This window comes from Colius striatus, chromosome 3 (assembly GCF_028858725.1).
Source record: "Colius striatus isolate bColStr4 chromosome 3, bColStr4.1.hap1, whole genome shotgun sequence".
Classification (NCBI taxonomy): Eukaryota; Metazoa; Chordata; class Aves; order Coliiformes; family Coliidae; genus Colius; species Colius striatus.
This window is the reverse complement of record NC_084761.1, coordinates 20,101,435-20,221,568: the sequence shown is the minus strand read 5'-3', so window position 1 is coordinate 20,221,568 and position 120,134 is coordinate 20,101,435. Positions and strand designations below refer to the sequence as shown.

At 39.7% G+C, this 120,134-nt stretch overlaps 1 protein-coding gene across 5 annotated transcripts; it reads right to left on the bottom strand.

The window, feature by feature from the left end:
• Positions 1-1,017: 1,017 nt before the first annotated feature.
• On the bottom strand, positions 1,018-95,659 carry ANKRD17 (ankyrin repeat domain 17). Of its 5 annotated transcripts, none has more exons than XM_061991735.1 (34): positions 95,116-95,659; positions 49,801-49,954; positions 49,054-49,210; positions 47,182-47,329; positions 46,763-46,910; positions 45,427-45,660; positions 44,238-44,332; positions 38,425-38,662; positions 37,668-37,859; positions 37,173-37,282; positions 36,283-36,370; positions 35,164-35,291; positions 34,620-34,763; positions 33,943-34,045; positions 31,644-32,399; positions 23,898-24,043; positions 22,142-22,253; positions 21,823-21,968; positions 19,786-19,928; positions 18,826-19,039; positions 17,605-17,780; positions 16,643-16,805; positions 15,835-15,930; positions 14,654-14,770; positions 13,659-13,830; positions 12,473-12,920; positions 11,980-12,135; positions 11,595-11,744; positions 9,434-11,076; positions 7,472-7,669; positions 6,183-6,431; positions 4,125-4,300; positions 3,627-3,791; positions 1,018-1,889 (listed from the first exon to the last, which is right to left on the bottom strand). In XM_061991735.1, exons 1-34 carry the CDS (start codon positions 95,470-95,472, stop codon positions 1,830-1,832), a joined length of 7,782 nt encoding a protein of 2,593 aa, XP_061847719.1. In that variant the 5' UTR covers positions 95,473-95,659; the 3' UTR covers positions 1,018-1,829. The 5 variants fall into 5 exon arrangements, with proteins under 5 accessions (XP_061847719.1, XP_061847718.1, XP_061847720.1 ...); XM_061991734.1 differs by having other exon boundaries at positions 23,898-24,046; positions 95,116-95,658; XM_061991736.1 differs by lacking the exon at positions 95,116-95,659 and adding an exon at positions 88,009-88,153 and having other exon boundaries at positions 23,898-24,046.
• Positions 95,660-120,134: the final 24,475 nt, after the last annotated feature.

Here is a 120,134-nt window from a genome sequence, read left to right as displayed (position 1 = left end):
TGCAAATAATCCTAGATGGCACTGAAGCCTTAAGCAAACGATTCTAAAAGAGGGCTAAAGGTCGTAAGGTCGAGTGGAAGGGCACTATTCCCCATACCACTAAGGTGCTGAAAAGGAGTTTCAATCGTTTTTCAGACTTCAGTTTGGTATCCATTTTGCAACTGAACAGTTCTTTAAACAATATATTTCAGGGGATGAGACAGGTGGAATAAGAAACCTGCTTGTGTTCAGAGCATCACCTAAAGGCGTGTATATCCACATCAGTATGCACAAACCCTCTGGACACTTAAAATACCACAGTATTGAAAAGGTAGTAGGTTTCTTTGGACAAGTGTTTTTTTTTTATTCTGGCTTTCAAAGGACTACTGTAATAAATACAGCACTTTTCAAATTCCAGCCTTAACAGTAGCCTATTTAACTCATCTGGGATATTTCTTCCTCAGATTGTATCTCACAGTATAGAAACTTACACAAGAGGGTTGGCTTCAAATGATAGACCAAGGAAAAAAAAAAATGAAGCTTTCCTTCAGCCTGCAGAATAACCAGCACAGATCTCACTGGTCCACACTTCCCCTGCACAAAAATACATTAGAGTTGTAGATCTACTTCAAACCACAACTACACAAACTGTACAGGGATCCTGACTGGAGCTGCATGCCACTGCTGACAGCCTTGCATCAAGAGGACCACTGAGACTTCACTCCAAGGAACTGCAAGTGAAAGTGAGAGCTCCTGATTAAGGAAATTCTCATTTAGGCTTTTCCAAACAAACCTTTGCAGGGGAGTGACACAATCTGGAGCAAGACGTTGTCTACGAGAGCAAACCCAGTTATTCTGAAATAAGCCTTCATTTGGAGCAGTTTTTCACCAGTGAAGCTCTGCTAAAACTGCAAGTGAAGAGTCTCATTCTGGAACTAACACACACAAAAAATGCTGAAAGGACTTCTGTAGACAAAGGAAGGAGGGACAGGCAATCTGGGAGCACTCATGGAAAAGACAAGACCTTGCTGCATCAACCCATCTGTAAGAACAATTTTTAATAGATGTTGCAGCGTGATACATTTACCCCATTTCCTGGGCAAGTAGGGAGTTCAGTATGGAAACATCTCTGAATGTGCCAAAAGGCTGTTTTCTCAGGTGCCTTTTGTTGAAAAGCCTTTTATGGAAGGAAAATGGAAACGCTTAATGTCTGGTTACAGCTCCTGTGCACCTTCTCAAAAACATCCAACACACATTTGGAAAAGGCCTTCTGATAATGCCCTTTTTTTTTTTATAATGTACTTAAATTACACAAGTAGAAAAGTTATGCTTATTAATAGTTTAATGTATGAAGGAAACATCCAGATTTCTGAATATGAAGGTACATATCTCACATTAATTTAAGTCTACTTTATGTAGAGCCTCTATACTGACATATTGAAATTTACTTTCTGCTTAGCCATTTGTTATGTAAACAATTGTACATTTATTTGCCATTCTAAAACTTCAGGATCAAGTTTACATAATTTTGCTAAATTTCTGTGTTTGCTCAGAAGCAGTTTACAGTACTAAAACCAACCAGCCAAAGAACAGCTTCAACAGAAAGTTATGTCAAAAAAAAAAAAAAGGAAAGGAAAGAATAAAGGCTAACTAAGTTGAAACGAATGATGGTGGGGAATGGGCGGTCACAATGTTCACAGAAAAAGGTCAGTTAGTAAATTCTTCTGCAAAAAGCCTACACACTTCAGTCAAGCACATCAGTAGAATGATCTGGGAGCACATAAACTGTTTCTGCCATTTGTGTTTTCCTCTGCAAAAAAGGAATCTCAAGGCTAGCAAGTTGATCCCACTCAGCCAAGTTGGTTCATATGCACGCTGTTCATGTGAGGTGTCCAAGTTCCAGTCCACACCTGCAAGAGAAAGATACATTTAACACCATGCCTCAGGGCTGCTCAAGAGCCAACATTACAATGCAGTGCTTATGGTTCTCACTGCAGTCAAGTAAAGCCCAACAATCAGACAACGTAACAGTCATCATACTACATTGAGTTCCTTTGGCATTTGATTTTTCCCCGCTGTAATTCATGTGAGAAGAGGGAAACGGGGTTTTAATTGTTCAGCCTGTACTTTTTCACCTTGGCTGAAGAGTCCATTTTCCTCTTCCCTTCTACTCAGTGCAAAAAACCCCCTTTCACCCAGCCTGACTGCCCTCCTGAACAGCAAAACGGAAGAGAAATCAATGCTACTTATGCCCACTAGCTTGTCCATCACAGCAACACTCACGTCACGTACATTTTACTGTTCCATGGGAAAAATGTATCCCTTTTAGACTCAGGGAAATAAGTTCTCCCTCGAAACATGCAGAGTCTGCTGTCAAGGAGAATTAACAGGACTCTGCGTATGTGCAGAATTATTTGCAAAGACAGCACCTGAAGGCCTTCAGCTTTCAAAGCAAGAGACTTGCTTGTCTTGCAAGAGCAAGAGAATCTTTCCTCTTTACCTGAGGAGGTTCAGATAACCAAGAACTTAATTTCTGGCACTTCTAATTATTTTCCACCAATGAATACCAACACCCTCAGCTCTGGGAAAACCAAATATAATCACATCAAGTCTTCTTTGGGGGACAGAGTTTTCTCACTAAACCAGAAGTTGCCTCATAAGCTGTCACAAGCTGCTTAAGAGCAAGATGTGAAGTGTGGCCAAACAACAGACTGCCTCTTCTTCTGTACACCTATTGTCTGCCAGAGCTGGGAGGTGCTGTTCGCAGCTTGGATAATTCCCAAGAAAATTAAGTCCAGAAATATCTTTATTTAGTAATAGTATAGTAGAGCTATAATTAAATTAATTAAAAATAAATGCAGGATATAACAAGAGGCACTGCTGATTCATTACAGCATTAGTTGCTGTCAGAGCATGAACAGGAGGTTTATGGAAATGTAACCCTTAGGTATCTAAATTGTATTCAGTGGACAAGCCTATAACCCAGACAAGATCAGAGGAATAGTCAGAAGAGCCACTTACTCCCTTCCTCTATGAACTAACACAGTGCAGACATGATACCTTTCAGAACCCAGCAATAATCCTTTAAATCTAATGCTGTTTTTCCTTTTTGGGAAGGGAAAGCTACGTAACAGCAAATAAATGGCTTTTCACAAAAGCAAATTGATTGGGTTTTCCCAAATACAGAACTGCACAGACAGACATCATGATCACTTTTAGTAAAATATACAGTGTGAAGCTATTTCTTTTATCCAGACACATCATAACAACATCAAAAAAGGTGATCTGCAGTAATTAAAAAGGCAACCTCCCTAAGCTCAACTGGAAGCCAGTTTCCTAATTCTCAAGCACAAATATGTTCACAGAAGTAACAATTAAACACTCCTTTGGACTGCATTGATTTGATGATGCCGATTTTTTTCTTGTGACAACAGTTATTTTTAAGAAAAGTGACTAACATTTAGAAGTGGTCAATAAGCATGTACAGCACTCACTGCTGTATTGAGTAGGGACTCCGTGTCAGCTCCTTTGAGACACAAGCACAAAGAAGAAACACTACGCTGTACCTTTATACTTTCCAACAGTTAGCATCCTCGCCATACTCAAAGTTAAAACAAAACTGTTGATATAAAAATTGAAAAAATTACCGTCTGAGGCCCGTTATTTTCTGTGGAATTTGAAACCATCTTTATCAGCGAGTTCCAAGATGGGTCAGCAGCATGAGGACCATTAAATATAGGGCCTCCAGTACCATCTGTGATGGGGGCTACAGGAGGAATCATTGCATTCCCATACACAGAAAAAGGCATACCCTTAGGGGGAGGAAAAAGCAAGAATCAGTATTCACAAACACTACTACTATTGCACATACAAAACAACAAAAGGGAATTTGTATTCAAGAAATTCTCCATCTTAAAGCATTAATGAACAAATTTAAGAGATAACATTCCTGCATCTATTTACTACATCATGAAGAAGTTATTCATTAGATCTAGGCCTCTGCTATACCGTGAGGGCTGGTTAGCGTTTTAGCTTACGCACAAACAGCCACAGGGTGAATGACACCTCTGCGGTGTTCACCTGCCGCATGCGCAGTCACAGAAACCAAGCGGTACCACACCTACCAACTCCAAGGAGGTCCTTACCCCAACTTTTGGGAAGTCCATGTATCCTGCAGGAACGGGCTGATGGAATGTACCAGAAGGCGTTACGATTCCCGTGCTGTCTCTCTCCATGGCTTGGTGTGAGAACACGCCTGGGTCAGACATGGGCCTGTGGATCATGTGGCTCCCCATTCCGCTGTGACACCAGTCCACTTTATCTAACCATACACAAGACAGCAACACCGTTACACGAGGCACCTGCTAATTGTCCGTTTTCCAGTCTAAATGCTTGCATTCTGTAATGTTTCTAAAAGTGACATTTGCTCTGCTTGCAGCTCCTGTGCGTCCACCAGCATGAAAACTTTGGGAGCAAGAGCAGCAGAAACGACACCTGCACATAGCGTCAGTCCACAGCAGGAACCCCAAGCCTAGGCACAGTTTTGAACAGTTATATGCGTCATCTCTGCTGTTTTCTTTCATTAGAAAGGGAAAGCTGGCATTTGTGCTTCCTTCTCCAATAACCTCAATTCCTTTGCGTGTTCCATTTTGTGAAAGGAGTAAGTTATAAAGACTATTTGCTCCACTTCATTACCATCGGTTCATTAAATAATTCAAGAAAGAAGAGCTAGAGAAGTACTTTTGAAAAGCAAAACCAGAAGATGACGAGTGGGAAATGTGTGCTCATGTTCTAATTACAAATTCATTAGAGGCAGCTTGGTATTTTTTATATTGAAACCTCAGGCATTCAGAAAGCCAATTTTTCAAAATGTAACATAACGAAATCATAATTGGAGGGGCAGAGAAGGAATGCAGAAACATTTCTGAAGCCATCCTAATACTCAACAACAGAATCTGAACTTAAAATGAAAATGCTGAAGTAACTGAATGAAGTAAAAAGAAATCAGGATTCTGAAAGCCAAAACACACATAAAGGACAACTTTTACACCTACAGAATGCACAGAAAAACACTCAATTTCTAAATCCGTAACAATGAATAGCCTCACTACACAGATGGAGAAAAGACCACAAGTTAAAATAGGTTTGAATACACCCTTTCTGTTTTGTGTTTGGAGGAAAAAACCCTGGACAGTATACTCATCACATGCAAAGTATGTGCACAGTCAGTCAGTTAAAATCTTAAGCTGTTGGGACTTCTCAAATAGTGAAACAAGTTGTTCAGAGAGGCTGAGTAGTTACCATCCTTGGAGGTCTTTAAGTTCAGACTGGACAAAGCAACCCAGTCTGACCTCATAGCAAATCCCATTTTGTGCAGGAGGCTGATACGACCTCCTAAGGTTCTATCCAACATCATCTCATCCCAAGCAAAAAAAAAAAAAAAAGAAAAAAAAAGAAAAAAAAAAAAAGAATCCAAAAAACCCACAAAAAAAACCCCAAATCAACCAAAGGAAAAAAACCCTTTCAACAACCCACTCCCCAAATCCAGAAAAAAACCTTGAAAAAAAATTCATCTCCTATAAATTGCATCCAAGGTTCCTGAAGTATTTGCTGAGAAAAGCTGTCCCATCAGTAACTTAAAGTTTTTAATGAATTCCAAAATATTGAATTCTATGTGACTATAGGAAAACCAAGAGCCTCACATTAGTACAATTTAAACAGCATAACTGGAAAGAACAAAGTAAACTCAAATGTGAAATACTACCCATCCTCAGCAAAACCAGCTCCATTCTGGCTATGAATCGAAGTTAAATATTTAACTCCTACTGTACAAAATCTGTTCACCAACAGAAAGAAAATCCACAGTTATCTTGAGATCTTCATCTCCCCTCTCCATAAATCCCATGACCCTCACTCTTTTCATCTCTGGTAAACCCTGCAGTTTTATATTCCCAGTCAGTTCTTGCTTTGAGTAAGAAATCTTCACACCCAGAGTGTTTCAGAACCCCCGAGACCTTGTTAAAACACAGTTAAGTGGGCAAGAGGGCAAACAGATGCCACCTATGCTCCAGCTCCTTTGGAAAGGGCACTCCTACATTCTGAGGCACTCACTTCTGCATCATCCTTCACCTCCAAAGGCAAGTTGGGAAAACAGAGTATCATGGTCAATTGCAAATGTAGCGACATCTACTAGCACTACGTACCTTGATTGCCACCTATCCCTTCGAAGGACCAGATCCCACTGTGTCCTACTGGAGCAGCTAAGTTGCTCCCAATAACTGATGGAGTAGAAGTTCCAGTTTGTCTAATACGTGCGGACCGTTCAGTCCCAATCGGAACAGGAACCTTTCTGTCCTGAGAAACATTACTGGGTTTTTCTGATCCCAAGGACACTGCTGAAGGTGTGGGAGACGGTGCTCTTACTCCAGAAGATACTGACTGAGCAGGAGATTCTGCAAGAAGAGCAATGAGAGCACTTAGTAATGGCAACCAGATCCTCTCAGTCATGACCAACTTTAAATGGCAAGCTGTACATCAAATAAGTGAAAATGGGTAGTTGGTTAATGCCAGATTCATACAGCAAACACTTCAGGATAATTTTAATGGTTTTCCTTTCAGCAGAAAGACATTCAACATCAACTTAGTCTCTTACATATAATAATTACCATGCACTGTCTGCTCAGCTACTAGACATGCACCACAGTCAATGACAACAGACAGTTCAAAATCTTAATGAAGCATTACTGGCTATCAGCAATACAGGATATGAGGATTACATCCAAAGGCACAGCTGAATGGAACCTATGTTGTTGGGTTGGTTTGGGTTTATTTCTTCCTGTTTGTTTGGGGTTTTTTTATTTATTATCTCTGGGAAGGTTTTTGTGGGTTTTGTTTGTCATTATTTCTTCCAGTAAATCAGACTAACTTGTTCCTGGAATAAACTGGTACTCAGCAGTTTGTTTCCTGTCCAAAACCCTCCACTGCATAGCCAAAACTGCAGGGCCTAAACGTGGAGGAAGGTACCAGAATGTGCCCTGAGTATTTTCTCCTGGAATACATTACACAGTTCTGTTTTAAGAACATTCAGAAAAAATAAGCAACCACCACTGTCGAACTAGCTTTAGTGAAACATTATAAGGTTTACAGGACTTGGAGTATTACCTCAACAACCCCTCTCCCAGAAAAAAAAATTTCAAGTTAACTACAAGAATGTCACAGACATTAACAGTCCAAAGTTAATTACAACCAGAATAAGTAACTTTGCAAGAGCATTACCTTAGCTGCTAAAAAACCACCACAGTAAAGGTCAGAACTAGCACAAGAAAATGTCATGTCAAAAACTGTTTGATTGCATAAAGGTTTTAAATGTATCTAAAAACCTCACATCAAAAAAAGATCAAAACTAGGAAAGTCTACCTAAAACACACAGTGCAAGAGGACACTCAATCAGTCCAATAGCTTCTCAATTTGTTTCCCACTGACTAGAACTCACCATTTGATGCTGATGAACATGGAGGCAATAAACTAAGTGGGGAAAAATGCTGTCTGTTAAAATTAGCAGCTGCAGGTGCTCCACCGAGAGGTGTCCCAGGCGCGTAGATCTGACCTCCCGAAAGGTTTGAGGCAAAATTACCCAGGTGTGTAGAAGAAGGTGTTACAGAAGCATAGGGTGAATCCATACTGACAATACCTAGGAGATAAACCAGCAAAAATGACTTCCAGTACTCTGAGATCTCCATGAAGAAGTCATTCATATCATGGAAATAATAAAGAAAGAAGGAAAACTTGATTTATCCTATCAATTGTTGGGGGGGCTATGTATTAGTCTTTTCCAAGGAGAACTGGGATTCTTCACACTGAAGACCAGAGCTTCATACTCTGCAAGTTTTGACAGTATGTGTCAGTTGTGCTGTGCATATAAACCAAGAACGATTCTTCCATTATCAATCAGGTACCTTAAATGCAAATGAAGGGAATATAATACACACTCTGATATAACCGGACATCTGAAAAGCAACTGAGCGTTTTAGTAATATGTAACTGAAATTTTGTAGGTGTAGAAAGTACAACTGTTCTAAGAATGGTAGAAATAATACTAAAGATTTGAAGACTGTCCAATTTTTACCTGGCAGAATGATGTCTATATACACCATGGCTGACACCGGAGCATTTTTATCCCAATCCAGGGATACGTTCTAACTTCCTTAAGAAAATTATATTTTATGAAGACAAAATGGTACCAAAGGTATTCAAAACAGAAGAATTCCTACTCCCTTTACATTCTCCTGAATTACAGTAAGAACAAAATCTGGTCATCTTATATTTCAAAAACTATTAATGAAGTTCATTATCACCACTGTATCTCTGCTGTTCATTAAGCATATGACAAAAGATTTCAAGTTACAGTTTTAGGGGAAGAAAAATCCCTTCAACCAGTGACAGGCAGAAGCATAAAGCAGCCCAGCACTGAATTCTTCTGTATCATTCATTACCGAGGTCCAACCTCTAGTTTTTGTTGAATTCTTCAGGGTCTCAGGGACGACTTTCCCACAATCTAACCTAACACTTCCTGGCCCTATAGACACCTCCAAGTCAATCTACTGTGCCTGCAGCCTGCCAAAAGGAAAACTGTTAATAGAACAGGAGGACTGTGGTGAGAGCACTGCTTTTACTTAAGAACTGATGGGCACACTCAAGTGATATGCAGTGCACAGTGTGCCAAAGTCAAAACGCTAAGTATATTAAGTTGACAAAATTAACAAAAAAAGGTCTAAAAAACTTCTCAGCACTATAATATTCACAAAATATGAATAAACTATGCCTCTCCATTAATGAAAAAAAAACCTATATAACTCACAGGTTCCACTAAAACAGACATATAAACTTTTGGAAGCTACACAACAAATTCTGTGACAACGGATAGGCCTCTGTGCAGAAGGCTAAACATCTCACTACAAAATTCAAAAAGTCAACAAAATGAAACTTTTGATCAAATTTAGTAGTTAAGAGAACATATTTCTTATTACAAATCCACATAAAACCAATTTTTTTAATCATTCTAACTCTTTAAAGATGCTGCATGTTTTTCTGAAGACTCAGAACAAGAAGTTATTATAAAGACGAGTAGCGATTAGCTGGTGGTAGGGAAGGGAGGTGGAAACAACAGCCAAGTGTATTACTTTAACTAGCAGAGAAGAGTAAACGATAATGGCCAAAAGAATGCCTCAGCTCAACTTCTATTGAGTTCACCAGGTGCAAAATAAATAGTTAATAGATTTGACAAGTAGTACTTGAAAAGAAGATGAACTCAACTTTGTTTGCAGGAACAACAATATTACAGCACCTTTTTGTTGCAGGGTAGACAGTAATTTACTATAAGCAACCACAAAACCTCAGGCACAGCAGTTATCATTTAAGTATATTATTAAGGTACCAACGCAAAACATTGACTTACCTGAGGGACTTGGAGCTGGCCTCTGTAACGGTGGCCTAAAACCTGGGGCTTTGGAAGTATCAGACTGATGTAAAGGATCTGAATTTGGCAGAAATGAAGACTTTCCTGATAGCATAGATTCTGGTGTTGTCTGAGATGAAACAACGGAACCACCCCAGAAGGCATGAGCAGACGTTGGACTGTTTTCGAACAACGTACTAAAGGGCCCAAACGGTAAAGTAGCACTGAAATTGTTACCCATAGACTTGTTTGCTGGATGGGCTGAATTCTGAGAAGCACTTTGGGTACTTAAGGTAGAAGGAAGCTGCACTGAAGAAGGAACACTGTGGGGCCTTTTGATGTGATTAACATTGAGGACTGCGACCGAAGAATTTTGCGCTGGAGTCTTATGGACGCTTCCGGTTCCATGGACAGGCGGTCTGATGGCCGGGGTTTCCATCTTAGCTGCAGGCTGAGAAGACCCCATTGACGTCTGAGACATGGGATAGGTCATCGGGGCATTTGTTGGACCTACCACTGGAGCAGATGAGTTTGTCACTGATAAATTTGGAGGCACGACCATTCGAGGATCTGGTGCAGGAACCTGAGGTTGCTGAAGAGGGGGTCTTGCCTCTTGCAGAGGTGCTCCCGGAGGCTGCTGATGAGCAGGGTGCACAGATGAGCTGCCGGTACCAGAACTAGGCTGCTTACTACTGGTCGAGCTGCTCGTTTCCACTGCTGGTGGACTACTCACTTCTGTATCAGACGAAGGCGCACCTTTATTGGGAGAGGTTGCTGCACAGTCAGAAGGACTGCTTCTGGAAACACCTGCTGGCTGCGCAGGGGGAGAAGGAGATGAGGGAGAAGATGAAGGGTAGTGTTCTTTGGCAGTAGGAATTGGATACGTGGCATTTGTAGGCGCTGTGCTCGTGTTGCTCGCCGTGGTCGTCACTGTGGTGGTTGTGGCATTTGATGTCTTCACAACCGTGACAAAAAGCTGTCTTCTGACTGAAGGTGAACTCGGACCGCCATTTGCAGAAGAACCAGGCACAGTAGAAGCCACTGAACTTGTTGTAGCTGTTGGACTAGTTGTCAAAGAACTTGCTGGATTCACCTGAGAACCGCTGCTGTTCTGGCTGTTATGGCGAGGCACCATGTGAGGTTTCGGTGAGTTGGTAGCTCGTGCAGGGCTCAATGGCCGAACAGGAAATGGACCCCATGTGGACTGAGCTGGTGGGAAAGTACCTCCAAAGTGTGTCATGGGCAACCGAGGTGGACGGATTTGCTGGAAAGTCTGAGCAGCAAGTAAAGCATGTGCAAACTGCGGAGGAGGATATGCTAACGGAAGAGAAACTTGGAAACCAGGCCGCACATTATTCACTGGGTTCTTAATGGTTTTGTGAGTGGATGCTGAAGAAATTGCAGGCACGGAGAGTGCAGAGGCAGTCTGAGATGCTGACGAAGCAGCTACAGTGGTCACTTTGATGCCTACGAGAGAACTGTTAGCAGCTGTAGTGGTAGCAAGTGTTGATGACCCTATTTTGGAATTTGCAGACGAACTTTTCAAACGGTTCTTTGGAATAAGTTCATCAATTTCCTTATCTGGATCCTTAATCAGAGCATTGATCAACTGTGTGGCCTGTCTCGTTGATTCTGTGCCACCCCTATAAAAAGAACGGGAAAAGTGCATCTAAAGCATTTACATACATTTTAGTCAATACATTATCCAGTCTGTCTTATGTGACACTAACACACACAGAAAAATAACTGTCTCAAGGCTGAGCTTGGCACATTCTTGCAGTTGACAATTATTTTAGAAGCCTACGTTGAAAACTTTTAACTCCTCAAAAGCCCAAGTGGTTAAAAAGTTTACTTCCCTAAATACACCTACACAGTTATAGCCATTGTTAAACAAGTCTAAATACAGGATCCTAACATTTATGTTTCGTCTTATCTCACAAGTCTTATTTTGTACATACACAATAGCACCAACTGGCAAATTGCTCTTGGTTTCCCCACCCCATTTGTCTCCCCTGCCTTAAAGAACTGACTCTCTCAAAAGTGATCCTTCTGAGGACTTGGCAGTCAAGTCTCCTGATTTTTCTATAAAGACAAATACTCTACCGCAACAACAACAACAAAAATGCCCCCCAGGAAGGAGCAAATCAAGCAGCCTGCTTACCTTATTGTTATTATTCTATCTCCAGTTTTATCCTTCTGTTTGTCGATGTCTATGTGTGCTCCCGTGCACTCACGTATCGCATTGATGTTACATCCTCCTCTGCCGATGACTCTGGAAATTACAGTTGATGGAACAGAAACCTTCTTGGATCTAAATAAAGAGCAACAGTATTAGCTGGGAAATGTTTCCACTGCATGAAGCAGTGGGCAGGCTGGTCAAAACAATGTTGTAATTCATGATTCAATCTATGTAGCAGTAGTTGGGTGAAATCTATTCCCATCTGCTAAGGTGGAGGTCTTTCTGTAACCCCAGACAGTGCTATGCTAGATAAAACATTCTGAAAAAGGGTATCAACAAAGGGAAGTTAGAGAAACATTTTGCTTACCTTCTCACAACTTCTTTCCATCCTTCTTCCCTTTTCTGACCACGTTTAGGACTAGCAATGGTTAGCTTTCCATTTGGAGAAGAAAGGGGAGAAGGACCAGATTTTGTGCAAGTAGACAAGGAATTACTTGTCACTTCACTAATAACTTCAGATAACCTTTAAAAGAAATTAAATGCCATTATGATGCAGTCAAAAAAAGGAAGCATGCATTTTTCCCATTTTCCAGACCTCCCTAACCCATTTTCCTCCTGCAGTACAAAAGCACTATGGTATTATGAAGTTGCTACATTTCAAAATACCCCACCAATTCCCTAATTCCTGATCCATGACAATGTTTCTTGCTTCAGAACTTAGCAATAAGTTCAAGCACATACTGCCTCATCCACTTCCTAACCACTGATTTATGAATGCAAGTCCATGAAGACAAGCATACAGCGTTCAAACTGAGGGTAACAACCACCTTCAAATGGCACACATTGTCACAGCAACTTACTTGATAGATGATTTGCCAGTAACTGCTTTCCTCTCATCCTTTGGACAAGTGACAAGAACAGATGGTTGTTTTTTGTTGCTCTGTGTGTTAGTAACAGCTGTGGAAGAATGATTGTCACTTTTGTGGCTGCTGTTGCTATTGCTGCTTTCATCGCTACAGCTGGAAATCCTCATATTGTCACTATCACCACTTTCACTAGTACTACTGCTCTTAGATTCACCATTCACTTTTTCTGGTTGGCTATAGGAAATTGGGAGCTGATCATCAAATATAATCTGAACATTGTCAGGGGTTACTTTGTTTTTCCTGTTTTTCCTTTTGGAGCTTGTTGTGGTGATGGTATTATTCCTCTTCCCATGGGAACCTGCTAACGTTGTCCACGTTGCAGATATACCTATGGTGGTTGTGGTGGTAGCACTAGGTGGCTCCATTGGGACCTCTGGATCATCTGATGGAAGAGTCAAAAAGAGTACTAATTCAGTTGGCTTGAGGAAGCCTGTGGAAGCATCTGTAAATCAATTCTATAGGCCATATGGAAGAGCCTCTCCTCTTGTTAATGTTAACCCATACAATTTCATTCTTGTCTTGGGGATAAGTGCAGTAGTCACTTAATACATGTGAAACTGAACTTAGCCATAGACTAACACAGTGGTATGTAAACAAGTACACGAACCAACATATAAAAATTGTCTTCAATTTTCTTCAGCATATGACAGTGAAGGAACACTCCATGAAAACTGTTTCTCAGTACACAAAATGAAATTCCTTGCCACAAGACACAAAAGAGCAAGATTTCAAGGGACGAGAAGAGAACGATAGGTATTTACAACTCCAGTATTGCCATCTTTTCAGCAAATCATTAGTATCAACCTGTTTGGGAGTTAAAAAACCCCCAATGTGACCTGTTTTTAGGCACTGGGCTCTGGAGTACAAATATCCAAGTCAACATCAACCTCATGGTCAATTTAACCCATGACTTTCACTGCAGCTGCTGGCAGCAGTTCCTTGTCACAGCAAGATACCAATTGGCATGCTTATCTATAGGCTTCAGAGAGAAAGTAAACAAAAGGAAAACACATCAGGTGTAAGAAAGTTTCTATTCAACTTTTAAGAAAAAAACTATTTTTTAATATTGGGAATAAAATGAAAGTCATATTTCAAAAATAAGGCAAATATTTTAAGTCACCTTCAACTTTTAGCTTCTCTTTCTCCTGAGCAGCTTGAAGCTCAAAATTCTCTTTATTTTTTGCTTCTATTTCTTCTAGTTTTCGTCTTTGTTCTTCTTTTTTCTTCCTCCTTTTCTCCTTTCGTTTCTCTCTTTTGGCAGCCAAAGCCAGTCTCCTGCTTTCTTCTCTTAGCTACAAGGCAAGCCCACAGAACATTTCAAGATGTCCCATGCATTTAAAAAAATGCAAATGCTTTCTATTTCCTAGGAAGCTGAACCTGCATTTTAGACAAACATATTTACAAAACAGAAGCTAAATTCTCCATGATCCATAATTTTAGGTATTTACTTCTTCCAAACAGATTGTTCACTCCTGTGTTAACAGAAGGTTAGCATAGAAACAGAGGACAGAACCCACATAAACTGAAATTAAAACTTTTCCAAGACACATTTTCGTGCTTCTTTGTGTAACTTTGAGACTGTGTCTCAGCAGTACAGTCCCAACAATACCCATCTCACTTTCAAAGATTACAACATGAAATGGTTTCAGCTAGCTTGAATACAAAGCACTTGACACTATACCTGTACTGTGATTTTTTCATTAGATTTCTACTACAGCATTATCATTTCTAGTATCAACAGTGTCTTTTAATATTTCAGACACCAAAAGGTTTTATACCCAAAATCCATACCAATGTGACTGGAAAATGCCCATCTATTTGCCCATCTATTATGCACTTGACAGAAAAATTACACTGAGAAATCCTTCTTTCAGTACAATATTATTTTAGAGGAAATATTTTTATCAGAGTTTCTTGATCCCATTTCTCTGTGTAACAGTTGAAGGAAAGTACAGAGATTACCTGAACAAGGTGCTCAGCCCTAGACAGTCCAATTACTGTACCTACATACACTCCCATACTTTAATATGTACTTTGACCAATCTTATCTTGAAGGAATGCAAAGTGGGAATTTTATCAAATAAATATTCACAGCTCCAAACTCTTTCAACTTGCCTTCTCCAAATCCAGTTCCTCCAAAAGAATGCTTGCATTTTTGTTGGCTTCAGCAGCCTGTCTATCTTTGGCTTGAACAATTGATTCCATACACAGGTGGCACTTCTTCAGCATCTCCTAAAATGACAAAGTACATCAACTCTTTGTTTGAAAAAGTGCCTAAGTACGATCTCCAGCTTACACTTGTAGTTTATTGAATAATTGTTGCATTACTTGTATAGGAGTTTTTTTTAAGGCAGAACTTTAAATCCCCTCCAGTAAGCTCCAGTTCATGCCCAACCTTGATAAAACTGTATGTAATAAAAGGGAAGGGTCTGAAAGGTGAAGCAACTGTGGAAACAAAAATAGATCAAACCAAAATGTTACACTGGGGGGGCGACACCAGGGAAATACATGAATATTACAGTATTTCAGTACTACTTATATCTATACTGGCTTCCCAGCAGTGAAAATGTTTAAGTGATTGGAGCGTCTAGCATTATGGAACCAGACAGTGGTCACAGCCACTGGTAATGTATCACACACTGATTTAAACATTAGCATCTCTTGCACCTCAACACACTCATCCCAACTTCATGGTCAGAAAGACAACTACTCAATTGCCATGCAGGAGGTCAGCAAAGAGACATGGAAGCATTATGACCATGTTTCTGCACTGGTTGCTATTTTCGTTTCTCTTACTATGAAAGGTTTTGCCCCATTCATCTTGTCTGAAGAGTAATCAAATAAAACAACTTCCATAGAGCAGCAATTCACTTAATATGATACAAGAAACCACTTAACTGTCAATTACGTTTTCTATGTTCTTTCCAGTACAAACTTTGTAAGAGTGTGAATCTGCCTACTTAAGCTCATACACATACTCTTAGCAGAAGCTCATTCCGATACCTCCACCCACTGCAAATGTCCTCATAATTTCAGTACAAATATATTCAATAGGGAGGAATGCAGAGTCAATAAACAGCCTCACCTTTACTACTATTCTCACAGCACTAAGGCTCACAAAGTTACTGTGGACATGTGTTTCCTCTTTTTGCTATGTTTCTTCTGAAAAACTTCAATGTGACTCGGCATTTGGCTGAAATTTGGTATGCCAGGAAGCTAAAGGTCATTCATAACACAGACTCTAAAGTTGAGTCACAGCACTATTCCTTGACAAATGTTTTCTTTTATAACCTTACCTTATCAGTAATTGTCGCTATGTATCTCATGCATTCTGAGTCTGATGGAAACTGGTTTACTTCTTTCACTAGGTAGCGCACCACTTTTACATGACCCTGGAAAAGACATTTCAAGGACAACACTTTATATCAGGCCAGTTGCTTCTGGTTTGCTAAGAAACACTTCAGCCTAAGCACTCATTACAAAATATATATTTGAACTCCTTCAAATTACATACTCAGTGCTTTTATTTTTTAATTTTTAAAAAATAATCTTTATCATCTCACACTTTTTCACACAGAAGAAGCAGCAAGCAGTTATAGTACCTGTTGTCAGGTTGCCCTTACCCTAGCCATACTTTCACATATCTGTACTCTTCAAATGCACAGCTCTAGCACCTTAACAGTTGCAAGCTCCTACAGTCATTTGACATTTCTCAAGTACTGTAGTACTTGACCTACACTCCCTCTAGAGTTAAATCAGGCTAAACAGCACTTTTTTGGCAAAACTGCTCACCCTCTCTTGCTTAAGAAAGCAATCCCATTTCCTCTCACTTCTATCACATTCCTCCTCTCTGCACAAATACACTACAATTCTCAGCTCTACAGACCCATAAGAACCAGCCTCAGTAAACTGCCTATAAAGCAAATTTCTACTACAATTTAACACAGATATCTTAACAGGTGCCACACATTATCTATTTTTGAAGATTCAATGCCAAGTATTACAATTAGTTGACATATTTTAAAATACATATTTTCTGTCAACAAATGTGTAGGGATGATCAAGACAATACTAGCCAAGACTGGAGCTGAACTTCCTATTTACCTTGCGAAAGGCTGCCATGAGAGGAGTTATTTTCCTGTTATCAGCAGCATCCACATCGGCTCCAGCTTGAACTAGCAGCTGGACAACATCTAGATGCCCTCCATTTGCCGCCAGCCAGAGTGGAGTATTCCCCTTCTTGTTACGCACGTCAATATGAGCTCCTCTACAAAAACAAATGTGTCCAATCAAACTCTGGACCAGAGTTTTGTTTCATGTGTCAGTTGGACATGGAACACTAGAACAACAGGGGAAAATACTTGTGTTTTAACAAACTGAATGCATTCACACAGTGCTTCAGCTTCCAAACTTCTATTTTCCCTTCTGATGCTGTCAAGAGCTTCGACTCAGCCTGAAACCATTTCTAATACTCCAAAATCATGCTGTTTGTCAGTTGTCTTTGAAGCTTCTCTAGCTACTTCATTAACTCTCATCCATCAGTACACCGTATTCATTAGCTTACTCAGAACAACTTACAACACTTCAAGTGCAAGTCAACAACCAGTACTACTACTTGGAAAACAACATATCCAAAAGCTACTCAGGAAACATAAACACTCAAAGTGCATCATGCTGAAGCTAAAAAAAAAAAAAAAAAAAAGGAAATAGTTAAGATACATGTTTTGTGCAAATTTCCTGTTGTTTAACACTACCATCTAAAATGGCTGTGAGTACCATCTATGCAAACTTCCCAAGAAACTGTTTATTTGTAACATTCATGATTCAGTGAGACTGAATTAGTCCATCTGGGCAAAAGCAAGCACTCCAAAACCAAAGACAATTTTGTTTGTGCACTTCTGATAGATTAAGAAGATGTAGTAATGGCTGACAGACACAGAACCTTTCCATTGCATACTCTGTAGGGGTATGTTAGAAAATATTATCATTTAGTGGCAAAGATTAGTCTAAGTAAGGCCAGATTCAAAATGTTTTCCTTCAAGCAGCACATTTGCTAAAAACAGTACCTGCTAATAAGAAGCTCGCAAAATTTGTAGTGCCCTTTGTCTGCTGCAATGGTTAAAGCTGTATCTCTTGAGGAAGGTACTGGAGGAGCATTTACATCTGCACCTTTGTCCAGCAGAACTCTGCCCACTTCTGCATATCCACCAGAAGCCGCTTCCATTAATGGTGTGAGACCCGTCTAAGACAAGCAAGTCAGAAAAACAAGCAATTAGTTGGAGGTGGTTTTCACTAGAGAGCCAGGATTTATTTCAACTCCCACAACATATTTTTAGTTTTAGTGTAGAGATTCCCATTATTACCTGGCCAGTTTTGTATCAGCTTAGCAACATTCTGAAGGTGAGTTCATCTTCAGCTGGCTTGAGAAGAGCTTTCCCTGAACAGTACAGTGTACAGTGACCCTCTGTAGCTGCACAGCACTATTCAAAGTCTACTGCTGTCACTTCCTCAAAACTAACCCAATCACACTTGAATGGATGAGCATCACAAGCATTAAGTTGCATAAAGTGCCCAAGCTGTTATACAGATGGTTCCTGCCTTAATTAGGAGATTCTACATAACAACATCCAGAAAGCACCTGCCTAGATCAAGGGCATATGTAACTTCAGCAAGAATGTCTAGCAGCAGTAAGTACTGTGCAGGTCTGTTTGAGCTCCTCTGTGGCAAGAGAGCTCCTCCACATGAAGTACAAGGGAAAAGGAGAATGTAAGGCCACATTTACAGGTCTTTTCTTTTTTCTCCCCACAATATTCTAGCCATTTTTCTAGTGAACAGTCTTTCCTACTCTGCAAAGAGCTGGAGTTAACCGACAGGCTCTCAAGCACACATATCCCCTTTCAATTCTGCATCCCTGACAGATTACATCATGAGCATACTTTGTCCAAGGTTGTAGCTGTTGTATCAATGCATTAAATCCTTCTATTTTTATTAAGCTTATGGATTACTATTCTTATCCTTGTAAGCATCTGAAGATGAATTAACTTCATAATGAATTAACATGCTTCAGAAGAAACAGTTATTTTGGGGGAGGGAGAGAAACTGTGTACATCCCCCAAGTACCAGCCCTTCAGTACTGACATAATTTTTTATTTACAATATACAGTTTGGTTCAATTAACTGAACTAGAGAAGTTCTTGCACAAAAGGCAAGAAAATCAGATAATCCCAAAGCAGCAACAACTTAAAAGCATCTCTTCTTGAAGACATACTCAGCTATTTCCCCCTTACCTTAGCTCTATGTTCCACATTAGCTTTTCTATCAAGCAAAAGGCTAACCACTTCAGTTCTCCCTTGGAAACAAGCCAGAGTCAGCGCCGTATTCCTGTTGGTCTCTATCTGGGCATTTATATCAGAGCCCATGTCCAGTAACAGCTTGACAGCAGCAGTGTGCCCATTCATGGCTGCCAACATTAAGGGAGAAATGCCCAATTTGCTACCAGTTCTGAAAGAGAAAAAAGAAAATCCAAAAGACTCCCAAAAGAAATCATAGCCACATTTCTGAAATTAGTTTAACAAAACTAACGAAAGTTGAGTACTTAACCAAGAACAAAAAAACCAGCCACACAGTTGAAACTACAAATGGTTCTCCGTAGTAGCATTGCTTAGAACCAACATTACTACTTAAAGATATAATACATGTTACCTTTGAATTCCTGTAAATCTAAAGACATCTCTTGTGAGGAGTATAACTTCTGCTTGGACTGCTTTGACTTGTGCAGTACACAGTTAAGCTAATTTCTACCTCTCAATGCATGCAAAAGCATTATATACATGCATTTACACAGAGAAAAAGCCTTCTTTGAACTACAGAGGGAAAACAAAAGGATAACAATCACACACACACTACCCTCATATAACCCAGAACTAATTTCAATCCAGCAACCCAATCAGAGCAAAAAGAAAGATCTGTATCTGACAAAAGACAACTGATTGCATGACATATGAAAAAAAACCAAGATACATAAGAGGAAGATGGAAGTTAAAAGAGCATTAGGAAAGCATAGTCTAAACTTTTCATTTATAACTTAAGAGCAAAGAAACTTGCTACAAATTAAGCAATACATTGGTTGTGATCATGTAAGACTAGGAAGATTTTGGTCCACATAGTTGTCAAGAAAACTGTCTGGAAAGGATAAAAACTAAGAACACCACAAAAACCATGAGAGAAGGGGTGGAAAAGGAACTTGCCTGGAATTTATTTCTGCCCCAGCATTTAGCAGAATCTTGATGATGTTCACGTAGCCACCAGAAGCAGCAAGGCTTAAAGGTGTGTAATCAGAAACATTCCTGTGTTCTTTGTTTGCCCCTCGAGCTAGCAGCAACTCCACCACCTGTGGTGTTTTAAGAAATAACATCTGTTTTTCTCCCAAACTTGCAAATCTATCCAGGGCAAACACAGCACTGACATCTTCCAACAGTAAGAAAGCAACTTCACTCAGTTGCTTCCCTATATTCCTCTCTCCATGAACATATGAGGCTACATTTTTCTTTTCCCAAGCCACTGTAAAGCTTCCCTTAAAAACCAATCACTTTTGCACGTTAGCATGCTTAAACGATTCATACCAAATTGTTTAACAAAGTGGGGGGTGGGAATCACCTAACAATTCTTTCAGCCATTTTTCAAGACTACCAAAACCAGATTAAGCTAGAACACTGTATGTGGAGTACTCTCACTTTTTGTCCTCTCCCATTTTAATGCTCAGTCCACAAATGAGTTAAAAATGTGACTGCTTTCTTGTTTGCTCTACAGCTTCAGTCTGAGGATGAGCTTTTGTTATGTTCTCTATTTCCACCACTACATTGAATGGTGTGTAAACTGAACTCAGAAATCTCATCCAAGTGTCATTAGAAAAATTACCATTTGCATCTCTTGCTGATTTTGTCTGTACACTAAAAAACCCAAAAGAAATATACTATTTAAATTATTATTTCTTTACAGATTAATTTACAACCCAAATAATTCACAGCTTCCCAAATCCTACATGATGCTTATATTGTCATTGGTTTCTGCAAAACATTTAACAGGAAACTAATCTGTCTAGTAATGTAAAATCAAAACAACCCTGTGATGAAAACCTGGGGTGTCGTGTCCCATACAATGTTTCATTTGCTCCGCTTTCAGCATAAAACGTGTTTAATTAGACCCCCACAACTGAAGTCAAGGGCTTTTTAAATCGGAGTACTTTCCTTTGAAATCACAGGACAAACACTTGCAGACATCTGCTGCCCAAAGCACAGTGCTTTCCCAATCTTATTGCCCAAAAACCATTCCTAAAAAGGTAAGTATAAATTCACTTTTGTTGTATCAGGTTGCTGGCCACAAAGACTGCTAAGAGAGACTTACTAAAAACCAGGCCTTGCCTTTCCCCAGAGAGCATGCGGTTGTCCTTGCAGCTGATGCCTACAATATCTGACAGCTTCCACACAGCAGAAAATACAGGCTGGAAGAGCTACAAATTTTCAGTATGATTTTGCCTGGGAAAGTGATCACCTTTTAAAGGCCACAGTATCACTGTTAAGACAACCTGTGGTAGAGGTGTCTCCTATCTCATTAATTTCCAGAAAGCCACAGAGGAAGGTGACACTGTATCAGATTATACCGCACCTACTGTGGCTTTTGCAACTGAAATATTAGAAGCATTAACAGAACTATAAACTTAAGACTTGTAACAGTCATTAGAAACTAAAATAAAAATGTAGACTTCATAATTAAGCCACAGTACATAGTATTCCAGGTACCATGCAAAAAACTTCCCCTTCAGTTGTTTGAAAAATGTTTTTTGTGTTTTTAGTCAGAGACACCAGCATCATCTGCAGTACTCCAATATCCTATGGCCTACACAGATGCCATCAGAAAACACTCTTGGCTCATATGGAACTGAGTAGTATCTAAGTCCAGCTTCCCAACATAAAGACTCACCACACAGACTTTCACATCTTCATCACTGGTAAAAGCCTCGTAACAAACCACTAATTATTACAGTCATGAGGTTGCCTACACAGCACTGGTCCAGCTTATAAAAAGATTTATTATTAAAAAATGAGACATGCTGCAATATACAACTTAGAAGAGGTGAAGAAGCTCTTTACATCCTTTTTTAAACACATCACTCCGAAATATAACTGTAAATTAAGTTACTGCAAATTTTCTGCAATATTGCTTTAGTGTGCTGACACAACATGTAATCCACACACTGTTCTTGAAGACGTTAAGTTGTACTTCACCTCTTGTCTCCCTCCTGAACAAGCCAAAGACAAGGGAGTGTCCTTGGTTCTCTCAGACTGGGCTTCAATATCAGCTCCATTATCCAGTAAGATTTCAACAACACCCACGTGGCCAGCTGTAGCAGCCAAAATAAGCGGAGTAAATCCTGAAATGAAAATGGATGTTTGAAGAGTCCACATGCATAGTTTTAGATTAAGGGATTAAGGTTAAAAGAAAAGCAAGCCTAAAAGCTTCTCATAAAGACTATGCTTACTGTGTATTTAGTGTGATACACTGGAAAACCAGAGAGGGGTGGTACTGCCACAGTGAGATACTCACCTTTCTTGTCCCTGTGTTCAATATTAGCTCCTCTCTCTAGCAGTGTTTGTACTAGTTCTTCATGGCCACCAGCACAAGCAAGTGTCAATGCTGTGTCATGATTACTCTCAGTCTAAAAAAGAATAAAGATAACAAGAAAAACATTACTTTTCTCAAGTACAAACCCTGCTACGTTGCATATTGGCCCACGTGCAACTATACTTGCAACAATTCTATATAAGCTTAAGACACATCTACTGATTACCTCACAGTTAACTTTTGTGTTCAACTTGATAACAACAACTCCAACTGAGCTCTGCCGGAAGATCTGAGAACAGCTCCTGACAAGAATGGACATACTTCAAGAACCAGGATTTGGTCAGTCCTTAGCTAACTGGACCAATTTCTTGACTACTGCTTGACTTCAGATAGTATAAGGAAGATAAGAAGTCTATCTTTAATTGTTAACCCTCTGATTATATCAAAGAGTGAAAAATTCCCCATCTCACCACTACTGTTGCTGAAGCCTCCACACAGTAGAAATCACCTACAGTAAAGCCTGCAAATCACAGCAATCAAAAAGAACAAATCAAATGAAAATACACAGAAGTGTCTGTGATTACGCTCTGCTTTCAAGCTTTTCCCCTTTAGAGCACTCGTACGCTGTCTCCAGGTAATCATTCCTGGTGATAAACAGTTCTCAGTAACAGCACATAGCCCTTATCAGCCTTGATTCTGCATGTGAAATGCTTGTAATGAAACAAAGTGCATTTAATTTTTCAGTGTTGTCAAGGCCCACGTACAATCACTATCCTATTTGAAAAGTCAGCCAAGAAATCTGGAGCTGGCACTCTTGTTACAGCATAGGTACAGACTAAAACCACACTCCTCTTAACAAGCCCCAAAACAACAAAACACCCAATCCTCAAATACAAACACACAGAGAATTCTTAGTTACCTTAGCTTTGCTTTACTCTACTATGACCGAGGGTAGTTGGCAATTTTTTATAACCTTGATTCGCACAGTGAGGCAGGTCAGGTTATAGCAAGAGTTCCTGGACATGGTCATAGCAGAAATCAAGCCAAGACTAGTTTTCCAGAGGTTTCTCTCCCTTTTTCCACAACAATCTCAGGCCTTTGTTCTTCTCCACATCACCCAGACTTTAGACATGTTATGTGTAGTCTAGGGCTATGCATATACATATATATATATTCTAGTTCACATAGGCATGGGGTGTGTTTTTATGGCCAGTTAGCTGCAAGTCAGCATTAAGTAGCCCTTCTTAATTATTTTTGGTACAGAAATGCTTTTTCTTTAGTGGAAATGAGAGCTTGCAGTATTTCTTCTTGTTAAAAAAAATACAGAAATTATTAGCTTCAATTCTTCTGTTATCAAGCTGGGTGATCATTGGTCAACAACTTCAAGCATTACTGGAAAAAACAGTGTGCAACATTTTAAGGCTTATTTTTGTCTTAGGCTATCTGGCCAGAAAAATGTTTAATTTTTGTCGGCAGACAACTTTGTGGTTTCTCATGATCATTCTGGCAACAAACAAACAATAATAGTGTTTAGTCATTCAAAGATCTTCAGTTAGAGCAGAAGGGAAAGTAGGTTGCGACTCTCTGGGGAGTCACGCAGGCTTTCTAAAAGCAGCAAATCAAGTCTCCAGAACCTAATTCATTATACAACAGAGCTGTTTACTATCACTGAATTACTCAGGATGTAGAAGCAAAGTAGTTTCACTCATCTGTGCCACAGAGACATTTGCAGACTTACCTGTGCATCGATATCTATAGCAGGGTAGATTGGTAGCATGGCTGAAGGAGAAATGATAGGACTCGGAGTTGGTGTTTGAGGTTGGGAGACAGAAGTTGCAATGCTGTGGGTAGGAGTGTTTGACATGGCAGATGCTCTTCCGCTCACTGCTGTTGAATAGAAAAATTACACTCAGTAAAAGCAAAGCACTTGACTGCAGAAGTTTAATGTGACAATAAGTGGACAATGGGACAGAACTCCCTAAAACTTTTATTTCCACAAATACTTATTTTCTACACATTTAACCCAATCTTTCAATGCTTAACTCTTTGAATTTAACAAGAAAAAGGTTAACTGTATTCAACCAAAGAAATAGCTAAGCATCGAACTGGCATGTTTTCTAGAGGCTCATCAAAAGCAACATAAATTTGTTTTTAAATTTTTGTTTTAAAAACAAAGAACTTTCCTACAACAAATCAGTCATTATTTGAGCAAGGAGTTCCATACCTTTAGAAGCATGACTGCAGAACAAGTCTACTCAATGGATATCCAAGCAATTTTTCTCAAAAACACTTTAAAGATTCTCCTACAAAAGTCTGTTAAACCTTCAACTCCCCAAACCTTGGCCCCCATAAACATAACAAAAAAGCAGCAGCACTAGTGTCAAGATGCTCACATGGCAGAACTTGTTGAAACCAGAGCAATGCAAGCTTAACAGCCTTTTTGCAGAAACGTTGGTGAAAATTGTTAGGAAAAGCAAAAGGTAATACGATTTTACAGCTGATGACAGTATACTGCGACATGACAAAAAATAGCACTGACTGCCACACTTTGCTGAAATTCATTTCATACATATAATCTTTAAAATTACAGATCAAACTTTAACCTAAAACAGGCTTTGGGGAAAAACTCCTACTTTTCAGGACTGATTGGCTTTTTTCCTTCAAAGAATTCAATTATTTTGTCCCTTACTCTTCTGTATTTCTACAGGCCTTTATCACGTGTGATCAGCAAAGAAGAAAGTAAACTACTGTACACTTCTCCTGTCAGGTTGGAAAAAAGCACCTTTAACTGCAAAATGAAAGAAGTGCAGTTTCCTCACATTGTCTGTTCATCTAGTGCACACACCACCGAATAACCTTTGGTACATTAAAAAAAAAAAAGTCCCCTTATTTCCAGTCTTTCAAGTTCTGTTCATTTTTCCAACAGGTTTAATGATCAGTCATGTCTCTGCCAGTCATTTATTATTAGTGTCTATATTTAAGTTGAAGTGGGAAGTTTTTCAACAGAAGATGCCACAAAATTGTATCCTAACATGCCAATTTGTTTACTATCTCCTCTGCAAGGCAGCTATGTTTTTCATCCATTACTAATTTAATTTCTGGACTTCCTATATCAAGTCCTAGAAAAAAAAAAGCCACTGAGAGAAACATTTAATTTAATTTATATTAAAAACTATGATTAAATATTTATTTACTCATAATTATATGGTTCAACTTCTTTGCTCTTTATATATTACTGCCTTTTGAAAACTTTTCTCATCTTACAATTCACATTAGGTATGGATTAAAGAAAGATACAGAAGCTAAGCTAAAGTGTTGTGATATAAGGTAAAAAAAGTAGGGCCTAAGAAAGTTATATATGAAGGACAATTAAATGAAGATCACAAATATCATTCAGTGGAGCATCTCCTTTAAACTCGTCTCCTTCCTTATTCTGACTGTAAATTTGAGATATAACTTACAAACACAACTTCAAACTGGCATCCTACAGAAGGATAAGTAGTTGTCAAATTCTGCTTCCCTCTTTATGTATATATAAATTCATAACAAGTAATTTTTTTTTTCCAAAAATGCATATTTACCTTGTTTCTTTAAGTTTCAAGTGGAAGTTAAAAGCAGCATAGAACAGTAATGGAATCGTAAAGGATCATGATTCTTGACTCTGACACCGAGTCCAAAATAACTCAATAAAGATGGTAAGATGGACTGGAAACTAACTAAATATGCCTCATCCAGATGACAGAAAAGCACAGTCATCAAATAATCCACATATGAAGAAAAGTTAGCCCTGTCACAGAAGCACATTTATTTTAAACAGTTGCTAAGAACTACTGCTATAGTCACAGTACGGGCTGGGGAGCATCTACTTTATTTACAGGAACCATCTTAGACTTACTAAAATAAAATTTAAAAACAAACAAACAAAAAACCCACCAAAAAACAACAACAACAAAAAAAATCAAGGTAGTTAGGAAGGTCTCCATTCAGGTAAAGTCTGTTTTTCATACCAATGGTGTTGCTGTGAGGGAGAAGGGGAAAAAACCAAAAACAAGAGATGCATGTTTTAAAGTCAGCACTCCTTACTCCACAAGGAAGAAAATTGTTATTGTATAAATCATATATAAATGTTTCTATTCATGCTAGCAGAAGAAAATATGCATGTTCATTTATCATTCTCATATTGAATATATTTCCACTGTGCTTCAGCAATAATTCATGGGCAAATAAAGTTCATATCCCTAAGAACATTTCACTGAGAGAAGATATTAATTTTTATGGGTAATGACTTAGATTGTATTTATTTCCACATTACCTGTGCAGAGTTGAAATTTGTTATGAACACACCGAGGGCAATGAAGAGAATCTCTTCAATGTCCTAACAAAAAAAATATTGGAACTTTTCAATAAGCTAAAGGGTTTCTACAACTGTCTGGAGCAGTGAAAAAAAGTGACCAATTAGCTTGATCATCAAATGTAAATACACTGATAATCCAAGGTTTACCCTTTCCCTCTGCTCTTCCATCCACTCCTATGGATCAGTGGCAAAACTCAACTGAAAATTTGTACTTCAACATTAAAACATGGTTACTTCATGCCTGGGACCAAAGTCTTCAAAGTTATTAAAATATTTCAGTATACATGGGCTGTAGTATAGGACCAGTTAGCAGTTAAGGAACAAGAAACTTCTTTGCGAGATACATCACTCCAAGCACCATCTGACTACTCTAGTAAAACTCTTATTACATTTGTTTGAATACTTGATAATCAGTTTTGTGCTTACTGATATGAGAAGCATAACTTCTCTTCATACCAATTTCTTTCTGGACATTTCAACTTTCTCTTAGCTTAAATTACAAGAATGACTTCCTCACAGCTGCTACCTTCTCCCCAGTGCTTAAGAGCCTCACTATCCAGAGAAGCACTTGGCTTGCAAATGCAGGCCTACTGTAAGGGGAGGAAACAGCCAAGTTAATAAACTGAAAAAAAAAAAAAAAAATCCCTAAAACTAACACAGGATACTCAACATTTGAGACAGTATGATTTTTTCCTCACTGATCTACACAGTGGACGTGGCAGTAGTACGGTAACAGACTTGATTATGTGAAGGGTCTCCTCCAATCTAAACAACTCTATGACCTATATCAAAATATATGTGTGGAAGGAACAGACTGACATTTTGAAAGGAACATGGGGTTGTTCATGCTGTTCAAGTCTGCTGCTTCCCTGAATACTTTTTATTTTCACCAAGTGCAAGATGTTACAGAAACCAAGCACCTCTAAAATCACATTTCATCTTTATGTTGACCAGGAAGTTTCTTACTAGTGTTGTCTAATGGTGGGCATGGCATTGTTCTTAAACACTTATTCCTCAATTCCTGTAAGGTCAACAGTAGAGTTGTAAGAGAACTCTTTCACATTACATTGCAATAAACCAAGATGACAGACTAAAAAAAAAAATCACATTACAAGAAATCTATTAGATACTTCAGCTTTTTCCAACTTGTTTCAAGCCAGGCTTGCCCCATATCAGTTTCTTCTCCTTTGCCCTTAATTTCTCTGTACTATCTTAAGGTACTAAAAACTATTTTCCTGCCACACATGCTTAAAATCAATACAGAACACTTAAGATGCATGACATGCTTTGAATTGCAAGAGACAAAGTTATGTTCTGAATTTGAATACAAACACGGTGTTGTTTCTACGCACTAACAGCTTCATGGATGAAGCCCAAAAGCCACATCACATCTTCAGCCTTGCTGATAATTATAGTCTGAAAAGTAGACTCTGACAGGCTCAGTCCCACAACAAACCAGCTGCCCAGCAGTAGATGGAAGTCTCTTGATATTCCAAGGACAAAGATCTAAATGTATTTGCCATCCACTTGCAAGAACAGCGTAGTGGTTGTCAGCAACCAAATGTAGTTACACCAGTGCATAAAAGCTTGCATCCTCCACTTTCTGTTGCTCCTGCACAGGTCACAAGGGGGACAGAACCTCCTGATTTTACTGTGATGCTGGTACTCTACAGCTTCTTTTTCAGTACTCATTTTCTATGAAGAACTTATAGTCAACACATTTTCTTATATATTTAGACAGTTACAGTTAAAATGGACTCATTCCACAAGGTAGCTTCCAGGAATTCGTCTTATCAAGCACTTAAAAGTTACTGAAGTTCTTCGTCAAGCTCTGTTACTGGACATGATCCTTTGAATGTTTGTACTTTTAACAAATTTGCTATTAAGAACATTTTTTTTTTTCCTTTATCCTTAATAGATCATAGAATCACAGAATGGTAGAGGTTGGAAGGGACTTCTAAAGAAATCATTTAACATATGTGATGTTTTCATTCAGGATTTACATAACTAACAGTAAAAATACTTCTATCAACTAGCTTCACAGCAAGCAAACATCTGAAAAGCAAACCTTTTGCCTATCATCAGTTCCAGTAGAATCAGAAAGGAGCCCAAAGTTTCCTTAAAAAAAAACTTAAACCCTCTAACTTGGCACTTTCTTTCACTGTGTTTCCAGACAAATTGTGTAGAGTTCCAATAACACCAATTAAGTCTTTCCAACAGCAAGGAATCCTACTTTGCAGTCAGAGAGTTCATTTAGCAACATTTGACCTCTCTAGCAGTATCCATGTCTCATACTCGCCTCTGACCAGTACCAGAATTTGCACACTTGGACCTGTTTTAAACAAGTACTTAAAAGAGGAAAATTAAACTCATTGTCAGCAACTAATTAAGCACAGAGACGAAGTTTGCACAGTCAAGGTGAAGCTTTGTTATTGTAACTGGTGCTGCAAGCCACAGCTCTGTGATGGTACTAAACCCAGGCTGTCTCAGGAACAGAGATTTAAATCCATGGGAACACTTGAGGGCTCCTATTAAAGCAATACACAATGCTACCAATAAAATGTTTAGCTGCTGCTTAAATGTTGTGTGTTACATGGAGCCCATTTCACTCCCACACTAAATTCTGATGTGTGGTTTCAAGCTGGCATTTAAGTTGCATACTCAGGTCTGCCTGCTCTTGCTTAAAAAAAAAACCCCAAACCCTAACCACTCCACAGAAAAGCAAAGATGGAGTTGCATCTGTACAGCTTTTAACAGACTTGCCAAAAATGTCTTTCCAAGCATAATTTACTGGAGGATGAAGAGACTTAGAGCAGTCCTGCAAAGGAGAACTTGAGGGTTCCGGTGGATGAAAAGCAGGCCATGCCTCTAACATGCATCCAGAGGGAGGGACCATGAGGAGAGGCTGAGAGAGTTGGGGGTTGTCAGCCTAGAGAAGAGAAAGCTCCAGAGAGACCTTAGAGCAGCCCTCAAGTACTTAAAAGGAGTCTGTAAAAATGACAGGGACAAACTTTTCAGCAGTGCTTGTTGTTTTAAACTGTGACTAGATACGAGGGGTTTTTTATTATGAAAGTGGTGAGGCACTGGCACAGGTTGCCCAGAGAGGCTGTGGCTGCCCCATTGGGCAGGTTGCGCAGGGCTTGATGCAACCTGGTCTAGTCGAGTATGTCCCTGCACCTAATAGGGGGGTTGGAATGAGATCATGTTTTAGGTAACTTTGAACCCAAACCATTATATGGTTCTAACATATATATGCCAATACGCTCAAAGTACCTGCTGCCAATCAAAGCCTGGACACAGAATGATCATCAGAAGCTTTCAAGGTCAGCTTGGATAGGGCTCTACGTGACCTGGTCTAGTTGAAGATGTCCCTGCTCATTGCAGGTGGATTGGACTAGATGACCTTTAAAGGTCCCCTCACCTCAAACTGTCCTATGATTCCACAAACTTAGACCTCATTCCCAATTGCAGATGTGCATGCACATACTAAGAACTGGGAATAATTAGTACAAAAAACATTCACTCAAATGCACATTGGAAATATCTCACCTTTCCAAAAAGGCATGCATGAGCATTTGTCAGATGAACTAAACCAATAGATTCTCAAGATGTTACATGCAGTTAGACATAACAAATGTCCTAACTCAAAGTTTAAGTTAAATTTCAACATAATTGAAGCACATTGCATGGAGTCCTCAAAAGTAACCGAGAGCTGTAGTTATCCCATCTCTTTAACTGTATAGCTGGTGTTACATTTCCCAGCAGCTCCATATGAGAGAAATCTTTGCCATCAATGCATAATGGATGTAGTTTTACCTACTTTTTCACGCATTCAGATTGTTATTTATACATTGACAGTTTCCCATCTGTATGTCTAGGCTTTAATTACAATACCACGTTTTCAGAAAGCGATCTCTGCAGCTCTTGTGAGTTTCAGTTATCTTCAATGGGGCCTTGCCTGAACATCAGGTAACTACTCACTAGATGCCTAATCTGAGAAGTGTTGTTTTAACTATTTTAAACAATCACCACCTGTTATTTTTAATCACGACTGTATCTTGGATTCACTCTGTACCATTAATCTACTTCAATAACTCTTGCAGTATATGCAGAACCAGATCCACACCTCTGGGCTAAAATGTTCTTGGAGACCTGCCTTTCCTTCAGCACACCTTCCTCATCTTAACATGCGTTACAAAGCAGACCCGTCAACAGCAACGACACTTGTAAAACTTCAGGTCCATCAGCTTAACCAAAAGCACCTCAACAAATTTTCATCTAGTGAAATGTGACTTTTTAATACTACATCAGAACAGTTAATTTGTATTCAGCCAAGTAATAAAAATGAGCACTTTAGAAACTCACATGAAAAGGGGATTACCTGCAACTGAAGCAACTGTAAAGGAAAGCAACACTAACAACTCACATGTCCTACACTATTTTGAACCTGTTGCATTCTTTGTCTTATCACTTAAGGTCATTAAGCACTGATGTCACTGGGTAATGAATTCTCTGAAGCGATTAAGAATAATTTGCTAAAACTAGATTTGCTTTTTGCTAGCAAAGTAGCCATTTTTATGAGTAGATACTTTGAAAAGACATAGGATTATCATCTATTTTCCAAAGTGAAATAAAAGCTTCCAAAAGGTAAGCTATTCAAGGCCAACTAGAGCTCTCATTCAAAAGACAAGCCTATAGGTTCCTTAGACATTATAGGCTTGATGTGGTGTTACAGATGCTGAAAGCCTATTGTGAGTGCTTCAAGTCAGTTCCCAGCTACTCCAGAGTACCAGCCAGTATCAAGATGTTGTCCCTGAGCTACAAAGAGGCCGTGCAGAACTGTTAAGACTCTAGCACATCCCCCCAAACTATGAAGAGTTCAAAATGCCACTTCCAACATACCAACCTGACAAACAGGCACCAGTTAGCTAAACGAAAGGAAAGGCAACCCTGCAAATTGAAAAGTTAAAGCCAGTTTTCTGAACTCCTAAAGACAGGATCAGTAGGCTAGTGGTACTTGCTGTAGAGCTAGCAGGAATACACAAACACACACACACATATATAAAGAAGTGGACATACCCTCAACTGGTCAAGCAAATATTATACCTGCTCATAACAATATAAACCCACCTGCCATGATGTCATCCAGCGTGTCATTGAGCGTCTGAGCAGGGCTGGCTACCATTAACCCTTGCTGTGTTTCTGTCAGTATTCCTTGCCCCAGCCCTGCTAGTTGTGCTTGGCCCAATACTGGCTGTCCAACTATAACACCTTGCAGTTCTGTAAGATTTGCGATGGACCCTGGAGGTAAGGAACCTGCTGCCAGAGGCAAAGCTTGTGGCATCGCCAGAGGCTGAATTGGTGCAAAACCCGTCTGTGCAGCAGCTTGCTGAGGATCATCTTTAAGCAAGATGGGGTCCACTTGCTGTAATCGTGCATAGTCTCCCTCTGAGAGTTGTTCTCCTACCCCAACGGGAGTCAGTAGTCCCAGATGCTGGCAAGACTGTTGCTGCTGCTGTTGCTGGAGCTGAATTCTTTGCGCTTTTACCTCTAGATATTGCTTTTTTAGCTGTTGCTGAGTTTTCAGCTGTAACTCTCGCTCCACTTTCTGCAGTTCCTCCAAAATCTTTTGTTTCTTCTGAATTTGTTCCTCTCTCGTTTTGTTCAGCTCCTCAATCTTCTCTTTGGTGAGCTGGTCAGCGTGTGCCAATTCCAGGGACTGCAGCTGAGCATTCTTCTCTATGGCTTCTTTTATCCTCTGTTCCAGCTCTGTCAACTTGCCCTGAGCCTCTTCTACAATGCTCTCTGGAGACTGATTGGTGATGTAACCCTGTACATCCTGGTTGTTTGCTGGCAAGTGACTGCTGGACTTTTGTTTAGAAGCAGCTGTGTGAAAAAGAAACCCCCTCAGAACCAATGGAAGTGCATACGAATGGCATCTTCATTACAGAGCTACTGTTGGGATGCTAAATGGCCGGTTATGCACCAAGACACAGCATCCACAGAAGGTCAGCGTGTACTGCAAAGGCCCTCCAAGAAAACCGAATCTTTTGCTATCAATTTTAATACAGCAGTCAGATGGTAATTAAACAGTACCGGTTACTGCGCATACATTCCAAATAGCCCTGTGCTACATTAACATATTTACTCCAATCATTGTTATACTTTTGCCAAATGAAGTGATTGTCTCAAGAGCCGCTGTTACCAAGTGGTGCTACAAGATACATGGAAACAGAAAGGATATGCTGTCTCTTTACTTGATGTTTTGTGTCTGATATCGTGTTAAGACATAATCAAATGGTTACAGCCCTGAAAGCACAGCAAAAGTGATGTAAAAACATCTCGAGGGACAGGTGACTTGTTCTAGGCCACCAGTTTGCAAGTAACTCAGTACCTTTTAGGAAGCACTACACTTTCTAGGACTACTGAATCCTTTCACTACAGGTATCCAGCTTTGCTCAGTTGACAAACAGTGTTAGAACCCAGGATAATCATTTCTATTTAACATGATCTAACAGGGTATGTTTAGCCACTACATTTTATCCATAGCAGACATGATTTTGCCTGTGTCAAAACTCAGCTCTCTGCCCAGGCAAGGCAAATATTTCAGCCTTCCTGTAAGAATGAGCGATGGACTCATCCAATTCATCTTTTTATGAAGAAGTCCACAGTAACACAGCTGACATGGTCTGCCATACCAGTCGGAGAAGGAACAACCGGCTAATTTTGAAGGGCGAAAGGCAAATCAAAACTCAGGATTTGAATCAGAGAAGGTGCCCAGTTTCTTCCAGTCATCCTTGCTGTATTTCCAGAACAATACAAGTGTACACACAGTATTAATTTTATGACATGCACGCCTGTATTTGCACTACTGCTGATGCTTGACAAAAATTGTTTTGGAAGAGAATTCTTAAGCAAAAGAAAGCGTTAATTGTCAAAATGGCAATATCAAAATAGGTGCAAATTTAGTCCCAGAAGGACGTGAGCCACATCAGACTAAATATTTTATAGCACAAGAAATTCCGCCTTCAATCAAATTAGTCAAACCCACTGCAAGACTGCTATCCTAAGTAAACACAAGTTATCAAATCAACTCTGATATGGAGATTAACACTGTTTTTACAACTTCCATTATCAAATTTTTGTAGGCTTCTGGGTGATATTTTGCATTAGTCTATTATGTGAGACTAACACCTATTTTAACATATTTACTTAGGCAGATTTCTTGACACTTTATGATTACGGGGTTAGGTGACTGTTACTGCGTATTTGGCGGATAAGCAAATCCTTAAAAAAAGAAAATAAAATTGCAGTTTCCTTGAGTGAATCCATAAACACTCTTCATAGGAACTACTCTGCTACAAGTACAACCCTCTATCTTCTACCTAGGAAGGATATTTAGAAAATAAGCTCCAGAACTAAGACTGACCTTTATTTCTGATGGGAAGGGTTGTGGCGACATTAGCAGGGGGTTTGTCAGGCTCCTGGGGTGGAACGACCATGGGCAGCGCCTGCACTGGTACACGAGGAGCCTAAAATGTTGGATACTAACAGATTACTTTTCTCATAGTCTAATCTAGTTGTAAGTCAATAGACGGTAAACAAAACCTGTTAGAAAAGCAGATTTTAACGGTCACTAATGACATTTAATACTTTTTTCAATATGCTGAGTTCAATAGTTAACAATTGGACATCATCTGACTCGTATATACTTTGCATTTTTAACCTAAGCAATTACTTGCCAAACAATACTCATCTCAGCATGGTACAGTGCTATGCTAGCTATGGTAAGGCAAATATGAGGCATGATGGACTACAAATGTAATTCCCAAGAGCCTCATTAAAGTAGAGCTTTTCACTTGCTGGGTTTTCTTTCCCCCTTCAATTTTCTCAGTAATATTTCTAGAACATTAAAAAGAATGGTGAAAGCACTACATGACGATGCTCGAAGAGTCATGACAGCTCAAAGTTATTTTCAGTGTATTCACCTACAGTTCAGTAGTTCATGAAAGACACAACTGACTCCTCTCTCATCCCTGAGTAAGCTGCAAGAAGAAATGCCAGAAAGCCCTCCAAGTCCAAGGATAACCAGCTCTTAAACCTTACCCTATTTAAATCGTGAGATGGTGGGGTCAGTTGAGTAGCGTCAGGTGGAGGAGCAGAAAGCAAGTTGTTGGGGTAATCTAGAAGGTAACAAACCACGCTGGTATGACCACCTTTTGCTGCCTCTATTAACATAGTTGATCCATCCTGAACAGGGAAAGAACTCAGTATTAGGAAAGAGCATTGTTAAAACACGACAACACTGAAGCATTTTGGGAGATTTGACACAGTACATATTCAGAATGCTTTTAAGAAATACTCATTCAACCTGCAGTAAGTCCACTTCTAAACTTAAGGACTCATTTAATATTTTCAGGGAAACTAGGTTAAAATTGTCCTTGCTATTCCAGAATGATGACCTTACAACTGGAGTGCAACTGTTACACTCATGGTAATCATTAGATCCTTCACGTCTCGTAACAAATATGTACAAATATGCTCATGAGCATAACATGCCTGCTTGTGGAAATACCAGCTCCTGCATTTTACTTCTACTATTTATCCTATTTATTGCCTCAGAGGAAAGTAAGGCAGTTGAGTGACAAACCTTCAATCTGTGTGTAGGATCAGCACCATGAGCTAGCAGTAACTCCACAACTGCCAGATGGCCTCCAGCACAGGCCAGTGACAATACTGTGTGATCGTTGTTAGCTGTGGTCCTATTCACATTTGCTCCTTCAAAAATAGAAAGGGAAAGATTTAAAAAAAAAAATTAAGAAAAATCCCAAACCAAACCAGTTCTCCTTGACCAAAAGTGACAGAATGTTTACTTTTTCTGTGAAGTGTGAAAAAGCAGTTCTTCAAGGCTGTGATACGGTCTTAGAAGTGAACAAACAGTCAATTATTACAATCATCAAAAGACCATTTCACATGTCCCAAAAAGAAACACAACCCTGCTTGAACTAGCACTCTGAACTCTTTGTTCAAATGACTACATTCTAAAAACCACATAGCAGGCCAACCTACTCTGAAATTTGCCAGCAACTGTGTCAAGGGTTATGCCTTCTCTTTAAAAAGACAAAACCAAACAAACAATAATAGAAACAAAAACTCGAATACTGAGATCCAGCACATGGATCCATGCATTTTCACACCAGCAAGCAGATAATTAATTGCAGCTCGGTCTGTTTCTTTCCTCCACAATCTACACTGGGAAAATAACATCACATTGAATGCTTGAAGCCAGTCCTGCTCCATATAAGTAAAGTATGAAAAAACCCAATCAGCATGAGCTCAAGAGAGAGAATTCAGGCAATTCCAAGCTCTGTATAAACTCTACATATCTACCAGTGATGGAGCTGAAAGTTCTTACAACATTAAGAAACTTATAGTCGAATTGTTGAAACAAATAGGCGCTCAAAGTTAAACTTCTGAAAAGACAGTGCTCAAAAGCTGCACGGAGACACCTAGTAACCACTACTACTGCTTTAACTAGGAAGTACTGACTGCAGCTTAACTAGTTTTAGAAATATTTTTGCAGTTCTCACTAATTTCAGTAGATGCAGAGGAAACCAGAGGTGATGATTATATGCCTGGTTTTAGAATCAATGATCTACTTGAGTTAAAATACTTGAAACAAATCCAAGGAAGTTACACTGGTAGTGACATGTTCTTAACTTTGAGTATTTCTAACAGTGGGAAAACCAAAATCTTTTCACACTCTTACCTTTGCTAATCAAGAACTGAACAGTGCAAACATGACCTGCCCTTGCAGCTTTCATGAGAGGAGTTCTTCCACCTTCTGATTCATGCTCCTAGAGCAGATAAAAATAAGGCTTAAAATTCAAAATTCAGAAGTAGTAAATATGAAAGGATGCAATTCCACCTTTTGGAGTTTTGAATACAAAGGACACCAGACATGGAACATCCCTTTTTAGTGTTTCACAAAGGACTGACCTAGAAGTTTACTCAATACTTGACCAGAGAGTATCTTGTAGACAGATGAAACAATCCACCTACCTTTGTACTGGTCTGAGACTCCTGGACAAGAAGCACTGAAGCACATGGTGAGGATTTAAAACAAAATGTGTTCTTTTGATAGTTAACTTCACTTTTTGATAACATAATTGTTATACAAGCCTACTGAAATTTAAAAATCAATTTACCTCCATCACCTTAATTTTCTTACAGTACATCAAATAGATCACATCAGAACAGAATGATGTTTGCTGTGTAATAGAACAAATCTGCAAGTACAAGTTCTAACCCACAATCAGATCAACAATTCTAAGATGAAGCCCATTCAGGATTGCATGTGCTAAAAGAACAAAAATCAAAGTCCTTTCCTTTACAAGCAATCTTGCATAGCTTGGAAATGGTTCAGATATCAATCACCAAAGTACTGTAACTGACCTAAGCACTTTCAGGTTCATTAGCCTAAAATCCATTAGAAAGGTATCACCAGTTCTCACTTGGTTAAAAGATAATTTCAATATAACTTAACCAATAGCAAGCTCAGTAAGATGTTAGCAACAAACAGAGGACTTAAAACAAAAAAAAGGTAACAGACATTTATAATATCATTTCCCAATTAATTTTAAGAAGGTAATGACTTACCAGATCTGCACCTGCCTGAAGTAAGACATCTGCTACATCAGTATGGCCATTTTCGCAGGCGTATGTCAGTGCGGTGTCACCCGTTGCTGTTGTGGCATGCACATTAGCCCCTGAAGCAGCAGTAACAAGCACGTGAGCTTTATGAAGTTCATTACTGAAAACATGCAAGTCTCTTCATTATCTTTACCAGACTGAATAGCAAAATATTAAACTTCCCCTTTCAATCTAACATTCATTAAATTGGTAACTCTAGAGGAATAAAAACAATAAACTAAATTAGAAGATCAGTTCCAAGCAAGTTTACATCAGCTTCATCTTCAAAAACCAAATTAGAGGTCCAGTTAGTAAATAACTGAAGATTCCACAGACCTCCTCAGTCAACTTCGACAAGCTGCTAATGGAAATGTAATGGATACAGAAGAAAACTTCTATTTCTCTTTGAGTTACATGAAGTCCCTATAAAACTTAACTTACTTAACTTAAAGTAGTCCATACCTGCAGCTAATAAATATTTCACCAGCTCCAAATGACCCTCTTGAGCAGCCTCCATCAAAGGTGTAGAACAACCAAGTTCTATGTCAGCTCCTGCTTTAATCAGAAAATCGGCAACCTCCAAAAAGCCTCCACAGCAAGCCAGAGTTAATGCTGTTTCTTGGGTCTCCTCTGTTTGAGCATTGATGTTTGCTCCTTGAAACAAAACACCAAAATCACACACATGCATCAGAAAACACTAGTTACTGAAACCAGTATCAGTAAAAGTAACTCCCCGATGCACAAGGCACCTTCTTATTACAGATCGCATTTCCAGAGCTGGAGGAATTTTCTTCTAAAATCATAATGTGTGAAACTGAAAGATTTCACCTTTATCTACTTTGTTAACCCCTCTGAGAACCTCAAAGCACTTCTCTACAGCTTTTCAGCAATAATGCTATCTCAAGACAGGCCAAGGCTATTTCAAGTGCAAGTTCCCAACATTAACTGTTCACTACTCCACATCTGTCAAAAAACTCAAACCTGTTCTGAAGAACAGTTCATACTGATCACACACAAAGTAAACAAGTACGGCAAAGGATATTTTGCCCACCAAAAAAACGGATCAACTTCTCAAATAAGGGTGGTGGTAGGGTAGGTGAGAAGAGTTCAGAAGTTGTTGGAAAGAGAAGTAAACCTTACAGTAACTTAGCTTTTCCCACCCACAATATATGCAGATGCCTATTGAATTACAGTCTACAAAAGGCATCCCAATAGTTACCTTGACCAAGCAACAGTGCCACCATCTCTTCATGGCCTTCTCTAGCTGCTTCCATTAGAGGTGTGTATCCTTCATCATTTACCTCTTCCAAGTTAGCTCCACGTTCAATTAACAAAGCTGCCAGCTCAACATGCCCACCACAGGCTGCCAAAGTCAATGGAGACTCAAAAGAGTCTGCAGGCATGTTCACCTGAGCTCCGCTGTCAAGAAGTAATCTTGCCACTTCCACATGGCCATCCTAGGAATTGAAAAAACAAGATGAGAAGACAAATAGAAAAATCATTTTTTTCTCCACAGCTTTCAGTAGTCACTGACTCAATTTACCTTGGAAGACACAGAAAACAAGTGAATAAAGAAGTCCAAAGATAAAATGGAACTTTCTTAATAGTTTTCCTAAATATTTTTTCTAAATATCTGGATAAAGGCTAAAGCTCTACTATTAAATAGTAACCTGAAGAAACTTCAAGCGTATTTTACCAAACATGTTTAATTCAAAACTAAAATATTGCGACCCACATATCAAGCCCTCCTGTCAATGGTGTAACTAACAAGCTGGTCAACCTCTTCCTATAAGTCTCAATCCAAAACATTTGAGATCAGTTTAGGGGGGAAGACAAAACAAAATATAAACAGTTGAGTGAGATCAACACTATTTTAGCAGCTTGCCTCCTCCACAATTCTAAAAAAAAACCAACCTTGTAACACCCAGTATTTCTCTTTGTTAAAAACAACTGTAGACACAGAACGGTACGTGCAAAATTATCTACGGAACACAAATTCTAAGAAATAAATTACCAGCCTAACACATTTTCTCTTGCATCCCCACAACAAATTTACTACTACCAACACAGTCTAATAAATAAAGGCATATTAAGAGAATTTCAGTACAAAAAAACCCATCTCTTAGATGCAAGAAAAGGTTTTGATGTTACCCAAGACTACGAAACCTTTACATTGCCAACACGTCACTGAATGCCAATACTCCTCACTTCATCAAAAAGAGGGAATTTTGGTTTAAATTCAAAATGTACTTGCATTATTTGTTAAATACAGCGTAGTTACAAAAACAGTGCATATCAGAAATACAGTTTGTCCTCACATACATGCAGACTGTGTCTTGAAGTATATACATTACAGATTCACAGATTTTGGAGAGGGAAGCAGAACGGATAGTATTTAAGCTGAACAATCTGGCTTCCTTCTTTAAGAAGCTGCCATGCATGAAGGCATCACTGGCCTCTTTGCTCTTGCAAAACTATTTCACTACTCAATTTAATAGCAGAGTCAGGACTTACTTTCTCCCTCCAAGAGAAAAGCCAAAACAAAACCATTTGTCAGAGGTTTCTTGTACATTACAGGAGCTACCTGAACTAGAGTCTTTCCTTGGCAGGATTTTCCAGAGACCATTGTCATACTGCCAAACCCATTTTACCAAAATGTAGCTCCCAAGTTTGCTCTCTTCCTTTAGAAACAAAGAAAATATTTGAGCGTATGACCTTCGTCATGTTTTTAGTATGCCATAAATTCAGGAAGTATTTGAAGTGGCTTTTCAGGTACAGGTTTACACTGGAGGCCTGATAGCAACACATCCAACGGCCACTTAATTCTGCTTTTGTTTAGACAGAAGCAGAGACTGGCTTGGTCACTGTGGTCCAACAACAGCACAAACTCTCCCAAGCTGGTTTTCTCCATGAGGAAATTGTCATTGCTCAAACTTACTTGGAGTAACCATAATGCAAAAAGGCCCTACTCACAAAACACAGGAGGGCTGCACAGTAAAAAAAAGCACCTTACCAGGAACACAGGCTATCCTAAAGGTTATTATTGAACACTGCACACTTTGATCTCATTAACTAGTAAGAGGCAGCAAATCACAGTTGTTCTCCTCCTTGCTAAGCTACAAACCACAACTCCAAAAAGCTGTTTTCCAAAATAAATATGAAACTGCATTTCATATTTTTGTAGTTCACTTTTTCTTAAGTGTTTTATACCTTCTTCTGATATCTAGGAAGCAAAACATGATTCTGTCTCAGAAAAATATCTAGGACATTAACTAGGACACATTCACCTTTTAGATGAAATGACAGTACTATTTTAGGCAAAAATTCTAAGATTCCATAAAGACTCTTTCCTTGGGGAAATGCCAAGATGTTGCCTCAACCACCAGGCTCTGGCAAGGCAGCTCACTAATCACCCCTGATTCAAGACAAATATGGCAAATAGCAGTATAAAGGTGTGCTTCAAAGCTTTTTATATGGGCCCAGGAGCCCTGAGAAAAAACACTGCTGCTTTAACCACACAGGGAAATTTTATCTGTGCTTTACAAACTTTGCAATGGGCTAGTGCTGTTCAGCTCTTCTACAACAGCAAGGAAAAGCTTTGTAACCACTATTATATCCCAAAACGTCATCTGACTGATCTACCCAAGTGCACCAGGTGTATTTTAAAGATGGGGACTGTGGGCCATCGGTACTTGGCTGTCACTATGGAAGATTAGGTTAAGTCAGGAAGAGGAAGCCCAAACAAGTCAAGCCTGTTTTCTTTTTGTCCCAGAAGGCAAGTCACATTGCCCAGCAACTCATTTGCATTAAACTGATGTTAACTGCTGTCTATAAAAAACACACTCCCTCAGAAGTTCAGAAATCTTCCAATACTTCATATGACAAGATTTGAAAAGTCTTACTGGCTTGTATCTAAGTTCTATGCCACTATAACACATTCAAGCTCCATGCTATTCTAGAGAAGGTAGTTTTCTTCTACTGAAGAGTAACAACTTGAGCAACAATCTCTGTTTTATTTCACTGCAACCTTTTCAAGTACTGTGCTAGAAAAATGCTCCCTCTCAAGCAGAGCTGAAGGTACTGAGACTCAACTGTCCATCAATCCTGAGCAGCAGTATGGACATGCCCACTCAGGAAGACTCCTGCAGAAATGAGGGAGACAGATATTTTCCTATTGCTCGGTAAGACTTGATTAAATCCACAAAAAAAAAAAACAGGTCTCAACATTTCTGCGAGTCAGATAGACTTTTAGAGGACAGAAAAGGAAGAGGGTGCCTAAGATAAAAAGGCTTGCTCTGTGAAACAGCAGCTTTCTCTGCCAACTTCTGTCAAGAAGTTGTTCTGATCAGATAGCAACATCAAACAAGGTCATTTTCTTGGCACCTTCCAAGGAACTGATGCAAGGACAGCACCCGTGATATTTATATGGTTAATCTACTAAGTGACATAAACAATAGCTGAAGTTCCATTCATCTTCATGCCTTTTTTAAATGACTTCTTGAGAATTATAGCTGTTTCTGTCAATGATTTCCCTATCCAAAGCCATTATCTTACTTGAATAGACATAACTGGCTGATTTTAGAACCATTACGGTTATTTCAGGGAAGAGAAAGTAAGGATTTGCAGCACTCCTCTAAGGCCATGGATTCACAACATAACACTACAAAGAGGTTGGGTTGACACACTTTTTTCTGTAGTGTTCCACTGATAGGACTAGGGGTAACAGACACAAGTTGGAACACAAAAAGTTCCACTTACACACAAGGGAAAATTTCTTTACTATTGGGGTGACAAAGCCCTGGCACAGGCTGTCCACAGAGGTTGTGGAATCTCCTTCCCTGGAGGTTTTTGAAATCCACATGGACACGTTCCTGTGACCTGATCTAGGTGAACCTGCTTCAGCAGGGGCGTTGGACTGGATGATCTCTAGAGGTCTCTTTGAACTCCTACCATTCCGTGACTCTGTGAAAGCTAATGACACGAAAAACCCAACTCATGAGAAATCTGTTTAGAGGATGAAAAGGAAACTTAAGAGAAATGTTAAAACTGAAAACTTTATAAAGTTCTGTATACAGGTGAAGGATTTAGCACAAGGCATAAACAAACCTGACCAAGCTAAGTCATGCATCCTAAATAGTAGAGGAATCTTCTGTAGTTAGTGCTGCACAGCAGCCTAGTGCAATTCAGGGTCAGAAAGAAAACCAGGGGCAGGGAGTGTCTAAAAATGGAGACTAATTCTGCTCTATTTAGTTTCATTTTCATTTCTGTAGCAGAAAAAAAAAAATCAAAACATTCTCAGCATCAGATACAAAAACTGATACTCGCTGGATTTTTCATCCTGCTAGTTTATCTCTGCCAGTCCTTGGTATGGTGCAGGGTTGACCAACTCATGGTAATGTATTCACTTCTTGGAGAGGTGGTACTAAAGTCTTATAAATTCCAGGAGGAGAAATAGAGAGAATAAGTGGGCATATTTACCCCATCATCAAAAGAAATCTCTAAAGAAAAAGGTCAAAGCAATTGAATTCCAGGGAATTACCCCAGGTAATATGTAGAAAATAACATTACTGTCTGAAATAGGCTTTGACAACCCTAAGTCTCATATCTACATCTTCTAAAGCACATATGCTATTTGAAATCTGTGTAAACACATCAATTTAGTAACATTTCCTCACTATGAAAGCCTGGAAGAATCTTGAGTGTGGCATCAACTATATCATTCCAACATTAAAAGATGACTGTATGTAACTTGTTCAAGCAAAAGTTTCACGTGTATTTGTGTTCTACAGCAAAATGAAAAGGTAATGTATTCTACACTGTCATTGGCCTCAGATGGGGGGACAGAGTCTACTTTCAGTAAGTTCACTGATGACACCACACTGGGAGGACTGGCTGATTCCCCAGAAGGCTGTGCTGCCATTCAGCGGGATCTCGACCTTTAGAGTTAGGTAGAGAGGAACCTCATGAGGTTCAGCAAGGACAAGTGCAGAGTCCTGCACATGGGGAGCAACAACCCCATGCACCAGGACAGGCTGAAGGTTGACCTGCTGGGGAGCAGCTCTGCACAGAGACACCTAGGAGTCCTAGTTGGTAGCAAACTGAACGTGAGTACCCTCGTGGCCAAGAAGGCCAATGGTATCCTGGGATGCATCAAGAAGAGTGTGTCCAGCAGGACGAGAGAGGTTCGTCTCCCCCTTTACTCTGCCCTGGTGAGGCCTCATCTGGAGTCCTGTGTCCAGTTCTGGGACAGAGACAGTTCTTCTCAGCTCAAGAAGGACATGGAACTTCTAGAGAGTCCAGTGCAGGGCTACTAAGATGATCAGGGAACTGAAGCATCTTTCTTATGAGGAAAGGCTGCAGGACCTGGGACCATTCAGTCAGGAGAAGAGACTGAGGGGGCACTTCATTAACACTTACAAGTATTTGAAATGTGTATGTCAAGAACATGGGGAAATATTTTTTTCTGTAGTGTCCAGTGATAGGACTGGGGGTAATGGACAAAAGCTGGAAGGCAAAAAATTCCACTTAAACTTAAAGAAAAGTTTCTTTGCTGTGAGGCTGAGGAAGCCCTGGCACAGGCTGCCCAGGGAGGTTGTGGAGTCTCCTTCTCTGGAGATTTTTAAAACCCACCTAGATGTGTTCCTGTGTGACCTGATCTAGGTGGACTTCCTTGAGCAGGGGAGTTGGACTAGATGATCTTTAGATGTCCCTTCCAGCCCCTACCATTCTATGATTCTATTACATAAGTACGTAAAATGCCTCCAATAGCCAGGGTATGACAACATTCACTGCCTATGTTTGGTGCACTAGAAAAGTCAAAAGCATTTCAGCTACCACTGAGAATCTTCCATTTAAAGTTACTTAATTTAGAGATTCCTCCATAAAGTGTTTTCCCATATTAAACTGGAAGGCTCATCAGGAGAACTGAGCCATCACATTCATCCATACCAAAAAGACACCATAAAGATTCACTTCATCTATGTTCAGGAAATAAGCACATATACCTCACTGCTCAAGCCATACACCACTTACCATGCAAGCCTCCATGAGAGCAGTGTGCATTTCATCTGTTTTGTGTTCCTGGTCTGCACCAGCTTCCAGCAGAAATCTCACCATTTCTAGATGGCCTGTGTAGAGAAAAATATTTAACAGGTAAAAATAAGTCATATAAAGGGTCTAACATATGTAATGACAGCAACAGAAGGCCATGTTACAACTTAAAAATCCCACTCCTGAAAAGCATGTTCACGTGTATGCACTGAATGCACACAGAAGCTTAACAGCATAGTTACTATAAATAGTTTCTAAAACCACATCTGCACTACCCACATTCCTTGCGGTGACATTAGGGCTGAGCAGAGCACACTCTAGAAGCTTTACCACAGCTGTTTATTTTGTGTACAAACATTTAGATTTTTTCATCTACAGAATGTCATTTTTTTCTTGGGAGGCTGAGTATTCCCTCCTGCCCTCTGCTTGGCTGACATAAAGAATTTAGGGTTATTGTTTTTACAAATGACATCACAACCAGGCCCTGAGCTCACACCAACCCTCAGACCATAAAATATAAGAAGCAGATAGACTTTCACACAAGCATACTCAGGAAATTCAACCATCTATAGGAATACTCCAAAGATGAGGACATCTAACAGTTTTTTGAAAGTATCTGCCCTTAATGACTCCACTAATTCATAAAACTGCATTGCCTTTTCATTCTCGTCCCTTTCCTTCGGAAAAGTTATTGACATTCTTGGTCCCAAATATCACATGTCATTCTACTACAGGAAGTAAGCAACATGAAAAAATTAAGAGCTCAGGTGTAGGACTGAAACGTAAGATTTGAAGCAACAGAGAAACACACAAGAGATAGGCAAATTACATATGGTTAAGGCGAAAAACACAGAAGCCTGAATATCTTCATTTCTGTCCTATATATTACAGTGAATAATTGACTAAGCACAGACTTTTCATTTTTCATCTCTGCTTTCCAGTCTTTTGGATTCAGAGCCCAAGCACATTTTCTCAGAGAAGGAATGTTTTAGAGGTCCCATTCTCCTCTTTCAAACACAGCTTTTGCTCTGACAACGGCCACAAAAAACAATTACCACAGTTTATAAGGATATTCAGCAACAGTGAAACAAAATTTGTCATGGCAGATGACTTGTTACACTTTTCCCCACTTCTTTCCACACTTCATAACAAGTAGTGTTTGGTACTATACCTTTGTAGCAAGCCAGTGTAAGTGCGCTCTCCTTGAACTCATTGGAATGCGTATTTATGCCCGCTCCATTTTCTAACAGCACTCTGGCCACTTCCACATGGCCGGCGCTTCCCGCTTCCATCAGAGGAGTGTGACCATTCTCATTATGGTCCTCAATACTAGCACCTGATTCCAGCAATACTTTCACAACATCCACGTAGCCTCCAGCACAGGCATATGTAAGGGCTGTATTGCCTAAAGCCAGGAGAGAAAAAGGTTTTGAAAACAGAATTGGGTAGTATTTCTACACTGGAAACTTCATCTTATGCTCCATTTCATCCCTTTTACCTGGCTGCCTTACAGAATAGGTTTTTATGAGGCTCCAGACCAAGAGCTAAAGCGACAGAGGAAAAAAATTAAGTAACCATACAAAGCAGCTCAGTGCTGACATAGTGAACATCTCCATGTGTGACTGTACTGACACACTCTAATTTCCTATCCTGGCTCATCCCACTTTATGTCACAAAAAACATCCCTTTTCTTGTTAAGCAGCAGAGACATACTATGCTGTCAAAAGAAAGCTCAAAACAAGGAGCAGAACGAAATGTTGCTTCTGTAAATTCTGAAATACCTCTAAAGGGCTGTTCAAAAACGCACATTGTGTTTACAAGGAGATGAAAACAATCTCCATGAAAAAATTTTATATCTGAGCAAAGCAGTCAAAGAATCCATCTTTATAAAACATAACATTAAAAAAGTTTGAGGTCAAAGTAGCATTGATACTCAGAACTACCTTCCACAAAAAAAGGAATTAAGAAGGTGCTTTCTGCTATCTCAACTTCCCTCATCATTCAGTGAGTACATACTCTGTAAAGGACTATTGACTACAAATAATCTCCCTACCTCAAGGACATAAAAACTAAGGAAATTTCCCAATTTGGTCAATTTGGCACAAATGTCTACCACGTTGACATGGAAAAGAGAGGTGTGGTGTGAGGAGATGTGAGGAACGGGGCTACCTTCTTATGTTTAGTATTTTCCCTTGCTTTCCTAGACCTGACACAAAATCACTGTTATGCACAGACAAACTTCCCAAACTGTGCTTAATATACTACATGACAACAAATCCTATATACAAAAATCTTTCAGCTACTAATTGACCATATCCACATTTGTATGTCAGCAAAAACTAGTATTTTTTAGCTTCATTAAAAAAAGGAGAAGCTAAATAGTAAAAACACACAGAAGCATTCTGTGTTGCTCAGCTGAGAGATATTCCTCCCAAATTTCAGTTTCCTGCACAATGTAAATCTCAGCTTTTTGGTCATTTTCAACATGCTCTACCACACTTATTTACCTGTTGATGACTGTGCATTCACATCAGCACCATGAGCTAGCAGCAACTTGACAATTTTGACATGTCCACCATTAGCAGCAGCCATTAAAGGTGTTATGTCTCCTTTAATACCTCGGTCCTCTACATTAGCATGCATTGCCAGAAGAACCTGTGAATACAAGGGTGATCAACAGCACTGGAAAGTGACAAACCAGCATATCAACATGGCTGAAATGCTGCAGAAACCACATGGTTTCACTTAAGAGACAGTAAGCACGAAGAACACACTAGCAACACTCAGTTTAAACATAAATCTTCATTTACTAGTTAACTGCCATGTTCTGCTACTTTAATGCCCCCTTACAGTGGCAGCTGAATACATTAATTCAACACTTACGTTTCTACACTACAGACACAGTAAAAACAGCTATGAAACCAACCTGTGCAAGCTCATAATATCCTGCTGAGCAGGCTAAACAAAGGAGGCTTTCCCCTTCTTCTGTGTGCTCGTTCACACTTCGTCCTTCAATTAGCAACTTCCGCACAGCATTTACATCTCCTTCTGAACAAGCCTCTGCCAAGCTGCGGCTAATAAGAGAGAAAGCATTTAGAAGTGAAAACGGACTATGCTTGAAATGCTTGTTCTATATGGAGAGTAAAAATCCAACATGCAGTGAGGAGGTAGTCAAAAAAGAAAACAACCTAAAAATATGCCAACTGCTAATTAAAGAGGTGCTGTTTTTACAGCAGTTTTTCCACATAACTTTTGTGGAAACTGATTAACATGCATACTCAACCACTCCTGCTCATCATTTTTAACAAAAGTCTATGAGAAAAACATCTGTAGGATAACCATTTAGGTTAACAAATTCTGTGTTAGGTATCACTGAAGCAAAAAACATGTTGAGAGAAGACACAGCAATGGACCTAATTTAACATCTCAGGACTACACATACAACATCACATAATGTCCTACTAAGTGCAAAATCTTTTTTGTAACCATTTAAGAATCTGAGAAATAAAGTAATAATGCCCTCTTTTAAAAGGCTAGCCATGTAGCACTGAAAACAAATCACTGTTGATTTATATTATTAATTACAATATAATATACAGTCTCATCCCATTTCTGCTTTGTAGTTCTGGTCTTTGTGCCACTCATTTTATGAAGTAAGGTTGCAAGGAAAGAAGAACCAATTCAATCATGGCAACTACAAAACCATGAGTATGCTTTTTCACATCGGCAACCATGACTCAGAAGTTGCATTCATATTGTCTTTTACCCCAGGACCAGAGTACACGTAAAACCTTAACAAACCTTTCACTTTTATTCAGTAGTGTAACTGTTAAACTAAAACCAGTGACTTGCATCACTCTTCTGTAACAAAATTAGCCCACCGCCCTGGTTGAAAAATCCAAAATTTTCTAATGCAATTTGGTGTTTCAATTGTAGCCCTAACTCAACCAGGCAGAAAAGTATACAATTCTCCTGGTTTGGTAAGCCCTAAATCACAGTACTTGTGGTTCTCATGTCACTCCATGAGTTCTTTGCTTCTATCATTCCAATTCTGTTTCAGTCTAAAAAAATGTGTTTCTACTGGAAACACATTTTGAACCTCAATGATTCTGTATACTGTCTACTTTGCTTTCATTCCAAAATAGTTATTGTTTCATGAGAATAAAAATTCAAGTTTGGTATACTTCTCTATTCTGCTCCAAATAACTGGGAGGGAGCCTTTATTTTCTTTCCCTCATAAACATCCCAGTAAAACAAAAACACATAAATCAAGCCAGCAAGTCCAGTTCAAAAGCAGCAATTTTTGGCTGAGGCTCTGTCCAAGGTCCTACCCGATATGAGAAAGCTGATGGTTTCCACCAACTCCAGTCCCTCAAGACTGAGGTCTTTTTTTACCTTCCTCAATTAAAAAGGCACTCACGAGTTCTCTAAATCAACCAATTGTGGGTTTTTTTCTTTGGTCCCAAAGCTAGTTTCATGCTATCACCAAACGACTCATTTGGAGATTTGTTGTTTTTTTGTACAGTTCTAAGGCCCATGCTATTTCAGAAATTTTGTTTCTATAGTTGGTCAAGTTAAATTACTAGGAGCGTGATTTGCAAATTCTAAGCAGCATTAATTGCTTCACTCCCCACTGCCAGCCCAGGAATATTTAATAGACAGGTGATAACTTGGCTCCAATTCCACTTGAGTAAGGGTTTCACCATCCTGTAATCAGAAGCGATACAACAAGAAAAACTGCTTCTTAAAAGTAGTAAACGGATTAAAAAAACCCACAATAGTATAAAACTTGGCTTACTTGTCCGTCTGCCCTGCATTTGCTGTGCTTTCTGCTCTCATTCGGGTAAGTGCAGCGGCAGCTTCATCCAACGCGCAACTGACCGAAGAAGTCAGTCTGCGGAGCACCTCAGGATCTGCAAATGCTTTACCATCAGCTGTAGACAGCTTACCAATTCCTTTTCATTCCAATTTACAACAAATTGGTACGCATGCCAGAAAAGGAGAAAATAGAGAAGTTTAAATTGAGCCTATGCGATTTGCTGGCAGAAACATCTCAAGCATAATGAACTATGAGGGGATTAACTGTTTACAACAAGAACTTAAAAGCTGTACCCAAATGTGACGCACATGAAGGAAACTCTCCAGTCCACAGAAGGCAGAATTTTTCAACTAGTGACAATTACTTAGTATAAGCAACTAGTAAAGCTTTTGATACAGTAATCATAACAGAAAGCCTCATTGAGCAATTTAATCTGATATAAGGCCACAGGCCAAGGTCAAGCGTCCATTTTTTCTCAGGCCTTTTTTTTTCACACCTGAGGAATCCAATTAGAAACATAGCTTCACAAGAAACTCATGTTCCAAAATTTGAAATGTTTTAATAACATGGGTTTTTTTCCAATGACTTGCACAATCTTGCCAAGTTCCCACTGCCTTACATTCCACATTTGTATCGTGCTCATATGTATATGCTTATACAAGCAGTTCCAGTATCATCTTGTGTGAGGGCTTCAGGGCTAAACCCATTTGTGACACGAGTACTTACCTGCAGCTTCAAGTAAAGCTTCTAATCTTGCCTGGGTTTCTGGGTCTACTGTTCTCAGGTCAGCACCGTCAGCAGTACTTGACAAAAGCAATTTCGAAGCCGTTTCCAACATAGGGTTTTCAAGATCATCCTGATCTAAGATAAAGGATTCCACCTGATTAAAAAAAAACAAAACAGATCTGGTTTAAGAATAACTCACCAAAATACTTTTGATACACAAAAAAGTCCACAGTTGTAGTTACTAGTGCAGCCTTTGCTTTTTAAGTATTTTGGTTAGCAAAACCACCCTCAGATGACTTAAAGGGGTATTATTTCCTCAATGAAAGAAATTAGATTTCCAAAAAAAATCACATAAAAACACGGTACCTTGCACCTCCTTTCCCATTTGCTTCATGCCTAGAAGCCACATGATATAGTAAAAAAGTTTAGGATTGATTTTGGATCTTCACACTGCACTCTACAGTTTTCAAGTCTTAACATTGGGAGGAAAAAGTGAAAGCACAGACAGCACTCCAGAAGGTCTAAGGGTAGTAGCTGCCATGAGTTTCTGTGCAAGCTGTTGGTTCTTTTTTTTAACTTCTTTCTCCCCAAAACATGGAAGATATATGTAACAAAGACAGACTTATTCCATTTCACACAACCCAGCTATCTTTCTAAGCAGCAATCTGCTCTCAAACAGCACTAAACTCAACTAGCACATAAAACCATCAAAACTAAGTCATCACTATTTTAGCATTGTTTTCCTCAAGTTGCACAAAAATTCTCTTAGCTGTCAAAATTGATATCTGATGTCTCCTAATCTTAGTTGAAAAAAAAAGTCCAAAAGGACTAGCAACATGTTCCAGATATAATCAACTCTGATGCAACATACAAGAGGCTCACTGAATCCCTCAGAGAAAGTATTATTTAAAACATTACCTACATAATATGCAATGCATTAAATCTGCCTTTCTCAGAAAATAGATGCCGAGTGATCTAAGATTTTCTAAAGATCCTACTTTCCTGTACTCCCCAAATACATAGAAATTAAGGAAAAGATCAGTATATCAGAGAGAAAAGCCCATAGTACCCATTGGTGTTTTCCTGTCTGTTCAAGAACTCAAGTCATTCAGACACTCCTCTTAAGAACACACTCCTAAATCTATGAACCAGTCATCCAACCAACCACATTATCGTGACCAAGTTGAGACATTCCCGTAACAAAACTCAAGAGCCTCAAAAATCCATACCTTCAAAAAAATTCAATAAATCAAAATATTAAAAATAATTCCTGTCCCAAAACTCAATCGAAACGTATGTCTCCCATATAAAGAAGACAGTGCCAGTCACTCCCTAATACATGACAGAAAACTCAATCATCTTTCGATAAAAGTAGCTATTGTCCTTAGTACAGCAATAATCTATTGCTACATGGAACACTCTTTATCAAGATAGAAGTAGAATTTATTTTATTCTTCAGATTCATGTTGAGCAGTCTCATGAGCATCATAAGTTAAGATTTCTGCAGACAAATGCCCTAAGGATCAAAGTGGGCAGACAAATCAGAGACAGAATCGGTTTATCTCACGACTCCTTAAAGGTCTCCCTCCATTCTCTCATCTATCCTTCCCATCTATTCTCTTGTCACAAGTGAAGAGCTCACACAACTTTTCATTCTGCAGTCTGCCTCCAGCTCAAAACTTACTAAGGTACCAGCACATAGCTTGAACCTCACTTTTTTTTAGAGAACTACTTTCAACATTACTTCAATTTATTGCTTCACCAATACCACTGAGAAACAAAATCTGCTGTCACAGACAGTTTTTGGTAACACATAAGTATACACCTCAAGCGCTTCTTTGAAGCCTCTTGACCCTTTCTTCAAACCCAGGAATATGCAAGCTGAAGGGGATGACTTTCAAGTTGTGAAGAAAGTGGCTCTGTTAACTGTGGACAATGGGACAGTCCTGCAGTAGTGCATGCCGCTCCTCAGCACTACTTTTTCCAAGGGATACCCACACAGCCTTCAGCTTTCCAACTTGACAAACTAGTGAAAGCAATTTCCAGTTCCCTCCCCACTCGTAAGGAACAGTTCAGTCCTGCCTTGCCAGGGTCCTTCACTGGTCACTGGAGATGCCCAAAGTAGAGCTGGCAACATTTTTTGGCCAGTTTTGGTTCATCTGAGGGCTTGTCATTTATTTTCTTCCAAGGATTATGCCTGCTGCAGCAAGTAGCAAGAACAAGGAACTACTCCACTGTTCAGGAATCAAGCGACCACTGGAAAGGAAAACTACTGAGCAGTCACAAGGATTCTTGGCTCACTCAACTCATGAAAACTGTCTACTACTGAGACTAACTGAAAAAATCTCATCCAAGTGAGATACTTAACAGCTGGTCACAGCTCTTGCTAAGATTATTAAATATTTGCTAAGAAATAAGTCAAAATAGGAAAACATCTCTCCCTCACTCACATCCTCTCCCCTCAAATTAGGTCTTAAATGCAGTTTAAGTTTCAAACAGAAAAACCTTCCTGCTTTCCTTCCAGCTAAGAATATCCGTGTGCTATGATTAAAAAAACCCCCAACTATAACACAAGTAGAATGAGCAGAAAAAGCAATCCACCTACAAACAACACAGTACCAAGACAACCACAAATTACTAGGAGAAAAATTCTCCTGCAATCAAGTTTTTTAAATGTTTACATTATGTGCTGTCACTTAAACCATTTCAGAGCAACATCTCAAGAAAGTAACTTGTTAAATAACAAATTTAGAATATTTTATGTCATTAAATATAACTTTTTCTAAGGAAAGGAAGTGCAGGTTGCGTAACTTTTCATCAAGTATCCAGTTACACTTTTGTATTCTCACAACTGCCTTTCAGTTTAAGATTTGGTTACATCTACAGCCTTCAGCCGGTTCAACATGACACTCAACACCATACAGGGTGACAGTGATAAAAGACGCAGTGTCTAACATAGTGAATACAACTGCATTTTGGTAGAAGTGAAATTTCCATTTTCATTTCTCAGAAAATAGTGCCTTCTCTACAGAACCTACAAACAAAAGACAAGGCATTTCCAGAAACTACAAATGAAGGACAAAGCATTTCCATTTACCAGACCAAGTAAACAGACATTTCCTTTAACAGTCTTCAGATGTATTTTACTTCCCTAACTAAAAAAAAAGCATAGAATAGTACATAAATGCTCCACCTCACATATCAGAATATTTAATCTGGGTTTTCAGTCAGTACTTCTCTGATCAAACAATACTCTGACATAATCCAATTGTTCAAACAGTCCCTACAGAAGACCTTTTACAGGATTACTCCTCCTCTCTCATCCTGCAATAAAAACCTCATGTTCTCTACTTGTCAAAGTTTACTTTGCCCATAATCACTTCTAGTGTATTTGATGCTTCTATAATAAAAAAAAAAATGCTAGGAGAGAAAATTGCCAAGTTATGACTAATCTCAAACAAAACACACTGTTTTGATGCATTCAATAAAACTGTGAAGATAAATTTTAAGACACCTTCACAGAATCAGAGTGTTAAAAGGTATATAAATCCAAACCTCATGCTACAAATTCCTTAGCATATTCTAGTTCTTATTTTTCTAGGCAAAAAAGGTAATTCTACATTTTCCCAAATACTGTAAAACTAAACTTAAATCTTCAACATTATATGCTTTTACCATCCCATACCAAAAACATGATTTCTTCCCTACCTAAAGCTTTGCAACAACATACAACTGGGTTCTGCACACTTGCCCTTTCCCTCAGCAACTGCTTCTGTCATTTTCCCTGCACATGCTCCCAGGGTAGCAGAGGACATGCTGTTGTGTGCAGGTATGCACAGACCCATACATTTTGTTTTCTCTGTCTTCTGAAGCACAGACTCAAAATATCACCTGATCTTTCCTCCTCCAACCTTGGGGTGACCCATTTGCTTCTTTTGTTTTCCCCATCAAGTATGAAACACAAGGGGGAACTGAAGGGATCTCCTCTTCAATGGTCCATAATCCAGAGGCATAACTTTCTGCAAAAACTGTTCTATGGTTGGAACTGTATCTTTTCTTTCATTAGAAACAGTACTTCTGCATATTTAGTACTGTTTTGCCATGTGGTACATGGACATATGGACATCTCAACCAGATAAAAGCTGATCCACCAAGACCCTGAAGACAGCCTTGCAAGATATCAGTCATTTTGTGTTTTGACTGACCATTACCAGACAATGAACAAACATCTTAATAAATGCCAGGTTAGAAGAGACAAAAAAAAGCACAATCTAATTACTCTGCTCTAAGTGGCATGGCTCTTGCCACCATGTGATGCCAGATCAACTAGAGACAGAAGTCATTCACTGACCCTAATTCAAACTTCATCAGTCTCATCATCAAGCTATATGCATCTCAACCTGCCATCAGTACAGATCCCACTATGGACACACTGGTGTAACTATTCTCTTGTATTCCAAAACCACTGTCTTCCAAGTCCATACATATACCTGTACATGTCTCTCACAAATGTAAATGAAAGTCAAACAATAAACTTACTCCCACCGTTTCTCCTCACAAACAGAAAAAACAAAGGCAAAATCAAATCCCATACAACAACAAAAAAACAACTAATCAAAAACAACACAGCACAAAAACCAGAACAAATCACCACGTAAATCCCCTCATGCACTACGGATCTGAAGAAGAATCAGACATCTATTGATTTCCATTTCACTACTTCAAAAGCTAAATACAGATTACCATCTTCCTAATTTTATGTGAAACTAAGGAAAAAGAGAGAAGATACATTCCACACACAGACAACTACCTCTTCCTATCTTCTGCACTTCCAAGCTAGAAATCCAATACTCAACACCCAACAACTCCTCTAGAGCCACATCACCAACTAAGGCATCAAGCCAGGCAAGTCTCTTGACTATCAAAATCGGTATACAATACCAACATTAACATTACAAGCCTAAAATTACAGCAAATCTAATCTTATTCTCAGCAGAAGTACCTGCCATGCATTGGCAATTTAGTATGAAAATTCTTCCTGCACGTTAAAACATTAAGACCAGAACTATACATCTGAACACAAGACAATCTAATTCTGATGACACAGCTCAATTCCACCGATAATAAGTTCTAATCTTGCTTGATGTAGTGCAATGAAAGAACCCAAGAGCAAAGCTGAGCCATTTTGTTATGCTAGTGACTGAGTACCTTTAAAATGTCACTTGGTTTGACTGTCTGAACTCCCTTTTTCATGCATATCTAACATTTAGTACTATTTACATTTCACATCAAGATAGTTGCCCACAGAGCTTTACAATTTGCTAAACCTTATCAATGATAGAGAAAAATAAAAGCAACCATTTAAAACTTAATTTATGAACAATGGCAGAATACAGTGAGTTTCCAGCATCTACCACCTATGAAGCCCTTACTGCCAAATGACAAATGCCCATTATTTATCTATCCAATCAGCATATAGCTGCCATTAATAGCTCTGGTCATTAATTTACATAGCATCTCCAGCATTTGTTCATCACTGGTTTACAGTTTTTACTCCATCACAGCTGTGCTATAAGGACAACACAGAGCCATTCAAAGGCTGTGAAAAGTCATTTTCTCATTCTCATCTCAGGTTCTCCACCTGATATTCAGAGCCTATTTTGCTGATTCCATTTCCTAGTCCTCTTTAAGGCCATCCAAGATGCATACAGTTTTTACATGCTACTGCTCTCTAGCATTTTGTCAGAAATTAACACAGAGTAAAAATTTAAGATCCTACATCCCAGGTAAACTATAAAAGTTATCATATATACTGTAACACATGCCACCTGAAAGCAGACACACAGAGAGGGAGGGCAGAAAGCAGCACACTGGGTCATTAACCCAGTCAACACTTACTCCTAAGAACACAAATAGCATCCTTCACCAAACACCCAGCAGCATCTTCCTGGAAACCATCCAAGGTCCTAGGATATCTTTTAGCTAACATTTATAATAAGGAAATAGACAATATAATGTTTCTTTGTCTTGAAGCCCTGTGTGAAGAAATGCCAAAAAAAAAAAAAATCAGCAGTTCTTTAAAAAGCATCAAGTAAACAGTGAAATCCAGTTTAAGTGTCTAGCAGTTAGGTTGCAAATATCACATCTCCAAGGCTAAGAAACAGTAGGTCATACCCATTTACATAATAGGTGGAAATCTTTTTAAGTTCAGTATTCTTGAACAATTTAAGTTCAGTATTCATAAACAACAGCATCTGAAACCTGATTTGCATGAACCACATTGGCCCAGACAAGTGTTTTAAAAGGTAAAACAAATCTTGCGTGACAAAATATCTTCTCTGCGGGTTTTCTTCTTGTTCTTGGGGCCAGAACTCTTTCTAGGCATACAATCCTTACAGGAAGATTTATTTCTCAACTTTTGTCAGATGACTCCTATGACTTTTGCCTCACATTAGGCACTGATTACAATTTTATAATTCCCTAAAGTTTTAGCTCAGCACTTGAGCCTTTGATGTTTGATACCCAGAGGATGCCAGCTGGATCCTGAGAACCAAGACTTAGTACAAAGCCTGTCTGAAGAATCTGGTGTACAGCGAATAGTTAGTGGCTATTGCAAGTAGCCAACTTCACCACTTCAGACTTAACAGATAGTTCTTTCATATTATCTAAACGGTGCACTGTGAGGATGACTGAGCCCTGGCACAGGCTGCCCAGAGGGATTGTGGAGTCTCCTTCCTTGGAGGTCTTCAAGATCCACCTGGACATGTTCCTATGTGACCTGATCTAGGTGAATCTGCTTCTGCAGGGGGGTTGGACTAGATGATCTCTAAAGGTCCCTTCCAACCCCTACCATTCTATGATTGCTTCCTACTGAGGTATAGAAGGACTTACTGCCTTATTTGCAAGGAGGACTTATTTGCAAATGCTGCAATAGTTGATTTTTTACAGCCTCAGAATTTTTGGAGTACAGAAGAAGGTTTTTAAAGACAATATGAAATTTTCAGGGATGAAAGGATTTTCAGGGCTATCAGATATTGCAAAGCCACCTTCAGACCAAATTGGTAAATATTACCAGGTCAGTTGTTAGACTTTAGTCCTGTTATGCTGACAAGTTACTGGCTTGAAAAGCACAGAAGCTTCAGATTCTCACTCTCAACTAAAATGACCCTCATACAGTGAGTGTTTTTAATCCTGATATACATGAGTAATTCTTCACATAAACAGCAGAGCCTGACCCACACACACTACTTTCCCCTTGTGCTCTAGCAACCCATAGTCAAGATAGCTCTCACATCACCAGTGGCAGGGAGCTTATTATTTCTCTCTGTCTTTCATCTCACTAAGGCAACAGACTGTTTTTACAGTCCATGCTATTTACTTACTTAGAGAGGGACCTATAACAGTTGTATCATAAATTGTACATGGAAGACTAGACAGGCAGGAAGGCAGCATCAGGCTAGCTCACAGACAAACCTTTCCTGGAAAAAAATCAGAGACAAGACTAGAAACGTCCCTGGAGTATAGGATCAGGTCCTCTGTCAGGATTTTCTTCTACTCATTACTCTATGAAAAATGGTCTCCAAATATATTTTTCATTGCTGATCAAGTCCACTGATCACTTCCTACATACAGCCTGGGGGACTACTGTGAAATTGTTCCAAGTTACAGCAAGAAACTGCATGCACACACATAAAAATCCCCCTCAAGCTTTCACACAACTTCTATGACCATTTCTTTAAAGTAAAATATTTTCCACTGTTCACGTCATCAATATACCCTACAAGTCTGGTATACAATGAAATAGCAGCTTTTATATTATTACCTTGCAACTGGAACACACAAGAGGAAATAAAACAACATTCCTAGTGCAAGAATGTAGTCCAACTCTGACTAATAACTAGTTTTCTTTGCATGACACTACTACGTATTTTTAACATCTCATATCTAAACATTAAACACGCAACAAGGGATTCGTGAGGTAAGAGTGAATCAAAACAAAGCAATGATATATTTGGAACATGCTAAACCAGGCCAAGTATTTCAAGCACATCAATTTTTCACTTAAGTATCCAAAACCTAACATACAAGTCGGCAATGCAAAAGCTCTGCAAATTATGATGCATGAGTACATTGTGTTTTGAACCTTAACAGTCTATCAAAGTCTTTATATGCAGCTTTCTTATTTAATTGTCAAGAAATCATTTGGAGATTTAGAGATGCAGAACACTCATCATTACAATGGTACTGCATAATGCCCACCCAATGCACATGCACTGCATTGCTTGTTAATCTTAGTCACAGGTCAGCTCAGTATAAGAAATTGTATGAAATCTCTTCAGCCCCTCACATGTCCTATTCTAAAGCTAGAACTTCATGCCTACCCTCCCTGCTACTTTCTAGCCTTCAAAATACCACCTCTTACACTTTCAAAACACATGAACTCATCTCAGTTGAAAGTCAGTTTACTGGAAAAAATAGTCTGATCTAATACATTAAGAGATGGTAATCAACTTACACATGTCTTGAAATAAAGAGAATAGATTTTGACTTTATCAAACTAAGTATTAAGATAAAGGGTGTGGTTCTACCGTTGTGTCTAAGGGTTATACGTTTGCAGGTGGCATTACCACTCAGTTAACACAAGTTTCAAGCCATTTTAAGATGCAGATCTTCAGAGTATTAATAATGTATTACATTAAAAATTTTATTCAAAATGGGACTGAAGACAAGCTTCTGGCATTGCTCATCATTTTTAATGGTGACAAAACAGATCATCACAACCACCTAATTGACACAACATAGCACTGAAGTGAAAGGGATGGTTTGCTGGATATTACTTACACAAGACACTACTTTCATAGAATTACAGAATGGTAGGGGTTGGAGGGGACCTTTAGAGATCATCTAGTCGAACCTCCATGCCAAAGCAGGTCCACCTAGATCAGGTCACACAGGAACACGTCCAAGTGGGTCTTGAAGATCTCCAGAGAAGAAGACTCCACACCCTCCCTGCACAGCCTGTGTCAGTGTTTTGTCACCCTCATAGTACAACAGTTTTTCCCTTATGTTTAAATGGAATTTTTTGTGTTCCAGCTTCATCCCATTAACCCTTGTCCTGTCACTAGATACAATAGAAAAAAGGGATGTCCCAACCTCTTGACATCCACAGTTTAGATATTTGTCAATTTGTAAATTTCATTTAATTTTCATTCGCAAATATTATTTCATTTTCTTTAGACAAATCAGCTCTCTGGTTTCTGAAGGGTGAAGCACATACTGAAGCCAAGTGAAGCAGCCTACTCAATTTCAGCCTTACAGTTTCTGTGGTTTTTCTCCATATCTATTTTGAAACAGGAACAAGCTGTTTGATTCTCCCTTGCCCTAGCCAGCTACTACAGCAGCACTGTCACCGCAGACAAAGCCTTATAGCAGCATTTCTTCCCTGTACAGTGAGGATTGCTTCTAGTTATCTGGGATACATAATCACATCTGTTGTCTTTTAAACATGCAATTAATGACCCTCCCCAAATCTAAATGCCTTGTTCAGCAGAAATCTGAAGTCCAGCATTTGAAATGTCTCAACAGTGTCTTCCTTAATTTTATTCCATCAACTGCACACTCGATTTCTCTTGCTGCTAAAAAAAAAAAAAAAACCAAACCTAAAAACAAAACATTAAAGGGGGAAGGAGGGAAAACCGTGAGAAGAGTAACAGTCCATGCTGCTGAAATGGCATAACAGTGTTCTCACGACTGGCACCAACCAGACTTTCTGCTGCAGGGACACCTGCATTATTACTGCAGTGTGTTTCTGATGACGAGACAGGTGCTGATGTATTCACATGAGAACTCCCTCCTCTCCTCTGTAGTCTGTATCCCCAGCATTATGAATAACAATCAAAAGCACAAGACAGCCAGACTGAAACCTACAGATACGAGAAGGTTGTGAAACCACAAGGAAACAGACCTTCAGTTTCATATTATTTACCCATTTCAAATACTCATTCCAAACATTTGGCACACTTCCATATGAAGAAAATTTATGCATTAGCTAGTACTCATCTGTATTTGTTTGTGTGAGAGAAATATTATGCCAACATAAAAATAATAACACCTCATTATCCTAAGTTCTCTGTCACGGGGGGGGGGGGGGGGGGGGGGGGGGGGTCAGGCAGCAGGCATAGTGACCAGCTTTAATCCCTGACATCAACATGATATTAAAAAAAAAATTTATAAAATAACAACACTTGCTTAAAAACTGCCCGCCCTCATGCTTCTGAAAGCGTGGCTTCATACAGTGCTTCTATATTAACTACAAAACAGCTGATACATTTCCAATCCAACCGCTTGAACACAGGTATGCACCTTCACTCCTAACCCCACAAAAAATCTGAGTGTGAACATTTGACAGAAGCCACCTCTTTTGGAGTAGGCTTGTAAAGAATTGACCATCGAAGCCAAGCTTTGACAGTGTACAGGCAACTCTGCTGCTCTCTCTGTAGCAACCCTGAGATGTGGTGGTCTACAGTGACAGACATCTAACACTAATAACATAGGTTGTTCCTATGCTGTCACAAAACCAAAATGGACATAGCTTTCTCCAAAATAACCCTGACAACTGAAGGATACTAAACAGACAGCCTGATCCCACACAGGCAATTTCTGCTGCCCTTAGTAAGCAACCTGTCACATCTTTCCAAACAATAAAAGTCTACCCATCAGAGAGACACAATGAAGGCAGCATATAACAACCACAAAGAGATGATGCAACTGAGCTTCCCAGAATCATCCTCTTCTCCTCACCCCAGAGTCACACTTGAACAACTGCAGCTCCCTTTCTCTCTCTAGGATTTGAGGTAAGCATTGCTTAAGCTACTTAACAAGTTACTCACAGGGATACACAAATGAGAGACTACTCATATTACAGCTGTAAAAAGCTTAGGGGGGGTTATGCTGCCTCTGACCATCCTAGCCAATTCACCCAGATTGTATCACAAACTCTTTAAGGCAAGCCTTCTGAGCTACAAAAACAACATTTGAGAGTTATTCCAACTTTCCCTCTCCTGAAGGACAGTCCAAGGGCTCTAAATCAGTCTGGATAAACCTGCACTTAAAGCAGATGCTGAGGACCATCACCACAGACTCAAACCAACTCCTTATTGTGGCACGGCCTGCTTTGATGGATCTAAAGTAAGGCATACAGAGCACAAGGAGTACACAATAATGTATCTGTATCTAGCTCTTGTCATTCAATATATAGAAATTGGGAAGTACATTAAACATGACTTTGCTTAGCAAAGCATTCTAAACCTGAAGAGCATCTCAATTCACAGTAACACTAGCATCTCTGAACAATGCATGAACTACTGAAAATGGACCAAGTAGTACTGTTGTGCAGTTACATCCTACTCCTCACTGCCCTACTTTCAAGAGACTAATTATTCTCTTAAGCCTTGTTGAAGGAAGGTGAGCTCACAAGAAAGAAAATCCTTCTCTAACTGTTGGTCATGTTCCTTTTCTACTGGACTCACTTTCTGCCTTGACTATGCACACCAAGGATAGATTTAATGATGTATTCTCAATACAAGCATTTTGAAGCTCACAATGAAGCACCTTGCTATGCTGACAGACTCATGCCACTCAATACAGAACCTTGAAGCATCCTCCTTTTGTACGACACATAAGGAAAAAGTGGAAACTTGAAAAAAATTAAGTCCTGAGCTATTGAAAGCTCAAATGCATTGTTTCAATTCTGCTGTCTCTACAAGAGCCAAACTTGAAATACCAATGATCATTTATTATCTTTGTCACTGGTAAACTTCAGGGGACTTGTCTGCATGTTTGTTGCCTGTAAAGCCTTCGAAGAGAAGTACATTGAGCTTTCTTCTCACTGCTCAATAAGCACCTATTTCTCTGTCACTCTCAGGTTTTGTTGGAATAGATCACAACCCTTAACCAAACCTTTGAGAAGAGTTTAGAGCAGCTTAGCACAACTGAAGGTAGCTCAACTTCTCAAAAGTGCTTTTTCGAGAATATTTCCCATCTCTGCTATTTTATCATAGAATCAAAGAATGGTAGGGGTTGGAAGGGACCTTTAGAGATCATCTAGTCAAATCCCCCTGCAGAAGCAGGTTCACCTAGATCAGGTTGCATAGGAACATGTCTGGGCGGGTCCTGAAGACCTCCAAGGAAGGAGACTCCACAGCCCCTCTAGGCAGCCTCTGCCACTGCTCTGGCATCCTCACAGTGAAAGAGTTCTTTCTTATTTTCCTTATCAACCAATGCATTTCATTTAAGTTTTGTTGAAGTTCCAGTTCAGAACTGCACACATCCAGTCACTTTCAGTTGAAACTATTCTATGGACTGTAGTTCAGCACAGCTGAACAACAAAAACACAACGCCTCAACTTCTAAGTAGACAGAGCTAGTAGCAATTAAGCTCTTTCTTTATAGAGTGCCATGGGGCCTTGTCTTCACCCAGATTTTCTAGCAAGTCTTAACACAAGGACAGTTCTCTCAGTTTTGAACATTTATTTTTTTCAGTGAAGTCAGGCCTGAAATGACCCAAAGCAGCTTCTCTGCATTCCATGCCAAGGAATCTGCCAAACTTAGCAAACTATGCAGATTCAGAAGAAAAAGAGAACAGGCATTTATATCTACTCATGTTAATCACTGTTAAGACTCAATACATACAAGATAAAACATCAGAACTGTACGTCCACTCAAAATGTATTTCCAACAAGTAAGGCTGCACCAACGCTGCTGCTACCAGGTGAATTTACCCTGACAGACAGAGCATGCTCCATTTGTAAGGTTAAGGAGGAGGAAACCACTGACTTCCCCAGTCTTCAGGAAGAGATTTTTCAGACTTGCTACGTTAGATCTGCCAGAAAGCATTTCTCAGTCAGCATGACTTTCAATAAGCAGCCTAGTCAGCTTGGCTTCATCCCTCTCTGCATCTTCACGATACTACAGCAGTGGTAAATCCCTACAGTTCTTACCAGGAGTTTACTCCTGTTCCTTAACACTTGTCGAATGACTTAATTATGTGTGCTTCCCAACTCTGACCTCAAAGCCAAACTTAAACCCAAAACAAAGGGCAGCTCACATGCTCCTCTGTACCACAAAACCTCCACACAGAAGACGGACTACTCAACTGTGCTGGCTGACTGCAATGTACATGCATACCAAGACCTCAGTTCCCTGAAGCTTTTGACATGCAGAGAAGGTACTAAGCTAACAGCATTTTGCTTCAACAATATCAGAAGGCAAGCGATTCACCTTTGTCCTTATGTTTTCATCACTGAACAGACATTGAGATATATAGATTGATAAGCTCACAGAACAAGACAAATAACAGGGATAGAAATAATGGATTGCAAACCCAGCAGACAATTAAAAAGCTCTGTGTATCACAAGTATTTATTTTAAAATTCTACTGCTCAGTTTGGATCTGAGGTATACTCAAACCCCATGCTTAAGAGACCTCCCCTTCCCAACTACAAAGTTGCTTAGTTACCAGCAAAATGAAGGAAAATCCATCTCACTGCCACACAAACAACTCCAGGTTCTACTTCTGTAGTGGCACCTTGAACTCCCTCTCCTGTCTAAAAATCACAAGAGCAGCTTTCCTCAGTCATAATAGCTGGGAAGGTCACCTAACAGGAACAACTCAAAGCTTTTACAACTTGTACATCAGACTAGCAACAATTAAGAAACAAAGTCCTTTTCCACCACCTCTCCTTTTTTTTCTGATCAGGATCAAGACTATATATGTCAGACATATACACAAACTACTTCCTGGAGAAATTACTGCAGAAGTGCAGTATTTCAATAGTGTCTTGCTTGAAAGCAACATTCCTTCAAGGCAAATCAGCAGCAGCGCAACAAGACTACCTGTCCAGATCAGGCACAAAATGGCTCAATGCATGGAGGTTTTTACAGGAGCAGTCCCCTTCTTTTTAGACAGACTTTTCACAAACCTGTGATAATGGTACTGTGTTGCAAGAACTCCAGTTATTTACTTTAACATGTTGCTTAAAGTGCTTAGGGCTTATCTGAACACAGATCACAAGCTACATACTTCCATTACATCAGCTATTAAAAGGAGTGAAAGAAGCTTGTGGCAGTTATATCAATATCGTAGTCACTTGCGCAGCACTGAAGTACTGAAAACTGCATTTTTGAATGGAACATACTGAGCAGTAAAAGATTAAGTTTCCCCCAAAAGCATCCCATTTTCTCTTTTTAGTAGAAGTCAACATGGAAGTTCGCATAAAGCTTCAGTAAAACCAGTCAGCTTTAAATTTACCATTTAAAGGATGATATACTAGCCCAGGGGTAGCAACATTGTGTTTTGTAGTAGCACAGTGGGTTCATGAAGAGTAGGAAACAAAGGCTGACAGAGGCCTTCTCAGGCTCAGGTGAGGCATGCAGCCCCCCTGCACCTACCAGATCTCTCTCTGCTTTCTCTGTCACGAAGTTGGAAAGGGTACCAATCAAAACCAAGAGTCAAAAATACCATCAGGGACTGAAGAAACCTTGTGTTCTATAAAAGAGTGCCACAGAATACAGTCTCAGCCCTTCCCTGTCTGTCCCCTCCATGGTGTCAGACTGTCTTTACTAGTGCTCAACAAAATGAGGATCTACTTTAGAGGAAAAGACATGTCAATGGCAGACATCCATCTCTCCCAGCACAGAAAGAAAGAAAAGCTGTTTGCCTCCTACTCCAGTCTGCCTGTTTTGCCCACTGTGTATAACCTATACTCTCTCCAAAACCCTTTTTCTCTGTAGAACAACATCAGAGAATAGAAGCCTCAGAAAAAAAGAAGATATTGTAAAATCAAATATAGCTATTTCAGGTAAACAGTATTTTCACTGTCCTCAATGAACCAGGGATGCTCAGAAGCACTACCATTCCTTTTCAACCTAAGCTGCACATTTTTTCCTCCTTGCTCCTGTTAAAAAGACACCTCTCAGATTCTCAATTCCAATGTCTCTTGCACATACTCCAACATACGCATTTCAGACATTAGGTCCACAGCCATCTAAAGGACATGCAAGTTTACTCTATCGTTCACTGTGGCTACTAAAACACAGTGAGCAAGTGGCCCGAACTGTCTAATGACAGTTGGTTTTGAAACAGAAATAGTTTTAAGCTGCCCACATGTTTTCTTAACACAAATTTGGCAGGAAATCATTCCCTTCTGGAAGTAGTTTTGGTCGTCTGCTCTTCACAATAGCAAGTGTTCTGCAACGAAGGCAGCAGAAGGAAACAGAGACATTTGGAGGAGGGACAAGACGAACACACAGCTGAGTCCAACTCAGAATTCCCTTTGGCATGAATGAAACACTGCTGTGTGCACAGGCTTACTCACAGCAATACAGTATCAACTTGAGCAAAGAGATGTAAAAACAAAATGCAGGAATGCTAGAACAATTTTTTTCCTCAAGCCATGCAATATGTAGCTTAGCGTAGTGACAGCTTTCCCTTCCCTTCACCAAAGTGCTAAGAGCATCAGCCCACCATATGGGGCACTGTAAAAGATGACTGTGCCCCTCTCCTGCTGGTCTTAACGAAATATGCTGTTGTTTGTACTTTTAGTCCCTGGAAACATCTCATAACTCATCTTTCTTGACACTAGTTGGTTGCTTCTTCAGTCCAGACATGCTACAAGAAGTGACCAACTGACAAGAGACAGACAGTAATGAACAAGAACATAATATGGGGAAAAGTATAGTTACCACAGAATTTTCAAATATTTCTCTACTAACAAAACAAACAAACAAAAAAAAAACCAATTAAAAAAAAAAGAAAAAAGACATAGCAGACATCAGCATCTTATTTCCAGCCTCCCCAGTAAGTCCAGCTGCTCTTCTGTTTAACACACACTGGTTTAGCACCCATTCCCTCCTAGCCTAACTTCCAAAGCTAGGAAACAGCAAAGAGACCAGTCATACTGCTACTGCTTAACATTCACCATCATCCCAAAGCCAGGAGGCTGAAAAATGGCTTCTTAAAGAAAATGCTTTAAGTCAAGATCAGGGAAAAGGGTTCACTCCAAGCAAAACAAATGCTACATGCCATTCCGTTTTATGGAAAACTATAGAAATCCCTTTTTTGTCCTGCACAGATAACAATTAAGAACTTAATAGTATACTGCTTCTGGAAGTTTTGCAGCCTGCATGCAATTTAACCTGTCAGAATCAGGGAGGAGAAAGTGGCAAGTCAAGGTCCTTAGAGGACATCTGCTTTTCTCCATGTAATTATCCTGCTGAAATAACCCTTCCCTATCTCTCATTATGCAGCGTAACAAATTCACAGTATTATGTAGAGACATTCATGAAGTTAACCAAAAACACTCTGGGAAGATATGACTAGGTAGGTCAAGAGCTTAGAAATTCCTTTGAGATATTCCAGTTCCGTTTCTTGGGATTTATTCTCACCCTACAAAGTTAAATGCAGAAATAGCTAAGCAACTGTCCCAGAACAAATGGCAATGTTTACAAAAATAAAAATTGAGCCCTACTAAGAAGTGGAATCAACTGAAACATAATGCAGAACTCGTCTCTTTTTAGGTATTTACAATTGAAGAATTTCTTTCAATAAAGGAACTAGCATGGCTTAGTTTAACCATCTTCTCTTTTTGATGAGAAGTAAGAGGATAAAGTTACAGAAGAAGATGGTAAAGTTCAGTATCTGATCAGAATTGTTATTTTTACTGTCTGGGGAAATATGCACAGGAGTTATTTCTAATAATTTTAACTCATTTGGTTGATATTCTGACAAGCTTGATAGCCACTGAATTCTTCCTTCAATATAAACTGTTGTTAGGCATATCTAGTAAGTAATTTGCAGTTTTTTCTTTGCTCTATTTGGCACACTCAACCAAAAGCTTTTGCATATTAAACAGACATGAACAGTTTTTACATACATTAAAAGACTTGTGAAGGTAGCTAAAGCAATGCACAAGTATTCTACTAAATGCAATATTTTTTTTCCTCTCTCATCAACAAGAGATTCTATTAAAATAAACTGAGGTTTAAAGACAGAGAAAATACACCATTTTTAACCAGAGCCCTTCCTTTTCATTATTTGCTTCACATGCTAAATACAAAAAATATATGTGCCATGTTCCTGGAAACCACTACCGCAATTCTGATTTCTGCTCTCCCCTCAGTGCTTCTGATCACATATATTGTACAGCAATATTTTAGCACATTTATTTATTTAGCTCAATATTTATTTGAGCACAGCTCCAGCTTCTTAGTAGGACAAACTGCATCATGACCCCTTTTCCTCTCCTTCCCTCCACTGAGCACAAACTATGTTCAGCTGTATTCAGATCACAGATAAAATGACTAGTCCAAGTTCCATTTCCTCTTAAAACACATTTGCCTAAAATGAGACACAGAAACAACACATTTCTTCCTAAACAACATCTAAGATATTCAAGTCAATTGCCTACTAGCAGGAATGCTATTGTTTTAAGCACAATGAAATCGAAGAAACTGCAAGAACTATGAACATAGAGGAGGTGGTGGCCATAAAGTGGCAAGAAAAACACCATTTACACTAGATAGTTACCCAGATTTCCTCCTCACACAACTTTGATGCTGAGGCAGTGTAACAGCTTGTTCTGAGTGTGGGTTTCAGCTTTAGAACATGTGATTTATCAGTCCATATAACCAGCAAATTCCAGCAAGGCAAAGATTTGAAGAGCTTTCAGGTACACGCAAAAAAAAAAAAACAAACAAAAAACAAACAACAAAAAAACCAAGTATTCCAGCCATGAAAAGAACGTTTGTCCAGGGAAAAAAAAAAATCTTACTACATGTCCAGTGGAGTTCCACACGGATCGGTTCTGGAGTCAGTCTTGTTCTTCATCAATGACCTGGATAAGGGGACAGAGTGTACCCTCAGCAAGTTTGCCGATGACACCTAACTGGGAAGACTGGCTGATTCCCCAGAAGGCTGTGCTGCCATTCAGCGGGATCTCGACTTTTAGAGTTAGGTAGAGAGGAAGCTCATGAGGTTCAACAAGGACAAGTGCAGAGTCCTGCACATGGGGAGCAACAACCCCATGCACCAGGACAGGCTGAAGGTTGACCTGCTGGAGAGCAGCTCTGCAGAGAGAGACCTGGGAGTCCTGATTGATAATAAACTAAGTATGAGCGGCAATGTGCCCTCATGGCCAAGAAGGCCAATGGCATCCTGGGATACATCAAGAAGAGTATGTCCAACAGGTCTAGGGAGGTTCTCCTCCCCCTGTACTCTGCCCTGGTGAGGCCTCATCTGGAGTACTCTGTCCAGCTCTGGGCTCCTCAGCGCAAGAGAGACAGGGAACTTCTGGAGAGAGACCAACACTGGGCCACCAAGATGGTCACGGGACTGGAACATCTTTCATATGAGGAAAGGCTGTGGGAACTGGGGCTGTTTAGTCTGGAGAAGAGGAGACTGAGGGGTGATCTTATTAACTTTTATAAATATCTAAAGGGTGGGTGTCAGGAGTTTGGGACATCTCTTTTTTCTATAGTAGCTAGCAACAGGACAAGGAGTAATGGTTGAAGCTGGAACACAAAAAGTTCCACTTAATATAATAAAAAACTATTTCAGTGTTCAGGTGAGGAAGCCCTGGCACAGGCTGCCCAGAGGGGTTGTGGAGTCTCCTTCCTTGGAGGTCTTCAAGACCCGCCTGGACATGTTCCTATGCGACCTGATCTAGGTTGACATGCTTTTGCAAAGGGGTTGGACTAGATGATCTCTAAAGGTCCCTTTCAACCCCTAACATTCTATGATTCTATGGTTTGAACAAACAGTTTAAAAAACAGAAGAGCCTGTGCTGGAAGAGACCTTTGCAGATCCTCTGGCATTATCTGCTAGTCAAGGCCTTGGTTAAGTTATCCAAATTAGTGAGATGCTCACCAGCCGATTTAACTCCACTGAAAAGCACTGACCTTTTAAACATTAGTTACTCAAGTACAAAGTCACCTACTGTGTTAGAAGGTTTCTCACACAATAATTACATTTTCATATTACTGTACCAAGAACAAACCATTATTGAAAAAGATAAAGCAATGAAGCATAAATAACAAGAACAGTTTCCAATTTTATCATCGAGCCTGTCATCTCTTCCTGCAAGATGGTTTCCAGGAGAAACAGCTTAATACCCAAAAAAATGACATCAACCAGCTTTTACTTCTTGCTTGTTACACAATGGAACCCAGATCCAACAGCTAAAAATCAGCTCCTTGCCCAGGAAAATAGTCTTACCAAATTAACTGGAAGAAGGAAAGTAACAGAAATCACAGTCAGAATTTGCTTTTCTAGAACAAGTCTCTATGTTAACTCTTGTAATCTCCTTGCCTCACACCACAGGAAAAATAGGCAGAGGAGGCAGTATTAGGGGAAGAGCAGTTTCAAGGGAAGGGGAATCACCTTCCTATGTTTTGCTTGAAAGCACCAGACAACAATACAGGAACAGCCCCTGGGAACCAGGCCAGGCAACTTCACCCTAGCTTCCACATGCCTTTGTGAAGCTGTAAACGCACAAACTAGCAGAGCCTAGGTGACTGCCATCCCTGCTCCTCAGTTGGCCTGACACCATTCTGTCAATCCTATCGAACTAGGGAAAGAAGGCGGCAGCACAGTTATCACTACATAAACAGCTGCAGAGTGGATCAGTAAGCTGTGTAAGTATCTTGGTCAGTAAGCTCAGAAAGCCCCTTTTCTCCAGTTGATTCAAGAGTAGGGCAAAAAAAAGAAAGTATTTTTTCTCTGAAATTTCCTAAAACTCACATGACCAAGGATATGGCACAAGTTATAGCACCCTGGTCTTACTACTCATCTTCACTACACATCACTAGAAGTATTAGTGCCACCTCCTGCACACAGTGTGACTGGTGAATTTTAGCCTCTTCTGTCAGCATGTTCAGCCTGCTTTCCTTCAGGCCAGTTTTCCTCCCTGAACAGTACTTGAGACAAGGCATTTTCAGCTATGCTCAGTTCACTCACCCAGACAGCTCTTGGCACATGAGTTCACCTCAGAACAACTTTGTTCTACACTTTAAAATAGCAACCAAAATCATCCGCTTCTCGTAAAAATTCGGGCAAAGTATGCCATGATATACCAGCTATTGAATGACAAAAGTGCAAATGATCAACAAAACATAAGGCTATACCTGATAAAAAGTTCATTTCTACTGCAGATCCTCAGACATGACATCCAGTCTGACGTGCTTGCACTGCTCCACCCTGTGTTCTTGCTGCCTTGCCATCCCCTTCAACTTAGACCTTTTAAACATCATTGTAGGGGATGGCCTCATAGCATTTAAGTTGGGGTCCTCTCATTAACATTAGCTCGGTATTTCTTAAGAGTAAACCTTAAAAATCCTGCTGTCTTGGACCCACTCAGGAACACAAGCCTCCAGTATCACCTGGGGCTGGGATCGGACATGGCCCAAACTTAGTAATGATGACTTAATAAAAGGAACACTACAGCAGTGCTCCAAGTTACTTGAAGGTAACACATGAAGAAGCTGCTCTGACAGACAATGTATGAAAAACTGCAACAAACCACTAGGAAATGCTGGAGTACCTCAGTAGTCAATGCTGACTTCATATAGGCCAACTCTTTAAAGTGACAGAAGAACAGGTAAAAAGTAAAACAAACAGGATTACCAAGAGAAACTATGAGAAAGAAAACAGGGAAAAGATCAACCTGTTTAAGAGCTGGAGTGTGGGAAAGCTACTGATGTCCAAAAGAGAAATACTGTAATTCAATCTTTAGATCAAGAGACTATAACATTTCTAAATATTAAAAGACTTGGTCTGTTAAAAAAAAAAAAGAAAAGTATTGCAGAGGCCTCTCTGATCTCTGAACATGCATCACCAACATTGCTCCTCCATTTCTTGCTGCTTCTTCCTTCCCTTATTGTTTCACTAAGCACCTATTTACTCAAGCACAGCAGTCTTCCTCATAAAGCTTTTAGACACAACACAGCATTTGCCCCACTGTCCTCATCGTGTCTCAACTAGAAAACTGAAAGGGTAATACATGACTCCTCCATATTACCTTACCTCTTACCAACACCAACGGCAGCTACATACAAAGCAGCCAAGGTGTAGTCTTAGAAGTTATTAAAATATTAACACGACCCTAGTACAAACTTTTAAAAAACTTCTGCAGTTACAAAGTACTCCAAATATTACAGTAACAAATGAAGGGTTGTCAATGATTTTGAGTTTCAATTCAAGGTAGCTGAAACATTTACCTTAAGCTACAAAGTTCAAGAAAATTTTGTTTACATGTGTGTAGTAAGGATATAACTAGAAACTGCCACACATGGGCTTGAGTTACATTCCAGTGAAACGTAAAAAAAGCTTTCAAAGAACCTGATGACTAGAACTCATACCCCTCTGCCGTGTTAAGCTTCCTATATGGATGTCTGTGCTACAAGCCCAAGCTCAGCACATGACAATACAGACCACATCCTCATATGTCAGGACAAAACATACCTCCATTTCTCCCAACTAAGAAAACGTTTCTGTTGACTAAGTCAAACATGAAAAACAGAACTACAGGTTTGTGCCTCTCTGACTACCATATTTAGGTCTCCTGTAGCATAATTATTCCTTCACTAGCACATATGAGCCAAATAAGATCACACCGACAAAAAAAAAAAGTGTTGTTGTCAGTTAGGTCCCACATGGACAAAGAAGTATAGAAAGATACACATATCAGAAGAACCAAATGAGCAGAAGCTAACTGCAGATTAACCACACAGTACTTAAATTTCATTCAACTACATTCCCATACAAGCTTGCAATACCACATTGAAGTAACAGAGTCAAGTCAATGTTAACTTCAGCTGACAGTTGCAAAGCCAGCCCATGTTCTCTATTATAAAGTACACCTTTTCAAGGTGGCATATGCACATGACCACCAGGATGCCGCATGAAATCCTCTACACTGATGACCACTTCTGCCTGCAGTTGCATCCAACTTACTGAAAAGTTACATTAATTTTATCCTCTGGTAGGAACAACGCATTAGGAAAAACTATTTCTATCACAATCCTGCAACTTTAGTAATGAAATAAGCAAAGACTATACTTTGACATTGTCCTGTTTCTTGGTCTCCCCAAGGAAGTAGTCTTCACATTATGGCAAGCGAGAACATGTGAACTATGAATTACTTGATTGCCTTCTACTTTAACTCTGGAGTGATTTTCTTCCCCAAAGCACTCATTTCCTTCTTGCAGTAAGGATGTCTAATACCATTTGAACCTCAGTCTCTACACTAATTACATGTAACTGGCATGCTACAGAAAATGCCTTTTTATTCTATTTTAAATTGTAACTTCAGGAGAATACATTCTTGAAGATTTTATTAAAAGGAAAGGACTAAGCCCTACAAATTTAACTAAATACTAAGCAGTACCAACTCTGTCCAATAAAACAGAAGCTACGGATAGATTGTGTTGCCTAAGCAAGAGCCATTCTCTTAATCTTCACTCTTTCTTTGAACATCAGAAACTGCTTCTCAGGAGGAAAAAAAACCCTAAATGAGGAAAATAAAATATACAATTGTAAACACAACCATTCAAAGTTACAGAGAAATAAGTTTCAAAGGAACAAAGTTTAACTTCTTGACCTGCAAGACAATTACATTGCTTCTACTGATGCACTATGAAATTATGAACAGTCTCCACTGCTACCAGAGTAGTTCAGAGCTTCCTGAATAAGAGTCACAGACAAGCCATACTTGATTTTTTAAGATGTTTTACCCAGATACATTGGGTCTCATGACCAGGAAAAGAATGTGTGATGAAATTATCAAAAGACAAGTCATATCATCCTACTCTGACAAATAAGATTAAATTCTTAGTTCAAAAGTACAAACCCAAAATACAGCTATAGTGGCAAAAAATAATTTGCTAACTGTTTTTCCCAAAAAGATTATTAGTTAAAAACTTGCTTTTTATTAATTTGACATTACTATGGAGTTGCATATGACAATTGTAGTTAAAATTTTTTAAAAAGCTTTCAGTACTCAGTAAGACAAGTGCAGTATTGAAATATTTGTCTGATGGCAGAAAGCCCAGTTCACTTCTGGTCTTCCTACCTCACCACAGAAACCCAGCCACATAGACAGATACTGGCAAAAATGTCTTGTTCATACAACTGTGCCAGCTTCTTAAGCACAAACTGAGAAGTTGTGTTAACATTCTGGATATAGTTACATTAAACAGTTCCAAGGTTCACAAGGAAGTGGCATCAACACTAAATACTGATTTCAAAGAGCAACCTAAGTATGATCATTAAGAAAAAAAACCAAAACACCACCACAGGACAACATCATTGAAAGTACTGTTTTGTTTAAATTGTGACAGCAACTAATAAGGTAGGGGCTTCTTGTTACAATAAAGAGTACATGCACATATTTTGAAAAGGTAATGAAGTCATGTTTTTGCTTGCAAAACCAGAAAAACAACAACAAAACCATCTTTCCTTAAACTATCACAGCTAATATAATCTGGAATAGACACCTATGACACTTTGAACAGAAGTTTAATTTTATGATTCGTAGCCAAAGCCTTTCCATTTCGCTGCAATAGTATTTTCAAGTTTCTCTCAAAATATCATTTATTTCATAATGCAGAGTATGCTTCTGCAGAGGAAGTAAAAGCAGAGAATACTTAACATAGCAGTAAAAATTACACAGGTCTAACACACAGTCAGTGCAAGGACACCATCAAAAAAAGTAATAAAAAAATAAAGACTTTGGTCAACCAGTTGTTGTGCAGAAGAGCCAAAAGCTCTAGTAGTCCTACTGCAGTGTCAGCTCCGAGCACACACAGGGACTCCAGAAAACACTCATTGATCATGCAGCACTCCCCAAAGCACAGGAGGCCTTCCTCCTCCCCAGCAGCACTCTATTAACTCTGTGTGTACTCCCCCAAACACTTCATACGCGTCATGTTGGTGTCCAGCCGCCGTACCAGCAGAAGGTATAAGAGGGGAGGGGGTCGACTGCCGCGGCCCCGCGCTCCTACCTAGGCCCCGAGCGTGCGTCCGCATCCAAACCCAACTCCCGGCCGGGCGCGGGGCCGCCGGGGCCCGCCTGACCTGCAGTGGGAGTGAAGGCAGGAGGGCGAGCAGCCGGGGCCCGCGCCGCTCCGGCCGCACGGCCCAGGCTCGCCCCGCAGTGGCCTCGCGGCCGGGAGCTTCCCTGGGGCTCCGCCACCTCCCCCCGCCGACCCCGCGCACCCCTTTGTTCTGCGGCCCTCTCCCGCCCCTACCTCCAGGATGTCCTCCAACACGTACGCCTCCATCGCGGCGGCGGCCGCCTCCGCTCTGCCTCACCGCTCGGCCATACCCCCCTCCCTGGCTCCCGCGCCCCGCCGGGACGGACGGACAGGCTGCCGGCCGTCCGGCAGCAGCACGCTCGCTCCCCCCCGCTGTCAGCACGGGAACAGGAAATGGACTGTTCCACCCCGCGCAGGGCGGGCACCTACCACCCGAGCGCGGGGGGGGTGGGGGGGGGTAAAGTGGCCCCGGGGCAGCGCTGCCACGCTCCGCTCGGCTTCCCCGCCCCAGCTCCTCGGGGAAGCCGCGGCCAGCGCCTCCGCCCGGCTCCTCCTCCGGGTTTCTTCCGCTCTGGTCTCTCATAGAATTGTTACGTTTGGAAAAAGACCTTTAAGATTATATAGCCCAAAGAGCACCTCAGTATTTATATTTAAAAAAAAACCTAACGAAACCAGCTCATTTTCACAATGCATTTCCCCGCCCTTCCCCAGACATTAATTCAGTGGTTGATGCTTCTCCTCACCCACCCACACGTCCTGGACGACCTGCCAGCCAAGAGTCCCCAACTCATACACACAAAAACATCACCAGGAGCTTCCAAATGTTGCCAAGACCTCGACCAACACAGCTGTTAGCTCCCAAATTTGGGAGCACTGGCTTACCCAGCAGACTCCCCAAAGTCCTCTGCCGGCACAAGCTCCATGAGACTTCACATGCAGACCTGCTGCCAGATTCTCCATGCTGAGCGTCTCTGACAAACTGTTTGAGTGCACATCAACAACGCTGGGGACACTAAAGTACATCCTTATTCTGATTCAATAAATTTTACAAATCCAGTTCAGCTGCTTTTCCCGGAGTCTATTTACTGCCATCCTACCCTAAGCACTCTTGATAACAAGGTACCCTCCTCAAAATTGTAAGAAGAACCCCAGCCTCACATTAAGCAGATCTATGGCATGGCCCACATTTTTTTCTGTGCTACCATCTGTCTTCCCAATTCAAACAAAAAACTAACCAACCAGTATTAAGTACTGCACTGTCAACTATAGCATTTCCAACAACTCCATCCTCTTCTCCTTCACTGCTCAAGGGCAATGCAGGGTGACAAGAATTACAAAACCAGCCTGTCTGCCACACTAATAATAAAGGTGCTGACCACCTGAAGCAAGGTCTCCACAATGTCATTTTGAGAACCATCATCTCCTCCACACTTAACTTCACTCAAAACATCAAGCAGTAACTTCAAACAGCAGCTGACAAGAAATAGGCATTCTGCACGTAGCAGGTCAAAATCATTGAGCAATGATATCTCCAGCTCTCAAAACATTTTCCAGTTAAAAAATACAACATAATAAATCTTGTCAACATCACAAAAATATTCTCTCTCATAAACAAATGCTAGCTGGGCATGAAAGGGTCTACTGGCCAAAGGATTTAAATTCACATTTTGACTTCAAAAAAATGCTAGTGGTAATCACTTCTTTAATCAACATGTTCTTTTTCCAGAAAATTGCTCCAGTTGTAACAAATACTCTTTTAACAGCCATAATATTCATACCTGGGTTTAGAAAGCTGACCAGATTGACTCCTAACATCACAAAGAGAATTTCTGATTGGTCTAAATTTGAGGCACAGCCATATTCTTCTGCTAAAAATTCTGTACCTTGATTTCCCAAAACAGGAAATACATCCTACTTAACTACCACAAAGTTCTTCATGTTAACACAAACTCTACATCTGTTCAGGCAATCCATAGTATTGTCCCACTTTAGGGAATACCATAGACTTTATACAGTTTTATTAGAATTCATTCAACTAGCACCTCTTTTATGGGCTGTTCATCCTTGGTGCTGGATAACTTGTCTTGAGCCCGTAGTCAGAACTTATTACATCCTATACAATTCATACTACAAAAAAAATCTTATGCTATTCAACAAATACTTTACTGAACTCAAAACTTAGCCTGTTCATCTGGTCAAGTTTCTTTTCATGGGTAGTATACTGGAAAAGCTAACTGATAAATCCAGTCATTACTATTTTGTCTGCTATTTAGCCAGTTCTAGTTGGTGAGGGATATTTGTTAAGTTCTAAACATTAAAAAAAAAAATCTAATACCTTGCCCTTATACGAGGTTACCTCTGGGAGCAAGACATTTGCCAACATATAACACAGATTTCAACCCACTTAGGTTTGTCTCAACAGGATCACTTCCAGTAACACATTCATGACTCTTAACCAAACTTTACTGGGCACATGTCTCTACAGACACAGAAGCTCAGCAATCTAAAGTTGGTCAAGAAGATTTGTAAAAGTCTTAGCTGCCTTGAGGGAAAAGAATCATACAGATATCTGCATGTCACAGCCTACTTTACTAGAAAACTGTTGTCCCTGCAAAGAATCATAGGACAAAATTCCATGGTTCCTCTGGACTAGTACTTTCAGATCAGCATTTCTAATATCCTTTGCAGTCCCTTCTAACTGATCCTGTACACATGCAATGTGGCAAATATACATCCAAGTTAGCCCAAGTACAAAGCTATCCCTGCCAACCAAGGAATCCTTTAGATATATATATATTGAAAAAAAAACCAAACCAAACACCAGAAAACCCAGCGACCACTTCCCATGCAACACTTGGGTCTCAAAAGACTAGTTATCCAGTCTTCCAAGCATCAGAGAGACACCTTAGAGTACACATAAAAAAAAAAAATACAGATCACACAACTTAGAGATTAAAATACTTAACACATGACAATACTGAAAACATTCTCAAATCAAAAGCTGGCGTAACAGAGGAACAAAAGAAATTGTCTGCTCTGCACAAAGTAAACTGAATAGCATCATCTTTTTCATTTTTACAAAACAAGTGCAAGAATTTCAGCAGAATAAGAAACAAGCTCACCCTAAGAGCTGAATCCTTTCCCATTCAACTTTGAAGACAACAGAGACCTCTGTTTGCAACAACGTAATTCACAAAACCATAACCAAAAGAATAATTCCGAGCTTCCCAGGTTGTGTTACACTATAAGAAACACCATGAAGAGTCAGGCTTCACACATGAGCAATGAGGGCAGCAGACAAAATAACCAGCAAGATCACTGAAAGCAAGTTCAATTCAACAATTTTTGCTTTCTCACTCAGAATCTCAACACTACAATCCTCTCTGTGCTACTGATTCCCTCACCTCCTCCCTTTTCTTGGCTCATCTTCATCTGTAGTCCTCTGGTGCAAGCTTTGAAAAAAAGCATTCACTTGTTAAATTACTAAATTATATCCACTACTTAGTATTAAAAAAAAAAATAGTAGTGCAAAACATTGAATTCCAAAAAGCCCATTCCCAATACTTTACACCACTGTGAGATCTTCCAAGTAAAACTTGAACTGTTTAGAAAAAAGCAGAATAGCTCTTTGAAACACCTCAGCTTCTATTTGAACGCTTATTATCTTTATTTTGCGGTACTCTGAAGGGCATGATCTAGTCATCACTCATCTATTACCATATGCTATTAAAAGCAGCCTTCTTCTGAAGAAGCGGTACCTTAAAACAATGCAGCTGTCCAAGTCATGCACAGCCATTGTGTTTTCTTAATACAATCGCTTACATTCTGTAAACCTAAGACACAGAAAGACCCTTATGTTCTCCACACAAGTTGGGAGAGTAAACATCTAAAGTGCACCTTGAGGACAGAAACTTAGCAGGGCGCCACTCAAAAACAGGAGGAAAAAAGTCCTATTTCAATAGACCAAAGGGAACCCTGAGATGGTAATCTTTGAAAGCCAAAGACAGGGATGAGTACATATCAAGGCTGGTTTACTCTATGCCATGTTCCTCACAGAGCACTGACAACTCTAAGTGGAAGGCATACGATTTGACCAAAGGGAGAAAAAAAAGCATCTGAAAGAACACAGTTATGCCAGAGCTGGTGGACAGTTTTTAAGAAGATTCTTTGTCCCACCTTTCTAGTATCACATAGGCCACCATGAATATTGCATTGCTCAGATTACGTCACTCTGAGACACACACATTTTAACAATTGATCCGAGACAGATTCTGGCACCCATAAATGTAAGCATTTGAACAATTGATCAGACAATTCCCACTCTTATATCACAAAAGCACATTGTTATCTATTTACAGCTGATGAAGCAGTACTGGTCACCAACCGTCCCAAAGCATATAAAAACACTTTTTTGTGTGTGTTTTCAGAGTCACATAGCTCAGTGTCAAGGTTGGGTTGTTTAAACCATGTCCCATGCAGATGCTAACACCTTATTCAGCAGAACCACAGGGTGCATTCAGTACTAAAAACTCAAATCATTTTGAGATAGAAAAAAAAAACCCAGAAGAGTTGAAAATACCCTTTCAATATAGTACAAAGTACCACTCAGTTATCCCCTTTAGCATGGCTTTCCCAAGTATGTCTTTTTCCAGCAGTAGGCAGACAGTCCTAACACCATGATCTCAGATAGAATAAAAAAGGTCCTAAGATAGTTAAGACAAAAGCAGCAGTGCGAAGAGACAAAAGTTACACCACTGTCACATGAAATACCTTGCAAACTGAGGCATCTATCACAAACAAAAATATATTTGAACCCACTGAACATGTGAAGATAAACTTGCAAAGACTGATATTCTGCATGCATTAGAAATACCCATGAAAAGGGGAAACCCAATCCACAAGGGGGAAAATTCCATCATTAAAACTTTCAAATGATCAAGTTTCCTCTTCTAACATAAAAAAAAACCCCATAACAAAACAAAAAGATACATGAACAGTTCTTTATATGCAAGAGAAACATTCAATGGTGCAAGTAACATTCACACAGGTGCTCCAAACTGTGTTTCAAAGACTGTGTAGGTGAGAAGCACATCCTAGTTAGCAGTAAAACAGCAATATGGCAGTATATTACCTAGGAACTCAACCTAGTATAAATTCTGTCTTGAGCTTTATCATGCTACCAGGAAAGCACTCCTAATACTGCTTAAGAGGAGAGTCAAAAATATGCCCAAGACAAGAAATCAGTTACAGAATAATCAACAAAAATCTAATGTCTTCATGAGTCATCATATGGTAAATAAATGACTTTCTGTAGTCTGGACTTACCTTATTCTGTCTTAGATGCTGCAGGAGTGGATCATCAAAATAGCACTTCAAATGCAAAAATCTCATAAAATTTAAGGAAGTTGGTATCCCTTGTAAACTGCTTACACTTCTTAGTCGTTAGTGATTACATAAAATCAAGTCAATCCAAAACCAAACCTCAGGAACCATGGGAAGTTATGACTCTCAATCTTTTTCTATTTACACATAGTATACTCTCTTTCTTCACTTCTTCCAGCAATTACATTTCCCCACTTGTCAGCTTGACCAGATTTCCAACATACTCCAGGTAGGTACTTTAGTGAGTTTCAAATCAAAGGAATCTACTTTCTTCATTTGATATTTATTATTGGGGATGGGGGCTATATGGAAATGACAGGCTATAACCTGATAAAAATCTACCATTAACACACACACATTTATTCTAATTTCTTTTTATTCCTTTCTGAGAATTTCAGACTCTTCTGCCATAATGGCAGCAGAATTATTGAATCTTAGAAGTACAAGACGATCCTTGTTGATCATCCTTACTACCACACCACCCTTATTTCAAGATGTTGCATCCCACAGGTAAGGAAACTTTCACAATGAATCCATATATTATTCCTCTGTAATACCTATGTAAAAAACTTATTTGTCTGTCCAAGATTATTTCCCACTCAAAAACTAAGCTTTCTCCCAAGGCAGATGCTCAAGACATTTCTGTCTGGTATATTCTTCACTTGGTCTAAGGCAGCACTAAAGCATTCAACATCCTTCTGCTACATTCAGTATTTTCTGTTACTTTAGTTTTACTCATTTTGGTAAGCATACAAAGCTGGAGAACAAGATATTCTGTTCCTTAAGTGGCTTTAAGATAGTATTCTTAAGAAGTATGTTCTCCACAGTTCAAGGAAACTAACATCTTTGAAAGCTGTCTGTACTTAATTACCTTTGAAAGTGTCAAGATAAACACATCCTGAGCTTCACTGTCAGTTTAAAAGACTGCATAAAACTAAAAAGGTTTAAAGACTGACTGTTGACAATTGACTCAGACATTTATGACCTGTTTGATGGAATAACTCAGACCAATTCCCTTCACACAACTCTAACAGAAGCACTATGCTAGCAAGGTATACTTCACAGCTTGCATGAACTAGATCACGTTCTGCTGAAATTAGCGAAGATGATGACTCCAAATCCAGAGAACTCTTTTCAAATAGATAGTGTCTCCTTCCACTGTTAGTTGAGGGATTTCAGCACCCACATTGCATTATTACTTCATCATAAAGGCTTTCTCATTCAAGCGACTTTCTCTTTCAAGGGTCAGTAAAAAAAGGCAATCATTTCCACAACTAAATAAAAATGCCAGGAAGCTGAAGAAACTGTAAGAATTCAGCAACTGCACACTCAAGTTCAAAGCAAAAGCATTCAGCTTACAGTACTTCTTACAAGAATTCCAAGTCAAGGAATGTCAAAAGCTAGCTCTGCCTAAAGTGAGAGATGGCAATACTCAAGTCGAGAGTCATAAGATCAGTCTTAAATTCTATTAGCAGCCTTTTATTCTTACACCAATCTATAAACAGATGGTAGTTAAAAAAATATAAAAATATTTCTGAAATAAATCTTCATTTATGCCTAAATTAAGCTGACATCTAAATCAAGTTTTATAGTGTTACAAGTAAACAAGATTCTGACACAGTTAGAGAAATCCCTCTGCTCAGCAAAAAGCCTTCTTCCCCAGCAAGTGCTTACATCAGCCCTGTTGCTTTGGATTTCAGTTCTGTAAGGAAAATCTAAAGCATGGGAAAAGGGAAAAAGAAAATATCTTTAACTCATTCACAGCACTGCCCAGAATATGAACTGAACTAGAACATCATGAAAAAGCAATCATGTCAAGATGTAGCCCTGTGGTTCTACCACCTCTTTTGCCCAATGCATTTTATTTCTTATTAGAGAAGTCCCTATAATTTTGCTATGGAGGAACTGCCCAATACCAACTCCAACAAAACTGACACAAAGCTGTAAAAGTGAGACAAAAATTACATAGCCTTAAATAAGCATTTTGAAGTTTTTTTTTTTCCAGCAGAAGTGTGAGATTACAGGCACAACTTTTTGTCTAAGAAGAGCCTTCTATAGGAGAACTTGCTTTTAGTTCTCCACTTTAAGTAGCTCATGTTTTCACTGGGCAACACTGTGTTCCATGCCTTTAGCCCAAGAATTTTCAATACAATAAAGAAATCTCATTTTGGACTAAACACAAGTAAAATAAGAATCATGTTCAGAAAAGACAACCATTTGAGACAGGAAGGGATCTTTCTTGAAACAAATTAAAATATATTCCTTTCTCATTACAAACACCGGTGACAGCAGAATTGCTGACAGAAATAATGTAAGCAGCATTTGAATAGCCTCTAAATCAAGTTCTAATTTCTCATACATAGAGTCACATAAAATCCAACATTCATAACACCTCTCGAATTCAAAGATAAGTACTAATCCAAGATACGTTTGTATGGGAAAATGTGAGTACAAGGTCAAAACCACTCTCATTTAACATATACTGTAACTGTGCACACTGCTTCATGTGCAAGTAGGAAAACAGGCCTACTTTGGGAGAAGTTACTCTATTTTCACCTGGTTGTTTTCTCTTATATCTGCTGTAACACAATACTTTTTTGGCAATTTTGGCTATGCACTCACAGAACAGACAGAACAAATAATAATGCAAAAGTCAGTAACCATAAAAATGACTGAATGCAACATGCAAGGGGGCTAGCTCTTGATTTCAAGTTCTTCAATCATTCAGCTTATCTGAATATACAGTGGAACTTGTCTACTGTTTTAAATCTAAGTACTTTTTGCAGGTAATAGCTGTCAGTCACTAGAAGTTTCTGAATACTTTAAGTGCAAATATGTTCCCTGCAAAGAGGTAGGAAATGTTCAACCAGAAAAGGCCATTTTGTAGAACAAAGTCTCCTTTAAGTGGCCTGGTCCATCATTTCTATCTAGGTATAACAATCCAATTCAGTAAACAATAATATAAATTATTTCTGTGTCAAATTCCAGGATCTGCTGGATCAAGATGTCGATCTCTTTTTTTCCCAGCTGTGAGATAGTTGTTTTAACAGCTCTACATTCAGGTAATCTGTTCATAATTAATTTGGATAATATTGGTAGACCTGTCTTAACTATTATGGAAGCAAGCAGGGCCCATAACAATGTACTTCACATTTCCTTCTTTTACAAAGCTCTCAATAACCAGTTACTTAGCCGGCATCTTCCATGTTCACAGACTAAAACAAAGGCGCAATGGGTACAAGCTGGAATATAAGAGAAATACAAGGAAAAATTTCTTCACTGTGAGTGTCACAGAGCACTGGCACAGGCTGCCCAGATGAGTTGTTGAGTCTCCTTCTCTGGGGACATTCAACACACACCTGGATAAGTTCCTGTGTGACCTACTCTAAGTGGTACTGCTCTGGCAAGGGGTTGGACTAGATGATCCTTCCATGTCCTCCAGCCCTTGAGAATCTATGATTTTGTAAAACACCTATAAAATATACTCTGTTCATTGACAGCAATACCAAGCTTGGTCTTTTAGCACCAAGCAGACTGTGAGAAAAGGCTGAAGGGAAAAAAAAAAAACCAAACTGAATAAAAACAGTGAGAGACTTTAATATTCTCTATATGCTTTTAATAAGATTGTCCACTTTTTGTTTCATCTGAAGTTACTTGGAAGATGAAGACAGACTGGAGTCCACACAGGAGAACTTCCAGCATTTACTATCACTATAGTTGAACCATCTGCCAGACAGAAAATACTTCTATCTGAACACTGTTTGTTCACTGGAGTTCAGTATCTCCTGTTCCTCATCTCATCTCTGTTGGGTCTTCAGAGATAAAATCAATCACAGGTTCAGTGTATATCAGACTACCAGAGAAAGATGCAACAACTTGCAAATATTTGCCCTTCTCATTTCAAGACATATTCAGTTAATAACCTGACTGTAGTCCAAGACCAACCCTAAAAGCTTTCAAGGGTCCAATTAAAAAAAAAGTTTTATCAGTATTCAACAACATAGCTAGACAACTCATGACCTTGACAGCTGAGGTCAAGCTCCCCTTTCAACTCAACAGATGTGCACTTGCCTCTTAAATCAGAACCTCTGTCCTCACTGGCATTCAAATTTTATCATACACACAGACCCTAAAGTAATCATTTTACTGTGATAAAATTTAAGAAAGGAACAAGAATTTTAAAAAACTTTAAAAAAATGTGTCCCAGACACGGTGGATAATACTTTTGTTACAAAATCAATTGCTCGAATTATTTCTATTAAGTATTCTAATAATTTGAAAAGATTGCATAGTCTGCAATACACATTTCTGGATTACAATGAATACCTCTGTTTTTTTTGAAAACATTTTGATTTGGGTTTTTTTCATGTAAAACTATGGGATTTTAGGTTAAGTTCATGGAGAGTACTACTACTAACCTTCTTTCAAGTCTAATTGACTCAACAAAGTGCTTACTAGGCAGTACAACTTCACACAGAATCACTGAATGGTGGCAATTGGAAGAGACCTTTAAACATCATCTGGTTCAACCTCCCAGCTCAAGCAGGCCCACATAGATCAGGTTACACAGGAACATGTCCAGGTGGGTTTTGAAAACCTCTAGGGAAGGAGACTCCACAATCTCCCTGGGCAGTCTGTGCCAGGGCTTCGTCACCCTTACAGTAAGTTTTTCCTTAAGTGGAACTTTTTTGTGTTCCAGCTTATGTCCCTTAGACCTTGTCCTATCACTGGATACCACAGAAACAGTGTCACCCCATCCTCTTGAAGCATATCTTTCAAATATTTGTAAGTATTAATGAAGTCCCCCCTGAGTCTCATCTTCTCCAGGCTCAACAGTCCCAGTTCCTGCAGCCTTTCCTCATTCATAAGGAAGATGCTCCAGTCCCCTCATCATCTTGGTGGTCCTGCACTGGACTCTCCAGAAGTTCCCTGTCTCTCTTGAGCTGGGGAGCCCAAAACTGGACACAATACTCCAGATGAAGCCTCACCAGGGCAGAGTAGAGGGGGAGGAGAACCTCCCTAGACCTGTTGGACACACTCTTCTTGATATATCCCAGAATGCCATTGGCATTCTTGGTCACAAGGGCACATTGCTGGCTCATGTTTAGTTTATCATTAACCAGGACTCCCAGGTGTCTCTCTGCACAGCTGCCCTCTGGCAGGGCAACTCCTGGCCTGTATTGATGCATGGGGTTGTTCCTTCCCAGGTGCAGGACTCTGCACTTGCTCTTGTTGAACCTCAGGAGGTTCCTCTCTGCCCAGCTCTCAAGTCAATCAAAATCTCACTGAATGGCAGAACAGCCTTCTGGTGAATTAGCATGTCCTATCAGTTTGGTATCAGCAAATTTTCTAAGGGTACACTCTGTCCCCTCATCCAGGTCGTTATTGTCATTGTTGATGTGTAAGGGTACACTTGTACATCCAGGTCAAAGCCAGTAATGTTTATAATGTAACCAAAGGCAAAGAGATTTAAAACCTAATTGAGGTTTTGGCCATACACTGACATAACTGATGTCGGGACAGAACAGCATACAACAGTTCCAAAGCACAGGAGAAGTTAGCATCTACATAAACTGTCTTGAAAAACTCTGAACTTTGCAGAGCCGTTTCATCAGTGCTCAGCTAAAGAGGGTATGCAATGTCCCATATAGGCAAACAAGACACATCCCAAAGTGATAAAACATCTCAGTTCCAGATTCAAAAAACTCCACACAGCTCCCTTCCTCTTTGTACCCAATTTACCACATTCCAGACAGATCACTGGCCGGTGATCTGGTATAGAGAGGCCTGGGAAAACTGTAGCAGTATAAATGCACAGCTGGGAAGAGCTCAGAGGAAAAGATTCTCCTATCTTGGCAGAAGTAAGAAATCAGCTCATCACTTTTTGCCATTCCATATCCCAAATACTTTTCCAGAACCCAACCTCAGCACACATACTAACATTTTTCTATAAAACCAACCACAACTCAACACATTTTCTCAACTAAAAGGCACAAGTACATTTAGAGTAATTTTACACAGAATCTGTGGAGAAGCATAAACATTTCCTGCACACGCAAGTATAAGAAAAGCCCTTTTTCAAAGTTTAGCACAAAGTTTTACACTGTATTTACCATTGAGGAGATTCTTTATCACACTGATGCTTCACAAAAATACCAGCATGCTGTTATGCCAGCTTTCACTTCTGTTAGTGCCTGAGATGGACAGAAGGCATATGTTAATCTATCTAGCAGACTGCTACGTTGAAAGTGTTCTTTTTCTTGAAACTAGCTTGGTTATCTGTATTATGATTACCATACTGATCACAGCTGTGGTTTGGGACTATTTTATGCTAGTCAAGAGTCCAAAGTGATTCCTCTGCTGCACTGCACTAAATGATAGAAAAGTAGTGATAGCAGTACTCAAACGTGCAGCAACATTAAGAAAAATTCTGCTTCATTTCTTTCTCCCCAACCTTACACACTGCTTTCCAGAACTGTAACAAATATGAGACAAAAAAAAAGAAGTCAGGGCTGATTTTCTCAAGAAGCTTTCAAGCTTTAAAGCTGCATGCAACAAAAATTAAAATTTCCACACAATTTCTCTTTCCAGGACTGTGCCAGGCACTTTCAAATACCAGATCCAAAGGATGCATCAAGAGGATTACTTCACCCTTTAATATAAAAATTCTTACAGATTTGTACATTCCCCAGTGGAGGGCAACCTGAGTCTTCCAAGACAATGCAAGTGTTTCTTTGACAGGCATTTAAATGAATAGGTCCATCAAAAAAAGACAGTCCTCCTCCCTTCCTCACACTCTTCCCTATGCTGACACTCTTTGCTGTGTCAGCACAAGCTCTTGTGCGACTGTCCTACAAATTGGATCAAGGATCTCATCAACTGTAAACATGCTTTTTCTGTTTCTGAGATTTTTTTTTCAACAAGATCATTTCCCAAGTAGCTGACAAGAGAAATGAATGCTGGGTTTTTTTTTTTGTTTTTTGGTGTTTTTTTTGCAGCAGTGTGCTCACCACAACCTTTCTACAAGCCCAATTCCCCAAACTTCAGTGGGATTAGTACCAACACCCACAGAGGCTGAACAACACTGTACACCGAAGGAAAAAAAAACCTGTCACATCATGACTTGAAATTTTGAACTTGATTAAAATATTGTTCACCATTCTGCAGAGAACATTTCACACCTGCAGAACTGAATAAAATAGAGAATTCTGCTGGCAAAGCAGTTCAGGATAAGATTGAACAAAAATAAAGAATATTTCAAGTTTATCAAATGGCAAAGCTCGGGAACAGGAAAACAAGTAAGTCACCACATACCTGCCAGACACCAATATACCAGGGACCTCCAGCTTCTCGATAAAGAAAGTATTTAATTCTATTTTCATGTGTGGGAAAAACTAGGAGGATAAAAATGACCTTCCTCACCTTATCTCTGAATCACTCCCTGACCTAGTGAGAGCTTTCACATGCTCCCCTTCTGCCAAGGCTCTAATCCACAAAACAGTCCCTGCAACAAAGGACAGATGTACAGTCTTAGAAACAATTATTCCTTTTTTTTTGTTGGGGCAACGGCAAACCAATCTAATCTGAAATATAAGGTAGCCTCCTTAGTAGAACAAAGTCATATTAATGTGTGAAAGATGCTTTCAATATTAAACAAACAAAAAAAAATGCAGAGACTCAACTTTTGGTCTGTTTCAAGTTGAACCTAAGGCAAGTAGAGGCAAAAAACTCCAAGCTGATATTCTAAATAGTGACATTTTATCATACTCTTTAACACTCCAAACTTCTTTCTCTTACTTTCTAGCATCTGCACAGCTGTGTATTTAGACATATTATCCATTCTTGATGATTAACACAACAAAGACTTAAAATCTTGGAGTAGGACAGGGAAAAAATAAAATCAAGGTTTACTTCAGCTCATTTCCTAGAATACACCATTATACTCCTAAGACTTGAGAATTCAGCTAAAACACAGCAGAGGAAAAACACCTGCACATCAAACACCAGTAATGTGAATTTTTCAAAAATTGCTTTGGGTAACATAAACAAAATCATCCTAATTACAACATTCAGCCTAAAAGAAAACACTGCAAGTACAAAGAAAGATATATTAAAGACATGCTTGATTTCATGGGTGATTTTTAGCATGGTATGCAATTATTACCTAATGTGAAAAAATAAGGTGACACAATAATTATATAATACCTCCACATGGCTTTAGCTCTTCAGATAGTTATGAGTTCAGGATTGCTTATGGGGTAAAATATGGCTAAAAAAACATCTGGAATACTAAGATAACCTCTCTGAGTACCGATTTACACAAAGCACCAACTGATTAGTGAAAACTGAGATGAAATGCTGCTCTTTATTGGTCAAGCATGGGGTTTTTTTTCTCTAACACTCCTTTGATACTGCACAACTACTGCATAGAGGTCACCAGAACTCACACACTAACACCAGTACATACTTGCGAGGAAGGCTAACCACATATTAAGGAAGACTTTTTCCCTTAAGTACACGTGTTAGTTAAATGATCTTACCCATACCATTTGCTAGCATTACACACAGAATTATAGAACCGTTTCTGTTGGAAGAGATCTTTAAGATCATGGAGTCAAGGCTTTGTCCCAGCCCTGTCAACCACTAGACCATTTCCTGAAGTACATTGAACCGACAATATATAGCTGAACAACATCCAACTGACTACTTAGTCTTTCTTGAAACATCAAAAGTTACTTACATGACAAAAGTCCCATGTAGATACAGAAGCTCCACAGATACGGCACATCTTCAAGATATTGTTTTAACTTGGTCACCTAAAATGCTGGGCCATCAGGGCAGCAATGTGGCCTTGTGGCCAAGACGGCCAATGGCACTCTGGGATGCATCAGGAGTGTGGCCAGCAGGTCAAGGGAGGTTCTCTTTTCCCTCTACTCTGTCCTGGTGAGGCCTCATCTGGAGTCCTGTATCCAGTTCTGGGCTCATCAGCTCAAGAGGGACAGAGAACTTCTGGAGAGAGTCCAGAACAGGGCCACCAAGATGATGAGGGGACTGGAGCATCTTCCTTATGAATGAAGAAAGGCTGCAGGAACTGGGACTGTTCAGCCTAGAGGAGACTGAGGGAGGACTTCATTAATACTTACAAATATTTGAATGGTGTACTTCAAGAGGATGGAGTGCCACTTTTTTTTCTGTAGTATCTAATGACAGGACAAGGTGTAAGGGACATAAGCTGGAACATAAAAAGTTCCACTTAAGGAAAACCTTCTTTACTGTAAGGGTAACGGAGCATTGGCAGAGGCTGCCCAAGGAGGTTGTGGAGTCTTGTCCTCTGGAGGTTTTCAAAATACATGTTCCTGAGTGACATGATCTAAGTGGACCTGCTTTAGCAAGGGTGTAGAACTAGATGACCTCAAGGTCCTTTCTAACCCCTATCATTCTGTGATCATTATTTCACAAAGAAAAAACCCTAAAAAAACCTATACATAATTTGGTTTTCTAATTCAAAATAATCAGAGTTTGGTTTTTTAACCTCAGAAACAAAGGCTTGTTACTTATTTTGGAACTGCAGCATTGATTTTTACCAATTCCTAAATCCAATTTCCAAATCAGCTATATAGTAAATAAGCACAAATACCTTTTCTTTAAAACGCAGATGAAGAAGGAAACAAAACATACATAACCCTATCTGCCTTCTAAGCTGGCCAAGGAGAAAATTCTCTCAATTAAATATCTTCCAGATATATCACTATCTTTAAAGTACTAAATTACCAGCTTAAAATATGGGATGTTTGGCTCCAGTCTGCATCCAGAAGTTGTAAGGACATTTCCCGGAGAAATATCAGAGAAAGTAAACAAACTCATATGGTGCCACCAATACCCAAATCCATCTTCTGTAGTGGTCATTGAATGCGGGGGGCGGGTGTCTTTCTATAGTCACTAATAATTTCAATTACATAAGGCAGAAAAAATCTTTAATTTTTTTTTTTAAATGTGGATTAGGTCTAATCAGACACCATTTATCAGCTCTGCATACCGAGATTCTCTGCCATGCACATGAAGACAATACTTAATCTTTGCTTATCAACTCAGTCAGTTAACAGCACATTCCATCTTCTCAACAGCATATGAATTCTAGCAATCTAACTCCCTTGGGTAAGGGAGCATATGGTAGCCATCACCTATAGGGTGATGCCAGTAATGACTGAAAAGTGGTTTGCAGGGAATAGTCAAGACAGTCAAATCATTACTCCTGTTTTCCAAACCGATTTTGCTGGCACCTAGTCCAAGGAGCAATAAGGATGTTAAGGCTAAGGCTTCCTGTGGTCAGCTACAGCAAAATTCACTACTGTTAAACTTGTTGAGAGATTCACCAACCAAAAGCCTCATAAGCCCTGTTTTTGAAAAACATCTTTTCACGCTTCAGGCCATCTCTAATTCTACTCATCTTCAGAGACAATTAAAGAATGGTAAGTCTTGACAATTATATTATATGATACTTACAATAGCCCCCATGCAAAATAAAATAAATATCTCCTGTAAGTGCATGCTTTGTGTTGGGAATCCATAGCACACAGGTGTTTGTCAAGTGTAACACACAGTTCTTCCTAGAGATGGAAAACTAGTCTGACACAGACCCTGCCATGGCTCACCTATTTTTACAGTCACATCAGTTCACTTGATGTAACTATTGCTATACCAAGCTGTACAGAGTAGTAACTACATTGATGAGGAAAATGCCAAAATCGTCTTAGGTCTTACTCAAGTTTGGTTTTTTTTCATAAGGGATTCACTACTGTCTCTTCTTTTGAAGGGAAGAAATCAAATGGTACAGGGGAAAAAAAAAAAAAAAGCCAAAGTAGAAAGAAAATTAATTACAGCATAAACAACCCAGTAGAACATGAGACTGAACTGTACATCAGGATGTCAGGCAGTAACAAGGACAGAACCCAATGAGTTGCATTTCAGTCCAGTATTTGAAGACCCAAGGAAATGACAGCAATGGTAGTACAGCAGAATCCAGAGACCTTATTCCAGGAGTCTTTATTAGACTGTTTTGTTGTTTTTTTTTAAAAAAAAGAAAAGTAAATTGTGTATTCCAAATCAACAGTTTACTTTAGCACTTAAGCTGTTAAAGCCTTTTACAATTTAAGTATTACAACCATGTGGCTGGGACACTCCTGAAATCACACCAGCAAGCTTAAGTTTTCAGATTAACACTTTATATCTGAAGCTAAATAGGTTAACAGTAGCTTCTTCAGCACAAAGACATTTCAAAGGACCTGCGATGTTTTGTTGCTTTATTTACTTTGTTCTACTAGTTCAGTTCAATTACTCAGGGCTATTTTTTTTTTTTTTAAATTTTTACTTCCAGCAGCTGTAAGGCCCAAGTGAAAATGAGTGTGCTTAAGAACAGACAAAATATCTCAAAAACTTCCTTTGCGTAGGGCAGGATTTTCAGGTATAACTAACATTATTGGACATTACGTTTAGGAAAGTTAACTTGCACATCTCATGAGAACTTAGTAATAAACTATACCAGTCAGAAAAAATGCAAGTAAGAACAGTAATACAAATACACAAATCCAAGAGTGAGGTACATCTAAGCATCACGAGACTTATTGCTCATAGAAGAAACTGAACTTAGAATGGTAGGGGTTGGAAGAGACCTTTAGAGATCATCAAGTCAACTTACAAACTCTTAAAATGGATATGATATTAGGAAAAGCAATTATAAACTTCACTGCCAGTAGCAACCACCTAAGTTCAAAGTCTTGAAATAAGCTTGTAAACTGTTTTTATTATAATTAGACTCTTCTGTGTTTATTAAGAGAAGCTTTAATGCACGCAGAACATCAGATTTTTAAGTAGCAACTTGCTACTAAGAATTGCTCACTTTTTGCATTATTTCACTATTTATTGCAGACAAATGTTTAACAAAACCAGTATATACAAGAATATTTTTCAAGAAACTTGCATATTTATGTTTCTTATCTATGTCTGTTCAGAGGAAGTGGTAAACCATGTTCTCACAAGAAAAACAAGGACTAAATAAGAAAGTTCCCAAACAATAATAATGTTCTCAAGCTTCACATTATGTCAGCTTTCATTTCTCCAACCTGCTCCCTCTCCTTTCTTTTTGACTCATGTCCTGAAAATTCTTCTTTTTAGCATATGAATAATAAGCCATGCTAAATGGGGGGTGGAGGGTAGAGGGTACATGGTACAAAGCCCCACTAAAAAGTACAAGTGGCTTCCCATTAGGGATTCAACAAACAGACTGGCCTAACAACGTAGTGTCCTCTCAATGACACTCCTTCCATAATTCTGATCAAGCACAGAGATGCGCCTTTATAAATGTTAACCAATTACGTTTTCCATCCATGTCCAATTTTTGCCTGAATCCACACTCCCTGCGAAGTCTCACCTGATTGATGTGGCTCTGCAGTCCTATTTGACAACAATACACCTTCTTAAACAGCTTAAGAGGCTACCTCTATCAAAACTGAACTATTTTTCTTGTTCTATGTTATTGTTCACAAAGTAAGTCCAGAATTCTGCCAGGAAGTATGCAAGATGACCTCCCCATAATTTAACTTCTACTGTCAATTTCACCTTGAGATTCTTCTTCCTGTGTACTCAACTGCCATTTTTTTATTAGCTGGTGGTGTAAAGGCAATTTGCTATTTACAGATAATATTGGACAGTGCTACCTAGAAACTTGGTGTTTTGGCAAGAAACAATTTGCTGCAATTTCAAAAAGCAACCTTGGAGGTTGCCATCAACATCCTATTGGGAGCTCATTAAGTTGTTGGTATGAAATTTCCATTTAACTCCTCCCAAAGCTTCATCCAGTGCCTATGCTTCCACACTGAGATCCAACCGAGTTTAGAAACAAACTGAGATGAAAATATCTGATTATAACTTTTTATTCCATTCCATCAGCTCAGCAACAGCTGAATCAAACAATGTCTGTCCCCTCATGGGGTTTTTGCAATTCAGTATCTGCCAGGTTTCCAATTATAAGTCCTTTGACTTGTTGCTACTGTACTCCCGATTTTTAGAAGCCGTCTCATAGCAGTCAAATCTAGAACTACTTCGCTTCAGAGATTAGAGAAGCCTTAATGTATTAAGCATGGGAAGGGCAAAAAATAGCCCAAGACAAACTGTCTTAAGTCTACAGAGGTAATGGTTGGGAGAGAACACCATCTTATGCAGTATTTCCACAATAGTTTCCATTTACAGCAAAACCATAAACTCGGATTTCATTTTTTGTGCCTTTGAGACTGCCAGTGATCAGAAGACCACAACTGATCTCCTGAAAGCCACACACTATGCATATCCCAAGTAAATCTGAATTATAAAAAATTCAAAACCCAACCAAACAAAAATCTCCCAACGATTTTGTTTTTCGAAGCTTCTAAAAGCCAGAATTAATTATCATGTTGCTTTCAGACAAGGAAAACTCCCTTTTTGCTGAGAACACTAAAAACATTTCCTCCCCACGATCTGCTGGAAACTCTTTGAAGTTAGAGCCTCTGCTCTAATCAGGCCATCCTCACGGTCACATTCCTAAAAAATGGTGATTTCAGCTGTGCATATTCTACCGGCTGTATCATCTCATCTTGAAGTTGGTGGGAGAAAATCTAGAACAGTTTTTTGCAAGCACTCTGAATGATTATGAAAAATTTATTACAAATGAAGCTGATGCACAAGAAAATGTATGCTATCCTAAACTTAATAAACCCAGTGCTGTTAACTTATCACTTACTCATACTTAGTATTTAATCCCAGACCATTCAGACTGGGAAAATCTTCACTTACTATGAATAAGATGAAAATGTCAGGGAATGTTCCAGATGTCAAAATTGGCTTCCTAGCTATCAATATCTACAGTACATGTCATTCTGTCAAAGTAAAGTGTTCTTCTGCTGCCTCATGATAATTTAATAATCACTGGCTTTTAACATTTTTCTGCAGGTCTCAAAACATATTAAATAGGTAACTATGGCTATGTAAGGCACTACGTGCAAGCACAGGCTCACCTCACCTAAGACTACAGATATTCCTCAGTTGTCTCTGCCTTTCTCATCACACTATGCACATTACTGTATTTGGAAGCTATCAGTATAAGAAGTCACTTGGAAGAACATCTATGGGCCACAAAATAAACCTGCCTACGATTTTGCCAATAAGTCTCGCTTGACAGAAATTCTCTTGAAGGTTGCCATCATATACCACTAATCTCAGTACTTAACTACCAATCATCTGCTAAGTCATTAGAGCACCTCCGTCCATTTACCACACACCATCATGGCAAAACTCAGAAGAACTCTGTTGAAGAGTAAGTTCTTCAAGTACCTGTAGGACTGCTAGACAGGTAACCATGATTAGTGCTATCTTACAAGTTTTACACCTCAAAAACTTCTACCAACAGAATGACATTCACCTTCCTGAAAATAAACACTACACAAACAAAATGCTAGACATAATCACTTATTAACTGAGAAACATTCACCACATGCAATATATCTTATAGATGTTGGATGAAAGGGTTCACTTCTGCACAAACAAAACACAGAGTGCTTCTTAACTGTAGAAAAACCTATCACCATCTCAGCCCAGCCCTTCCTTAAACCTATCAGACTCTTCCTTCCCTTTCTTCCTGCTCATTTTAGTTTCTAATACAAAAGTAGACACATCACTTAAAAGCCAGACAGCTTCAAAATCAAGTTCAAAGAACAGCTTACAAACTTGAAGTGGACTTTTTTGAGGATGCTAGTCAAAAAAAAAGCAGAAGTAACATTCAGCTTTGAGGGTTACAGAATTAAAACTCGTCAGCAAAGCAGCTCTGGGCAACTACATATGCAAACAAGAAGAGGGCTTCAAGTCTTCCTTGGCCTTTTCCAGCAATACTTACCTGAAATGCCTAACATGAAACAAGAGGAATGTAATACTGCTTGGTTGTGCTTGTTCCAGCATTACACTGAAACGGTGGCTTCTGGCAGATTCAGTGAGCACATCAGATGACAGCAAAACGCCCAGGGCTCCAAGACAGCCTTCGCTTTGGCTGGCTCCACATTCACTTGCTTTTCTTCAAAATGATCGATTACCACGATTGCAAGCACAAACAGCTTTCTAGCAACGCATCCAGAGCACAGGCCTATAGCCAAAGCCTCGGCTCCAATGTACAGGCAGCATTCCCACTGTTATGCATTCCCTCTCCCAGATCCAATATTAATTGCACTATGGCATATGCAGACACGAAACATGGTGTTGAGGTGCACCTGCAGTATTTCACGGACCTTTCACTTCAGCAGCTTCCTTTCAACCACACGTGCTCAAAACCGAAGACGAAAGCCCCCTCTTCACTTCACTCAATGGACCCCTCCCCACACCCCCCGCGCCACACTGGCATCCGTCCCCCGCACGCAACCCGGCGGATGGGTTCTGGCGGCCTCTTCGGCGCCTCATGAGGTCCGCGGGGAGCTCGGCGAGGCCCGGCACGGTAGCGGCGCCCCGCCGTGCCCCGGCTCTCGGCCTCCACGTCCCGCCCCGCCACGAGGCCGCCCCAGGGCGGCGCGGTGCTGCCCCCTTCCTGCCTCTGCGGCAGGTCCTCGCGGGGGACAGGGGAGGCGGGAGCAGAGACGAATTATGAAACCGGATCAGTAGGGCAACCCCTGGGGCCGTGCCGCCACCCCCAGCCACCTGAGGGGGGTTCTCCTCCTCAGGCATCGCCCTCTCAACTCCTCCTCCCGCCCCCAGCCAGGCGGAGCGACCCCATCCCCACAGCCGCCTCCCCAGGGACCCGTCTCCCCGTCCCTGTAGGCGCCTGGCCCCGTGGTACCTCAGAGACTTCCTCTTCTTCCTCTTCCTCCTCGTCTTCCTCCTCCTCCTCTTCCTCGCTGCCGTTGTTGCTGCTCTCGCTTCCACCACCGCCACTTTCACTGCTGCTGGCCGGCCGGCCGGCCCGCCCGCTCCGCTTCGCCTTCGTCGGCGCCTTCTTCTTCAGCAGCAGGTCACATACCCGCACTAGCCCCCGCGGTGCCGCCGCCGCCCCGGCCGGGCACGACGGCGGCGAGGTGCCAGCGCCACCGTTCAGCCCCTCCGGGGGACCGGGCCCCGCGGTGGCGCTCCCGGCGTCGCCGCCGTCACCGCCTCCCTCCGCCGCCACCACTACCGCTGCACCGGCCGCCTTCTCCATGGCCGCCAATCCGCCTCCCTCAGCGCCGGCGCCCAGTGAAGCAGGAGGCACGCGGGGCCGCCGCCGCCGTCTCGGTCACCTCTAGCGCCGGCGCTGCGCTACCTCTCGCGATACTTGTCGCCGCCGCTTTCAGCAACGGTGGGCGCCGCTCGCGCCGCAACGGCCGCCGCCGCCCCGCGCCCGCCCCCTGCACCCGCCGCCGCCGCCCGGCTCGCGCGGCCTCAGCCTCGCGCCGCGCTCCTCCGCCCCTCCCCGCGCCCGCTCCGTCGCGGCACCCTCCTGGCGGCGACCCCTTCCGTGCGTGCCTCAGTCACCGCCCCGGCGCCGGAAGCGTCGTCGACGTCATCACCCGCCGCGGCGGCACCCTGCGGCTGCTTCCCTCCTGTCCTCCCCGCCGCCTTCGTCACGCCCCCGAGTGCCGCGGCGGCACCCTGTGAGGCGGCCCCAACCCTCAGCGGGGATCGCGGCGATCTCCCTCTCTTCTCCCCGCGGAAGCTGTTGAGGGGAAAGAGCGAGGAGAAAGCCGGGGGGGGGTGGTGTTGCGCTTCCCGCTCTCCTGGCGGGCCCTAGTGAAGGTAGGGGGGCAGCTTCAGCCAGAGTGAAGCGGCGGCCAGGCGGCCCGTGTGGCTGTTGCCAGATGTTGAGTTATTACTTCGTGAAGCGAAACGTGGGCAGAGCGGTAAGAGGGGTCCTCGTCAAGCACCACTTTCCGCAGAGCGGCGCTGCCAGTTGGGCCCCGTCGGCCTTACTGCGTGCGCAGGAGTGCGCACAGTGGGCCGTACTCCTCAGGGACTAGCCCGCACGCGCGGCTGAGATCTTAACTCCACAGCAGCGTGACACAACCGTATACATACTTCGAGTTTTGTTCTTCCATACAGTGCGTACACCCTGGGGGCTGTGCATTCAAAAGCAACCTCCCAAGCCCTGCTTTAAATCAAGTGGAGCATCACTGAAACAGTAAGAAATAACAAGGTGCTTATATCACTTTGACCATAACACTCCAATTACATTCTTGAACTGTGTCACCATAGCCTGTTTCCTCCCTCAGGTCCTCAGCCCCGGACTTTCATCCCTAACATGTACTTGGGACGTTGGTACTCGCCTGGTTTTTTTTGCCTAGAAAAAAAAGAGTATAGCTCATGTTGGTGCAGGTCAGGTCCTTGTGGCAGTTTAGTAGAGTCAACACAGGCACATTGAAGGAATGAGCTTTTTTGTTTTGGTTTGGTCTTTTTTGTAGACTTAATAGCAATCATGAAGGAAAATGTTTTAATCACAGAAACACGAGATTGTGAAGATTGGGTAATGGCTCTAATGCCACAGATATTTTGGAACTGGTGTTTCAAGACAATTGCGTTTATTCCAGTTACATTTTATGGAAACGCAAAAAGCTTGTTATGTGATTACTCTTTAAGTGTGGTCTTTTTCTTCATTTATATGTTGGAAAGTACCAGTCATCTCTGCAGCACCTCTGAAATGAAACATTGCTTTTTTTAAAAAAAAAAAGTCTCAAAGGAGTTATACTCACCATGAAAGCAATTCTACTGAGTTTCCCCCCACACTCTTATGTCTCTTACATCCCACCAAAACCCACCTCTTGTTACATGTTCTTAATAGAAGGACCACATCAGTGGGATCAACACCACTACTAAATCACATTTTTTCCAAGCCATACAACTATTAATTGCAGTTCTTAACCTCCAGTCTTCAGGTATGAGGTCTAAACTGAACGACAGATTGATAAATACCTCTGTAGATGACAGTCCAATGTGATCCAGGAGGAATAAACAATGTTCCAGCCACCTACCGCTTCCTGGTATGACTGCACAAAAATTTCCAAAGCAAACCAATGCAAGTTTGCTGATGTGTGAGAATAATGCTTTTGTTCTCTCATGGTCAATGCTTTGATTTTTACTGATTTATTGCAAGATACAGATGCAAATCAAGCATTTGTTATTTGTTGTCATCACAGCAAGCAGGAAACACAGTTGTAAATGAATGCAAGTAACTTCAGCCTTACCAGCTGAGTTTCAGGGTGTGTGTATGAAGAGGATGTCACTTTTTTTCAGGTGATAAGTCAGGAGAAGTCCTGACTTAGTCATCATTTGATCGAAGAGTTGACCGACTTGATTAAACATATCTTAGATTTCTTTGGCTGTACAAGCAGCCCAGCAGAGGAACAGATTGTCCAAATGCACTCAGTTCACCTACTTAGATTAGGGAACAGCAGTTGCAGCACTGGATTTTAGCCTTTGAGCTGTTAGCAAGGAGTTACCCTCTGTGTCCCTTTCCGTGTAGCATAAGGTTGGGGAACAGCGTCAAAGGGTTGGTCTGCTGCTGAGCAGATCTGGGCCAAGCAGGGCTGCACTGAAGCAGTATAATCATGTTCCAAATCTGCATTTTAATACTGGGCTACAACATTTGCACATTACTTCAAGTATCCATTTAGGCTGTTAGGCTTCAAAAGGGTATTTTGAGCTATCCCGTCCAGCTGCTTGCTAATGAAAGCACCCGTATTATTTTATAACTCTGCATTGTATTCTCAAGCCCTGAATCAGGCGGAGTAGTTACAAAACACTGCTTTTGTTGGCACATGCAACGTGGCCTGAGACTATTTGTTCAGTTTCTTTTATGCTGGTGACCTCTGTTGTGATCAGAGTTTCTCCTTCTAATCTTGCAGTATAGAGGAAGTTGTTTTCCTCCATTTTTATAACATATAGTTTCTACTTGACCTCTCTACCACTCTTACTAATTTAAGCCTTTTCTGAGTGCAACAGCAATAAAAGCACTTGTCTTAGAGAAACTTAGTATTAGGTTATTTGGCTTATAAACTTTGGTTTTGTTGTGGGCAAAAGCCACTAACGGAAGTCAGCTATCAATTTTGTGGTGGTTTGAATGAGAGAACACCTCAGGAAGGTGTGAAATTTCTCCAGGTTTCATAACAGCACTTTATATTTCAGAAACCCAAAATAAAACATTCCTCTAGATGCTATAATAAGCATCAAGACGGATTTATAAGGAGACAGTAAATTATTAAGATAATTTTTTTTGTATTCCAGTTTCTATATGTGTGCATGTGTTTCCTGGTCATAGGACTCTTATTACATAGCAATGGAAAGTCAGAGTAGGCCCTAATCAGGAAAGAAAACACCTAACAAATGTATTTCCTTTTTGTGACTCAGTGTGATTGATTAATTTGGTGCATTTGGGTTTGTTGCTAGCATAAAGCTGCAGGAAATTTGAGAAAACAGTAAACCTTTATCCCTTTTATCTGTTACTTCTACTTCAGTAGTTATTCAGTTCCCTCCTGGTTGTTGATCACTCCACGGAATACTCAGTATGAAGGGAGGGAAAGCCTAAGGTTTGAATTCAGTGAGTGCTTTCAGGAATGGTCTTGTGTGTGCTGAGTTCCTTGACAAGTTCTACAGGACAATTAACGTGTTTAAACCTCTGATGTAATGATATGTGTGCATCTGCTTTCAGTTTCATTTACAACTGCAGGAAGCAGTATCATCATCCAAGTCAGGACGTAGTGATATTGATGGGTTTTTGCAATTATGATTAATACAGGAACTGGAAACAGTTATTCCTGGTTTGAGTTTTAATAACCCTTGCAACACAGACATGTGTACATAGCATGCATATTTTCAAGTCTGACATTTGCTTCTGTCTTCCCTTCTGCCCTGATTTTACATGTGCATTCACTGCCTCCTGGTTTGGACGTGTCAGCTAGTTTAGCCCACCTGTGCTGAGTGTCGTGCCATCCACCAGTCCTCAACATGCTCTGTGCACATTCAGCTCTTATTTCTTAGGTATTTTTTTCACCCTTGTTGCTCCTGAATGACAATCGGAACTTCTGAAATTATCAGTTGAGATCTGGAGAGAAAAGAATAACTGTAAGTTAAATGTAGAAAAGAATGATGAAAAAAATCATTTTTATGTAGCTGCGGCATTTACTTCAAATTACTTTTTCTTTTTAAATATTTGTGTTTTTCCATTGTAGCAAATTTCCTGTGAGCATTTCAATTGGTGTGGCACTTTGAATAAAGAAAGTAAAGAAAATCCAGACACATCCAGAATTTAACAAGAGCAGTGCTAGCCTGGAAGAATTGCTTAGAGTTACAGCAGCCCTGTTCATCAAGGGACCTCTATACGTGCAGAAGGTGAAGCACTTTTATTGACACTCAAATAGACCCAGTACAAGGGCCTGTTTGAGACTGAGATTGACTTCTACCTACACTTGGCATGGTAAACCAGGTGATTTTGCCCTTTTCTGGGCTTATCCATCATGAGTGTCAGTTTGAAATACATATATATCTTGCTTAAGTGTCTTGAGAATTATTCCATCTCAGATACCAATAGTATATGTTCTGATAGTTACTCTTAAACTATAATAACAACATCATGCCAGCTTTGACCACTTCCTCATGGGGAGGGTTGGGAAAGTAAAAACAAGTTGAGAAAGCAAAATCTTTTGAAGACTGATTTATTGAAGAGATATGCAAGTGCTTTGTTAAAAAAGAAAAAGCACAGTTGCTTGACAAGAAATGATGACATTCTATTCAGGTAAGTCTGCTAATAAGGACAAGCCTTCTCCTTGTTCCTTTCATGATGTCATCACTAGAAGCAATCAACTAGATCTCAAGGAGTGTTGTCAGTCACATTCATCCACCCACAAGACATCAAAGTCCAGAGGGGTGTTTGATACCAGGGCATTTGCTGGGAGGCCAGGAAGAGGGATGGAGACTTTCAGTTCTGATTTTGGTCTGCATGCGATGATGTCTGCCATTATACTTGATAGCTTTCAGATAGCTTAGTGGGACTTACTGCTGCTTCTGGTGGGGTTTTGAGAGAAAGCACTCCCAAGTCTAGGGTACGGCTTTTCCATGTTGCTATTATAGCTTGAGTGTTTGGGCAGACATGCATGTTAACGTGGCAGTGAGCACGCTAGCTGTGCCTATGCTGGCCTAGCTTTTTCAAAGAATCTGGGAAATGTTAAAAATACAAGAATGGTACAAGACTAAGTAATGATACAATAATATACCAGTATTATTTTGGGGGTGGAAATTCAGAGTTCTAGTTAGAGATATGAGACTTGAAAACAGTGTTCCTGTACTGCAAGCAAAAGACTACACTTTAAGATAGCATTTGAGAAATCTCTGTACAATGCAGGTGGTACAAAATTGATTGCTTCACATGCTTTCAAAACATTTACCCTTTGTGAGTATATAATTGAAAAATACCATGGCAAATCAAGGCAAATAGTATATGGATGTGATTCTGGATTTCTTTCTGATTCTCTTCAAGTGCTGTAAGAAATAAACATTAAATAAAGCCAAGACAAATCCTAAGGTAAAGAGAAGGTTTTGTGTATTTTATACTTATATTATTATTATTATATTGTATATATTCTATCTATCTATTATATATATAAAATATTATTATATTATTATTATACTTACATTTAAACTTGTCCAACAAGGACAAGTACAGAGTCCTGCATCTGGGAAGGAACAACCCCCTGCACCAGTACAGGCTGGGGGTCAAACTGCTGAGGAGCAGCTCTGCAGAGAGAGACCTGGGAGTCCTGATTGATAATAAGCTAAATATGAGCCAGCAATGTGCCCTCGTGGCCAAGAAGGCCAATGGCATCCTGGGATGCATCAAGAAGAGTGTGGCTGGTAGGTTCTCCTCCCTCTCTACTGTGCCCTAGTGAGGCCTCATCTGGAGTCCTGTGTCCAGTTCTGGCTCCTCAGCTCAAGAGGGACAGGGAAGTGCTGGAGAAAGCCCAGTATAGAGCCACCAAGATGATCAGGGGACTGAAACATCTTTCATATGAGGAAAGGCTGGGGAACTGGGGCTGTTTAGTCTGGAGAAGAGGAGACTGAGGGGAGATTGTATTAATATTTACACATACCTAAAGAGTGGGTGTCAGGAGGTTGGGACATCTCTTTTTTCTGTTGTAGCTAGCAACAGGACAAGGAGTAATGGTTGAAGCTGGAACACAAAAAGTTCCACTTAATAGAATAAAAAACTATTTCACCGTTCAGGTGAGGGAGCCCTGGCACAGGCTGCCCAGAGGGGTTGTGGAGTCTCCTTCCTTGGAGGTCTTCAAGACCCGCCTGGACACGTTCCTATGCGACCTGATCTAGGTGAACCTGCTTCTGCAGGGGGTTGGACTGGTTGATCTCTAAAGGTCCCTTCCAACCCCTACCAATCTATGATTCTATATATAATGGATCTGTAATTCAAAATTGCAAATCAGACCTCTCAAACTAAAACCACTTGTATTTAAATATCAAAGTTTATAGGGTTTATCAAAGTAATATAATAGTAATATCACAGTGATATTGAAGTAATGTGTTTTTTTGTTTTGTTGTGGGTTTTTTTTATTACTGATGTTAAAGCATCAAATGTGGACAATACAAGAATCAGCTAGGAGGTTAAACATTCCTTACACTTCATGTTTTGCTTGAGTCCTGCTAGTCTGTAATGATAATTTCTATAGTAACCACTTTTTAAAGTAAACAATTGATAGTTCTGAAATTAGTCCTTGAAATTGCTTCTCTTCGTGCAGCTCAAGAAATCTTTATGTAAGCAGCCTTCTGATAGCATGCAGAACAACAAGGTTCAAGCAATTTCTTTTCTATCTTCATGTAAAGTGTGCCTAGAAAATATTTATCCTACCAGGTTAGTTTATATCTGGACAAGAAAGGGGGTGAGAGTCTCCATGTACAACTTCATAAGGTTTTTGTTTCAGTGACAGCAATGTAAGACATTTCTTAGATATCTCAAAAAGGTCATGTGAAGTGGAAGAAAAATATTTTTCACGGAGTTCAAATGATAACTAGAAAAATCATCTAAAAACCCTGAATTGTCTAAAATTATCTAACCCTGCCAGGATCCTGTAGAGCTTCTGTTTTTCAAAACAGAACCTTCCCTACGTTGTTTAACTGTGTGCTATTCTATTGTCTGATCTTTTTATTTGCCATTTTGTCTTGGCTTCAATGCTTTTCCTTTCAACAGCTATATATTGCCAATTCCTGATCTTCCATTTTAGAGGGAAGTTGGGATACAGTTTTTTAGAAAAGAGAAATCAATCTTTGTGTTATTTCAGTTTGACACAGTAGATGGAGCCAGAAGCTGGCAATCCATCTTCATCTAAAACTAGTTGGTAAAAATTGAGGTCCATGAATGAAAAATTCTTACTCTACTCAACATTATGGAAATTACGTTTAACTAAAGCATTTTATTCTTACGCATATATGTCCTAAAAATAAATGTTCCCATTCAACAGTAAATATAAAGGGATTTTTTGTCATTTATTTCCAGCAGTCTGAACAGAGGGATTTTTCTTCTGTGACATTTACAATGCTATGGACTTTAATGCAAGTTAATTACAAAGCTAGGTGCTGCTTTGAATAACTTTGTGTTCCCAAATTACTGTCTTTTTCTATAAGCATTTCACGTACATGGGAGGAAAGGCACTGATGGAGTGCATTTTCATTTCATCATGTGTCATTCTCATATTTTCTCATTCATGAACATGAATTCAGTTGTATTTCTAAATGGGGAAGTGCTCTAGACAACAGTAGAGAGCTGCAGTAAGGCAAAATACAAATCTACTCATAGATGTCTAATCAGCAAGCTTAAGAGTGTGTTGGAAAGTAAATCTGCATCATTTATTCTCACATATTCAATGCACAGGCTTAGCCTAAAAGGTTTTATTTGTTTTTTTCAAGTGTGTGATTTTCAATACTTAAAATGGTATTCCAGAAGTCTGTCTGAACACAAATTCACAATCTTACTTTCAGACATCTCTACATCTCTCAATGTTCAGCAAAGCTCTTGAATGCCATTTAACTTTGGTGAGATTTAAAACATCTGCTTTAGTGTACTTGCATTCAGTAAATACCTGTAACATCTGCTTTAGTGTACTTGCATTCAGTAAATACCTGTAACCTTTATGTACCCTAATTACAAATCTTGCACACCTCTTGTCTTGAAAAGCTGTTCATAATTTTTGGAATGCTATGCTTTATCTGTATTACTTAGTATCATAAAGAACTTTTCACATTCTACATTTGAAATATCTGTTTTTAATTTTGAAAGACCCACATAAGGACAATGAAATCATTTTTTCAGTAAAAGTACTTACAAAGTCTTGCACAAATACTTTGCACAAGAACACCAAATAAATCACACATCCTTATTAACTGACGAGTCAAGTTTTCTCTTGGATATTAACCAAAACCCCAGTAAGCGCTAGTCTCTGTTATACATTTCATGATGGCACTTTTGCAAGACTGTCAGCTGCAATATTAGATGTAGTTTTTTGATTTTGGTGCTATATATTCTAAATAAGGTACATTACTTACCCACTACATGCACAGTCAGCCCTAAGCAGATACACCTGAGCTGAGTTAAACAGATTACATTAAGGACAATTGCTTACTTAAGGACTATCCTACTGTGAATTTTAATTTGTCATGAAATCACTTGCTATGCTCAGCTCATTTCTTGTCAGCATTTGTATGTGTTACTCAGAGAACTTGCAACTTCAATGTGCTGCAGACAGACCCGTGTACTATTAGCTTTTGGCTTTTATTTTATTTTTGGATTCCAGCAAATATGCACCTACTTTTAATAGGCAGCTATTGCATAAGTAATTCTTTTTTAGCACAAGATACACATGCTAATTAATACAATGGTTTTATGTTTGATGTATTGCAATTTGATTTGACTGTTGACAAAACTCTGTTCCAACTATGCATGCTGCCCTTCAGCCTCCAGCAGTGACATAGACAAAGGTTCGTTTCAGCCCTCTGGAGGAGGCCTCATTTTTCCTCAACTACATTCAGCAAAAGTGCAGTAAAAGCATGGGCAGTGCCTTGCACCCAAGTGCTTAACTGTCCCAGAATAAGATTTAATGCAATGGATCAGGTCCTTACAAGAATACAGTTTTCATCTATAACATGGAAAAGCTACATGATGATAGTTGACTCAACTAGGGTGTTAAGGAGCTGAAATTTGGAGGGAATATGTTATTAAAAAGATCAGTCTAGTAGCCTTTTTTTATGTCTCCTCTAAAGCGTTGGGTTTAGGTATGTGCAATATGACACTTAGCTCCTAATAATTGGAATCATTAGATGATAACTTTGCCAATGAAATTGTTGTGACAACTGTGCATTCAGACAACTCTGAAGTTAAGAGGGCAGTCTGAGCCAAAATTACAGCCTTTTAGAAATGTTTTGAAAAGGAAAAATAAATTCTCAATTTCTGTCTGGAAGAAAGACAATTTAAGAAATCAGCAGACAACGACTTCATAGCTGAATCCTTCACTTCTTATCCTCTTGTGTAACTGTATAAATTATTTTTGTTGTTCAAATTTAATTCATTTTCCTTTTCTAACCCACACGTGATCATTCCCTACAGTGTTTTAATAAAGTTCCATTTCAGACAGCTTAGCTGTAAAAGAAACTGTGATAATTTAGAGGTAAGGAAAAAATCAGATGCTTCCCTATACTGTGGTTTCTGTTCAGTGTTCAACAAATATCTTGTGCTCTGTGTATTCCTCAGTGCCAGACAAGAGGAATCTAAATAAATGGTTTTGCTACCAGAGCAAATGGAGGAGATTTCTGGATATGAATGCTAATTTCAAGACACATTTTTCTACTTTTCTCATTTAAGATATTCCTTAATCCCTTAGTGACCACATTTTTAACTCAAGCTGTGATGAAAGGGACATTAAGTACCTTTATATTTGTGCATGTTGTGCATATTCACAGAAACAGATAGGTAAGAGTCGTATGGTTTGCAAATCGCTGGCTCTGCAGACCCATCTCAAACAATACAAGCAAAGTCCAGGTTTCCAAGCTACAGTGTAGCTTAGACAGACTAACCATATTTACAGTTCTTCAAATCTTTTCCTTGAGACCAAAAAAAAATGTATAAAATCATGACATATCAAAGTGATATTTTATACTGAAGAATAGATGACATTACTTAAAGGAGCCTTATTCCTCCTGGCAACTGCTATGTGTTGGTAATGCTTCCTGCACAGCCAAAGAGGAGAATGCAAGAGGCCCTGCCAGCCCAGTAAGAAAAGGGGAATTGCACAGATGCCCCATCTTTATATATTTCATTGACACATCATGCACCTTAGTATCATCAGCTGATATCCGTTGAATATAATAAATATATTAAGTATTATTCCAGCAGAAACCAGTACACTAAAGTAGCAAATATTTCTGCAAATTCTTAAATGAAGAAAATATAAAAAGGGCTCAGCCTCTAGAGAGCACTGCCCTTCTCAGACACCTTGGGATTTCTCTGTTGGCACTGTACTGATATTTTCCCAGACACCCCTGACCGCAAATATTTGTGTGATATTTGTGTGTGACCAACAAATCTTACAAAAGTTGAGAGGAAGCAGAGGCAAAGAGATCTAGTGAAACAGAAATGCTCACACAGAACATGTATGGGAAAGCCCAGAATAGAACCTCTCCATTGCAAATGCTTTTTCTCTCTGGTTTTATTCCCATGCTTCTACTTTTGACCACTTGTTATAATAGGTAGCTTTCAGAGTTGTTTCAGCAGTATCAGTCTGATCATTTCTAGCCACCTTAATGTGTAATTATAGATTCAATGGTTGTTCTTACAGTTGCCTGAGTAAAAGAGGGAAAAAAGTACAAATAACAGAAAGTGAACTCTTTTCCTGGTGTAACAGTGTGGCCTGACTTCTGCAGTAACTGTCAAAACTAGAGCAAATGAGGCATATCTTGACCTTTTAAAACATTGCTGAGGTATTCTTAAGTTTTAGCATCTTTCACCAGTGCAACAGTGTTGAGAAACAGTTCATAAGCTTATTATCCTGGAATAGTTAGTCACTAAACTGAAATAGTTTGGAGCAAAGTGTGTAGCTCTCATTAACTGAGAGAATAGCCCTTCCCTTGCCCACAAGAACATTTCCATAGACTCTCTGTGCACAAATGTTCTGTTAACGGTAGGTGTCACACTTCTCCTGCCTGAGGACTTGGGAAAGGCTTGCTGCAAGATGATCAGGACGCGTTCTCATCGAATACTGATACCTGTTCTCTTCGGGACACATAGTAGCTTTCTCTGACAGCGCTCTCCTAGCAAAGGATTAGGCTCGACCATTGGTTTTAGGATAATCTCAATATAATCCATGTTAGACTTGCTCTATACTGACCATACTCGTGCCTCCTCTGCGTTCGTGCTAGAGCTCCTCCTGCAGCCTGTTCTTTTACCACAGCTCATTGCGACAGCCTTTTCATCTGTAGCTGCCATTCCGTCTCCACTTGTCTCCGCTGTAGTTTTGAATAGGTTGCTTGGACTCACATGCAGGAGGTAATTAAACACAGATTAATTCTTTGCTATGTGGCAGGACATTTCCTACACCACACTAACCAGACTAAAAATATTTGTGCAAATTGGAGTGAAATAACTTCCATAAGAGATTGGAGAGTGTCTAAAGTCTGTCCAAAGTCCATAGGGAAGGATCCAAGATATGATATCTCTTGGTAATTTGGTAATTTAAATCCCTACCTTCCAAAACCAAAATAAAATAGACTTCTTTGGCCTGAAGAACCACATCCTGAAGAACAGCATCCCACTTATATCATTTGTGTATAATAAACTCTTTCTGTAGCATTCATGCTAAACAACGTCACTGCTGTTAACCTTGCATACAGTGATGGTATCGATCAGGCTAGATCTTTGAAGACCCATTGGTATAAAGGCTTGCTTGCAGGGACCTCGTGACAGGATAAAGATCTTAATTTTGACCTGACATGAACGAATCTGTGATTTTAGATGTTACTTTACTAAAAATAAAAATGTTTAATTATCACTTGATTATTCAGCAGTTTCTCATCTTCTTTTCTCAGCTATCCAGTTCACTGATCACAACTGATGTAAATAAACAGCACTTTTCAAAAGCACTCCATTTTCTCTAAGCTGGTTCTCAGTGAAGTGAGTTTTAGCACTGATTTTGACGTGACCAGAATTAAGCCAATGCTGAATAGATTTCAAAATCCTACACTGAGGACCTGATAACCTTAGTGACTTGTCAAATAACTTCTTAGGCAATATCAGTGGCCAACAGACAGGAGTCTCTGATTTGTCTCATTTAAAACTGTCCTTACCAACTTAAAGTGCAGTTATATACTAAAAGGAGGAAGGGAGCACTTGATTTTCCTTTCAGCAGAGGAAGTAGATAGATTGCCTACTTGATATCCAGGGATCAAATAAAACAGTCTTCCTTTTCTTTGGAAAAAAAAAACCCAAAACAAAACAAAAAAACCACACAGAAATTCATTTGGAAGCATAGTCTAGATTTCATCTTCTCCACACAATGATTTTTAGTTCTAATTTTGTGACCATCTTCATCATGATGTTTTCTTCATGATTGCAAGGTAAAATGACCTAAAACTCTGTGTCAAAGGAGTTTTTTGTTTGTTTACACATGGTACAATAATGGCATGTTTTTTCCAAAAACCAGAAAATTCAGTGCAAAGTTTCATGAATAAATGCCAGGAGGACTGATAAAAATACATGTTATCAGTAAAATAGCAAAGGTTGCTAGCCAAGGGCTTCCACATTTGTTGTTTTAAAGCCATGACAACTACAAATCTTTTCTAGGATCTGGGTCTGTAGGTCTTCAAAAAGAAAAAGTCATTCCTGAATTTCCATAGAGGTGTGTGATGGATGCATTTGACCTCCCTTAACCAAACTAGCAATAGTTACAAAGTCATGTTAAAATCACTTTTGCTAATACCTTTGACAGTGATTGTTTAAGTGATCAAAACTTTCATCCTCAACAAGATGATATCTTCATTTTAGAGATAGATCTGGTGACAAGCTGTCTTTTCATATGAAGTTCAAAAGATCATATTTTTAATATGAGGGCATGTTTACAGGATACTTTCTTACTCGCATCTGACCATTGCATGAAATCAGGCACCTACCAGAACAGTTCAGTTTTGCAGGTATGATTGATGTCACATTAGTCTCTATTAATTCAGTTTCATGGGATAGTCAGCGCAAGACCAAATAAAGCCTGCAGGATCAGAAATTTTGTTCTGTGTGGGAATGACATTGAAAATTCTGAACTTGTGCTGCCAATAACAATGGATCATGTGCTTCTAACTGAACCCACACTTCCCCACACCCAGTTTTGTTTACATTGTGTTGCTTTTTATACAAGTTTTCAGACAGAAACTAAGTACACAAGGAGTATGAGGCTTGATCTTTTAAAGACATGTTTAACCTTGCATATTTTTCAGTGTAAGATCTCCAGGAATTATATTAATTGTTCTTTAGTTGACTCTTTCAATCATTTCAAATTTTTTTATGTAAGATTGCTCCTCGTGACTGACAGTGTAAATTCAACACTCAGATTTGCATTTTTAACTTGAAAGATGTAGACTGGCAGTGGACTTACATGTCTGAGAGTGGGACTAATCCAGCCTAATCTGCACATTCCTAGAATTCTGAAGAGGAAAACAATAACCACTCCAAAAAGGCTAAGCCTCTCACAAATAGCCAGTCTCAGTCTCTGAGAAGAGACATGAAGGTCAGGAATAGTAGCTGGACTCTGTCATTCCTGATCTGAGAAATGGGCATTTGTCTGTGTAGGTCATGGTTGAGGACTGGTTCCAGGGTAGTAGTGTTGTAGTTTGGTTTTGCTTTGAATTGGGTGTAGGTGAGGGTTAGCAGCTGAAAAGATGTTTGTCATTTGAAAGGTTTGAATATTTTCAACATTCCCTCTTAGAGGGAATTGCCACTGTTTTATGCCACAACATGACATCACTGGAGACAAGGAATGCATTCAGAAGGCTACTTTCTCATGGATTCGGTGCTGCCATAGCTCAGACTTCTGTTGGGAGTTTTACTGTTGCCTTCATTAGGAGCAAAAATGTGCTGGTGATATTTTCAAGCAAGCAACCATTATAACATAATGTAGATATAGTCTACCTGTTTATTGCACAGTTCTCATGTAAAATGTCAGTTAGTTGAATCCAAGATGTTTCACTGGAAACATTAGAGCTCTGATAAACTTTCATGAAATGCAAAGTTATGTTTCCAGTGGAACCATATTGGCTTCAACGAACCTTCAGGAGGGCAGGCCCTGTGCTTGTCTGACATGCCAAAGCATCCATTCCAGAACTCTTACAGTGTTGACAGCAACAAGGCTACAGTGCCTGACCATGCAGCAGCACCTTCGAGACCGTGAGACTTGTTTTTATAACAGATTCTCAACATTCTCAGGCTTCTGGTTCTTATACCAGGAGCTGAGTCCTAGGTCTTGGCTCAGCACTAGGTTGTCCGTGCTGCCAATAGGAACCGTGAGAAATTTGGTTCAACACATTATTTGCACAGCTTCCAACTTCCCTTCCCAGGGAGCCAGGAATCTGCAGCCTCAGACAACCCTGGCATGGAAGATACTTATCAAGACATAGGAGGCAGATATAACATTTAAATCAGGTAATATGGCTAGCTGTTTATGAACAGGAACAGGAAATCTTCCCACTCTAATACCATAAGAGACGCAGGGCACGATTCCTCTTTTTCTAGATCAAGCACCTACTTTTGGTTAGATTACACACTTCCACCACTCCCTGGCTGTATGGATTAGATCTGCACTAACTTCAGAGGAAGCCTCAACCCTCTTTGCAATGGGACTAACTCAATGCCTGTAGTGTAGATACCTGAAGCTTTGTAAGACAAATCCTACTCTGTGTTTCCAGTACTCATAATCATGGAGAAAAGTCAGAAACCTAAGTTCACTTAAAAGCTCAGGAGCCAGCTCAGGTCAATTCTAAATTCACTATTATAGTTTAATTTCATGAGTTATTTTTGAGAACTATAGATAGATTATGAATATGCCTGATTGGCAATATTGAACCACCGTTGGTATCAGAATAAGGGGCATTTGAACAGAAAGCAAATGTCAAGGACTCTCAGCATGGGGTTGGAGTGCAGTATAGAGGAACGCCCTAGCGAGTACAGCCACTGGCTAATTGATCCGAAAGACAACACTGAAAGTTTCCTGTGCAAAGAGTTTGTTAATATTTCTTTTCACATCTTGAGAAGGATTCTCAGGCAAAATTAAAAAAAAAAAAAAACAAAACCAAAAAACCACAAAGAAAACCCCCCAAAAAAACAACACAGCACGTCAGACTTTGCAAAGCCACAAATCTATCTGGTTCCTTTTTTTAAATTCCTTTGTTGTAACTGTCTAGATAAATCTTTTTATTCTTTATTTAAGGGAACCCCATGAACCATATGGATCTTTGCTAAACGTAATAATGTGTTTTGGTCTTGGATTACATTTTTCTGATTCTTGGAATGTGCTGAGGAACCTCTTTTTAAAATCAAGTCTTCCTGAAGGATCTCAAGTTGAGTACCCCAAATCACTTCTTTCCTTTGGAAATCAGAGTTTGCAAACACTGCTCTAAAGAAACAAACAAACAAAACAGGCAACATTTCCTCAGTTTCATACTATTTTCAGTCACTTCCTTACTTTTGGGAATCCCAAGTTTCCAGTATTACATGCTATATTGTTAACAATCACAGGTAAAGGAGAACATGGGAAGGAAAAGAAACAACCAGAAGAAAGACAATGTTGCTGCTTCTGCAAATTGACATTTTGTCTAAAAGATCATTATGTGCTGGTAATGTCACTGTGATTTTGATTCAAGTTTAAGGTAGTACTGGATGCAGAACTACGAGCCAGAGATCACTTTCTAAATGTGATCTGACTGAATGCTGCTTGAAAACCTTTTAGCTGTTAGAAACAATTGATTTTTTTAGACAGAAGAGTACACATGCATAGGTCTGGCAAATTGAACTTTGCTTCTGAGGCTAAGACAAAAGTGTTGAAATATTTCATTGTGGTTTTGGATTTCACCTGCAGGGACAGAAAGCCTCACAATTAATTCATGGATCCTTAGAATCCATTCTAGCAGTGTAATATGCAGAAGTGGACTATCTTTTTATATCAGTGAGTGAGTGACAGTGGCAACTTTTAATATTTCTTAACCTGTCTGCTTCCAAGGAATGGGACAGACTCAGTCCTTGCTGTAGCAAGCCTGCTTGGTGGGCTGCAGAGGTCTGGACCTCCTTTCTTCCTGTTCATTCTTACCTCTCTGCTCTCAGAGTTTCTGCTGTGATGTCAGGAGGTGAGTCCTACCTCTATCTGGATACTGGCTTTGAGGAAATTGAAAATTTAGGTTCTGATAGGAGTTCTGAAAGGGACAAAATTTTTTAATGTAATTATGACAGAACTTCCTTTAGTATATACAGAACTGAAAGGATTCACCTATATGTGAATCTGTTTCTTATGTACTATAAACATTCCTCCAGCGACAAGAAAGTACAAATGGCTGTACAAACTTCTAGTCTCCTGTTAAGGTGGCAGTTCAAGTTCAGTCTCTGACTCAGTTACAGAAACTCTGAAGCCAGTGAAGGACATTTAAGGTGGAAAATGCCACACACCTAACCAATGATTTAATGATTAAAATAACTATATTTCCATTTTTCAAAGTTGTGAGGGCTTTACCTTCAAGAGTTGCTTATTGAAAAATGGAAGAAAGAATGAGAACAGGAGCACTGTCTTTTTTTTCTCCTTAATGTTTGAACATTTAAAAGTTACCTAAAATAGATAAACTAGTATCTTCCCAAGAAATCAATCAACATAAAAAGTTCCAGAGGCCATAACAGAAAAAACAGCACAAGAATCAGAGAACAATTACAGCAGTAACACAAATTATGATTCTATGGAGACAGATGTGAAAGAGGAACTGCAGTTTTTAGGTCAGAATGTGAAGGCTGTAAGTTTACAATGAAACTAAATGAAAAATAGGACAAAGTAAGGGTCTCAGCACTGCTGAGGGGCAAAGGCTGTCAGTGATGCAGTAACATCTGGCTCGGTCAGCTGTGGAATAGAGGAGTCTCTGTAAAATCTCTTTTTTTCAGAATGCAGCTCCGCTAGACATAAAGCAATTTTTTTCAGCTCTTAAAGTGTTTCATGTTGGGAGCAAAATCAACAGCTCCCAGAATAATTATTTCATTTTCAACATACTTTTCTTCCCATTTTAGCAAAATAAACCTGCTTACACTTACAAAAGGATTTGTAGCCATGTTATTTATAAATTGAAGGTCATAGATAAATGTGCTAAAGGAATTGAAAGCAAAAAAACTTCCAAAGGTTTCCTGTCATTTCCCAATAGTTTTCAATATCTCTTTAACTGCTAAACCTGAAGTATATCAAACCTAGGAAAAAACCCGTTAACAATCTCTTGCCACGTGAAAGCTTTCAGCTTTGGCTCTTGACTGTGTTCATGGAATGCTTCTTCTATACTGGCAAAGACCATCAAGCTTCAGTTGACAGAACAGTGGAATAGATCTAAGAACCATTTATAAAACATGAAAACTCATGGAAAATTTATCAAAACTGGTGGGAAATCAAGCACAAAAATAATAACTTAAAAAGGAGTTTAAACAAAATGAATGCTTTGCGTGCACATTAACGAAATGTATATGGTTCCACATATATCAGCTACGCCAACTGTTTTTAAGTGGCATCTTAAAGAGGAATGCAAGCAACCAGTGACAATATGAGCCTCTGTGAAGATACAGCATCAGTGAGATACAAACCAGGAAAAAGAAGTGATTTGTAGCACTCAGAAGAACACAGATGGTGAAGCTCAGACAGCAGCATGAAAATCGGCAAAAAATATCTAGGGCACAAGTGAATGTACTGGATTCCAAAGGTCTCTGGAGAGTTATGTAAGAAGAAAAAAGATCGTCACCAGTAGTTGTGTCATGAAGCAAACATCAGTCACACCACCACAACAATTTAAATTCCAGATAGCATATCAAAGAAATTCATAAAAACCACTGTAGCAAAATGTTCTTTCTGATAGGGATTTATGAACTGAGTAACACTGCATCTAGGCTAATCCTTTCCTGCATCTATTGTGTAATTAGACATGCACTTCACTCATACCAAAACATTGTTCTGATGGTGTTTGAGGAACCTTGTAACTGGAAATGGATAAAATGATCAAGCCAGTACCTAATCTACTTTGCATATTACGTTCTTTTATTGAGAGAAGAAAAAGCCACAAGGACATGGAAAAAAAGAGTCTAATTCTGAGAAGTCACAGAACTTGCCAGCTGATAGCCCCTAGAAAATACTGAAGGCTATAGATTTGGATAGTTTCAGGCAATTTAATGCATTATAGAGGAGTCAATCTGAAACGCCTATAACCAAAAAGGTATTACCTCACAAGGCATAGCAAAACAGTTCTTGTACTTGCTACCAAAGGATGATATTGGTGATTGTGACTTGATAAGGAAAACAGCTACATCACCATATTGCGGACTTCATGAAACAAATTGGTTGGGATGGTAGGATGCCTGAGGGGTCAAATGTACAGGGTTTGAAAAGCAGGACAGGCAGCAAGACTTGCTAACGAGACCCAAACACTTTGGAGATTAACACTGAAACACAGTATTTGGGATGTAAAGACAGCATAACAAGAAGATAGGAAGTTATGACCACTGTCTCTTCTCTTTCATCAGTGTAAGCAGGGAAGATGGAAGAACAAGGTGATTTCTGGGCCATTGCTGCACCATACACGTTGCGCTTGCTAACTTACCTGCAGCTTTCTTTCAGTAAGTCAAACCAACAAAGAAGATACCTAACATCTAAAAGACATTACTACATCACAGCAAAGCCTTCATTTAAAAATATTTAACATGGTTTTTTCCATGTCAGTCTAGTTTACATAAACCCGCAGGATGAGTTGAAGATGTTAATGCAAGAGACACAGTTCATCTAAACGATGAAGCGAAGAGTAGAGGCTAACATGCACATTCTGAAATTCATTATTAATCTGCAGAATGGATGGATTGTAAAGCAAGTTACTTCTGAGATGAGAAATGGGACATTGTTTCTAGAAAAATGCCAACCAGGGTCTTTCACATCTTTTCTTACTAGTACTGCAGAAAACCATGTGCAGCTGAAGTGACTTGCAAACGTGTGCATGTTTAATGAACTTCGCCAGCATAGTGGAAGAGTCTTCAGAAACTACTGTAAATAATCAGAAGGCATTTTTATCAAGTTCCCTAACACACCTCCAGAACACTGTTACATGATGTTCTTGGAAAAGCAGAGCTAAACCTGAGATGCATATTGATGATTTCTCAAACAGCAGTTCTAGATCATGAAGAGAAAGCTATGGAAAATGCCTTTTTCTTCCTAAGAGAAAGCATCATTTAGAGAAACTGTGTAGGAGATTGAAGGCTGAAGCCTGAAAGAAGCTCTAATCGGAGAGGCACAGTTGCTTCAAGCATCCTAAGGATACCTGAAAGATCTGCATATGATGCTATGAATATTCTATTTAACACATTCTTGAGAAAATGTTATTTCTGAAAACATGCATTAGGGACATTTTGTCTTCTCATGTGCAGATAGCTACACGAGAGATGAAAGATCTGGTAAATACACAGGGAAGTCCAGGGCCAGACAATGAAACATGCAGCTTTCACAGTAGAGCTCCATATACACTAGGAATGCACATAAATCATCTCATTCCCATAAACCATTGTTAAGGTTTTTGAAAGTGATACCTGGTGTCAGATAGTGCTGCAGTGATTGCTGTAAGCAAAGTGAGATAGCAGTTCAATGGATGCTGTACTACAGGAAGCGCTTTTGGAGCCAGTTGGGGCAGCTTGGCTGGAAACAGACATTGGGTTGCATCTTCATTGTATCACAGCAAGTCAAATAGTAAACTACTGTGTAAACTTCTCAATACTGTAGTAAAGAGCACTGCAACAAAGAAGTACACTTAAATGCCACAATGAATAGGAAAAAGCTGACCAAGAAGCCTGATGCTGGCAGTCTTAATATTACTACCATTGCCAGCGAAGTAAAGAACAAAGTAGGAAGAATAGGGAAAGCATGTTCTGTTTGAAGCCTAATATAACCAAGGTGCAAACAGCCTAGCAGAAAAATTCAAGCAGAGGACCATGCATGAATCATTTTCAGTGTTCTTGGAAGTAAGTGCCTGTTGAACAGACACCCACTTCTTTAGGGAAGGCAGCACAGAATTCCCTTTAATGAGGCTGTAAATCCTTATAGTTCCATCAATGACAAACTGTAATATTGACATAGAGCATAGTGAAGTAGGTAGCCTACTGAGATCTTGTCAGCAAGACACAGCAAGAAGACTGACTCACACTGGCTTCTCCTCCCTCTGCTTGCAAGGCCTTCCCAAGGCCTTTAGGGATAGTAGCATGGTGTGAAAGAACTTTTTTTCAACCCCTGCTATCATAAATACCTTGTTAACAGGCAACTAGAGGACTACCTAAACAAAAAAATAGGAATACATTAAAAGAGCAGTTGTTCATATATGAGAGCAGCTCTGCAGAGAGAGACCTGGGAGTCCTGATTGATAATAAGCTAACCACGAGCCAGCAATGTGCCCTCATGGCCAAGAAGGCCAATGGCATCCTGGGATGCATCAAGAAGAGTGTGGGCAGCAGGTCAAGGGAGGTTCTTCTCCCCCTCTACTCTACCCTGGTGAGGCCTCATCTGGAGTCCTGTGTCCAGTTCTGGGCTCCTCAGCTCAAGAGGGACAGGGAAGTGCTGGAGAGAGTCCAGTGCAGGGCCACCAAGATGATCAGGGGACTGGAACATCTTTCATATGAGGAAAGGCTGCGGGAACTGGGGCTGTTTAGTCTGGAGAAGAGGAGACTGAGGGGAGATTGTATTAATATTTACACATACCTAAAGAGTGGGTGTCAGGAGGTTGGGACATCCCTTTTTTCTGTGGTATCTAGCAACAGGACAAGGAGTAATGGGATGAAGCTGGAACACCAAAAGTTCCACTTAAACATAATAAAAAACTATTTCAGTGTTCAGGTGAGGGAGCCCTGGCACAGGCTGCCCAGAGGGGTTGTGGAGTCTCCTTCCTTGGAGGTCTTCAAGACCCACCTGGACATGTTCCTATGTGACCTGATCTAGGTGAACCTGCTTCTGCAGGAGGGTTGGACTAGATGATCTCTAAAGGTCCCTTCCAACCCCTACCATTCTATGATTCTATATGTGTCTTGAGTTGAACTGTGAAAGGTCTAACATCAAACCATGCAACCAGAGTATCAAATTCAAGCTTAACCTGACAATCTGGAAAACAAACATCTGCCATACATAACAATACATATACACACCATTTTCATACTTGTATGAAAGCCATTTTTTTTTCTATATGCTTTTCATCATAACTTTAAAAAAGTCTGCTTCCCGGTTGACTTGATGACAGAGAGCATAGAGTGGACACTGTCCCTCACTTTGAAGGAAGCAGCAAATACTGCATGTTCTCACCACTTTTGTCTGTGCTTTGGATTTTGGCATAAATTTCAAGTTTGCAAAGCTATTTAGGTGTTGAGGATGTGGATCTGTGGTCTTGAATCCATTCCAGCAGAGGAATACAGGAATAGGACAACAGATTAGTAATGGAGCTTATTTGGATTAGGTGTTTGAATTATTTAGGTGCAGTAAGACTATGAATAGTCATTCTGGCTGATGTAAAAATGCTTTTTTTAGTAAGATAAAACTCCGTAAAACTTCAGATGTGTGGCTAATCAACCAGGATGGATGACAGCATCAGAGCTGAGGGTGTACACAGAAGATGTGCCCTGCTTCGGAATGTTGTTAGCTACACCTTAGCAGGTCTTTGCCTATTCTGCTACCTTGATCAAATACTTTCCATGTATATATTTGCTCATCAGATGGGCCCTCTTGCTCATTTTATATCTATGAGTCCATCTCTGTTCAAATAAAAGGCATTTATCTGTTTGAAGTGTTTGACTTGTTTTGCACGGGAGCCAAATATCAGTGATAAGAATAGCAAACATAATGCACCAGAGCAGGAAAAGCCTTCACGCCTGACTGTGTGTCCAGAATTAAAGACACTTCTTTAGAAATGTACTGATAATTACAGTTATTAAAAAAATTAGCTACTGTCCAATGTTATAAAAACTCAACAAAGCAGCTAAGCCACACGTCTAAGTATGGGACTAGAAATAGGAGATGGTGACACCTTTTTTCAGCATTATCTCACATCCACTTGCAGACAGATGAGAAGTAGCATTCCTTTTTGCTGGTTCCATTCACTTTGGCAGAAGTTCGTTTTTCCATTTGGAGAAGAAAAAAACCTACTAGTCGTCTGCCCTCCTTCATGTTAATATTAGATACATTTTGCTGAAGCAAAACAAAGGACAAAATCACCTCCAAAACAGATCTGTGATTACTGGCAGTAGTTGTGATCCTGGCATATGAATGTCTCTAGGTTTGGTATATATCTCATGATCTATTTACACAAACAAAACCTTAGGTCCTTAAATCCAAGAGGAAACAGCAGTAAATGAAATTGAGTGCCACAAGATTAGAGAATTACTAATAGTCTTTGGGTTTTCAGAGATCACTTCAAAAGGGATTTACTTTCTAAAAGTGCTCTGGCAGTTATTCTTATGATGATATATCACATTTGTTACTCAAAAGTCTCATGGGATTTTCATACATCTTAGTCCACATAGGTGTAACTTCTAGTAGGAACATTAATCCCAGTGAAAGATAAATAGCTTTCCCTTCAGCTTCCAAATGCTTTCCTCTCTTCTGCAAGCTCCTTCAAGTACAAACTAGTTGAACACAGAAGACATGGGGTTCTTTTTCTGATAAAGGAGGTATTATTGTAAAATTCACGGCTCAGTAATTCCTTAACAGCTACGGTTCAACCATGGCATCTCTTCATACTTACTAAATCTGTTGTATCCAGCATAAGAGAGCACACAGCACAAAATGAAGCCTGGCTTTAGGCAAACAGAAATTGTTTAAATGGGTATCCCTGAAGGTATTTCTCCAGTGGGAGTCTGAGAATGAAGTAATCCACTTGGTATCTACCCTTTTATTTTGCATAGCATGGTACGATGGAATATTTAAAATTACTATTTGAAGGTCAATTACTCTTTTAATTACTGTCCCTTAGTCTCCCACATTTGAAATAGCACTAGTTACTGCCTGTAAGTTTAGATGTAAAAGTGTTTGATAACGCATTTGTCTTAAAGTGCAATTGATGTGCTCCTTTTTGTAATGTCAGGATAACTTTGTTGAAAATGTACTCAATGCAGTATGGAAGAATTGTGTAACAGGAAGCTCAGTATAATATTTAATATTGTTAAACAAACATCAGCACTGGAGTTCGGGCCTCTCAGCAGTTATATGAAAAGTTGGCATGAAGTACAGGACAGACAACAGAAGATATCTAGAAATAAACATGGACCCTGTATTGCAAACTTACATATTAACTCCAGGGTACCAATAGTGTTCTTGCTAACACTGCACAATGCTGCAGGGGAAAATTCCAGATGGCTTTCAAGATGCAACATTGCACATTGAGAATTTTTTCCTGTGCTAAATTTCAGTGTAACAGAAAATACTTTCCCCTCCCAGTCCTTTGCTGTCGTTTTCTGAAGGCTGCTTTGATTCAGTATGAGAGCATTCCACGAGCTGTTCTATGGCATGATTTGCCACAACTACATCCTTCCACCAGTTTGACTTGGGCATGTTCCAGTCTGGTTGCCCTTTATAGTCACTTTATGGTTATCAAGAAGATACCTAAGTGTGTGTTTATATTTCATTGAATGCTGTGTTAAGATGTGAGAGAAGACATAGGTTCAAGACACTGACAAATCAAGCTGATGTTTGCAGACAAGCTGCAGCCATTTTTACAGTGGCTTCCATTGGATCAGAAGGTACTGGTCAGATTGCCAAGTTAGCTTCGTACACATCTCTAAACATCAATGATTTAAGAGATCCTGTGAAAAAATTCTAGGTAGTCTGCAGCCATTCTGAAGGCTGCAGGTTAATCAAAAAGACCCACATTTTAGTGCTGAGTTCTTTCTTGACAGAGGGATATGGTCATTAAAATTACAGACTGCAATTATAGACTGAAGTGTTTAATCAGATCTTTCCTGAGACTTTTTTAGACTGAAGCAGCACAGGCTTGACAGGTACAGATTGTTCATTATAATTCCCATCATTCTCCAGAAAGTTGGGATTTTGCTACAATAACCTGAAAGTAATCCTTATTTCTGATATTATGACAAAACTGGGGGACTTTTCTGCAAATTTGTCTTTCCTCCACCATCCTTCATGTAAGATTTACCCAGATAATCTTTAATTCCCAAAATAGAGACTTGTTCCTTTAAGTCACTAACAAGAATATAATTTTTCACCTACAAAGATATCAGGAGCAAACTGGGGAAAACACAAAATCTTTTTACAAAAGCAGTAGCCGTATAAATTTTATTGTCTTGAACTATTCCATGAACTCATCCAAGTTTCATGTGGTTATTCATGGAGAACAGAGTGATCTTTCTGAAAGAGAAGCAGCATTGCTTTGACATTTTTCCTACATTAAAATTGCCTGCAAATATTTTATGCTCCAGAGCTACATATATTCTGAGATTCAGGTTCCTTTGTACCATTTCTACACTTTCACCGTCTGTTTCTTTGAGAATTCAGAAGCCAACTGAAATGGGAGACACTGTTTACCTGTATCTTTGTGCTTGTT

Excerpts from the sequence above, each read along its gene's own strand:
- ANKRD17 (XM_061991734.1), bottom strand. The coding sequence starts at position 95,472 with ATGGAGAAGGCGGCCGGTGCAGCGGTAGTGGTGGCGGCGGAGGGAGGC. Across the intron at positions 7,670-9,433 it reads GCCAGCTCCAAGTCCCTCAG|GTATTGTCAGTATGGATTCA; the intron begins GTAAGTCAATGT and ends TTTATCTCCTAG. Across the intron at positions 3,792-4,124 it reads TGGACTTCCCAAAAGTTGGG|GGTATGCCTTTTTCTGTGTA; the intron begins GTAAGGACCTCC and ends CCTCCCCCTAAG.